This window comes from Bos indicus x Bos taurus, chromosome 22 (genome assembly GCF_003369695.1).
Source record: "Bos indicus x Bos taurus breed Angus x Brahman F1 hybrid chromosome 22, Bos_hybrid_MaternalHap_v2.0, whole genome shotgun sequence".
Classification (NCBI taxonomy): domain Eukaryota; kingdom Metazoa; phylum Chordata; class Mammalia; order Artiodactyla; family Bovidae; genus Bos; species Bos indicus x Bos taurus.
Genome location: NC_040097.1, coordinates 4446900 through 4579900, shown reverse-complemented (window position 1 = coordinate 4579900; position 133001 = coordinate 4446900). Strand labels below are relative to the sequence as shown.

The 133001-nt window shown below is 52.1% G+C and overlaps 4 protein-coding genes across 7 annotated transcripts; 1 reads left to right on the top strand and 3 right to left on the bottom strand.

The window, feature by feature from the left end:
• Positions 1-2056: 2056 nt before the first annotated feature.
• On the bottom strand, positions 2057-6739 carry LOC113880791 (histone H1oo). The gene is made up of 4 exons (XM_027523363.1): positions 6486-6739; positions 4495-4843; positions 2695-2759; positions 2057-2396 (listed from the first exon to the last, which is right to left on the bottom strand). The coding sequence occupies exons 1-4, from the start codon at positions 6690-6692 to the stop codon at positions 2160-2162; spliced, it is 858 nt and encodes a 285-aa protein (XP_027379164.1). The 5' UTR covers positions 6693-6739; the 3' UTR covers positions 2057-2159.
• A 32745-nt stretch (positions 6740-39484) lies between these two features.
• Positions 39485-45828, bottom strand: RHO (rhodopsin). Its single transcript, XM_027523663.1, has 5 exons — positions 45458-45828; positions 43599-43767; positions 42220-42385; positions 41862-42101; positions 39485-41001 (listed from the first exon to the last, which is right to left on the bottom strand). Exons 1-5 carry the CDS (start codon positions 45816-45818, stop codon positions 40891-40893), a joined length of 1047 nt encoding a protein of 348 aa, XP_027379464.1. The 5' UTR covers positions 45819-45828; the 3' UTR covers positions 39485-40890.
• Positions 45829-53727: 7899 nt separating this feature from the next.
• IFT122 (intraflagellar transport 122) lies at positions 53728-122801 on the bottom strand. 3 transcript variants are annotated; one of them, XM_027522431.1, is made up of 30 exons: positions 122654-122801; positions 115927-115993; positions 114514-114598; positions 109269-109347; positions 107428-107504; positions 104735-104801; positions 103405-103551; positions 102137-102313; positions 100082-100157; positions 97242-97433; positions 96954-97092; positions 95606-95808; positions 93988-94125; positions 90129-90293; positions 86638-86835; positions 80430-80570; positions 76802-76855; positions 73843-74004; positions 69420-69586; positions 66668-66839; positions 65239-65341; positions 63263-63403; positions 62209-62303; positions 59644-59744; positions 57598-57763; positions 56560-56671; positions 55962-56087; positions 55067-55146; positions 54655-54819; positions 53728-54183 (listed from the first exon to the last, which is right to left on the bottom strand). In XM_027522431.1, exons 1-30 carry the CDS (start codon positions 122692-122694, stop codon positions 54094-54096), a joined length of 3726 nt encoding a protein of 1241 aa, XP_027378232.1. In that variant the 5' UTR covers positions 122695-122801; the 3' UTR covers positions 53728-54093. The 3 variants fall into 3 exon arrangements, with proteins under 3 accessions (XP_027378232.1, XP_027378230.1, XP_027378231.1); XM_027522429.1 differs by lacking the exon at positions 102137-102313 and having other exon boundaries at positions 55962-56111; XM_027522430.1 differs by lacking the exon at positions 102137-102313 and having other exon boundaries at positions 122654-122800.
• A 140-nt stretch (positions 122802-122941) lies between these two features.
• On the top strand, positions 122942-132105 carry MBD4 (methyl-CpG binding domain 4, DNA glycosylase). 2 transcript variants are annotated; one of them, XM_027523069.1, is made up of 8 exons: positions 122942-123222; positions 124728-124958; positions 125375-126177; positions 128546-128617; positions 128695-128829; positions 129806-129955; positions 130438-130541; positions 131782-132105. In XM_027523069.1, the coding sequence occupies exons 1-8, from the start codon at positions 123134-123136 to the stop codon at positions 131857-131859; spliced, it is 1662 nt and encodes a 553-aa protein (XP_027378870.1). In that variant the 5' UTR covers positions 122942-123133; the 3' UTR covers positions 131860-132105. The 2 variants fall into 2 exon arrangements, with proteins under 2 accessions (XP_027378870.1, XP_027378869.1); XM_027523068.1 differs by having other exon boundaries at positions 128543-128617.
• The last annotated feature ends 896 nt before the right edge of the window (positions 132106-133001 follow it).

The window sequence follows — 133001 nt, the reverse complement described above, 5'->3', positions numbered from 1 at the left end:
GCCTCCCACAACTGGACCCCTCTTGTGGAAAGCGCCAGCCCAGCTCCCTGCCAGCTGCTCACAGTGCCCATGGGGGCTCTGCCGGCAGCCCCATGACAGAGGCCCCAGGGAAGCCGTGAAGCCCGACAAAGCCTCGCGTGGGATTGGCGAGGCGAGGGCAGGGCTGAGAGGAGGGGAGGGAGGGAAGACGCTGGGCTGCCTCAGTTTCCCTCTGTGTCCATCTGCCCCCTGCCAAGTGCCGTCCAGTTGACCTCTGATGCCCCTCAAATCCACTTGTTGGTCTCCGCCCCCCATCCCTGGCTCAGCAGTCACCCCTCATCTGGACCATCTCTCAGCAGCCTTCAGAACGAGCTGAGTTCTCACCCCACCAGGTGGGTGTCGAGCAGGTACTCATGTGGACCCCACATTATGGACTCTTTCTACACACAGTCCCTCAACAAATCCCATCCACCGAGCGTAAACGTCTACCTGGCATCCACCACTTCTGACCCCTCCCTCTGTGGCCAGCCAGCACCCCTCAGCTGGCCCACAGCAGGGGCCACCACCCTGGCTTCCCCCGTAGCTTAGATGGTAAAAGACTGCCAGCAATGCAGGAGACCCAGGTTCGATCCCTAGGTTGGCAAGATCCCCTGGAGAAGGAAAATGGCTACCCACTCCAATATTCTTGCCTGGAGAGTCCCATGGACAGAGGAGCCCGGCAGGCTACAGGCCATGGGGTTGCAGAGTCAGACACGGCTGAGTGACTCACACACACACACCGCCCTGGCCTCCTGTGGCTGCCCGTGTCCCCCTGTGGGCACTCAGCTCCTCAATGGCCTCAAATGGGCATTTATCACAATTAAAATCCGAAGTTCTTACCCTGGCTCACGAGGCCCTTCAGGATCTAACCCTGTCCACCCTGCAGCTCTCTTTAGAGTGTGTACTGCTGCATAACAAACCACCTCAGTACACTCACGCGCTCGTGCGTCTGTGATCAGGGCAGGGCTCGCGAGGGAAGGCCCATCCCTTGGTGTCAGTGGGGCCGCTCAACAGGGGCAGAAGATCCAGTTCCTGGATGGCGCATGCCCAGCAAATTGGTGCTGGCTGGTCAAGGAGCTCAGTTGGGGCTGAGAACTGGGGTGTCTCGATTCTCATCCAACGGCTGTTTAGGCTTCCCCACTGCATGGTGGCTGAATTCTAAGCACAAGTATTAAAAAACAGAAAAGCAGCCCGCACGCAGGAAGCAGAAGCTGCCGGTCTCTTGAACCCTGGGCCCAGAAAGTGTCCCAGCGTCATCTCCTCAGTACCTGATTCAAGCAATCACAAAGCCCAGAATGAAGGTGCAGGGAGGCAGACTCAACCTCTCCTCGCGCAGTGTCACATTTGTTTAAAAATAACCCCAGCCCTCACCTCTGCACCTCCAGGTACCATCTCTGTGTGGGCTTTAGCTTATGAGCTGCCCTGAGTTCCGTAGCTCACTCCCAACCCAGGGCCCCCGCACTTCCACTTCCTTCTGCAGATTCCCGCGGGACCCACAGTCCTGCTCAGTGACTAGTCCAGTGATCCATACTTCCTCTCAGCTCCTCTAATCCTTCCTCTCTGCAGCCACAGAGCTTCTTCTCAACACACACGTCAGTCTCTCCCCGGCCTGTAACCCTCCCTGGCTCCAACCGCTCCCAAGAAGATGCCTGCCTGCCTTCCCTAGCCTACTCCGCCATGCCTTGCTGCCCCATCCCCACGGCCCAGGGGCTCATGCCACCCCTCCCCGGCTTGTGCTCCTCTCAAAGCCTCAATTCGCCCCCATCCAGGCCTATCCCACTGCCTGCAAGCCCTTCCCCCGTCATCTGTCTGGCAATTCCTGCTCGTCCTTTTAAGACCAAAAGCTGCCTCCTCCAGGAAGCAGTCCCAGATCTCAGGTTGGACGAAGCACCTCTCCTGCGCCTCCGCAGGCCCCTGCATGCCTTTGCATCCCTGTTGCAGTCTGCATCTCCCAGGGCAGGAGCTTCCATCCTGTCCATCTGGGTGCATGCCCTGGATGGCCAAACCTTTAGACCTCAGCCTCCTCTCGCACCCATGAGTGGGGAAAAAAAGCTTTATTGATAAATAGGTTCCAGTGAAATAAACAGAGTGATAGTTTCTAGGGGAGTAAAAAGTAGAATCTGCATCTCTCCACCTTGCCTCTAGCCCTCGGCTTCTGCCTTCTTGCTGGCCGCTTTGGACACTGAAGACTTGGTGGGGATGCCAGGCTTTCTCGGGCCCTTAGAGGCCTCAGCCTTCCCAGCCAGTGGTCCAGGCTCCTTCTTGGACCCAGCACCCTTGGGAGGAACAGGGGCCTTGGCTTTGGGCCCCTCCCCAGCAGCCTCTTTAGGGACCTTGCCCCCCATCTTCTTTTTGGCCAGGGGAGCACCATTCTCACCCTGTAAGAAAGCAAACCAGGAGAAGGTGGCAGGGCTGGGCACACCACGCAGAGCCCACGAACTCAGGGTTGAAACCCCAGCTCTAGGTTGCTTTCGACAAGCGCCCTCCCCTCTCTAAGCCTCAGCCCCCTATCTATAAGGTGGGGACGGTGATCCTCCGGGCACTGGAGGGCTGGGAGCAGAGGAAAGTGAAGTAAGTTACCCTCTTCCTCATCTGACCCCCGCCCCGGGCTTAGGGGGGAACACTCGAGCTCCTGCCACTGGAGATCGAGACAAGGGAAGTTACCCCGACACCCACCTTGGTGACCGAGGATTTTGAACTCTGACTTCCAGGCTGTGTTTTCCTGTGGGCCTTGGTATCTGCTGGAAGAGGGGATGCCGTGTGAGACAGACTTGTCCGGAGGAGGTGCCGCTCAGCAGCAGGCTGGAGGGGCCCCACAGCCCGCCCACGGCCCAGTCCTCACGCTGACACTTGCAGGCTGTGTGACCTGGGACAAGGTGTTCAGTCTCTCTGAGCCTGGTGCCCGAGTCTGCCAACTGAAGGTCGCAGCCTCTTGCCCACGGGACAGCAGGAGGATTAAGTGGAAGGAGGGCAACCATCCCTCATTCCATTCACAGCTCCCCATCCACCCACGCCGAAGGCCCCCGACAGGGCTGTCAGCCCCATGTCTTCAATCCATCTTCCATGTGACGGCCAGGATACATTTTAAAAAATGCCTCAGGCCCTGCCTGTCCCCTGTTCAGAGTCTTTCCATAACTTGATAAAAACCATCATGGAGAACAGTATAGAATTTCCCTACGAAACTAGGAATAAAACCACCACGTGACCCAGCAATCCCACCAGGAGGGCATGTATCCTGAGCAAACCATAATTCAAAAAGACACATGTGCCCACCCTGATCATTGCAGCACTATCTACAACAATCAGGACATGGAAGCCACCTAGATGTCTATCGACAGAGGAATGGATGAAGGGGTTGTGGTCTATCTACACCAAGGAGTATTACTCAGCCATGAAAAGGAATGCATTTGAATCAGTTCTACTGAGGTGGATGAACCTAGAGACTGTCATACAGGGTGAAGTCAGTCAAAACGAGAAAAACAAATATATATTAATGCATATACATGGAATCTAGAAAACTGGGATCGAACCTTTTTGCAGGGCAGGAAGAGAGAGACAGACATAGAGAACAGACTTCTGGACAGTCGGGGAAGGAGGGTGGGACGAACTGAGAGAGTAGCGCTGAAATATACACACTGCCGTGTATAAAACACAGAGCTCACAGGCAGCTGCTGTACAGCACAGGGAGCTCGACTCGGTGCTGTGATGACTAGAGGGGTGGGAGGGGGATCACCAGGAGGGGATGTATGTATACATATAGTTGATTCACATCGGTGCTCAGCAGAAAAACATTGTAAAACAATCACACTCCAATTTTTATAGTTTTGTGGTTTTTTTTTAGATTCGTAAGAAAAAAAGCACCTTGGGCCCTAAGTGTCCCCTGTTCAGGGTCTTTCCATGGCTCCTCACCAATCAAGTCCAGCCTCCCGCCGCCCTTCACAGCGTCCCCTTCTCCCACCCCCGACGCACACAGACAGGACTATTTAGACTTCTTCCACCTTTGGGGCTTCCCTGGTGGCTCAGATGGTAGAGAATCCACCTGCAATGTGGGAGACCTGGGTACGATCCCTGGGTTGGGAAGATCCCCTGGAGGAGGGCATGGCAACGCACTGCCGTATTCTTGCCTGGAGAATCGCCCATGGACAGAGGAGCCTGGCAGGCTACAGTCCATGGGGCCGCAGAGTTGGACATGACTGAGCGTCTAAGCACAGCTCAGCACAGCCACGTTCTTCATGCCTTCAGGCCTTTGCACAAGCTGGTCTCCTGCGTGGGCCACCTCCTCCAGGAAGCCTCCCCTGACCCCTCCTCCCACCCCCACCAGCTACCATGAGTTCTCTGTCTCTCCGGGTCAAGCCAAGTGTCCTAGGGCACATTGAGTAGACAGCCCCTCCTCCCCAGAACTGACCCCTCCATCCCAACTCGTGGCCAGTGGTTGCCAGAAACCCCATCCCATGCCCACCCCATTCACACCCATACCTTGGCAGCTCCCTCTTTCTTTGACCTTCGACTTCCCGCCAGGCCCACTGGCACTGGGAGGGGCCTGAGCGGCCTTGTCCGGCCGTCGGGAGGACTTCTTGGCCTCACCCAGCCTTGGCTCTGGGTCCTTGGTCTGCGTGCCTTTCTTGGGGGCCTTCTTGGCTGCGCCTGGTTTGGAGGGAGCTGCCCTCTCCTCTCTGGGCTTCCTGGATCCTTTTTTCACCTTGACTGTGTTGGCAGGGTCCTTCTTTGACTCACTCGGCTTCTTGGGGTCCTTCCCCTCAGCCTGACCGGGCATCCTGGGGGCCGTCTTCCTGGGTGGGATTTTCCTTTTGTCTTTGGGGACTAACTGGCAGAGGAGAGAATGGGGTGGAAGTGAGAGCAGAGATCTGGGCATCTCCTGCCCCGACACCCTGCGTGAGGCTCAAAGAAGCCCCCATCCCCAGGGAGGGGGCGAAGAAGGCGGCCAAGGGCTTGGGGCACAACCGCCTCCTAAAAGCTGGAAGCCAGCAGTGCATGCCACCCCCGGCACCACGAGAGAGGTGCCGCCATGGAGGAGCTACAGGACTCGAGTCTGCAAAACTCGCCCAACATTCTCCCTGCTCCCTGCATAGGTGGCAGGCACGTACCTCCCGCCCCTGCCCCTGAGCCCAGCACATACTGTGAGCTCTGATGCTGTCTTCTCATGCTAACCTGTGAAGCTCCTTTGACCCCCCCCAACACCTCCCTGTGGACTGTGGCCCTGACACCACCACCCCTGCCCCCGCCTCATGCCACCACATCCCCAGGTCTCCTGGCTGCTTCCTGCTCTGCAGCTGAACATGGACGTGGAGGGCAGATGGGCCCCAACTCTAGCCATGCAACTCGACCTGTCCAAGTCTTTCCCTCCCCGCTTGGGCCTCAGTCTTCCCATCTTTACAATGGGGTCATCAGGGAGGGTGTGAGCAGCAGGGGGACGCAAGGGCCCCTGGCTCTGCCCTTCTAGAGCCCAGCTCTGATGACGCTACTCCCCAACATCCCTGAATCCTCATGGGTCCCCGTTACCCACCATGACCAGAAAACAACCCCCACTCCCAGCACACACACATCTTGACTCCATGGTACCCGACACCCCCTTCTCTGCCTCCCACCCCTTGGTCCGGTTTCCTGACTGCCTCCCAGTCACACACACCCCTAGCACTCTCTCTCCTGCTCCCCCTTCACTCCACCCTGTGCCCCTGGCCTTGCCATGGCAGCTGTCGAAGTTCAGACCCACACACTCAGAGTCCCAGGAGGGGGTGTCCCTGAGCACAGCTAGCCTGTTCCCACAGGGACTGGAACTGGCAGTTTGAGAATGTTCCACCAAGTTCCACGGTGACTGTCAGAGGAACTGCTACATGCTGGAGCACAGCAGTGACAAGATGGATCCCAGGTCCGGGTCCCTGGGATCTGGGATCCAAGATGTCCCTGGTGGCAGCTGGCAGTCACGACCCTGTGGTTTGAATTTTGTGCCAAATTTGCTCTCAGCTCTGGGTGACTTGACCCTTTAAGAGAGGAGGATGTGTTGGCTCAGAGAGGCGTCAGCCCTGGTTTTGGAGCCAGGGAGTGTGGGGAGCAAACCCCAAGGCTGTGACCTTGAAGGGGCCAAGGCTGGGTCTGGGCTGCCCCTGGTAAAGGAATTCCAGGAAGGGGTCATGGGCACCAAGGACCCGGAAGTGAAACAGCTGAAACAGTCTCTGGTCATGGGTCCCACCCAGCAAGGAAGGAGCAGGGTGCAGCAGGGTGACGGGGGCCATGTTGGGGCTCAGCCTCCCCGGGGGGGTGGGGGGAGCAAGCAGGGGGCATCTGGGTGAAGACAGAGGACAAAGAACAGACAGGAGGAGAGAGGGAACAGCACCCAGAGCTCGGGAAGAAAGAGCTGGAGCTGGAGTTCAAGCCTGGGGCCAAGTTCGCCACACCCCGGGACCACCTGGCACCCCCCCCCACCCCCCCCCCCACCACCCGGCACTCACTTTGAAGCTGCCGGTGGCCCCCTTGGCCTTGGAGTTCACGGGCCTGATGAGCAGGCCGCGGTGCAGGCCCGTGGCCAGGGCCTGCTTCAGCAGGTGGTTGAGCCGGAGGGCGTCCACCGTCGGGTACTTCTGCAGGATGTAGACCTTGATGGCTGCCACCGAGGTGCCCCGGCGCCGCTCCCCGGCCTGCAGTGCCTCCAGCACCATGCGCAGCACCGGAGGGTGGCGGCGCGGCGCCCGGACGGCGCCCCGGGCCAGGCCTGCGGGCGGGGGTGGGGAGCAGCAGGACGTCACCCAGGGCCCAGACCGCTGCGGGAGGCGGGGGGCAGCAGGACATCACCCAGGGCCCAGACTGCTGCAGGGGGCGGGGGGCAGCAGGACTTCACCCAGGGCCCAGACCGCCCCCAGGCCCCCAGCTGACAAACGTGCCCAGGGAAGCACCAGCTGGGTGCTGGCCAATCCCTGTGGCCGGTGGGCAAGCAGCCCAGGGACTCACGTATGCATTCCCCCAGCCCCACCCACCCCTGATCTTGACCAGCCACACTCTCCCGGGGCCCACCGTGGGGCTGGGCACACAACAGCCCTCCAAGAAGGCTTATTAAGAAACGTTAAAGGGTCCTTTTAGTAAACAACACTGGGATCCCCTCTCTGGTGACCCAGGGTTAAGAGGCCACCTGCCAGTGCAGGGGACACGGGTTCGGCCTCTGTTCTGGGCAGTAAGATGCCACGCGCCCCGGGGCCTCAGCGCTGCGTCCACAACCTCGGAAGCCCGTGTCCCAGAGCCTGTGCCCGCATCAGGAAGCCGCAGCAATGAGGAGCTCACACGCTGTAACCAAGACCCAGTGCGCCAAAATAACTCAAAAAAACAAAAACCCTACACCAGGCCAGTTGTCTAGATCTAACATTTTACAGGAAATGCAAGGGCCACATGAAATCAGTAAAACCCAGATATGAGGAACTCTCCAGGACACGTGATCCAGTGCCTCCTACAAATAAGCAAGGAGGAAAAATAAACGTGGGAAAGGCTCCAAAAAGGAAAGATCCTACGAGACCCTTCAACCAGAGGCAAACGTAGGGGCCTTGCTCAGACTCAGAGTATGATCTGAACAATCTGACTGGGGGCAGAAAAGGCAACTAGACACATGTGGACACTGGGATATTTGAAAGCAAGAGAGTTCCAGAAAAACATCCATTTCTGCTTTATTGACTATGCCAAAGCCTTTGACTGTGTGGATCACAATAAACTGGAAAATTCTGAAAGAGATGGGAATACCAGACCACCTGACCTGCCTCTTGAGAAACCTATATGCAGGTCAGGAAGCAACAGTTAGAACTGGACATGGAACAACAGTTAGAACTGGACGTGGAACAACAGACTGGTTCCAAATAGGAAAAGGAGTACGTCAAAGCTGTATATTGTCACCCTGCTTATTTAACTTCTATGCAGAGTACATCATGAGAAATGCTGGGCTGGAGGAAGCACAAGCTGGAACCAAGATTGCCAGGAGAAATATCAATAATCTCAGATGACACCACCCTTATGGCAGAAAATGAAAAGGAACTAAAAAGCCTCTTGATGAAAGTGAAAGTGGAGAGTGAAAAAGTTGGCTTAAAGCTCAACATTCAGAAAATGAAGATCATGCCATCTGGTCCCCTCACTTCATGGGAAATAGATGGGGAAACAGTGGAAACAGTGTCAGACTTTATTTTTTTGGGCTCCAAAATCACTGCAGATGGTGACTGCAGCCATGAAATTAAAAGACGCTTACTCCTTGGAGGGAAAGTTATGACTAACTTAGATAGCATATTCAAAAGCAGAGATATTACTTTGCCAACAAAGGTCCGTCTAGTCAAGGCTATGGTTTTTCCAGTGGTCATGTATGGATGTGAGAGTTGGACTGTGAAGAAAGCTGAGCGCTGAAGAATTGATGCTTTTGAACTGTGGTGTTGGAGAAGACTCTTGAGAGTCCCTTGGACTGCAAGGAGATCCAACCAGTCCATTCTGAAGGAGATCAGCCCTGGGATCTCTTTGGAAGGAATGATGCTAAAGCTGAAACTCCAGTACTTTGGCCACCTGATATGAAGAGTTGACTCATTGGAAAAGACTCTGATGCTGGGAGGGACTGGGAGCAGGAGGAGAAGGGGACGACAGAGGATGAGATGGCTGGATGGCATCACCGACTCGATGGACGTGAGTTTGAGTGAACTCCGGGAGTTGGTGATGGTCAGGGAGGCCTGGTGTGCTGTGATTCATGGGGTCGCAGAGTCGGACACGACTGAGCGACTGGACTGAACTGAAGGATGATATTGCTTCCGGTGTGCTGATGGCAGTGCAATTATTTTAAGAGATTCTCATCTTTTAGAGATAAATACCGAACAGTTTACAGATGAAATGATAAGCGTGGCACTTACTCTGAAATAACGCAGTGGTGGAACAAGGGTAACCACGAGCTGTTAGCTGCTGAAGTTGACTGATGGGTGCATGGGGCTGTGGGGGCAGGGCTGGCACCATACCATCAGTCTGCTTTTGTGTCCTTTTGAAAGCTTTCATCATAACAAGAAAAGGATTTCACTCTTGGGTATATACCCAGGAGAAAATAAAATATATGTCCACACAAAAATACACGTACAGATGTTCATAGAAGCATTATTTTTGGTTTAGTCACTAAGTCGAGTCCGACTCTTATGGCCCCATGGACTCCTCTGTTCATGGGATTTCCCAGGCAAGGATACTGGAGAGGGGTGCCCCTCCAGGGGATCTTCCTGACTCAGGGATCGAACCTGCGTCTCCCGCTTTGTCTCCTGATTTGCAGGTGGATTCTCTATGGACTGAGCCACCAGGGAAGCTCCTTACATTATTTATAATAGTTCAAAAGCAGAAGCAACCCCAAAGTGCATAAACAGGTGAACGGATAAACAAGACTCAGTACAGCCAGAACGTCACACAGCCAACAGGAGGAATGAGGAACTCCCTTGAAAAGATGAGGCAGAGTGAAAGAAGTTAGTCACAAAAAAGTCACATGTTGTATAATGTAGCTGATATGAAATGTCAGGAACGGGCAAGTCGGAACCAAAAAGTAGACTCGTGGTTGCTAGGGGCTGGAAGGCGGGTGGAGACGGTGAGTGACTACCACTGGGTACAGGTTTTTATTTAGAGGAGATGAAAATATTCTAACATTCGCAGTAGAGACGGGCCACAACTGTGAATGTGCTAAAAGCCACTGCACACTTTAAGTGGGCGAACTGCATGCTCTGTGATTTACTGAGATATCCCAATAAGCCGCTATTTTTAAATTGTTGCAAAAAAGAGTAGGATCCAGGTGAGGAGGGAGACAGTGTTAGAAGCTGTCAGTCACCATAAAGCACAGAAAAGTGGTTTAAATATGAAACCTAATTTAAACATGGTGATTAGAAATGTTGATTTCTAACCAATATCTAAAAACTGAAGACTCAGAAAAGGAATCAAGTAGCTAATATTAATAAACATATATGAAGGCAGATGTGCTCAGTTGCTCAACTGTGTCTGATTCTTTGCAATTCCAAGGACTGTAGCCCACCAGGCCCCTCTGTCCAAGAAATTTTCCAGGCAAAAATACTGGAGTGGGTTGCAATTTCCTTCTCCAGGGGATCGTCCTGACCCAGGGATCAAACCAGCATCTCCTAGGACTCCTGCACTGCAGGCAGATTCTTTACCACTGAGCCACCAGGGAAGCCTATATATATATATATATATATATATATATATATATATATCTCACATATTAAAATGGAAAAATAGAACTTTGTACATATACAGATTGCTGTATCAAAATCTCATGGGAACTATTAATACAAAACAAAAAACTACAATAGATACACACATACAAAAGAAAAAGTCACCCAAACACAACAAGAGGGGGCTTCTCTGGTGGCTCAGTGGTCAAGAATCCACCTGCCAAGGCAGGACACATAGGTTTGATTGCTGGGACGTGAAAATCCCACATGCTGTGAGGCAACTAAGCCCGTGCATGACAAGTACTGAACCCATCACCCTAAAGCCTGTGCTTCACAGTGAGAGCAGCCACTCTAGTGAGGAGTCCAGACCCCACAGCTAGAGAGTGGCCCCACTCAGCGCAACTGGAGACAGCCCTCACACAGCAGTGAAGACCCAGTGTAGGTAAAAACAAACAAAAGAACAAAAACCCACAACACTAGTCATCAAACCACAAGAGATAAAAGAGGGAAGAAAGAAGACCAACAACAACCAAAAATCCAAACAATAAAGAAAATCTGATCTGATGCACCCAACTTAGGAGCACCTCAGAACAACACGTCAAACACCCATAAAAGAGGAAATTGACAGTAACACAATGATAGCAGGGGGAATTAACACCCCACTCACACCAATGAATACATGATCCCGACAGAAAATTAAGGAAACACAAGCATGAAAAGACACAAGAGACCAGATAGACTTAACTGATATTATAGGACATTCCATCCGAAAGCAACAGAATACACTTTCTTCTCAAATGCACATGGAACATTCTCCAGGATAGATTGTGTCTTGGGTCACAAATCAGTTCAGTTCAGTTCAGTCGCTCAGTCGTGTCTGACTCTTCGCAACCCCATGAATCGCAGCACGCCAGGCCTCCCTGTCCATCACCAACTCCCAGAGTTCACTCAGACTCACGTCCATCCAGTCGGTGATGCCATCCAGCCATCTCATTCTCTGTCGTCCCCTTCTCCTCCTGCCCCCAATCCCTCCCAGCATCAGAGTCTTTTCCAATGAGTCAATTCTTCGCATCAGGTGGCCAAAGTACTGGAGTTTCAGCTTTAACATCCTTCCTTCCAAAGAAATCCCAGGGCTGATCTCCTTTAAAATGGACTGGTTGGATGTCCTTGCAGTCCAAGGGACTCTCAAGAGTCTTCTCCAACACCACAGTTCAAAAGCATCAATTCTTCGGCACTCAGCTTTCTTCACAGTTCAACTCTCACATCCATACATGACCACAGGAAAAACCATAGCCTTGACTAGACAGACCTTTGTTGGCAAAGTAATGTCTCTGCTTTTGAATATGCTATCTAGGTTGGTCATAACTTTCCTTCCAAGGAGTAAGCGTCTTTTAATTTCATGGCTGCAGTCACCATCTGCAGTGATTTTGGAGCCCCCCAAAATAAAGTCTGACACTGTTTCCACTGTTTCCCCATCTATTTGTCATAAAGTGATGGGACCGGATGCCATGATCTTCGTTTTCTGAATGTTGAGCTTTAAGCCAACTTTTTCACTCTCCACTTTCACTTTCATCAAGAGGCTTTTTAGTTCCTCTTCACTTTCTGCCTTGGTCAATTTTAAAAAAACTGAAATTGTATCAAGCATCTTTTCCAATCACAACACTATGAGATTAGAAATTACATTAAAAACAAAAACAAAAAACCACACAGAGGCTAAACAATGCACCAGTAAATAACCAACAGATCACTGAAGAAATCAAAGAGGAAAGAAAAAATACATTAAAACAAATCACAGTGCAAACACAGCAACACAAAATCTACCACCCAAAACCTGTGGGATATAGCAAAAGCAGTTCTAAAAGGGTATATAAGGCACTTTAATCCTAGCTCAAGAAACAAGAAACTCTCATATAAACAACGTAACCCTGCCGATTCATGTTGAGGTTTGACAGAAAACAACAAAATTCTGTAAAGCAATTATCCTTCAATTAAAAAATAAATTAAAAAAAAACAACCTAACCTTATATCTAAAGCAACTAGAGAAAGAAGAAACAAAACACAAAGTTAGTAGAAGGAAAGAAATCATAAAAATTGGAGCAGAAATAAATGGGAATGAAGACAATAGCAAAAAAAAATCAATGAAACTAAAAGCTGGTTCTTTGAAAAGATAATTGAAATTGGTAAACTTTCATAGAGACTCATCAAGAAAAAAAAGGGGAGAGGACTCAAATCAATAAAATTAGAAATGAAAAAGGAGAAATGACAACTGACACTGTAGAAACACAAAGGCTCACAAGACATTACTACAAGCAACTCTAAGGTGATAAATTGGACAACCAGGAGAAATGCACAAATCCTAAGAAAGGTACAACCTTCCAAGACTGAACTTGCAAGAAATAGAAGATATCAACAGACCCATTGCAAGTCATGAAGTTGAAACTGTAATGTAAAATCTTTCAACAAACAAAAGTCCAGAACCAGATGGCTGTGGATTTGATCAAACATTTAGAGAAGAGTTAACACCTATTCTTCTGAAACTCTTACAAAAATATGTGGAAGAAGGAACACTCACAAACTCATTCTATGAGGTCACCATTATCCCGATTCCAAAATCAGCCAAAGATACCACAATAAAAGAAAATGACAAGCCAATATTACTGATGAACACAGACATAAAAATCCTCAACAAATACTAGCAAATTGAATCCAACAACACATTACATGATCATAAACCATAAACAGGTGGGATTTCTCACAATGATGCAAGGATTCTTCAGTATCCACAAACCAACCAGTGTGATACATCACATTAATAAATTGAAGAATAAAAACCATATGATAATATCAATAGACACAAAACACTTTCACAAAATTCAGAACACCCATTTATGATACAAAAAAAAAAAAAACTTTAGAAAGTAGGCATAGAGGAAACTTACCTCAACATAATAAAAGCCATAAATGACAAAACCCACAGAACACGTCATTTTCAATGGTGAAAACCTAAAAGCATTTTCTCTAAGATCAAGATAAGGAAGCTGACTCTAAACACTATTATTCAACATAGTTTTGGAAGTCCTAGCTACAGCAATTAGAGAAGAAGAATAGATAAAAGAAACTCAAATTGGAAAAGTAAAACTTTCATTGTTTGCAGATGACAGATACTATACATAGAAAATTCTAAAGATGCCCCCAGAAAACTACCAGAGCTCAATGAAATTGGTCCTGTTGCAGGATACAAAATGAATACCCAGAAATCTCTTGCATTCTTGTATGCTAACAAGGAAAGATCAGAAAGAGAAATTAAGAAACAATCCCACTGACCACTGAAACAAAAAGAATAAAATAGCAGGAAAAAAAAAAAAACTACCTAAGGAGGCAAAAGACACACTTTTGGAAAACTCTAATAAGACACTGATAAAAGAAATCAAACACGACACAAACAGAGAGATACACCACATTCTTGGGTTGGAAGAACCAAGACTGTAGAAACGACAACACTACCCAAAGCAATCTACATATTCAGTGCAATCCCTATCAAATTTCCAATGGCATTTTTCATAGAATTAGAACAAAACAATTTATAATTTGTATTAAAAAAAAAAAAAAAACAGAGCTGAAGGAATTAAGCTCCCTGATTTTAGACTATACTATAGGGCTACAGTAATCAAGACAGTATATTCAGTTCAGTTCAGTTGCTCAGTCGTGTCTGACTCTTTGCAACCCCATGAATCGCAGCATGCCAGGCCTCCCTGTCCATCACCATCTCCCGGAGTTCACTCAGACTCACGTCCATCGAGTATATGGTATGGCACAAAAGGAGAAGTATAGGTTAATGAAACAGAATAGAAAACCCAGAAATAAACCCAGGCACCAACCGTCACCTAATTTATGACAAGTGTGGCAAGAATATACAATGGAGAAAAGGCAGTCTCTTCAATAAGTGGTGCTGGGAAAACTGGACAGCTACATGAAAAAGAATAATATTAGAACCCCTTAACACTATACACAAATTAAAGTCAAGATGGATTATAAGGCCAGAAACCATAAAACTCTTAGAGGAAAACATAGGCGGAACACTCTCTGACATAAATCACAGCAAGATCTTTTTTGACGGAATATTACTCAGCCATAAAAAGGAATGAAATTGGGTTATTTGTAAAGACGTAGATGGAGCCAGGGACTGTCATAGAGTGAAGTCAGAAAGAGAAACACAAATATCATCTATTAACGCATGTGTGGAGTCTGAAAAAATTTTGTACAGAGGATCTTATTTACAAAGCAGAAATAGAGATATTGACATAAAGAACAAATGTATGGATACCAAGGGGATAGGGGAGAATGGGATGAATCGGGAGAGTGTAGAGAACCTACTGCATAGCGCAAGGAACTTCACTCAACGCTCTGTGATGACCTAAATGAGAAGAAAATCCAAAGAAGATATACACATACACACACACACACACACACACACCCCTGATTCACTTTACAGTAGAAACTAACACAACATTCTAAAGCAACTATACGCTAATAAAATTTTTTAATAAAAATAAATAAATGGGACTTAAAAGCTTTTTCACAGCAAAGGAAACCATAAACACAACAAAAAAGACAACCTTGAGAATCAGAGAAAATATCTGCAAATGAAGCAACTGACAAAGGATTAAACTCCAAAATATACAAACAGCTCATGCAGCTCCATATCAAAAAAACAAACAAGCCAATCAAAAAATGGATAGAAGACCTAAATAGACATTTCCCCAAAGAAGACATACAGATGATCAAGCAGCACATGAAAATACGCTCGACTTCACTAATCATTAGAGAAACGCAAATCAAAACTACAATGACATATTACTTCAAACTGGTCAGAATGGCTATTATAAAAAAAAATCTACAAACAATAAATGCTGGAGAGGGTACACTGTTGGTGGGAATGTAAACTGATACAGCCAGTATGGAAAACAGCATGGAGTTTCCTTAAAAAATTAAAAATAGAACTACCATATAATCCAGGGATCCCACTACCGGGCATATACCATGAAAAAAAAAAACCTTAATTCAAAAAGACACACGCACTGCGATGTTTACTGCAGTATTCTTTATAATAGCCAAGGCTTCCCTGATAGTTCTGATGGGAAAGAATCCACCTGCAAGGCAGGAGACCTGGGTTCTATCCCTTAGTTGGGAAGATCCACTGGAGAAGGGATAGGCTACCCACTCCAGCATTCTTGGGCTTCCCTAATGGCTCAGTTGGTTTAAAAAAAAAAAAAATCCACCTGCAATGAGGGAGACCTGGGTTCGAACCCTGGGTTGGGAATATCCCCTGGAGAAGTGAACAGCTACCCACTTCAATATTCTGGCCTGAAGAATTCCATGAACTAACTATACAGTTTATGGGGTTGCAAAGAGTCAGACATGACTGAGCAACTTTCACTTTCACTTTGGGCTTCCCTGGTGGCTCAGACGATAAAGAGTCCGCCAGCAGTGTGGGAAACTTGGGTTCGATCCCTGGGTCTGGAAGATCCTCTGGAGAAGGAAATGGCAACCCACTCCAGCATCCTTGCCTGGAAAAATTTCATGGATGAGGAGCTTGGCAGGCTATAGTCCATGGAGTCGCAAAGAGTCAGACACGACTGAGCGACTTCATTTTCTTCTTTACCATAGCCAGGACATGGAAGGAACTTAAATATACATTGACACATGAATGGATGAATATCTGGTATGTGTGTATACACACACACAATGGAATATCACTCAGCCATAAAAGGCAATGAAATTGAGTCATTTGTAAATAAATGAATGGAGCCAGAGACTGTCATAGTGAAGTTAGTCAAAAAGAGAAAAACAAGTATTGTGTCTTAATGCATATGTGTGGAGTCTGGGAAAAGCGGTACAGATGAACCTATGTGCAGGGCAGGAACAGAGACACAGACGTATGGATGTACGGACCTGGGGGTGGGGGAGGGAAGTGGGAAGAACTGGGAGGTTGGGTTTGCCATATATACACTACTCTATGTAAAACAGATAGCTAGCGGGGACCTGCTGGATAGCACAGGGAGCTCAGCTCAGTGCTCTGTGGCGACCTCCAGGGGTGGGATGGGTGAAGGGAGGTGACGTCTGTATACATACAGCTGATTCACTTTGTTGTACAATAAAACTAGCAACATTGTAAAGCAACTATACCCCAACTTTAAAAGGAGAGCAAGCTGGGGTAGCAATACTCACGTCAGACAAAATAGATATTAAAATAAAGAGTGCTGTAAGAGACAAGGAAGGACACTATGTAATGATCAAGGGCTCAATCCAAGAAGAAGTATATATGCATCTAACACAGGAGCCCCTCAGTGTGCTGTGCTCAGTCGCTCAGTCGTGTCACACTCTTTGCAACCTCATGGACTGTAGCCTGCCAGGCACCTCTGACCATGGCAAGAATACTGGAGTGGGTTGCCATGCCCTCCTCCAGGGGATCTTCCCTGCCCAGGGAGAGCAACCAGGTCTCCCGCATTGCCGACGGATTCTTTACCAGCTGAGCCACCAGGAAAGCCCAAGAATACTGGAGTGGGTAGCCTATCCCTTCTCCAGGGGATCTTCCCTACCCAGGAATCGAACCAGAGTCTTCTGCATTGCAGATGGATTCTTTACCAGCTGAGTTACCAGGGAACAAGGCAAATGCTAATAGCCATAAAAGGGGACATTGACAATAACACAGTAATAGCAGGGGACTTTAACACCCCACTGACCCCCGTGGGCAGAACATTCGGGCAGGAAATAAATAAGGGAACATAAGCCTTAAATGACACAGTAGACCAGATAGAGTCAATTGATATTTTAGGGCATTCCATCCAAAAGCAGCAGAATACACTTTCTCCCAAATCCACATGGAACATTCACTAGGACGGATCACATCTTGGGTCACAGATCAAGTCTTGGCACGTTCTGAAAAGCTGAAATCGTATCAAGTATGTTTTCATAGCACTATGAGATAAATCAATTACAGGGGGAAAAACTGTAAAAAACACAAACACATGGAGATTAAACAATACGTTACTTAACAACCAATGAATCACTGAAGAAATCAAAAGAGGAAATAAAATACCTAGAGACAAATTACAATGAAAACAGAACAATCTTAATGCAAAAGCAGCTCTAAGAGGCAGTTTACAGCATTAGAATCTTATCTCCAGAAACAGGAAAACTCAAATAAACAACATGACCTCATACCTAAAGGAACCAGAGAAAGAAGAGACAAATACCAAAGTTAGTAGGAGTGACGAGAATAGCAAAAAAAAAAAAGAATGAAACTGAAAGCTGGTTCTTTGAGAAGATAAATAAAATTTATAAACTTTTAGAGAGACTCATCAAGAAAAAAAGAAAACAGATTCACATCAGTAAAATTAGAAATGAAAGAAGAGAAATTTACAACTGACACCGCAGAAATGCAAGGCTCATAAGAGATTACTACAAGCAACTACACGACAATAAATTGGACAACCTGGAAGAAATGCACAAATCCTTGGAAAGGTACAAGCTTCCAAGACTGAACCCAGAAGAAACAGAAGATATAAACAGACCAGTTACAAGTCGTGACATCGAAACTGTAATTAAGAATCTTCCAACAAACAAATGTCCAGGACCAGGTGGCTTCACAGGTGAATCTGATCAAACATTTAGAGAAGTGATGTGAAAGTCACTCAGTTGTATCTGACTCTTTGCAGCCCCACGGACTATACAGTCCATGGAATTCTCCAGGCCAGGATACTGGAATGGGTAGCCTTTCCCTTCTCCAAGGGATCTTCCCAACCCAGGGATTGAACCCAGGTCTCCTGCATTGCTGGCAGATTCTTTACCAGCTGAGCCACCAGGAAAGCCCAAGAATATTGGAGTGGGTAGCCTATCCCTTCTCCAGCGGATCTTCCCGGCCCAGGAATCAAACTGGGGTATCCTGCATTGCAGGCAGATTCTTTAGCAGCTGAGCTAACAGGGAAGCCCATTGATCAAACATGTAGAGAAAAGTTAACACCTATTCTTCTGAAACGCTTCCAAAAAACTTGGGAGGAAGAACATTCCCAAATTCATTCTCTGAGGCTACCATCATCTTGATTCCAAACCCTGACAAAGATATCACAAAAAAAGAAAATTGCAAGCCAATATCGCTGATGAACACAGACACGAAAATCCTCAACAAATACTAGCAAACTGAATCCAACAACACATTAAATGATCATACACCATGATCAAGTGGGATTTATCCCAGTGTTACAAGGATTCATCAATATCCACAAGTCAACCAGTGTGACATACCACATTAACAAATTGAAGAATAAAAACCATATAATCATCTCAATAGATGCAAAAAACTCTTGACAAAATTCAAAACACTCATTTAGGATGAAAACTTTAGAAAGGAGGCATAGAGGAAACCTACCTCAACCTAATAAAGGCCACATATGACAAACCCACAGACAATGTCATTCTCAACGGTGAAAACCCGAAAGCATTTCCTCTAAAATCAGGAACAGGACAAGGAAGCTCACTCTTGTCACTATTATTCAACATAGTTTTGAAGTTCTAGCCACAGCAATCAGAGAAGAAAAAGAGATAAAAGGAATCCTACTTGGAAAAGTAAAACTGTACTGTTTGCAGATGACATGATACTATACATAATGCTCCTTGGAAGGAAAACTATGACAAATTTAGACAGTGTTATTAAAAAGCAGAGACATCATTTTGCTGAAAAAGGTCCATATAGTCAAAGCTATGATTTTTCCAGTAGTCATGTATGGACAGATGTGAGAGCTGGACCATAAAGAAGGCTGAGCATCAAAGAATGGATGCTTTCAAATTGTGATATTGGAGAAGACTCTTGAGAGTCCCTTGGACTGCAAGATCAAATCAGTCATTCCTAGAGGAAATCAACCCTGAACATTCCTTGGAAGGACTGATGCTGAAGCTGAAGCTCCAAGACTTTGGCTACCAGAATTAGGACAAAAAATGTATATAATTTGTATTAAAAAAAAATGGAGCTGGAGGAATCACGCTCCCTGACTTTAGACTATACTACAGGCTACAGTAATCAAGACAGTATGGTATGGCACAAAAACAGAAATATAGATCAATTGAACAAAATAGAAAACCCAGAAATAACCCCACCCACCTATGGTCACCTAATCTATGACAAAAGAAGCAAGACTATACAGTGGAGAAAAGGTAGTCTCTTCAATAAGTGGTGCTGGGAAAACTGGACAGCTACATGAAAAAGAATGAAATTAGAACACTTCCTAATGCCACACACAAAAATAAACTCAAAATGGATTAAAGTCCTAAATGTTAAGGCCAGAAACTATAAAACTCTTAGAGGAAAACAGGCAAAACACTCTCTGACATAAATCACAGCAAGATCTTTTTTGACCCACATCCTAGAAAATATAAATCAACAAATGGGACTTAATTATACTGAAAAACTTTTGCACAGCAAAGGAAACCATAAACAACTTGAAAAGACAACCCTCAGAATGAGAGAAAATATTTATAAACAAACCAAGTGACCGAGGATTAGTCTCCAAAACACACCAACAGTTCATGCAGCTCAGTATCAAAAAATCAAACAAGTCCATCAAAAAATGGATGGAAGACCTAAATAGACATTTTTCCAATGAAGACACAAGATAGCCAACACATGCATAAAAAGATGCTCAACATCATTAATCATTAGAGAAATGCAGACCAAAACTACAATGAGATATCACCTCCCACCAGCCAGAACGGCCATGATCACAAAATCTATGAACAATGATGAACGCTGCTGGGGGTGTGGAGAAAAGGGAAGCCTCTCGCACTGTTGGTGGGAACGTAAATTGATACAGCCACTAAGAAGAACAGTAAGGAGGCTCCTTAAAAGCTGAAGATGGAACTACTATGTGGCCCAGCAATCTCACTACTTGGCATATACGGTGAAAAAACATAATTCACAAAGACACATGCACCCCAGCGTTCACTGCAGCATTATTTACAATAGCCAGGACATGAAAAGAACCTAGACGTCTGTCGTCAGATGAATGGATGAAGATATGGGTGTGCGTGCGCGTGTGTGTGTACACACACACACTGGAATATTACTCAGCCATAAAAAGGAATGAAATTGGGTTATTGCTGGATGGAACCAGAGACCATCAGAGTGAAGTAAGTTAGAGAAAAACAAGCATTGTATATTAATGCATCTACGTGGAATCTAGAAAAGTGGTCTAGATGAACCTGTTTGATGGGCAGCAGCAGACACAGATGCAGAGAATGGGCACGTGTTCGTGGGGGTGGGGAGGGGAGCGGGGTGAATGGGGAGGCTGTGTGAAACAGACGCCTAGGAGGACCCCGCTGCGCAGCACAGGCTGCTCGGCTCAGTGCTCTGCAGTCACCCAGACGGGTGGGGGGCAGAGGGAGGCCATGTGCGTGCACACACCTGATCGTTTCATTGTACAGCAGAACCTAACGACACTGCTAAACAACTATGCCCCAATTTAAAAAGAAAGAAAGAAAGCTGGGGTAGCAATACTCATATAAGAGAAAACAGATCTTAAAGATTGCTACAAGAGACAAGGAAGGACACTACATAATGATCAAGGGATTCATCCAAGAAGAAGATAGAACAATCGTAAATATGTATGCACCCAACACAGAAGTACCTCAATACATAAGGCAAATGGTAACGTCCGTAGAAGGGGAAGTCAACAATAACGCAGTAACAGCGGGGGCCTTTAACACCCCATGCCACCAACGGAGAGGACATTTGGGCAGAAAACAAGCAAACATAAGCCTTAAATGGCACAACAAACCAGGCAAATTCAATTCGTATTTTTCGGGCATTCCATCCCAAAGCAGCAGAGTACACCTGCCCCTCACGTCCACAGGGAACACTTCCCAGGACAGATCACATCTTGGGTCACAAATCAAGCCTCGGTGCATTTTTAAACATTGAAATCATATCAAGTATCTTTTCTGACCGCAACCTTATGAGATTAGAAATATATTACAGGGAAAAAAAACAAACACAAACGCAGAAAGGTGAGACAACATGTTACCAAACAACCAATCAATCACTGAAGAAATCAAAGGAGGAAATCATAAAATACCGAGACAAATCACGATGAAAACACAAGTATCCCAATGCAAAAGCAGCTCTGAGAGGATTTATAGCATTAGAATCTTATCTCAGGAAACAAGAGACATCTCAAAGAACCTATCCTTACACCTAAAGCAACTAGAGAAAGAACAAATAAAAACCCAAAGTGAGTAGGAGAGACATCATAAAAATCAGAGTGGCAATCAATGAAACAAACAAAGAAAACCAATATTAAAAACCAACAAAACTAAAAGCTGGTTCTTTGAAAAGATAAATTGGTAAACCTTTAGCTAGATTCATCAGGATAAAAAGGAAAAGCGTTCAAATGAACAACATTAGAAATGAAAACACCACAGAAATACAAACGCTCAAAAAAGATTACTATAAGTAACTATGGGCTTCCCCGGTGGCTCTGCTGGTAAAGAATCCACCTGCAATGCAGGAGACCTAGGTTCGATCTCTGGGTTGGGAAGATCCACTGGAGAAGGGACAGCTACTCACTCCCATATTCTGGCCTGGAGAATTTCATGGACTGTATAGTCCATGGGGTTGCAAAGAGCTGGACACGACTGAGCGACTTTCACTTTCACAAGTAACTATATGCCAACACATTGGACAACCTGGAAGAAATGCACAAATCCTTAGAAAGGTACAACCTTCCAAGACTGAACCAGGAAGAAATAGAAGATATAAACAGACCAATCATGCGTACTGAAAATAAAACTGTAATTAAAAATCTTCCAATAATCAAAAGTCAAGGACCAGATGGCTTCATAGGCAAACTCTATCAGACACTTAGAGAAGAGTTAACACCTATCCTTCTGAAACTCTTTCCAAAAAATTGCAGAGGAAGAAGCACCCACTAACTCATTCTATGAGGCCACCATCACCCTGATTCCAAAACCAGGCAAATACCACAAAAAAAGAAAATTACAGGTCAGTATCTCTGATGAACATAGATACAAAAATCCTCAACACACACTAGCAAACTGAATCCAACAACACATTAAAGGATCATACGCCAGGATCAAGAGGGATTTATCCCAACGATGCAAGAATTCGTCAGTATTCCACACATCAACCAGTGTGATATATCACATTAACAAACTGAAGAATAAAAACCATATGATCATCTCAATAGACGCAAAAAATGCTTGGCAAAATTCAAAATACCCATTTATGATAAAAACTCTTTAGAAAGTGGGCATAGGGGGAGCCTACCTCAACATAATAAAGGCCACATATGACAAACCCACAGCAACCCTCATTCTCAATGGTGAAAAACTGAAAGTATTTCCTCTAAAATCAGGAACAAGACAAGGAAAGTTCACTCTCACTACTATTATGCAACAGTGCTTTGAAAGTCCTAACCATGGCAATCAGAAGAAAAAGAGAGAAAAGGAATCCAAATTGGAAAAGTAATGCTGTCAGTGTTTGCAGACATGATATTATTACACGGAGAATTCTAAAGATGCCATCAAGAGAGCTCATCAATGAAATCAGCACCGCTGCAGAATACAAAATGAATCCACAGAAATCTCTTGCAGGACTTCCCTGGTGGCCCAGTGGTTGAGAATCCACCTGCCCATGCCGGGGACACAGGCTTGTTCCCTGGTCTGGGAAGATTCCATATGCCGTGGAGCAACTAAGCCCGCATGCCACAACTACTGAAGCCCGAGTGCCCCCCCAAGAGAAGACACCGGAATGAGAAGCCCACACGCCACAACTGGAGAGTGTGCCCCCGCTCACCACAACTCAGAAGGTCTGCACGCAGCAACAAAGTCCAGCACAGTCAAAAAAACATACATATATCTTGAATTCTTATATACTAACAATGAAAGATCAGAAAGAGAAATTAAGGAGACCATCCTATTTACCACTGCAACAGAGAATAAAATACCTATGTATAAACCTACCTAAAGATGTAAAAGAACTCTACTCAGAAAACTATAAAATACTGGTGAAAGAAATCAAAGGTGACACAAACAAATGGAGAGATATACCGTGTTCCTAGGCTGAAAGAATCAACATTGTGAAAATGACTATACCATCCAAAGCAATCTACGGGTTCAATGCAATGCCTAACAAATTATCAATGGCACTTTTCACAGAATTAGAACAAAAAATTTTCCAACTTGTATGAAAACACAAAAGACCCCAAACAGCCAAAGCAATCTCTAGAAAGAAAAACAGAGCTGGAGAAATTAAGCTCCCAGACTTCAGACTACTACAAAGCTACCATAATCCAACATTTCACTGCACCATGATTTACAGTAGCCAGGACATGCAAGCAACCTAAATGCCCATCAACAGAGGGACGGATGAAAAAGATGTGGAACATCTATACAACGGAATATTACTCAGTCATATAAAAGGAAGAAAGCAAGGCCATTTGAAGCAACACGGACCGACACAGAGGTTGTCACTGAAGGAAGTCCGTCAGACACAAAAAGACACGTATATAATCTCGCTTGTGTGTGGGACCTAAAGAAAGAGTACAAATGACCTTATTTACAAAACAGAAGCAGAGGCACAGATGTGGAAGACAAACAGTTAGCACAGGATAAGCTGGCGGGGCATAAATTGGAAGACCGGGACTGAGAGTTACACACTCCTATTTATGTGACAGATAACTAATACTAACCTGCTATACAGCACAGGGACTCCTCTCTGTGCTCTGTACTGGCCTGTATGGTAAAAGAACCGAAAAACGAGCGGACACGCATGTATGGGGGCTTCCCAGGCGCCTCACTGGTGAAGGATTCACCCGCCAAGTAGGAGACGCAGCTTCAATCCCTAGTTTGGGGAGATTCCCCTGGAGAAGGAAATGGATAGCCACTCCAGTATTCTTGCCTGGGAAATTTCAAGGGCAGAGCAGCCTGGTGGGCTACAATCCATGGAGTCACAGAGAGTCAGACACGACTTAGCGGCTCGACAACAACGATGTATGCTCATGTATAACTCACTTTGCTGTACGCTGGAAACTAACAGAGCAATGTAAATCAACTGCACTTCAACAAAAAGTTTAAAAAAATAACTAATGGGATCTAATTAAACTTCAAAGTTTTGCATAGCAAAAAAAAAAAAACAAACCCCACTATACGAAAAGGCAAGCCACAAACTGTGAGAAAATATTTACAAACAAAGCAACTGACAAGGGATTAATCTCCAAAATATACAAACAGCTCATCCAGCTCAATATTAAAAACTCAATCAAAAAATGGGCAGATGATCTACATAGACATTTCTCCAAAGAAGACATACAGACGGCCAAAAAGCACATGAAAAAATGCTGAACATCACTAATTATTAGAGAAAGGCAAGTCAGAACAATCACCGCACACCAGTCAGGATGGCCATCATCAAAAAGTCTACAAAAAATAAATGCTGGCAAGGGTGTGGAGTAAAGGAGACCCTCCTACACTGCCGGTGGGAATGTAGATTGGTTCAGTCACTGTGGGAGAGAACAGTATGAAGGTTCCTTTAAAAACTAAATATAGAATTACTGGATGATACAGCGATCCCACTCCCGGGCATGTACTCAGAGAAAATCATAATTCAAAAAGATACATGCACCCCATTATTCACTGCAGTACTATTTACAATAGCCAAGACATGAAAGCAATCAAAATATTCATCAACAGAGAAGTGGGTAAAGATGTGGTACATATATACAATGGACTATTAGCCCTAAAAAAGAACAAAATAATGACGTGTGCAGCAACATGGATGGATTTAGAGCTTTTTCTTACCGAGTGAAGTCAGTCAGAGAAAGACAAAAAGCATATGATACTGGTTTTATGTGGAATATACAAAATGGTAGAAATGAACTTACTCATAAAACAGAAATAGAGTCACAGATGTGGAAAGCAAACCTCTGGTTACCAGGGGAGAAAGGGGAAAGGGATCAACCGGGAGACTGGGACTGACATATCCACACTATTATATATAAAGCAGATGACTAATCAGGACCTGCGGCAAAGCACAGGGAATTCTACTCAGTCCTCTGAAGTCACCTACACGGGAAAAGAATCTAAAGAATAGATGTATGTATACTGTACACCTGAAATTAATACACTGCAAATCAACTATACTGAAATATGAATTTTTACAAAATAAAGTCGGAAAAAACTCCACCCGAAAACCCGAGATGTCAGCAAAAATTGTACAGACCTTATCAAATTGACCCTCTATTGCCTCCTGGCTAGGAAGAACCCAGTGTCTGAGAATATTCATTTTGGGACCAGAGCCTGCAAGTCAGTGGAGTCTCAGGTCAGCCAGGATCTCAGGGCCTCAGCTGCGTCCCATCCCCCATCTCCAACCGCGGGGAGGGGGCCCTAAGGAGGTCCGAGCCCTCCCAGCTGCAGAGGGAGAGGCTTTCAGGAGGGGCCTGGCCTGGGGTGACAGCTTTGAGACCGGCTGTGACCTGGGACTGCTTGTTGCAGGGCTGGCACCTGGACAAACATCTTCTCCAGCAACAGGACAGAGAGACTACAAGGGATTGCAAACAACCACACGCACGGTGAGCGTGACAGTCGCTCAGTCGTGCCCGCCTCTCTGCAACCCGTGGACTATGGCCCGCCAGGCTCCTCTGTCTGTGGGATTTCCCAGACAAGAATACTGGAGTGGGTTACCATTTCCTCCTCCAGGGGATCTTCCCGACCCAGGGACTGAACCCGGGCCTCCTGCACTGAAGGCTAATTCTTTACTGTCTGTGCCACCACAGAAGCAGTGGAGGCAAATTATGGACAAGAAGATACAAAAAAAACCCAAAACTCGACCGCTACTTCTGATGAGCTGTGAGCAAAAGCAGGGTGCTGCGCATGCCCCCCGCACTCCACACCTCTAAAGGGATGGACAGACCACCTAGGTGGTTCTTTGGCCTGACCCCTGAACACACCCCTACCCTCGCCCCATATGAGGAACCAATTTGCCCCCACCTCAGCGAGCGAATGAGGGAACCTGTTACTTGTTTCCATTCCTCCTTCTGTAGCAGGAACTGCAATAAATCATTGCCTGAATTTCTGATCGATTTCTCTTGTTTTAGGAGGCCAAGAACCATGGTCGGTAGCATACTATCTGGGATAGTTATGGACAGTTGCCCACTTCCCAGGAGAGGATCTGGGCACGTCCAAGACCACGGAATGAAGCCTCCCTGTGACCCGCGCACACCTGAATCTCGTTTCAGCGTCACCGCAGGTGGTAAGTCTGCCTTCCTGGCCCCGAGGGTCTCAGGATCCTCATCTGGGCAATGCTTTCCCCTCCCCTGTGTCCTCTCCTCGTCTTATCCTTCCGAGAGAGTGGACATCAGGCAGCTACAGCATCGCTTCTCCCAGCTTGTGAGACCTGCCCCCTCCGGCCAAGGGCTCACCTGACGGGTGACAAGCGGAAGTGCAGAGGCTCTCCCGATGGGAGGTTTATCTCATGAGTGATAGACATGCAAACCTCAGCCCGGGGCTCGAAGTCCAATCACCCCCAATATCCACACCTTTGTTTCCCTGCCGCCAAGAGAAGTCCCCTTGGGAACGGGCCCAAGCAGCAGATTTCCACACACTAGTGTACACACGCGTGAGAGTCCCAAAGATGACGGACCCCAGGCTGGTTTCCGGGCTTGCTCACCCCGTGAGCAGTGGACAGGGTGCCCCCTCCTTCACTAGCCCTTTCTGGAGGCGCACAGGTTGGTGTCTGGACAGACACCTGCAGGGGCGGGTGGAAATGGCAATTTCTCCGTCTCTTCCTCTTTCTCGGTTTTTTGTGTCTCTCCTACGTTTACCTCTCCCTTGATCCTCACGCACTACACTCCCACCCCGTTCATCCTGAAGTCTTATCTGTGTCTTTATAAGCTTTTGTCACTGACGTCTTTGTTGTATGTAGTTTCGTCTGTCCGGCAGCTCCTGCAAGTCTCTGCCAAGACACGGTGGAGAATTTAAGCCTCGAAATACAAACACAGCCCACACTGCCTGAGACGCCATCCTTGGGTTATTCGGGGGGAATTTTAAAGAACAAAAAAGAAAAAGAAGAGGGGCTTGTGTCTCTCTCCTCTGCCTTTGCAACGTAACTCTTCTGTCTGGGCTCCAAGAATTACCTGATCTATCCCAAACTGAGGAAGAAAAGAGACCTTTTTAAATTCCAGCAGGAAAACTATGAGATCCCCGGTTCTGTAGAAATGAACTTATCTGGCTTCAGCTTGTGGGTTTAATACAGACCTGTCTTTAGAGTTACCAATATGACACTTTTACTGTACCCAGGGTTACTGAAAGTCAGTAAGTACACACTGTTTCTGTTATTATAAAATCCGTCATCAGAGAATAACCTGATACGATTAAACTTTTACGCAAATATAACTGTGAAAAGAGCTTTTTGGTAAATGCTATAGGAATCGTTATGCTTTGGAAATGTCCGTCAAGAATGCTGTTTAGTAGCTCAGTCACGTCCGCCTCTCTGCAACCCCATGGAGTGTATCCTCCCAGGCTTCTCTGTCCATGGGATTTCCCAGGCAAGAATACTGGAGTGGGTTACCATTTCCTTCTCCAGGGGATCTTCCCGACCCAAGGATCGAACCCGGGTCTCCTGCATTGGCAGGTGGATTCTTTACCACTGAGCCACCAGGGGAGCCCTCCATCTAGAATAGTTCCTCCAAATTTTGGCACCTTGAAAAGAAACTAAGTATCCAGGTCAGTTCAAATAACATGAAACATTGGAACATTCATTGCTAGACAGGTCTATGTTTACCTGCTTTTGTCATCTTGGGAGAGGGAAACTAAACACATTTGGGTTTACGGGACACACGTCTTGCACCACGTTAAGGACAGAAATTGTGCTTTGGGAAGACACATGTTTCTAGAGGTTATGGAATGTTCCAATCAGGGGCTGCTAACGTGAAAGACAGTTCATGGTGGCTTAAGGAGAGGATGTGTGTTTGCAGACAAGAAGGTATGAGGAATGGAAATATATCTTCTTAAAAGGAAAAAGGTGACTTCTGTCCTACAGCTGGTGATTTCTGAATGCAAAGAATAAGGGACAGGACAACACGGCTCCAGAAAGTTGCAGAAGGTTTGGGACAAGGAACACCGGGAAAAGTGTGCGTTTGTGCTCAGGACTTCCTGAGCTTGGGTTAAATTTAATCAGGTAGATGAATTTTATTAAGAGTAGGCTGATGCAAGACTGGATCTGGCTTCTCTCTCCCCAAAGAGAACAAAGTTGTCCTAGAACCCTGCTCTTGACCACAGATCTTGTGAGTTTCTGGGTCTTTAATCTGCATTTACTTTCGAAACCTTGTTTTCAACTCAGCTCAAGGAAGAAGTACTTTCACCTTATTCTATGTCCAAAAATCCTCTCTGGGAATATTCCCACCTCTAGGTCCTCAGGTCCTGACCCCCGTGGCAGTTTTCATGGTGAATCTGTAAGGAGAGGTGTGCAGGTTTGAATTTATCAGGCGGAGGTTGTCATTCTGTCTCACCTGGCAGGCCATCACGGTTATTCTGGCCCACTGTGGTACCCTGGATGAAAAGGAGTGTTTACTGAGCAAGGCCAGGGAATATGCAGATGGCCTACTGGCCACCAATCCATACCACCAAACTGATCAGGCAGGTACATCAGGAACAATCCCAGAATATGACCCACCCTGGGAGACAAATCCCCCCCACAAAATGTAAGGATTTTATCCTGGCTCTTTTAGAAGCAATGGAGCTCGTGATCCAAGGAGCAGTAATCCACAGTAGTGCCCATCAGAGGGAGGGATCTTCTGTGAACCAGTGGGGAAAAAAAGTGGAAGTGTTAGTTGCTCAGTCCTGTCTGACTCTTTCACAACCCCATGGACTGTAGCCTGCCAGGCTCCTCTGTCCATGGTATTCTCCAGGCAAGAATACTGGAGTGGGTTGCCATTTCCTTCTCCAGGGGATCTTTCCAACTCAGGGATCAAACCCAGGTCTCCTGCATTGCAGATGGATTCTTCACCATCTGTGCCAGGGAAGCCCAAGCTGATTGAATTGCAAAACACACAGCTTGCGTGCAAGAGCCTAAGTTATGGTCCTAGTGATTGGCCCCCCTGAACTCCCTGGTCTTCCCCAGTATTCCCCACAGGAACAAGAAATGCTGAGAAATGGAGCTAAGAGAGAGGAAGCGCAGATTAGTGTGAAGAGTAGGGTTAGCTTCTAGTCCTGGAGGCCCCACAATGGAAACTAAGAGTTGACATGATGCCATCCCCTACGGGAGGGACGTACTATGGGATGTGATGCAAAAGGCTTTTTCAGGGAAGGGGCTTAAAAGAACAGTAAAGCAAGCAACATTGGCCTGTGACTTATGTGCCCATAATAATCTGAAAGGGATCTTCCCAACCCAGGGGCCAAGCTGGTTTCCTGCAATTACAGGCAGATTCTTGACTGAGCCACCAGGGAAGCCCCATAACAATGCCCAGACCCATTCAATACCCCCTCTGTTACTCAGGCCAATTCAGTGCCAAGTGACATATCCAGGGGATGATTGGCAGTTAGATTTCACCCAAATGCCCCCACGATCAAGATATAAGTATGGTCTGGGGTTGGTTGATACTTTCACACGATGGGTTGAAGCCTTCCCCACCTGACCTGAAAAGGCTATGGACATCTGTAAGTTCCTTTTAAAAAGAAGTAATTTGTTGCTTTGGACTTCCCAAGTCTCCCCAGAGCCATAACAGGCCCTCTTTTACAGCCAAAATCACGCAGGGGCTCACAACAGCCCTAGGGATACACTACAAGCTACACACTTCATGTTCGACTCTCTGCGACCCCATGGACTGTAGCCCGCCAGGCTCCTCTGTCCATGGGGATTCTCCAGGCAAGGATACTGGAGTGGGTTGCCATGCCCTCCTCCAGGGGATCTTCTCGGCCCAGGGATGGAACCCGTGTCTCCTACGTTGGCAGGCGGGTTCTTTACCTGTAGCACCATCTGGGAAGCCCAACTGTATGATTTAGTTCATGGGAAATGCCAGGAATGGGCGAATCAGAGCTAGATAGTAGAGAAGCGGTTGCCAGGGGCTGGGAGGTGGGTGGTGAAGGGGACTGACTGCTAACAGGTATAGGTTTTCGTCTAGAGGAGATGAAAATTGACTATGGAAACAAATAGACAACTGTGAACGTGCTAAAAGCCACTGTACACTGTAAATGAGTGACTTGTGTGCTATGTGAATTACTGAGGGATCTCAGCAAGATGTTATATTTAAAAAGTTGCAAACGAGAGTAGGATATAGGGGTGAGGAGGGAGCCGGTGAGAGGGGCTGTCAGTCACCATAAACCACATAAAAGTGGTTTAAATATGAAACCTGATTTAAACACGGTGATTAGAAACGCTGACTTCCAGCCAATCTGTAAAAACTAAAGGCTGAAGAAAAGGAATCAAGTAGCTAATATATATATATATATATGTGTATATATATATATATATATAAAACCACATTTTAAAGGGAAAAGACAAAACACCATCTAAAAACTCTAGACCTCAGTAACATTTGTAAAGAGACTTAATCAAATTCAACATCTGTTGTTTCCCGGCCAGGAGGAGCCCGGTGTCTGAGAATATTCATTTTGGGGTCAGAGACGGCTAGTCCACAGAACCTGAGGTCAGTCAGACCTTGGAGTCTCACTCTCAGAGCCTCAGCCTTCCCAGCCCCCGCCTCCTACAGCAGGAGCCCTAGCGTGGTCTGAGCCCTTCCCGCTGCAGGGTTAGAGGGTTTCTAGAGGGGCCTGGCCCTGGGTGAGAGCTCTAACTGCTGCCCTGTCTCCCCCAAACCACGCCCTGTCCCAGGGAGCCATCCCCGAGTCTCCGTCCTCCCCCCGCCCTCCAAATTGTTCAGCTCCTCATTCTGCAGTTACTCGATGCCTGCTGTATACTGAGGTGTCCAAAAGAAGAGCTCAGGGTCCTTACAAACCTATCTCTCTGCTTCTCTCCCCAACAGTGGTGCCCATCTCTCATACCTACCCAGACACCCAAACAGGTGCCCAGGGCATGTCCTGAGCACCCCCCCACCCCGAGGCAGGAACAGATAGAAACAGGCTTGAACCATTTCTCCCTTATGGACAGAAACTCCATAAAAGCACATGATGGGGGAGGCTGGATCCTGCCCAGATAAAAGATCACATATTCCTCATTGTCGAAGTTAAGGAGGCCTCCCCGACGACACAGGCATAGAAAGGCTCCTTGGAGGTCAAAGAGAGAGTGGGTGTCACCCCATGGCAAGTAATGTCAGCTACCCATAGGCCTCCGCGCCAGACTCCATCTCGGCTTAGAGATGCGCACACACACGTGGGAGGAGGCTGAGATGTACCAGATACAGACGCCCAAGCAGGCAAAGCAAGGCGCCTGGCCCAAGGAAACCCAGGAGAATTGCCCCATAAAGGCGATTCAGACCACGAGGGCATGACCCTCTCTCAGCCCACCCATGTGTCTACATCCACATGTACTCTTTTTCCTCCTAATAAACACTGGACTTGCTTCACTACTTTCCGTCTCTATGTGGAAACTCACTTCCACACAGGCCACAAGCTAGGGCCTCATCACTGGCCACTGGTCCCTGGGGGTCTGGTGGCCAGGATTCGACACTCTCCCTGCCACTGCATGGCTTCAGTCTCTGGCCGGAACCGAAACCCTGAGGTCACTCCTGCTCCCCACAAGCTTCTCAGCCGCCATCCCCAGGGCGCAGACTTTCTCACCCTCTCCACACGCATCCCCCAGAGGCCATTGCCTTCACACCTGACCCGGGGAGGGGAGGCTCATCCGATCAGCCCCTGCCCCCATCACTGCTGTTCTCCCAACTCTGCCCCAGCCTGAGGGAAGACGCACAGCATCCGCCTCCAAAACCAAGCCCTCCACCAGCACGCTCCCCTCCAGGCCCTGGCCCCAGCCAGGCTGTCCTCTCGGTCTGGTCGGCCGTGACCATCCAAGCTGCTGTCACTCACCCTTTAAGGCCCAAACAGCACTGAGCCGCTCTGCCCTGTGCTTCCCAGGCACTTGAACCTATTCTGACTCCAAAGACGTCTTCGCAAATACTCTGAACACGTCCCCTGTCCCACCCTCCTTCAGGAGTTGCCTCCTCTGGGAAGCCTACCCTGACCACCTAGAGCAGGTCAGGCGACTCCTCTGGGCTCCGACAGCCCTCTGGCTCCCAGCCACTCAAGCATGTGCCAGCATTATCAAATGGGCATCTATCAGGAGGTGGCATCTATCAGGAGGCGGCTTGCCTCCCAGCCTGGGAGCTCCTGGAAGGGATGAAGCGGGTCTGTGTGCCTCAAGGGACCCCATACCCAGAGAATCCTGAGGCGCTGTATGCTGGTTGAAAGCTGGGATGCGGCCCTACAGCCAAAGCCCAGTCGCGCCTCAAGCGCTTGCCGGCCTATTGCTGGAGCCCTTCAATTAGCTCCAGCTGGGCAGAGCCCCTCGCCCAGAGCAAATGGACTCCAGCTGGGGAGGCCCCTGCTCTCTCCTCCCTGCCAGCCCCCCACCTCTGGCATCAGCTCTTCTGCCCCTTGGCGGGGTGGGAGGTGTGTGGTGTCTTGGGCCAGCCTGAGGGAGGAGGGGGCAGGAAGGAAGCGTTCAGGACCCCCAGGGAACAGGCTCTCTCCCGGACAGAGGGGGCCGCTCCATGAGCTCACCTGGCTTTTCAGACCCTAACGGCCTGGACGACCCCTCTGCGGAGGCTGAGGAGGCCGAGGAGGTAGAGGAAGAGGAGGTAGAGGAAGAGGTGTCACTGGAAGCGATGCTCCCGGGAGCCATTTTGCAGGCAGAAAGGTACGGGCAGCCCCCTCGCCTGGCGTGAGGCCCCCAGCCCGCCTGCTCGCCTTACATACCCCCCAATTAGCCCCTGATTGGGCGGGAGGCGCGGAGCTGCTGATTGGGCAGGAGGCTGGGAGGGGGCCCTGCAGCCCCGCCCGGAGCACCGACCATGCCTCAGCTCCTGTGTGACCTTGCCCGTGTGCCTGACTTCTCTGGGTCTCAGCCCACGGTGAAAGGAAGGGGGCTCAGATGCTTGGTCCGCTCTGCGCCTCCGTGCAGCAGAGCCTGGGGGTGCAGACGGGGAACTGGCACGCCTGGGCCAGTGGAGGTACCCTCGGGAGGTGAGGGCCCTCCCCACCCCACCTCACCTCCCCCACCCCGGTGCCCACCCCTGTGCCCAGGCCTCAGCTGGCCTCCGCTGTCTCAGGAAGCAGCAGGTGGAGGCCGGCCAGTGGCTTCACCTGGAGCAGACACCCCCAGGTCAGCCTGTCCTGACCTCCTTCTGTGTTGTAAGAAAGAGTTTCTAAGGGAGGACAGAGTGATGTTTAAATTACTCAACAAAAGTCTCTATAAATAAGGACAACATCCACTGGGAAAGCGACAAAGAACACGAATTCACCAGAAAGGCAAACAAACACAGGAAAACAGCCTCGCCGTCTTTGGCACTCAGGAAAATTTAAATCGAAACAACGATGAGCTACTCCTTTTCTCGTCAAACTGATAAAAACTGAAGACAAAGTGTTGGCAAGGATGCGGGAGCCAGGCCCTGCTGTCTCTGCCAGGGTGTATTTGGGTGCAGCCTACTATGGAAAGGTATTCCCTGGAGCAGCAACTCCACCTCTCCTAGGAGCGCATTTGTTGGAAAAGAAATAATTACTGTGTTATCTGGAAAAGGAAAAAAAAACAAAACAAAACTTCCAGATGAATCACTCAGGGCCTGGCAGAATTACTCTCTTACTGTAGAATACTCTGCAGCCATTTAAAATGACGAGGTGCAGACTTCCCTGAAGCACAGGGATTAGGACTTCGTGCTTCCACTTTGGGGGCTGCAGGTTCAATCCCTGGTCGGGGAACTAGGATCCCATATGCCATGTGGTGTGGCCAAAAATAAATGAATAATAACAACAAATAATAAAAATAAAATGATGAGATGGATTAAAACAAGGAACGAGGTGGTATTTTACATACAGTAGGATGACGGGTTTTTTTTTTTTTGGCCATGCCATGTGGCAAGTAGGATCTTAGTTTCCCAAACAGGGATTGATCCCACACCCCCTGCACTGGAAGCATGGAGTCTTAACAACTGGACCACCAGGGAAGTCTCCAGAATGACACATTTTTTAATGTCCATCGAAACTGAGCATCCAGGATGTGAAGAAATACATAGCCGCTGGGAAGCAACACAGAAAAGCAACTGAGGAACATCTATCACGACTAAGATGGATTTGGGCCACATCTACCCATGTCACTCACACTGATGGTGCTTCCCCCCTAGTTCAGTCGGTAAAGCATCTGCCTGCAATGCGGGAGGCCTGGGTTCAATTCTTGGGTCTGGAAGATCCCCTGGAGAAGGAAATAGCAACCCACTCCAGTCTGCTTGCCTGGAGAATCCCATGGACAGAGGAGCTGGGCAGTTTACAGTTCACAGGATCACAAGAGTCAGACACGACTTAGCGCTCTTTCTTTCTTACACTGTGATACGTAAGAGTGCTCAGTGCAATCTTGGCAAAAATGCAAAACAACCTAGATGCCCACCAAGGGCAGACTGGACAAATAAACTGTGATCTGTTCACATGGTGGAATCTTACACAGCAGTGAAAATGAGTGAAACAGAAAGATCTGTGGAATATGTTCCCCACTTCCGAGAAGGCAGAACTTTCTGTGTGTGTGTGTGAGAGTGAGGGTGTGAGTGTGAGTGAAGTCCCAGCAGAAGTTCTGAAAGGATTTACACCAAGGTAACAGCAGTGGTTACCTCTGAGGAGAGTGTAGGATTTTAAGGTGGCAGGTCTAGGACAGACTTGCATCTTTCTCTCTGTGGTTTTACTGTTGGGATTTTTCCAGGGGACTCTCCATTACCAGAGGTCTGGATTGAGGCAGGCAAGGTGTTCTAAAGTGAAACTAGATACCACTGCCTGCCTAGCACCCTGCATGGCTCCCCACTGCCATGAGGACCTCTCCACTGACCTCTCCAGTCTGGCTTATGAAGCCTCCTTCCCCCTCGAAACCCGAGTCCAACCACACTGAGGCTCTTGGAACTGGTTAGGTGTTGAGAGCTGGGCTTTCCACTTTGATTTCCTGTGTGTGTGTTAGACTGATGTAAAAATAATGCCAGTTTTTCACCCCTGCCCACATCCATGCCCATTTGCAGTGTAAGTCTGCAGCTCCTCCCCCGTGCCTGGAATCTGAGCTCACCTTGGGACTTGCTGTGACCAACCCAGTATGAGGGAAGGGACGTCTGGTCCCAGTCCCAGGTGAGCAAGCCTGCTGGATATGGAGAGGCCCGTGGCCCAGTCTCCCCTGTTGCCCAGCCCACACTGGCCAACCGGCCAGCCCTCCAACTGACCACAGATGCTCGAGTGAACCCAGCAGAGGTCAACCAAGCTTGGTCTGGGTCACCTGGCTGACTCACAGAGTCACAAGCAACAGTACACGGTGTGTTGTTTGAAGCATGAGATTTGGAGGTTGTTGTGAGTGCAGCTGATACACTCTTCCTACAAGGCCCTCTTTTATCTATATCTACCTTCTCCAGGGGACTTCCCTGGTGGCTCAGTAGTGAAGAACCCGCCTGCCAATGTGGGAGACGCAGATTCTATCCCTTGGGTGGGAAGATCCCCTGGAGAAGGAAATGGCAACCCACTACAGTATTCTTGCCTGGAGAATCCCATGGACAGAGGAGCCTGACGGGCTGTATAGTTTATGGGGTCACAAAAGAGTCAGACTTGACTTAGCGACTAACAAAAACAACACAACAACCACCTTATCTGAACTGTTTCTCACTCATCCTTTTGGCCTCAGTGTAGACATCACGTCCTCAGAAAAGCCCTCCATGACACCCTAGGATGTTAGGGGCCCCTCCTCGGGCTGCCAGCAGCCTCCAGCGCCCGAGGTTAAACACTGCCTTCCCTGTCTCCTTGAGCTCTGGGAGGCAGGGGCAGTGGGCAGGGCTGTGTCTGTCTTGTTCCTGTCAGGTCCTTGTTCCTGTTCGCTTGTGCCCAGCACCACACCTGGCACACAGTAGGTGCTCAGCACCCACTGCTGTAGCAGTCCCAGTGCCAGAGCGGAGCTCGGCTGAGTGGAGGGAGGCCTGAAAACCATCTGCAGGAACCATCTAGAGCAGGAGCCGAGATGAGGCAAAGAGGAGTGTGGAAGCTGGTGCCAACGGGGGCAGCAATTTTGATCACGTTTCCAAGAACTGAGAAAGACTCAGGGATACAAACATTCCCACGAGCTTCATCTGAAACCCTGCTCCAGGTCTGTGCCAGGATAGAGTTTTGCATTTGGACGGAAGAAGTTCTAAAATGTGCTGCGTGATCTAAAAATTCTTCTAGAGGGTTGCCTTTTCACAGGGAAATGGTAATTGTGAAGATCAGGCTGCTGGAGAGAGGACGAGCTGCTTCGGGTACTCATGAGATGTTTTTACTGAGAGCTGTACGAAATTTAAGTTTTGCCAAATTTTTTTTTTTTTTTTTTTTTTTGCCATCTTGGGACACTGACCGGGGTCCTTCTATGTGTGAACTTACAGTTCTGCAGATTACAGTTCTAAACTCTTTGCACTCTCCTTCCAGAGGCAAAAATCAGGGGCTGAGAGAGCTCCGTGGCCTTGTCCCTGGCCAGGGCACAGCCCAGAGACTTGCTCCCTCCAGTCCATCTCTGAGGCCCCAGGGCGTCCTGGCCCAGGGACCCTGGCTGCCTGGAGCCTGGAGATGAGGTTGGTAACACCCTCTCCCCAGACTCAGTCAGCAGTTGTCTGCCTTTATATACGGCGGATTCCCCACCAATGGCAGTCAAATCAACTGCAAATTGAGGAAGTTAAGTAGGGTTTACTCTCTACCAGGAAAAAGTCAGAGAATGTTCTGGTTTTAGGGGAAATTTCTTTTTTCCTCTGGGTGTGAGGCTGCTGAATCCTCACAGTAAGTGGGCTGTGGGAGGGAGGGGACAGGGCTGACCGCAGGGCAGACTGGCTGCAATGCCACTGTGCCTACCACCACTGTGCCTGGTCCCACACGGCATCTGAAACGGAGGGTGGGATCCACACCCGCCGGCCGTGGGAATCCTCTCGTAACTGCTGTGGATGGAGGGCGAACTAGCCGGATATCACAGACACGAAGCGCACCTCTTCTGGATCGCTGTTGGTTCCGGGCCCCTTGCCTGTGGCTCTCCTCCTTCTGGTAACCACCTCCTGAAGTTTCCTTTCAGCTCCTTCCTATCCCCACCCTCAGACCATTCGGTTAACGTAGGGCTAACACTACCGGGCTTCCCTCGTGGCTCAGCTGGTAAAGAATGCTCCGTGCGGGAGACCTGGGTTCGATCCCTGGGTTGGGAAGATCCACTGGAGAAGGGAAAGGCTACCCGCTCCAGTAATCTGGCCTGGAGACGTCATTGAACTGTATAGTCAGTCCATGGGGTCACCAAGACTTGGATGTGACTGAGCGACTTTGACTTTCAACGCTACCTTGCGCGGCAAATGCAATCAGGTGACCGGGGGCCAGGCCAATCAGAGGATGAATGCCCATCCCAGCCTGGTGATTGGCTTAGGAGCTATCATGTGACCCAGGCCTGGCCAATAAGAGCCCTACCTGGAAACGACTAACAGATGAAGAGAAGCCCTATTTCTGCAGGATTTGCTGAGCTTGGAATTAACTGGTGATTTCTATGCTTACATCTTTGGAACAGTTAACCTGGCATAAAGGCATTACTTTGTCAATAAAGGTCCATCTAGTCAAGGCTATGGTTTTTCCAGTAGTCATGTATGGGTATGAGAGTTGGACTATAAAGAAAGCTGAGTGCCGAAGAATTGATGCTTTTGAACTGTGGTGTTGGAGAAGACTCTTGAGAGTCCCTTGGACTGCAAGAAGATCCAACCAGCCCATCCTATAGGAGCTCAGTCCTGGGTGTTCATTGGAAGGACTGATGTTGAAGCTGAAACTCCAATACTTTGGCCACCTGATGCGAAGAGCTGACTCATTGGAAGAGTCCCTGATGCTGGGAAAGATTGAAGGCGGGAGAAGAAGGGGAGGACAGAGGATGAGATGGTTGGATGGCATAACCGACTTGATGGACATGAGTTTGGGTGGACTCCGGGAGTTGGTGATGGACAGGGAGGCCTGGCGTGCTGCGGTTCATGGGGTCGCAAAGAGTCGGACACGACTGAGCGACTGAAATGAAAGGCAGCACAGAGGAAAGTGCGGCCAAAGGGAGACCTAGAAGCCAGATAACACGGACTTCCCTGGTGGGCCAGGGGTTGAGTCCCCCCTGCCGGTATGGGAGACGGAGGTTCCGTCTCTGGCCTAGGCTCCAGGGCAGCTGAGTGGATAAGCCACAGCTACTCACTGAAGCTCGTGTGCCCTGGAGCCCGATCTCAGCAACGAGAAAAGCCACCGTGATGAGGAGCCCTAGCACCAGAGGGAAGGGTGGCCCCCGCTCACTACAGGTAGAGAAAGCCAGCGCACAGCAAGGAAGACCCAGTACAGCCCCCTCAAAAGCCAGGTGACCTCATCTGAGCACCTGCACCCATGCATGCCTGAAGCCCTGAGCTTTTCATTTATGGGAGCCAATCGTGTCTTCCTTTTGCTTCAGTGCTATTGAGTATGATTTCCTGCCTCCTGCAGATAAAGGAATCCTGACTGACATCACCCACCTAGGGAGACAGGGTAGAGAGGGGCAACGACAGAGATCCCAGCTATTACCTGCCCCAGCGCCTCCATGGCATGAAGGATCTCCCTTCTCAGACTCCTGCTGCCTTTTCCCGCCTTGGACGAGAATGGTCATTTGGGAGCTACACCTTCATCCCATTCCCCCTTCAGATGAGGTCCCTGGTAGGGCCAAGCCTGGAGCTCCAGTAATGCAAAAAGCCTCTCATCATCTGCTGAGCCCAGGAAGCACATTGGCTGCATAAAGCCTGAAATCTCATTAAGGTCAGTTTTAAGATCCCCTTTTGCAGATAAGGAGGCTTCCAAGAGGTGACAAAATTTGCTTGCAGTTTCACGGGCCACCTGGATCTCTGTGACTCCGAGGTTGGAGCTTTTCCCATTCCTGGGCCTGCTCCCCAGGGGGCACCAGCCTAAAGCACTCCCAGGGGGCTCTGATGGTTGCTCAAACCCAGAAACCCCAGGGTCAAGGATCAGATGAACACTGCCCCGTTTCTATCCGTCCTGTAGATAAAGAGCTTGAGACTGACAAAAACCACCACCACTAACACCAAGGATAGGAGCTGAGCTTTTAATACCCCAATTTGCCTTCGTCTCCAGGCAGAGCTGGGGAGAGGTAGAGCTTCCCGCTTTGGTTATGTAGTGGAGGAGGGGCAGTTATGAGGCGGCTCGATTCTGATGTCCTAGAGTCCCAGCCAGCCTCTCAGCAGCAAGGACTCTCCGGAGTGGAGAATGGACTGGAGCCGCTGAAGGCTTGCCCAGCAAGGGAGCTAAAATCTGTGATCTGTGAACTTCCCAGGGGGAAGGTGGGTCCAGCCGGATTTCCCACGCTTTTGTTTTTTAAGCTCTTTTTGAGACAAAGGTGATGTTGGGGACCCAGCTCTTTGTTAAATGTGGGCAGGTAAACATAACTTCTAGAAGCTCCATACGGGCCCAGAGATACTGCAGCCTGGGTGCTGGGCAGGAGAGCTAGTGGTTTTTCAGATGCCGAGAGCAAGACCTGTCTCTCTGGGGGTTGCACTGGGAGGGAGTGGCCCGCGTCATGGGGGCTCTGCACTGGCCCCAGACTCTGGTCCTCTGATGTTGTTTTTTTGGTTTTTGTTTTCTTCTCAGGCCTGATGCCTGCACTCTGCATTTCCTTGACCGTCCTTCCCTGTGGCCCACCACCCAGCGCTGGTCTGACCTTGCCATCTGTCTAATGTTTATAAGCCTGACGAGGCTGGATGCTTAGAGCCTTGCCCAATCTCAAAGTGGTCGCTATCAAGAGGAGATGATCATAGGAGATGAATTACTTATATTACTTGATATTATTCATAATGTTAACTACAGTCTGTCCAGCTCCTTACTATTTACAAAGAGCTCACACAAGCGAGCACGCACGCACGCACACACACACAATCTCATTTGATCTTCCCAGCAGCCGTGTGAGGAGAGATTTGGAATTCCCATTGTATGGGGGAAGAAAGTGAGGCCCAAGGACAAAACAGCTGCTCAAGGTCATGAGCCAAGGGCGAGCTGCTGCTGCTGCTGCTAACATGTTGTAAGAGGATGCCTATGCCCTCCCGACCCGTTCATCTCTCCATTCATTCCTTCTTTCCTCCACCTAGCATTTATTAATAAGCACCTACGGCATGCCCCGTCATGTGCTACTCACTTATCCCTAAGCTGGGACACTTTTCCAGAGCAAGAGCTCTTGTGTAGCTGAGAGATGAGCTGGGGGGAGTGGATCTACAGCGGGCCCCCGGGAAATCAGGACTCCAGATCGGGCCGCCCCTGCCACGTGAGGCGCCTCCTGTTTCTCTCGTTGATTCTTTTGCATTTGGTTGGTTGGTCTTTGTGTTTACACTCAGGGAGCCTGTGAGAGCTGGTTCCGACAGGCGCGGCTCCTGATGGAGCTGCTGAGGCTGGGGTGGGGTGGGGGCTGAGGGACTCCTGCAGCTGGCCACGGAGTCCCTGGAGGGGCTTAGGCAGGCGCCACCTGGCTGGTCTCTGTCTTGGAGACGGTGGTGGAGGCCTCGTCGTCACCCAGCGGGTTCTTGCCACAGCAGAGAGTGGTGACCATGCAGTTCCGGAACTGGAAGGAAGAGGTAGGGTAAGGGTGAGGGGTGGTCAGGGTCCCGCAGAGTCTGGGTGGGAAATGGCATCGTCAGTGCGGTGCGCCACCTCCCTCTTCTGCCTCTGGCCCTCCCAGCCTCCGCTCCCTGGTGAGATGGCTCCCTGGAGGAACTTACTAAGCCTCCCCAACCCCACCCAGAGGTGCTAGGACCAAACCCGAAGGGGCCTTGTCACTGGTGATGCTCTGTGATGCCCTCAGTGTGCCAAGGGCCGTCTGGGAATTGTCTCATTGAACCCAAGAGTTCAGGATTTCGTCCTTTCCGTGGATGAAGAAACTGAAGCCCAGAAAAGGGAAGTGACTTGCCCAAGGCCACACAGCTGAAACCTAGCAGAGCTGGGATTTGAACCCAATCTGTCTGACTCCAGGTTTTCCCCACTGGACCAAAGAACCTGCAGAGGAACCACTGGTCTATATGTTAAAAGGACCGCTTCATCCATTCATCGCTCAGAACGAGACTTTTTGGCATCCTGTCCAGTTTGTGGAGACTGACACCTGTTCCCAGGCCTGGGACTTTGACCATCTGGACCGTTAAAGCCAGCCTCCAGAACCATCCAGACTGGCACTTCTCTTTCCTGAGCCAGTATCAGAGGGCTTGTTAGAAATGCATGTTCCTGGGCCCACCTTGAGCTTCTAATCAGAAGGTCTGGGGGTTGTCCAGGAATCTGCATTTCTCCCAGATGACTTATGATTACCCCAGGGAAAACCAACTCCCCCTGCCCATTTTGCAGGTGGAAAGACGGAGGCCCAGTTAAAACTGCGGCTTCTCCACCTGTCGCCCGGGGGGGTGCCTGGCCCCTTCCCACCCCACCAGCAGGCACCTGCTTGTTCATCATGATGTAGATGACGGGGTTGTAGACGGCAGAAGTCTTGGCAAAGAAAGCCGGGATGGTCATGAAGATGGGGCCAAAGTCAGAGCCCTGATGGGTGAAGATGTAGAACGCCACCCCAGCGTAGGGCAGCCAGCAGATTAGGAAAGCGATGACCATGATGATCACCATGCGGGTGACCTCCTTCTCGGCCTTCTGAGTGGTGGCCGACTCCTGCTGCTGGGCAGCCGCCTGTGGGGACACAGGGCCTGGTGTCCAGACTTGAGGCTCCTCTGGGCTGGGGGCCGCACTCAGCCTCATCAGCGCTCTTGTCCCCAGCCCCACAGCACTGGTCCCCCAAGGACCCTACCTCCTTGACGGTGAACACCAGCTGCCCGTAGCAGAAGAATATGACAATCAGGGGGATGATGAAGTGGACCACGAACATGTAGATGACGAACGACTCATTGTTGGTCTCCTCGTGGGGCGTGTAGTAGTCAATCCCGCACGAGCACTGCATACCCTCTGGGATGTACCTGAGGACCGGGGAGGGGACGGGGCAGGAGGGGCAGAGGGAGACCCACACGTGAGGGACCGGGGAACAGGCCCAGCTGACCAGAGCCCCCTGCCAGCACCTGCGCGGGGCTGCTCTCACTCTGGGCCTCACTTCCCCTCTCTGTAAAAGGGGAATAATAAACCTTTCCTTGGCTGTGAGGCTCACATCTACTGAGATAAGGGATTCAGGTGTGTGGAAACAGTGTTGTTGCCTTGCTCAGTGCCGTGTTACCCTGGGACCCTGGTCTCTCCCCGTCTCTCACTCCCAGCGCCCCTAGTCTGCACCCCTGCTTCCCTGCCTGGCGCTTCTTCACCCAGCCTGCCACTCCCAAGTGGCCGGAGGCCAGGCCTTGGACCATGAGGTAGGTGGGGGGAAGGGAAAAGGTCCCAATGATCTGTATTGGAGGCACCCAGGTCTTTCTAGGCCACTCAGAGTAATTAAGGGATTTTTGCACAGTTTCTGGAAACAAGAGGCCCTGGGGCGTGTGGTTAGGGTGTGTGATTTCAGAGGACGGTGACACTGAACTGACCTCAGGAAACCCAATGTTCATTAGCTGCGTCTATGAGGATATAACTAGGCCAGACTGGAGAAGATAGGGAAGGAGGGGCGGGGTTTTTTGCCCCTTGCTAAATTGCTCAGGAGGGAAAACACTGGCCCCAGGAAGACTGAGAGAGGAGGAAAGGGGAGAGAGATGGCAGTTTCCTGGAAGCAGAAGGGCACGAAGCCTCTGGGAACCCAAAGAGGCCAATTTCCCAAACCACGTTCCACCCCACCGCCATCTCATCTCAGCCCGTTGGGGGATATCAGCCGAGAGTCTTGCCAGGACTGGTTCCCAGGGCCACACGCCCACACCTGCATGAGGGAGGCTCTGCCTCTGCCGGGGCAGAGGCCTGAGGTCAGAGGAGCTGCTCCCAGGGCACTGGACCAAAGAGGATTGGAATCTGGCCTGGCTTAGTTGGGGATTAGGGGCACAGCCAAGGTGAAGGGTCGGGGTGTCTTGGAGTCTCCTTGACACAGGGAGCAGCCCCGTAGTGACGTTAGGGGCTGACCCTCTCTTCCCTGCCCTAAACCTCAACCCTATGACAGCTGCCAGCTCAGGGGGCCTGAAACCAGGCAGCACCACCCCCGCCCCGGCTGGAGGACCCTAGGAAGCACCCCGGAGACCCTCCTCCCCTCCTGGTGAGGGCCGTTACCTGGACCAGCCGACGAGGGGGGGCGCGGCGCAGGCCAGAGCCATGACCCAGGTGAAGGCGACGCCCATGATGGCGTGGTTCTCCCCGAAGCGGAAGTTGCTCATGGGCTTGCACACCACCACGTACCGCTCGATGGCCAGGACCACCAAGGACCACAGTGCAATTTCACCTGCAAGGCAGCCGCTGTCAGCCAACCCACCGCGTGGCTGGACCTGTCTTTCTAAGGAGGGGGTGTGCTCCTCCCAGGGATGGGGAAGGGGGCCGACCAGGAAGGCACCCGGGGAGCAGTCCTGGAGTGCAGACTTAAGAAGCAGAAGGTCTGGACACGGACAAGGGGAGGTGGCGGGGCAGACAGGCCGATACGCCACGTGGAGGAACTCCCAGGAAGGTTAGTGCAGCCAGAGCTCCAGGTTCACGGGGAACACAGCAATCGTCTCGTGGGGTCACGGCTGAGAACTGGGAGCCCGGCGGGGAGTTTTCACAGAACAGTGTGTCCTTCATGGAGCCATTGGCAGAGTTCTGGTCACAGGGGACGGCAGAGTTCTGGTCATGGGACGGCAGAGGCAGCAGGAGCCGGAGGGGGAGGCCTCCCTTTCCTCCTGGGCAGCGGGCCTCTCGCCTCCAGGGACATGTAACACCCTGGGCATGGGTGACCCTTTCCTGGGAGCCAGGGAGCCGGAGACTGTTTTGCTCAGAGGGAGGAGGAGAAATAATAATGATGGGGTTCAGACATCTGCTCTGCACATCACCCCCAGAAACTCAGGAGGGAGGTGGCTGTGGGGTTTACCAACTGGGGCATTTCGGAGAGTGAAAGGGAATGCTAATGGGTACTCCAGGCCCACGGTTGTCTCAGAGGCATGCTCACCTGTGGGTGGCACCCTTCTGGCCTGAGACTAGTGGATCGCAGTCACCCAGCAATGGCCAGTGCCCCGGGAACAGGGCTGAGGCAGGGCCTGGATGCACGTGGGAGACAGGAGACAGAGCATGCTGTGGCTGGTGCCAGGCTCTCTCTGCCCCCCAGCCTTGGTGACAACAACCTCCTGCGTCTCCTGCTTGCCCAAGAGGCCGTATGCCCCCTGGGGGATGCTCCTTGGTCTGAGCCAGGAGCCCCAGGCTCTGGGCACTGGCCTGCCACGTTCCTGAGTCAACTCTTCCCCTCTGCACGCTGCAGTTTTCTCATCGGCGAAATGGGATCTATTCACCCGTCTTTCAGTGAAAATATTTTAAAAGCATGGCTCGCAGCTACGCAGATCACCGGGCCTACTGTCTCCCTGTGAATGGACTCCTCAAGGCGGAAAGCCTTCAAGCAGAGCAGAGAGCCTGGAGGCGGCTGGGATGGAGTCAGAGAGAAGCCGGGGAGGGACCATGCCCTGCACCCAGTGCAGGCAGAGGCTGGTGCTGGAGGACTGAGGACTCTCATCCCGCCCAGGCTGGGGCCCTGAGCACAAGCACCGGTGTCGTGCAGCTCTCTGTCCCGGGACCCGGCGTGGGTCTCGCCCAGCCCTGCTGCCCCAAGGGGAGCAGAACCGTGGCCTGAGGGGCCGCAGAGATGTGGGCTTGCAACTCGGCCTTGCCAGAGACCGCCTGCGACCCCAGCGAGGCCCCGGACTCCTCTCATCTGTCTCCTGGCTGGAGGGTGAGACAACGACCCCAGTGCCAGTGAGATCACGTGCTCGGCGCCCGCCCTCCACCAACGCCAGCCGAGCTTGACTGAGTAAGGGAGGGCTTTGGTTCACAGGCTCTCGTCCACCATCCGCAAGGCTGGGGCTGTCCCCACACACCCACCCCCCCACCACACCCAAGCTCCTGGCTCCTGAACACACACACCCCTTGCCCAGCCCACCGCACCCAGCTCATACCGCCCAGGGTGGCAAAGAAGCCCTCCAGGTTGCAGCCCGTGGGCCCAAAGACGAAGTATCCGTGCAGAGAGGTGTAGAGGGTGGTGGTGAAGCCCCCGAAGACCATGAAGAGGTCGGCCACGGCCAGGTTGAGCAGGATGTAGTTGAGGGGTGTGCGCAGCTTCTTGTGCTGGACTGTGACGTACAGCGTGAGGAAGTTGATGGGGAAGCCAAGCATGATCAGCAGGAACATGTAGGCGGCCAGCATGGAGAACTGCCATGGCTCCGCCAGGTAGTACTGCGGGGCCTCGAAGGGGCTGCGCACCACGCCCGTCTTGTTGGAGAAAGGCACGTAGAAGTTTGGGCCCTCGGTCCCGTTCATGGCTGCGGCCCTTGCGGCTGCCCGCTGGCGGCGCGAACCCGGGGATGCTTCTGAGGCCGGAGCTCAGCCACACGGGGCTCCGGCTGGACGACTCGTGGCTCCAACTCCCCCCCCAGGCCCTTATGAAGTGACCTCCCCTCCCTAAGCTCCCGGCTGAATCAGCACCTCGGAGATTGGGGGCGTTATTAATCATATTAATCCTCACTGCTGCAACGAGGGGCTTAATTGGCTTCCAGGTGGGGCCAAGGTGACTCCAGGTAGAAGGCTGTGGTCGGGGAGAAGGCGGGGCGTGCTGGGGACCCTGGGAAAGAGCAGAGGCCTGCCCCCAACTCCCCTGTCCCCCTCTGGCATCTCAGCTGATGGCCCTGGCCTGGCATCGGGACCCCTAGCTCTAGGCCCACTTCCCTCTGGCTCAGGGCAAGCAAACTTTGCCTTCCTCCCGCCTGGCCCACGAGCTCCTGGAGGGCAGAGCGCTGGTCCTTCGGTCATCCCCTCACTCAGCCCCTGAGCTGTCCCTTCCCCACCTGGGTCACCTCTGGGCTTATCCAGTCACCACACACTGACAGTGCCCACCGGCCAGGTCGTGAGCTTCACAAGTGCAGCGGGGCGCTCCGGGGACCGGACACAAGCCCCACGTTGCCCAGGAGCTCAAAAAGCATTTGTTCCCTTGAACTGGAGTTCACTCACTCACTTGTTCAAACCGACATTTATGTGCAGGCCACTGGGGCACCCGAGGCTCCAGGAAGGAGGAGCTTATGGGCTGAGGAGGACTTCCGTGTGGGAAGACCCGCTCTGGACCCGGGGCGGGGAGGCCACCTATCTGCAGAGACGTCCAGGGGGACAATGTGTTGAGGGAGGGGGGCACTTTGCCAGGTTGCCAAGTGAGGAAGTCAGCATAGACTGAAGACAGAGGCCCGGTGAAGGCCCGAGGCCCATCTGGGATGTGGGCCCTCGTGGGCTAGGGTCAGCTGGGGTGGGGCTTAGTGCCACGGGCTTTATCCAGGGGAACTTGGGCAGATCTTGGGGAGAGGAAGGTGGCTCAAAAGCCCTCAAGGATGAGCTGAAGGGAGCGATGGTGGAGGAAGGGACCAGGGCAGAGGGAACCAAAGCGGGGAGGGGACAGAAGCTCTTAGGGCTCCTGAAGCAAGGCCTCGTCTCCAGGAGGTGAACGGGGCCAAGCCTGTGCCGGGCACCAGATCCCTGCGGTGAGCAAGGAGGTGTGGTCCCGGGCACTCCCATATGGAGGGGAGGTGGGCCCTGGGAACAGCACACGGGCCGAGGCCCAGGACTGGGGTCAGGCTGGGCTAGGGCCGTGGGCCTTGGGTGCCGTGCGATCGGCAAGCCATGATGGCGTATCCCAGAACAGCAGCACGAGCTCAGGGTGCGAACAAGGGCCCCCATCTACAATAGGATCGTGAGGACCCCTCCTAGGAGTGAAGTGGGGTCGCGGGCAGCCTGGCCTTCGGGGTCCTCAATGACCACAGTCCAGCTGTGAGTTTTCTCTGGCACTGACTGTGTTCTACACAAGATGCTCAGTTCTGGAGGACACAGTGGACAAGAAGGACCAAGCCCCTGCCTGTAGGACGTGTCCTTCTTCTGGGGGGGCGGGGAGGGCCCCCCACAAACCATGAAACAAACGACCACAGGGACTGTTCAGATGGTGACGTCCTCCCGACACACAGTCGCCTGGAGCTGCCCAGGAAGGCCTCTCTGAGAACTCGAGGATGGAAGGAGCACTAAGGGGTGGAGCTGTCCAAGGAGAGAGAGCGGCCAGTGCAAAGGCCCCAAGGCGGGGAACGCAAGGCTGGCCAGGAAGCATCCCAGTGTCTGAGACCTCCGTCGCTGAGGCTCCCTTGTGCTGTCTCTCTTCCCACCTGGGATGTCTACACCTCTCTGCTCAGACACGTGCTCCCTTCGCTGCAGCCCACCTGGGGCTCCAGAGCCCTGCTGTCCCGGGGAGCGGGCAGCATCAGGACTTGTGTGGGGAGCCTGGTGGTAAGTGCTCTGGGGGGAGGAGCAAGGGGCAGGCAGGTGTGGCGGGTGGGTGGGGCGCAGCTGCTCAAGGTTAAGGTGCTTGGCCCTGTGATTAGGCCCATCGCTAAAGAGGTCAAGGTGAAGAGTTTGATTCTAACACGGCCCCTGGTGGCCAGACAGAGGGACAGACGACGGACTCCCTGGGTCAAGACCAGAGCACGCAGCCCTGCCCTGGCCAGGCTGTCCCCCCGACCCTCAAACTCATGGCCTTGCTTGTTACCCGCTAACGCTTCTGACAACGTGGAAGCTTTTAATTCCTATTCTGTTCATGGGTCTCCTAGGCTGTAACTCGAGCCCCCAGGGGTGGGCTGGAGTCTGTCTTGCTCATCACAGGGCCCCAGAGCCCAGCTCAACACACAGCAGGTGCATGTCAATCATTTCCCTTACTGCTGCAGTCCCCAACCTTTTTGGCACCAGGACCAACTTCATGGAAGACAATTCTTCCACGGACCAGGGGTTGGGGGCGATGGTTTGGGGATGATTCAAGTGCATCACATTTATTGTGCACTTTGTTTCTAATTTAGTGCTGCCGCTGATCTCCCAGCAGGTACCGTAGGTCCACAGCCTGGAGGTTGGGGACCCCTGCCCTACTTGAATGAGCTGGGATTTCTGTTTGGTACCCGGGGCCTGGCACATGAAAGGTGCCCAAGAACTGTCTGTGGACTGAGAGGATGGATCTATATCATCACAGGAAGTGCTGCCTTTCTCTAAGACTCAGGTCCACCCTCTGTTCAGTTCAGTTCAGTCGCTCAATCGAGTCCAACTCCTTGCGACCCCATGAACCATAGCACGCCAGGCCTCCCTGTCCATCACCAACTCCTGGAGTCCACCCAAACTCATGTCCATCAAGTCAGTGATGCCATCCAGCCATCTCATCCTCTGTCGTCCCCTTTCTCCTCCTGCCCCCAATCCCTCCCAGCATCAGGGTCTTTTCCAATGAGTCAACTCTTTGCATGAAGTAGCCAAAGTACTAGAGTTTCAGCTTCAGCATCAGTCCTTCCAATGGACACCCAGGACTTATCTCCTTTAGGATGGACTGGTTGGATCTTCTTGCAGTCCAAGGGACTCTCAAGAGTCTTCTCCAACACCACAGTTCAAAAGCATCAATTCTTCGACACTTAGCTTTCTTCACCGTCCAACTCTCACATCCATCTATGACCACTGGGAAAACCATAGCCTTGACTAGACGGACCTTTGTTGGCAAAGTAATGTCTCTGCTTTTGAATATGCTATCTAGGTTGGTCATAACTTTCCTTCCAAGGAGTAAGTGTCTTTTAATTTCATGGCTAAAATCACCATCTGCAGTGATTTTGGAGCCCCCAAAAATAAAGTCTGACACTGTTTCCACTGTTTCCCCATCTATTTGCCATGAAGTGATGGGACCAGATGCCATGATCTTCGTTTTCTGAATGTTGAGCTTTAAGCCAACTTTTTCACTCTCCTCCTTCACATTCATCAGAGGCTTTTGAGTTCCTCTTCACTTTCTGCCATAAGGGTGGTGTCATCTGCATATCTGAGGTTATTGATATTTCTCCCGGCAATCTTGATTCCAGCTTGTGCTTCTTCCAGCCCAGCGTTTCTCATGATGTACTCTGCATAGCAGTTAACTAAGCAGGGTGACAATATACAGCCTTGACGTACTCCTTTTCCTATTTGGAACCAGTCTGTTGCTCCATGTCCAGTTCTAACTGTTCTAAATATGCTATCTAGGTTGGTCATAACTTTCCACCCTCCGTAAAAGAGTCTAATAATCCACTCTTTCAGGGTGGGGAAACGGGGGATTAAAGGTCATCCCTGACATGATGGACGTCTGCTCTGTAATGCTAGACAATTTAATGATAGACAATTAAAAACAAAGAATGCTCTTTTGTTTGGAGGAATGGGCTCACAGAACGACAGGAAGGTCCTTAGAAGTCACCTACTCTGACCCTCCTTTGCAGGTGGGGAGACCAAGGCCCCAGTCCACAGGGGGTCACCCAGGCCACCCAGCACGCCTGCCTGGCTGCTCCTGCCCCAAAGGAGCTCTCAGCAAGACCATCCATCATCCACACCGGGGTGCCAGTGACGAAGGCGGGCTGTGCCGGGGTGCTGGCAAGGGCCCCACTCAGCTGTTCAGGCCTGGGCAGCAGTGGCGGGGGCGGCACTGGGCTCAGTCGCCTAGAGAGTCTGGAAAGGCCCGCCGCCCCCCTCAGTTCGCTGGGACTAAGAAGCTCCAGGATCCACTCCTACCTACAGGGCAAAGCTGCCTGCTGTCCCGCATGGGCCCAGCTCACAGACCTACAGACCCGAGGAGCAGGTCCCCTCGCCCTCCCACATGGGACCGCGGCTATTGGCCACGAGGCTGGGGCCAGCCCAGGCCTCCCTTCCCTGAGCCTGTTTCCTGCCGGGACCAGTGAGCCTTGCTGACAGTATCACCCCCTTCTGCGCGCGTGTGTGTGAGCTAAGTCCCTTCAGTCGTGTCCGACTCTGGGGGCAGAAGGAGAAAGGGGACGACAGAGGATGAGATGGCTGGATGGCATCACTGACGGACGGTAGCCCGCCAGGCTCCTCTGTCTATGGCATTCTCCAGGCAAGAACACTGGAGTGGGTGCCCAGGGCCTCCTCCAGCAGATCTTCCCGACCCAGGGATCGAACATGCATCTCTTTCACCCCCTGCACTGGCAGGCAGGTGCTTTACCACTAGCACCACCTGGGAACCCTCCTCAGAACCTAGTTCAGTTCACAGCCGTGGAGGGCCCCTCCAGCTCTAAATGAGCATTTCCCACTCAGTACCCAACACTGCCAGCCGCATCTGACTTGTCCCCCAAGTGCCTGCCCATCCCAGAGTAGGTGCTCGATGAACAAGTGTCCAGGGGAGGGACAGCTCCTCCCAGCCCCACGGGGAGGCCTTCGTGCCTCTGACCACTGGGGAAACCAGCTTCCTCGGCAGAGCCGGGTAGAGGCGGGGCGTCCAGCCTTCCACTTGAGCTCTGCTGTCCCCACTGCCGGGCCGGCCGGAGGGAAGCTGCGAGCGCACCGAGGGCCAAGCGCGGTGTGGGTGACCTGAGCCTCCGCCCCCTCTGTGTGAGGGGCGGTGAGCGGCGGGGCTGGTTGAGGGGGGTGTTGGTTGGTCTCTGCTTGGAGGCCAGGTGTGGCGAAGGATTAGAGCTTAGCAGGCAGCGGTGCGCAAATAGCTCTTAAGCCTCTGCGTGGAGGTGCTGCTTGGTCAGCAGCCTCCTCTCCACGCCACCCCCCAGCTCCCCTCACTGCTGAGCCCCGTCACCTGCGTCACCACAGCCCAGCGAGGCCTGAGACTGAGCTGCCAACTCAGGGGGGAAGAGGGGAGGAGAGACCGGCTCTCCGCTTTCCGTCTGCCTCTCCTCCCGCCTCCCCCTCCCCAGCATCTGGCCAAGGCTGGGGGCTGGGGACATGGAGGTGAATCCTAGGCCACTCCCTGTCTATCCTCCTGGTCTCCCCTCAAGGAGCTCCCGGTCTTCAGGGGCAGCAGCCACGGGGAAAACGGATAACTCGGAGAGGTGGGAAAACACTCCCGCCTCAGAAACATTGGGGCCGGGAGGGAGGAGACAGCTGGACCAAGGCCCCTGGCTGGTGGAGAGGCGCTGGGGCCCTGGGATGGGGGGGCAGGGGAGCCCAGGGGTCTGGGCGCCAGGTGGCGGCCAGCAGGGCCGCTGAAGCTATGACAGGCAGGGCAGTGGCGTGCTGGAGCCCATTCTAGATGTGCTGGGGTCTGGTGGAGGGCATCAGGATGTGCTTGGGCAAGTGCTGGGCCAGGGTGGGAGCCCCGCCCGGAGGTGGCCCCTCTGCCGGGGCTCCCGCCTACCTGATGGAGGGGCTGGCCCATGCGGAAGGCCATCTGGCGCCTGCCCACCTGTCCGGGAGCTGCAGGGGCCCCTGGCTTCGGCAGGCTGCCTGGAGGTGGATGCGGACGTGGTCTGGCTGGCTGAGGCCAGGCTCGAGCTGGGGCCACCTAAGGTCTGGCCCGGGGGCTCTTTCTGGCCGTCCAGTCCCCTCTTCCTCACCTCCTCCTTCCAGAAACGGGGAACAGTGCTGAGGACCCAGAGACAGGAGGTCGGGACGCAGTTGCAGCAGCCCAGCCTGCGGCCACCGCTCCTGTCAGGGCCCTGTGTCCTCATGGGGAGATGGGGCGTCTCAGGATGCCTGTGGCCGAGGACTTTCCTTCCTCGCCTTCCTCACCGTGGCATGCGAGGGGGGCATGGTCACCAACACAGACCAAGGCTGGAACCTCAGTGTCAGAGCTGCAGGGGTCTCTTGTACAGATGGGCCAGCAACGGTGGAGAGAGGGCTGGACCTGGCCACGGCCCTGCCCAGGAAGGACAGAAGGGGAGCATGACGCGGCGCTCACACGCAAAGGCTGTGCCTGCCTGTGACCCTGTCTTGGCTCCATAAATATTTCATGAACGGAAGAAAAGAGAATGTTCCCAAGCCTCAGTCTCAGCATGTGTTCAGTGGGCATCCTTGAAGACGCCTGAGGGTTATAGAAGACAAATGCATGGAAAATCCTCACTCGGGGCCAGACTTAACAGGTTTGAACTCAGGCCTCTGGAGCTCAGCTCCTCTGGGGTGGCAGAACCGGGCACAGCAAGGCCATGAGGATGCACGCTGGAGTCTCAGGCTGGGCCCCCTCCCCCGCCTCTAGCCATGAGCCATCTGATCTGTCGCTGTGATTGACGCCTGTTAGATGGGGGGGGGGGGGGGGGGCTGTTTGCTCCCTCTCCTCTCTTTCCCAGCCACATGCGAGTGATTTCAGCTCAAGCAACGTGCTAATGGAAATCCTAACACATTAATAAATGTTTAGCACGCGAGAGAGCATGCATGATCGTAAGTAATTAAGACGCTCAACGGAGGAGTTCTGTTGGCACAACTGTCTGGCTCCATTTCTTTCTTTTCCTCCTGAGAGAGCTGCAGAAGGCGGCAGGGGGGATGGGGGGGCCGGGGTCCAGCCCTGGACTCACCCCTGGGGGGCCCCTCTGCAGCCACTCCCCCATCCTCAGGGTCTTCATCCCTCCCTTTGGAGGGGACCTTTGCCCTGCTCGGCCCACTTTACGGACACCCTGCAAAGGATCAGTATCTAATCACCAGGGTGGTTTTCCACACGTTCCCTGGCGGCCCAGTCCCCTTCCTCCTGCCATCAAGACTTTGCATAAAGCCCTGGACTGCTCGCTGCCTTCTTGGCAGGGAGCAGGGAGGAGGATGAAGGGAGCGGCCTCGGGGAAGGAAGGACAGACCTCAGCACCTCCGCCTGCCCCCGGGGCTGCAGAATGGGAAGTCACCCGCCCTCTTTCACAGAGCTGAGTGAGAACTGAGCCAGCATATGAAGCACGGTTGGCACAGAAAAAGGTCCCCAATAAATGTCAGCTCACCTCCTCAGCTTCCCATCTGCCCTCAAGCTGCCAAATCGGACGCTTGCTGATGCTCAGGGAACGGGCCTTTCCTGGAACCTCAAGCGGAACCCACCTGCTCCAGGTGCTGCAGGAAGGGGCAAGCTCAGGCTACGTGGAGGACCCGGGGGCAGCTGGGGAGGATGGGGGGCCTGGTCCCAGTTGGGAAGTAGAGGGTGGACTCCGCAGGCCCCGGGAGCAGCCCTGTTAGCCACCTTCTTTAGAGCCAGGAATCTTATCTTCTCCTTGGGATGGAGCCCCGTTCCACCAAAATAAATAAATAAATAAATATATTTAAAAAAAAACAAAACCTGTTCCCCTACCATTCCCATATTGCCATTTCAATTAGATTAAATTTTAAGAGCACACAAATGTAATGTTCCTCTCGGATCAAATTAGAAAAAAAACAGGTGCACTTTTGCATAAGGAAATTAAGTTGCAGACAATATGAAGATTTGCTAAAATGCAGACACTGATGAAAATAAGTAGCCCTTTTATTTGTAATTATTGAGGCAATCTGTTCGCAAAGTGTACATGTGAATGGTCTGACAGATCCGTGGACTCCGGCAGACTGCCGCGAACAACTCGGGAGCCGTTCTGAAAGGAACAGATTTTTTTTTCTCTCTCTCTCTTAGAAAATATATGTTCATTCTCTCCTCCATCTCCTGGTGCTATTCACAAGACACGAAATGCCATAAATAGGAGTTTCGTGGTTACACAAGGCCCCTCCCTGAGATACACACTTGGTGGGGCAGAAGACACAGTCTGACAGTTTAACTCTTCCTTCGATGGCCCCGTGGACGGGCAGCGGCCGGGTGGGGCGGTGGTCCTCAGGGGGCCGGTCAGGGGCTGGGGTCATCCATGCGCCGCCGGCAGTAGGGGCAGCAGGTGTGCTGAAGCAGCAGCAGCTCGTAGTCCTCCGAGTGGAACATCTGGGGAGAGATGGCCGTGACCCCGCAACCCTGGGTGCTCGGCAGCCCCGAGCCGGGCGGGGACCACTGCCCTGCTAAGGGCAGGCGGCTTGGCAGTGAGTCGGGGCCAGAAGCACCAAGTCCCGGCTACCCTTGTCTGAGGACCAGCAGGGAGCTGGGGAAGGTCTGAGGCCCCTTCTACCCGAAATGCAGTTCAAAGGTGCATCCCACTGGCCGGCCCTCCTGGATGAAGGGCAGGTACAAGGAGCACAAGGTCAGGGGGCAAATCCCCAGCAGATGGTCCAGGGATGCACGGGAGGCTGCGGAGGCGACTAAGGACAGCCAAGCCTCTCCTCCAGCCCAGGGGCCCTGGCCTTGGCCGCTGAGGGACACGTGTGCTCCCCCGATGCCTGGCCTCCCTAAGGGGACCATCCGGGAAGCGCAGCAGCAGCTGGAGAGAAGGACCCGGGGAGCACGCGCGCGGGCCGGTACCTGGAAGCAGGAGGGGCACATGGTGATGGAGGCGTCGGGCAGCAGCGAGCGGAAGTACTGCCACCGCAGGGGCTGCGGCCAGCGCTTGATGAGGACGTCCCGCCGGCTCATGGAGCGCAGCACGGAGCGGCTCACCACCACGGGCACGAACTCCGAGCCGCCTTGCTGCAGGCCGGGTGGGGAGAGCGGATGGGACCTTGCTCAGCCGGCGGGGGGACTCGCGACCCCACAGAGGACCCCCGAGCCCTCCTCTGCCGGTTCAGTCCCTCAGGAGAACCCAGCTGGCCATCTCTGTGACCAGGAGCCCACCTCCCTCCCCCAGGGGCCCCAGGGAGGAGTGTGCAGAGGAAAGGGACCTGAGCCAGGGGGTGGGGGGGGGTCTCAGCAGCCCGTCACTCAGGGATGCCCGCACCTCGAAGCTCAGCTTGGCCGTGAAGGGGTCGTCATCCCCTACGGAGTCCATGCTCTCGTCCAGCCTCAGGGTCTGGGCATCTGGGGGCGCTGGTCAAGGACGGGGCCTGAGGCCGAGGGAGAGCCCCCCTCCACCCGACACGTTGAGGCTCACAGGGCGGGGGGCTCCCTTTGGGCCTGTGTGGGACCCTCCCAATGGCTCAGGGAAGCACAGCAAGGCGCGCAAGCAGCTTTCCCCATGGAGGAGAGGCCTGCTCACACGGAGCCCAGCATGCAGGGGGGGGAGGCGGCAAGGGGCTCTGAAGGCTTCCACCGTGGCCCCCCAGGACCCGGCCCACGAAGGCCGCTGAGAGTGTGTGGGAGCCAAGGGCTGCGGGCTGCGGGGCCGGAGCAGGTACGACAGGCCGGGCGGGAAGCCACAGCCCCTAGCACAGCTGGCGGCTCCTGGAGGGTCTCCCCACAGCTGCTGGGCAGCCTCACAGACCCTCCTCGCAGAGCAGGGTGGGCGCCCCTGGGGATCCTGGGGCCAGCCAGTCGGGACTGGAAGTGCCCAGGGAGCCGCCCCCTCAGCCAGACCCCCGTCCCCTGGGGAAGGGAGGCTGCAGGTGCCAAGTCAGCGTGGGCCGTGCCCCACAGCAGCCACACCCCAGCCTCATGGGCGGGCGCGGGCGCATGGACGCAGTTCCTACCTCCTGTCCTCCCTGCCCCTGTGGCAGCTCTGCAGCCTGGGCCGGCGCCCCGCCTGGCTCTGGCCCCGAGCCTGCTGCCGTGGGGGCCTCTCCAGTGCGCAGAGTGGCCCGCCCTCGCCTCGCCTGGCCCAGCGGGCCCCCAAGGCCCCCCTGCCCCCAGGCCGGTGCCCAGCGGACACACACGGGTCCGGCCAGCACCCAGGATACTGTTGCTCGTGATCTCTTGCCACTTGTTCTCCCGCTTGAGTCTTGGCGCCTCCAGGTCAATGAGGGAGACGGCTTCTTCGTCTGTGATCCCCTCCTCCAGGTAGAATTCAACCAGGTGCAGCACCTCTGCAGACACAGGCAAGGGAGGGGCCGGGAGGCTGTCAGAGGCAGCGCTGGGGGGCAAGGAGGGGGGTCCCAGAGCTCCTTCCCGCCCAGTACAGGTCTCACTGAAAGCTGGCGGGGCGGCAGGGGGAAGCAGGCGTATGTGGGCAAGGGGCTCCTCTGCAGGGGAAGAGAGGCCTCTTCCCGGCTCCTAGAAAGGGGCCTCTAATCCCCATCCATGTGGAAGGAGCTGGGCCTTGAGAGCCACGTCAGCTGCCCGGATCAAGGGCCCCTCTGCCCAGGGAATTTCGTCAGGCAGAGCAGCACTCCGGGCTCTGAGGGGTCTGGGCAGCACTGGCCCTGCCTCTGGGAACCCTGAGTGACCCTATGTGTCAGGGGGGTAGGGGTGGGGGTCTCACTGTCCCCACTTTGTCCAAATGAGGACACAGGCCGCGCCGTCCGCAGGCCAGCCGCCCCGCCTGCCGGCCGCGCTCACCGTAGGAAGAGGCGGAGAAGACGAAGGGCTGGCGGCAGTTGATGCAGACGTTGCCCAGGTTGTTGAGCAGCGGGTTGTTGGTGGAGCAGCGGTAGCACAAGGGCACCAGCTCCTGCAGAACAGAGCGCGGCCGCTGAGGGCCCTGCGGGGTGCAGGCGCAGCCCCGTCTCCTTGCCTGGGCTCTGGCTCAGCCTCCTGGGGCCTGGTGGCCGAGAGGAGAGGCCACCTGGGTGGGCGGGGCAGGGGCTCTGCACAGGGATGGAGCAGGGTAAGTAAGGGCCCACAGAGACTGCAGAGGCCCGGCCCCTGGGGCCTGCTGCCCAGGACACCCCCTTCCCAGGCGGGGCTCAGCAGTTGCGGCTCTTCCGGCAGGAATGACACTGGCCACAGCCACCACTGCCCAGCCAGCCACTGTGCTCCACGGGTTGTGCCAAGCACGTGAGCCACTTCAGCCTCATTCCTCCTCACAGCCTCCTGCAGGAACGCTGTTACCCGCATCCCCGTGTGACAGACGTGGAGACTGAGGCTCAGGAAGACTGAGACACAGCTGGGAAATGGGGCAGCTGGGATTTGAACTTAGATCTGTCTGATGCCAAGTCTCTGCTCTGAGCTTGAAGGAGGCGACTGTGGAGGAGATGGTGGCTGGTTGGGCTGGGGGAAGACAGGTTGGGGCACAGACGGAGCTTCAGACACTCGGCGTGGATCTGAAGGTGAGTGATAACCTGCCTCCAGAAGCGGGGACTAGACCAGGGGCTCCTAGGATGAGGCCCAGGCAGAGACACTGGGCCCTGGGCCTGGGCAGAGCAGACCTGGAGCCCCAGGATGGCTGGGAAGCAAGTGGGTAGGGCTGTGGGGGTCCGGGGGCTGTGATAAACAGAGGAGGCAGACAGGGGAGGGCAGAAAGAGCTGGAATAACAGGGCTCAGACAGGGGAGGGGGTGCAGAGCCCCAGGAGCATGGCAGCCATCTTTCAGTTGAACCCAGGCCAGGCACACAGGTGTCAGGACAGGACTCCTGCCCAAGGGGCCAGGGCCCTCACCTCACTGTCATGGAAGGGCTTGGAGCGGATAGTCAGGCTGCCCAGTTCAATGGACTTCTGGAAACGGGCGGGGATCTGCAGGCCCTGCAGCTTGTCGTAGGCGTGCCGGGCCAGCTTGTAGGCGCCCAGGGCCTTGCTCTGTTTGGCCAGGGTGAAGAGCGTGTTCCTGCCGATGAAGAGGTTAAGGACAGAGGCCACAGCAGGCCTGAGCGCTAGCACTGCCCACCTCTAGAGCGAGCCCTGAGCTGGAATGCAGCTTGTGTGCGTGCCAGGAGGGCACGGGAAGGAGCCTGAGGACTGCTTTGCTCATCTGTGGCAGGTAAGTGAATTTCTCGGATATCAAGACCCAGAGATTTTTCCAGAGATACAGACAGCGTCGTCTGCATTAATATTTTAACCTTGCTTAGGTTTTCTGGGCCTGCTGATGGCTCATCTTGGACCCTGGCTGGGCCAAAACGGCTCTCCCTGCCTCACTCGGCCTGCCAGCTAGCCCCTAGATTGCCTGGCGCCTAGTGCCACCCGCTCCAGCCCCACCAGGAGGAGCCTGATCCCCAGTGCAGAACTCTTCTGCCTGCGCTTCACCGAGGCCACGGCGAGCTCCAGGCTCACCTCCCCGGCTCTGGGGCCCTTCTCTGAGCTCCTAGTCTGGGGCTGACGGGCTTTCGTGCTCCACCTCAGGTCACCTCAAATGCCGGCTGTGCCCAGGCCTGGTCTGCCCTTCCTCCCCTCACCCTGACTCTGAATGCCCTTCCCCACTGCCCCCTGCCAAGCCTCAGCTAAGCGAGGCCCACGTCCCTCCCCAAGCCATCCTTCCCCAACGTTCCTGCTGCCCACTGCCCACCCCAACCCTGCGGCCCCTTCCACAGTCATCATATGGAGACGAGTTTCCTTGCCTGCGTCTCCTCTGTCCTCCCCGGAGTCAGGGACCATGTCAAGAGCTGTTTCCACGTCCCCAGTGGACGTGAGGGTGAAGCTCAGGGCAGGGTTCAGTCAGACTCTGCCGACCGGAACAGAACTTGCTGCAGGGGCTGTGTGCAGGGTCCAAGGCCCCATGATGGGAGCAGCTTCCCCCAAAATGTAAAGGATGGGCCTGACCCCTTCAGAGAGGCTGGTTCTCACCAACTGGCAGCTCTGAGCCCTTCCCTTGGAGGGTCTGTGATTCACGGGAAGGCAGGGCGGGGGCTTGGCAGAGGCCGAGAGATAGTGACGTCCCCTCCTTCAGAAGGGGACACGGGCTTCTTGTGACTTCTGTCCCTTTCAGGACCTTCAGGATTGGGGATTATTTCCTCACAGTCTCTGGCAGCACAGGCCCTCAGGCTCCTCCATGGCCCTCACCAGCAGCCAGAGGAGGACAGGCCGGCTCCTGGGCAGGCCATGAGGCTGCTGCCCCCTGAGCCCGGCTCCCAGGCAGGGGGCTTCAGCTCCTCCCTTCCCTCACCTCAATTCCCTCCAGCCCCTTCTGTGCACTGGGTGTTCCCCTGGAACATCTACTCAGGCCTCCCCTGGTTACCTCGGCCTACGGGACAGATGTCGCCTCCTCCAGGCAGCCTTCCCTGACTTTGACCCCAGCCTTCACCCTTGCACACTGCAGCCGTCCCACTGAACAAGGCCCTGACACTCGTCGTCTCCCCTGACTGACGGTAGCTTGTCACCTGCTACCGGCTGCGCGCTGGGGACGCAGCAGGTGCTCATCCACCTGGGCTGAACAAAGCTCTGCCCGCCCCCAGGCCCCCAGCTCAGAGGCCTGGCGCTTCCCACATTCCAGTCACACGCTCCTCTGGGGGTTACGGAAGGCCCGCACAGTGTGTTGGCCAGAGACCCTCTGCCGGGCCCAAAGAGCCCTGAAAACTACCCCTCCCCCGGCGTTGGCCTGAGCCTCCCTGGCTGAGCCTCGCCTTTAGCAGCAGCACGGCGAGCTCTCTCCCTCCGTCCGTCCCCAAGGGCTGCTGGAGAGAGAGGGCAGCCTCTGCCAGCAGAGTGCTCTGGAAGAACTCCTGGGGCCATCAGACAGGAGGGGCGGGACAGAGGGCGGTGAGCAAAGGATACACTTTGGAGATGCCCAGGGGGGTGTCCTTGGTCAAGCTGTGCAGCAGGAACCTGGAGATGTTGAAGAGCGTCTCGGGAAGGTGGAAGCTGAATGGCTCCTCCTGCCGCGAGGAAAGCACACAGAACTGAATCTCTCAGCCAAGCCGCTGCTGGGCCGGGTGAGAGGCAGACGCCGGGCACTCGGAGTGACTTCAACAGAAGAGCGATCGCCCAGGGAGCACCTGCCGTGCGTGTGCCGGGTGCCTGCGGCCACACTTGTGTGGTCCCCAGCCCAGCCCGGCGAGGGAAGCACCTTCACCCTCATGGTAGTGAGGGCAAAACGGACGCCCCAGACACCGTCTGCCCACGACACCTGCATGGGGCAGGGGTTCAAACCCACTGAAAGTGTTTCTCTGAAGCTCATTGCCTCTGGGGTGGCTAATGATTCCTTCTCCCTGAGCTCAAGTTGTTGTCAATTAGCTCTAAAAGGGGAGACCTTTAGGCAATTTGAGACGTGACCTCCATACAAGCATCTCCTTAAACGGAGGCACTTAACCCTTTGTAGCCTGAGAGCGCAGGCCTCCTCTCTGCCGTCCAGCAGCAGTCTGATGGCAATGCCCACATACGTGCCAGGCACTGGGGTCCCTGCTGCATGCCTCTGCCCCCGTGCCCAGCACAGACCCTTCCATCAGACAGGCGCTCAACACCCATGAGTTGAATGCACAAGTCTTCTGCACTGAGAGGCCGCCAGAAGCTCCACACATAGCCTGCAGGGGACGCTCCACCGGGAGGGGTCTATAAGAGGTTAAGAGATCCCTGTTTTGAAGGACGCTGGCACGCTGCTCCAGATGACAAGATGAAAGCAGGCCAGCTTCCCCTGGCAGCGAGCACTCAGTGGTAATAAACTGACATTTCCTCAAGGGCCCTGCTGGGCCATACTCAGCGCTGAGCCACCAGGACTCGGGCCCTAATTGGTCTCGATCCGCGAGGACTCGCTTTACGCCACTTCTCTGGTCCAGAGCCCAGCCTTCGCTCCTTAGTTCTCACTTAAATTTCTACAGCCTGTCAGTTCCAAGAAAACTTGAGCCTGCATCCTCTCCTGGGTGACAGCCAGGGAGAGGCCTGCCTCTGGTTTTACCACACGAGGTGTGGAAGCTCAGAAGTGTCCCAGGGAGAGGAGAGAGGGGGCTCCCCTGGGAAAGGTGCCACCACCTCCAAACCAGAGCTGCTCTGCCCGGCCGGACACCAAACCCCGAGACACCGGCCGCTCCAGGCCTGCACTCACGCTGGGGCCTCTGCCAGAAGCAGCCTCCCTCCGCCCCCTCGTCACCTGCCCCTGTCCTACTCATCTCCCACCTCCTGGCTTGGGGGCCACCTCCTCCAGGAAGTCTTTTTAGTCCTCTAAGCACGTCCTGTGAGGGAACTAAAATGCAACTGCTTGTTTCTAGGCTGATGGAAGGCTGGCGTGAGGCCTCCGCACGGGGCAGCGGCAAGAGCTGACGCTCACCCAGGGTCCCCCTTCCAAGTGCCCCCCAGTGTCAACTCACTGGATCCTCACCATCAGGTAGGCACTGTTATGACCCTCGGCTTTCAGAGGTGGGAGCTGAAGCACAGAGGGGAGTAAACGACCTGCCCAAGGTCACACGCGGAGCTGGTGCCTAAGGCTAGCGGCCCGTCCTCTTTAACTCCGTGGATGGGGGTGGGGGCGGGGGCTGCTAAGCACACAGGCTCCAAGTCAGGCTGCTGTCTGGGTTCAAGTCCTGGCTCTCCTACTTACTAGCTGTGCGATCTCTCTGTCCAGCACCTCAGTTTCCTCATCTGTAAAATGGGATGGCAGTATGTACCTCACAGCATGGTTGAAAGGCTGATACAACGAAGCCCTCGGCACACTGCCTGGTATGCAGTAAGCACTCAGTAAGGGTCGTCTAGTGTTACTGCCCTCTGACTTATCAGCACGGGGTACCTCACACTGCTGAGTAACTGAGGATAAGCAAGCAAGGAAGCTGAGGACCATCTGTCACCTGTACCCCACCATCAGGAGGCAGATTTAAAACAGCTTAAACAAAGGATTCGGCAGTAACTATTAAGAGCTATTTGGGTCTCTGGAGATCAAGCCAACACTCTCCTTTATAAAGAAGGAAACTGAGGGTCAGAAAGGGGAAGTGAATTGCTCAAGGTCACACAGATGGTCAGTGGCAGGGCCAGGGAGAGGCCTTGGGCCTTTGGTTAGCGCTGGACCTTCAACTGACTAGAAGACAGGGGCCCCTGGAACATCCCCCACCGGTCATTTAGAGAGACAGCCCTCTGAGTGGCGAAGCCAGAGTCCGCCTGAGTCATCCGAACCTGAAGCAAGTGACCAGAAGGCCCCTCCAGGTCCGGCTGGCTGATTCTGAAGCCCACACGCTGCACGTCAAACAAGCCAACAATCAAGGAAAATCAAAGTTCCAACCTGTCTCCCAGGGAGACCAGACTTCTCCGCGGGCCGTCACGCCCTGTGGGTGGGTTTCTGCTCCACCCAGAGGTCTGCTGCTCTGTGAGACGTGCCCAGGCCCCCCACCTGGCAGGCAGTGCCCCGGCCCACCTTACCACGTATCGGTGGATGACGTGGTAGCCGTGGTACAGCTCGGCCAGGTGCTGGAAGTGGTGGAACTTGCTGAGCATCACTTCCTTCTGGGCAGGATCTGTGGGGAGCGGGGAGAGGGCCTGTCAGCCTGGGCCAGTTCCCCTGACACCGGGCCCCCCACCCCAAGCCAGGACAATGGGGAAGGCGCTCTGCTGTCCCGAGGCAGCAGAGTCCCTGGGGCAGGGCTGGCGTGGGGAGAGGCTGATCACCAGCACCCAGACGGGCCAGGGCCCCCTGGCAGGGAGGGTGGGCGCACGTCAGGAGTGTTCACGCTCACCTCACACCTTTTCCCTCCCCGTCCTTCCTCTTCGAAGCCCACACCCCTGGCCAGAACAGAAACTGCCCCCTCACACCAGGGCTTGACAGTTTCCTAACTCTACCCGTGGCTCCGGGCAGTCATGTGGGAAGCACAGCGGGTCGCCCCTGCTCCACAGACGGCGGGCAGCGCTGGGGAGGGACTGTGCCTCGCCACGAGTCCCCTGGCGGCTCCCATGCCAGTGTCCCTCATCGCCCGCAGGCGGGCCTTGGCCAGGGGGACAGCATCTCCCTGCCCTGTCCGCTTCCAGAAGGCCCGCGGCGCATCACGGGAAGTCTCGTGAAGGAAATCAACACCAAAACTATCCGCTACCCCCGCCTGGGACGAGTGAGAATCCGGAGTGTGCACCTAAAACGTGATCTCTTCACCTTTTCATTTAATTCAATTTTTTTTAAGCCAGTGCTCAGCTGGCTCCAGTTATGGGCTCCCAGGTAGTCGGGGAGAGACATCTTCTGAACTAGCAACGCAGGCCCAGACCTCCCAACTGTAACCCCGGCATGGCCCTCATACCATCCTGAAGCTGAGGGGCAAACTGGGAAGAGATGCCACGCGAGATTACGCTGCTGCAAGACAGGGCCATGGACAATACACCCAATAAACAAGCCCAGGGCTTTAATTAAAGCCTCCCAGCTCTTCCGATGTTTATCTTGGTGCCAGAGCGGGGCCGGGGAAAACAAGGGGCCCGGCTGATGCCTGCTTACCTTGAGCTATATCGAGGCACTGCATGGACAGCATCCAGTAATAATAGGCGGCGTCACTAAACCTGCTCTCGACCACGGCATTGTGCGTGAGCTGCTCCAGCACCCGGACCGCCTCGCCCTGCTGCCCGGCCTTGTGGAACGCTGCGGGGGCACAAGAGCACGCCCCGTGCGGGGGAGTTGGGGGGGTTCTGTGGGGTTCATGGGGGGTTGGGGGTTGCTGCAGAAGTAGGACACTCATCGGAGCAGCTGCAGCCCCACGTTGCCGGGATGCGCCTTTCAGGCCGAAGGCTATAAATAACCAAGGCTACATCCTGAAAAAGTACAGTGAGATATATACTCCTTTGGGGGGCTGGGAAAAGGCAACCCACTTTGGGAAGACATGGGAGAAAGGGAAGGCTGAGGGCCATGCCGCGGGGCAAAGTCTGAGGGCGGAAGCGCCACCTGCCGCGTGCCCCGCCCCACCCCAAGACAAAGCTTAGCCACTCCCCAGGTGACAGGGTGACAGGCTTGGGGCTTTTGTTGCCAGTTCCCTCACTGCATCGTCACTACAGACCTACACAGACTTTGTGACATGGGCTCACGAGGTGGAGGTAAGCTGGCACCCCCAAGGCCACAGAACCGAGCCCAACGAAGTGCATGGTCGGTCTTCAACTGAGGGCTTTTGGATGACCAACTTGGAAAATCGCTTGGTTCTAGCAACCAAACACTTGTAAAAACCAGCAAAAAATTTCTCAACCATTCTTCCATCCACTTCACAGAAATTTCTAGACTCCCAACTATGTGGCCAGAGCCTCAGGGTGTTGGGGGCACCTGGGGAGGCCCTCCTAGCTGTGACACTTGCCCACACGTGGGTGCTCGGATGATCCAAGCCCCCCACGATAGGGAAGGAAAAGTTCTGGCTTTTGTTCCAGTCTCTTGTCTGAGCACCAAGTTACTATGGCGATGGATTCTTGGATGGGTAGACGCAGACAGATGGGTAGGTTGACGTGTTTTGCCCAAACATGCACATACTTCAGCACCTGGGTGCTCTGGAAGCGCTGAAGCCGTGGAGAACACGCCGTCCTGCCACGGGGCCTTTCGGCTGAGGAGCTCCACAGGGAGACACCCCGAAACGGGTGCAGAGGTGGCCACTGCTCCCACAGAGAAGTGCAAACGGGGTGCTATGGAAGATGACACGCCCAATCGGAGCCCTGCCCAGAGAGGCCGCAAACCCGAGTCGGGAGAACCAGGCTCCCAGACAGGCAGACCCTGGTCCAAAGCCGGCTCTCCAGTTTGTGGCCTTGGGACTTTGCAGGGCACCATCAGCCTCTGCGTCTCTGCAGGGCTGCAGGCAAGATGCAGGCTTGTGCGGTTAGGCGCCCAATCAGTGCCTGGCACAGAGAAGGCCGTCACATTTGAAACTGTTCCCAGTTAAAGCTCTAGACGTCCTTTCGCTCCTGTGTGCGGCTGTTTTCCCAGCGGGTGCGCTGAGGAGCAGAGGACACCCGGTTTCCCTGAGCCAGAGACAGAGCCCAAGTTTCTCTTCTGGGTGAGGAAAAGTGGCCTCACCCACGTATGGGAGGTCTCTTGTTCCATCCTTGCCCCATCGCGCCCCGCCTCAAACTCCCTCTGTGCCACCTCCTTGCTGTAGGACTTCAGACAAATCCTCTACCTCCTCCAACCTCAGTCTTCTCATCTATAAAATGGTACCTACATCACAGGGCCGCTGTGAGGATAACACACCGGAGCACTTTGCTCAGAGAGGCGACGGGACCTGCCGGAGGTCCTGGGGCTCGACCGTGAGTGGTGGGCCCAAGAGCATCCCACTTGAAGCCCGTCTCCTTCCCACGGCCCCACGGTCTCCACTACCCGGCCCACCACCCGCGGGAGGGAGCTGTCACTCAGCGGGCGGTGGGAGGGCTGGGCGGCTCCCGGCCGTGGGCGTGGCCAGCGCTCTCTCCCGCCCCTTCTGCACGGTGCCAGGCTGTGGGGCCTACCTTTCTGGGCTTCCTCAAAACGATCATTCTCTGCGAGCCACTGAGCATAGGGCACGTAGATGTCATCCTTAAACTCGGGGTGCTTCTCACCCAAGGCGAAGGCCTAGGGGAAGGAGCGAACGCAGGCTTCAGAACCCGGGCCCCGCCGCCCCCGTGAAAGCATGGCACTTGGCTGAATCCATTAGGGATGTCATATTTTGCCGGCCTGACAACTCAGAAGGGGGGAGTGCCTCCCCCCTAACCACCACCCCCAGAAACGCAAAAACAAATCAGCTCTTTGAAAACAAAAGGCAATTAACAGCAACATGCAAGCGACCGGATTCAGTGACAACACAGTCTGTTTCTGGACCGCAGAAGCGGCACAGAATCGGAAACACTTTATTTTGAGGCTTTGCGTGGGCTCCCGGAGCGCAGCAAACAGATTTCTTTTAATTGCAGGCGACACCTAAGGAAACAGAATTGACATTATCATCGCTGCTGCTTATTAGCTGTCAGAGATGACTGGATGTGGTGCTGCGTGGCACCCGCTGTCTGCTTCGTCTGAGCCCCAGAACCACCTGTCGGGCCAGGAGAACCGGAAATGAGTCACGGGGGCCAGTATGTGGTGACGGGGAGAAAGCCTGCCTGATGCACTCATTTCTGCTGCTTGGGAAAGCTGATAAACACCTCTTGAGATGCCATGATCGCCTCTGGCTTTGGCCCCACCCTCTTTCATCAGTGACCTTGTCACCTCAGCAAACGGTGCCACTGAGAGGGGAGACAAGGGTCAGATGGCTCTTACCGGCAAAGGCCTCGCAACGGCCCTGCAGACCAGACCACAGCAGGTGGGCACAGGTCTGAGCCCCCTGAAGATGGATTTCAATCCAGGGCACAGGGAGCCAGGGAGCCGGAGGGTGGGAGTCAAGCCACAGAGGGGGAGCACAGCACTGGCTCCACCAGCCCCCTGCAGCCATCTCTCCTGCTCGCCTGGCTAATTCTTACCAGCCCTTGGGACAGAGGAGTCGCGGGAGAGGGCGAGGGCCCCGTAATGGCTCTGGCAGCCTGCACCTGGAAAGTGTGGCTGGCGTCTTCTGCCACAATTTGGCGGAAAAATGCCACCGAGCAGGGTTTAAATGTCACAGAGGCGTGGCCTCCGTGTCGGCGACTGTCAGCCAGGACCAACGGCAGGCAGTGGGGGCTGTCATGTTAACTCTGGCATCCCTCACGCCCATCACAGAGCCAGCAGGCCGTGAGGGTTTCCTGAATGAAGGAATGAGCGAAGGCAGAAAGCAAGTGCGGAGAGGCCCTCCAGAACACTCGGGGCTCAGAGAACTCACGGGCGGGTCTCCTGACCTTCAGGCCAGCGCTCACGTCAAGGTCAGCTGCTCTCCGTGCGAACCCACCCCCCAGTCCCCGTGTCCCAGGGCTCAGGGAGGGCCCCGGTGCTCACCTCATCCCAGCGCTGGGTCTCCACGTGCAGCTGAACCAAGGACTTGAGGTCACCAATCTTCAGGTAGGTCTCAGCGGCATAGCCAGGGTTATCCAGCTTCTTGAAGAAGTGGGCGCACATCAGCAGCGGCTCCCGCTCGGCCTTGTCCAGCTTGCGGGCAATGTCGATGAGCCTGGAGTGGCGAGAGCACGGGGAGGAGGTGGGCTCTGGGGAGGCGGCCGGTGGGGGAAGCCCCATGGCGTCTGGGTCTCTCCGAGGGCGGCTCATCATGCTGACGGACCACCCCCCGACCCAGCCCAGGCTCAGTATGGTGCCTCGGCCCTGGCGTGTGATGTGAGGTTACTGAGGGACTTCACCCAGAAAGGCCGCCTGGTGAAGGACACTCTGTCCCCCACTTCATGTGCCTTTCCTTTGAGTTACGACCCTGTCCAGCAAGCTCTGGGGGCAGCAGCCAACGTCTGCCGCTCACCTACACGCGTCAGTTCAGTGCCGTGAGCTTTCCCATGTGTGATCTCACTGGATCGTCTCTGCCCTTGGGGGGTGGTACTGTTATTCCCACTTCACAGAGGAGGACACCAGAGGCCAGCATGGAAGGTGGAGCCACCCGACCACGCCTCTGCAGCCGGGAAGTGGCCGAGTGCCCTCTCCAGCACCATTAGAGGAATTCTCACAGGCGAGCAGGGGCGGGGGTGGGAGCAGCCTTTGGGGACAGACCGCTGGAGGAAGGGTCAGTGCGCTAATGCTCTGAGCTCTGGGAGGAGAGCCTGCAGGGATCTGTGCCTCTTCTGGCCACGGTGCTGAATGGGCCAGGGCAGGGGCAGGGGGTGCCACGGGACCACTGGTTCACCCAGCCCCGCCACGGCTCGTGGGCACATGGGGCTGCGTGGAAAGTGCTTCTTCCCTCCAGAGAGGCCGGGGTTTGGAGCCAAAGTGGCTCTCCCAGGGGAGAGGGGTTCTATCTACCCAGCTCGCTCTTTGTGAGAAAGGACGGGGAAGCAGCTGTTAACAGAGACATCTCAGAAATCGGCAAGCTCAGGGAGGCTTGTCAATCCATACTGAGAAGAATAATGGCTCTAAAAATACCACTTCTCAGCAGAGAGAGGACGCATTTTAGGGAAAGGTGGCGCAGGCAACCCCTTGGGAGCCCCCGCCCCCGCCCCACCCGTGAAGCCTAAGTCCCGGGAGAAAGGACCAAGTGTGCTTGATGTCTCTCTTCTGAACGAGGTGAGCATCCCTGGGGTAACGCGATACGTATCGGCTGCAAACGACAGTGACGTGAAAAACTAGAGTAAGTAGGGACCCTAAACCTGCCTGGCTCTCTCCTGTCCCACCTCTTTTCGTGAAAAGAAAAACCTGGTTGGGGCGGGGGATAGGCGAACTCTGCACCTCTATCTTCAAGAAATGCTATTCTGGGACAAGAAGACGATGGGGCGGTGTGGGAGGGCCCTCTGTGAGGGACCACACCAACCACATGACTTAGTCGTCGACCAGCCCCTCTCCCTCCTGAGTCCCGGGCCACTGTGGCCCACGGACCACAGAGTGGTTTCCAGGGCAACCAACAACCTTCAGGGCACAGGCCAAGCCAACCTCAGGAGCCGCTCCCGCACCGCTTTTCCTCTGTGAGCTGCAGCCTGCACCGTGTACGTGTGCACAGACACACACACACGTGTTAGCACGAAGCCCACTCCTGACAGTGGGAGGGGAGAGGCTGCCCCACCCAAAAAGGGTCCTGAGACTGAGCCCATCCTCCATTCGGCAGCTCCACCTGAAGCCCCCGAGCATCGGTTCTCTGCCTATGTCAGCGGCATCGCCGACGCCCCGCCAGAGCTCAGAGTCCTACTCCAGCTCCCCAGTCAGCCCCGCCCTGACGCCACGGCCTCAGGTCCTGCGGTTCAGCTCTCCCACGTCTCTCTTGTTCCCTCTGCTGCCACACAGCCCCACCGGCCCCCCGAACTGGACACCTGGTCTCCCTTCCTCCAGTTTTCCCTCCATCCTACACCTGCAGCGGGAGCACGGCCCCAACCCGGGTCCTCCCCACCGACTGACAGGTCTAAACACCTCAGTTGGCCCCCGAGGCCCTCCCTGTGAGACCAGCCCGGATGCCCTGCCGCTGCCAGCATCCTCCCGTCCCTCTCTTGCACCGTCATCCTGAGGCGGCCCAGTTGTGCTCTCTGTGCCGTTCCTCCCCCTGCGCGCCCTTCCCTTCCTGCGCCTCCACCACTTGAAAGTCGTCAAAGGCCCTTCAGGCGAAGACCACCCCCGGCTCCCCTGGCAGAATGCGTGTCTCCTTCTCCGAGGCACTTGGCACCGCTCCTGTTCTTTTCAGCGCGGACATCACACAGGCTACGGGCACTGCTCCATGACTGCCTGGCTGGCCGGCCTTGTGTGATCGCTTGGTCCCCGAACCCCGGTTTCCTCATCTGAAGGGGGCGTGGAGACACTGACGCTGAGGGTGTCGGGGAACCACATGCCGCAAGGAGCCGCAGTGCCGGCTCAGGCGGGGCTCAGGGAACGGTGGCCCTGAAGCCTGGGTGGCTCCCCCCTCACCCTCCACCACCCCTTCCCCAGGGCCTTGCTGATCAGCTTAGAGGCAGTGACTGCTGTGTCTGTATCTCCTCCAAACCGAGTCACCGTCGCCTGTGACCAGATACTTCGAGAAACACTGTTTTCCCTTGTCAGTCACATCCGAGCGCTGACAGGACGTGACACGCCACCGCCCACGTGCCTCTCAGGGCCGAGACTGGAAACCTACATGTCGACCCAGCCGTGTTCCCCGCTGATCTCGATGGCCTTGCAGTGCTCGCCCGCCGAGATGTACATCTCCACGGCAGCTTTGGGCTCGTTGATGTTTCGAGCCCAGTCAGCCTGTTTGGTGATTAGCATCTTTGTTTCTTTGGGGTCTTCAGATCCAAGGAAATCCTGAGGAAGCACAACAAACAAAAACACTCGGGATTAGAACTTCCTGCTGCCAGCATGATGTCAGACCTGCCGGAGGCTACAGTGAGGATGGGCCTGCTTGGGGGTGGCCAGGATGCAAGCATGGAGCCGACGGGGGTGGGGGTGGGAGGATGAGGGGGAGCAGGCCCAGGAGACGCCCCACAGGTGCTCTGGGGCAGGGCCGGGGCAGTGTCAAGGACAGCGGCCCTCAACACTTCCTGCCTGTCCCGCCAACGGCCACGTGTCCTCCAGCTGAACAATGTGTTCCGGACTCCCGGGAGTGCTGTGCACAAGCTCCGTGGCGCGGGAGGCTCATGGTCAAGGCGCTTTGTTTGCTTCTTCTTCACGCAGAGCCTGATGCGTGTGTGACTTTACACAATTTTGGATACACAGACCTAGTGGCACCTTTACTCAGAGTAAGGATGACCCCCTCCCCACCCCACCACACCTCAGACTGAGGCTGGGGGTCCCCTGAACTCAGACGGGATGGCTTCCCGAGTTCCCGGAGGGCCCCGCAGCTGCCACCGCACTGCAGGATGTCTGTTTCCTGACTCTGTTCACCTTCTGCCACCTGAACTCGGGGCACGATCCCCTCGGCTCTGCCCTGGCTGTTTGCCTGGTAAGGAGCACAAGGGATTCTGGTGAACCACTTCTCAACCGGATGCTCGGAAACCAGGGCTGAGTTTGGGTCTGCGGGGCTGGGGCCAACAGGAGGCCATGGGGATCTGAGGCAGAGGGAAGGGGCTTGCAGAGACCCCGTGAAGGAGAGAGAGGCTGCTGGACCTGGGGGGCTCCAGAGCCTGTGTTCCTTCCACCACAGTGGGCCAGAGGGGCCATGCCCAGCTTCCCTGGGTTTGGCCTGAGGATTCACGAGAAACAGCTTCAGAAGAGCACCTCTTCTCAGGATACGGTTACCCAAAGTATGTGCATGGGGGCCGCCAGAGTTGAGGCAGCTTTGGTGCTGACAATTTTAAAGGTGGGGCTTTTCACAAAGAGAAATTGTGAGAGCTTAAGAGCACAGCCCCGTGTGCCTCCTCAGCAGCAGTTTGTCTCGGGAATAGAGTGCCCTGCGGAGTCTGTGCCGTGCAGAGCTCACAAAGCCTGAGAAAGCACGCCTCTCCCCTGATTAGCACTCACTTGTCAGGAAAGTGCAGTCAATGTATGCTGAAAACCCACTCGAACAATTAGCGTTCTCTTTTCTTTTTCCATTTGCTTTCAGCATAATTGGGGAGCCTCTAAAATAACACATTAGATGGGCCGAAGGCGAGCGATTCTTTAAGGGGAGGACGGAGCATCACGACCCTGACGCTGAGGCGCCAATGAAAGACAGGTCACTGCAGCTCACGTGGGGAGGGGGCTAGGACGGCCGCCGGGGCCGGAGACGCCTGGCTTGGGCCCTTAAGGACACGGCCTTTACTCTCGGTAGCTACAGTGCCGACCCTTTATGCCAAAGCAAAGCCAGAAGCTCTGCTGACCGGATTGGTTAAAAGAGGTGAGTGGCTGGAGAAAACAGGCATCCTGAGAGAACACAAATGTCCTTCAGAGTGAGTGCTCATGGACTGCGGTATAACTGTGGTGAGAAGGGTCAGAGGCCAAGGGCGAGCCAGGAGCTTGGCTGCTCGACTAGACCAGCCAGGGGCACAACACACAGGCTTCGTGAAGGAGCCTGCCCCAGCCCGCAGCCCGGCTCCAGAAGCTCTGACCTAACTGAAGTTGAGTCTAATGCTTCCTCTAACAAGATGGCTTTCCAAAGGTTCTTTGGTTCCACGGTGCTGACTTACATGTTATCTGGGGCTGTGGCAAAGGCGTTGTCCTGGAGTGGACAGAAAGAGGCCGTGCTGAGTGATGAGCGAGACTAAACAGTGCCCTCGCGAGCGCTGATTCTGATCAGGACATACCACATGAGAGTTAAGAGCACTATAATCCCCTTTATCACCAGATAAACATGTCACTTACCCGGAAAGCATACAATTTATTTGTACGTGGGAATGTAATTTAAAAATTTTCTGAAAACCAGATTGAATCTTGGGAAGCAATTCTCAAGTAAACAAAAACACGCCACGTTAATAAGCACTGTGTCCCCCTCCCCCCGCCGTAACGCGTATGCACGCACGCTCTCAGACTGTGGGTGGGGAGGGTGTGTCCCCCCCACCCCCCGACGTAACTCGTATGCACGCACGCTCTCAGACTGTGGGTGGGGAGGGTGTGTTCCCCCCCTACCCCACGACGTAATGCGTATGCACGCATGCTCTCAGACTGTGGGGGGGGGGGGCCCAAACGGAACCAACCTACTGGGATCCTACTTGGAATTTTACCAAAGACTGAGACCAAAAACAACGCCCAGCGTATTTACCTTCGTGGAGAGGCAGACCAGATGGGCTGTGTAAATGGCTGCCTTTCTGGGTGGGAGACTCTAGGCGCACGAAGCCCACTGGAAGTGTGATTGGGGGTATTCCCGTGCAGGGGCAGGGTGGGGTGGGCAGGGGGCAGCCCTGAAGGACAAGCACACTGTGGTCCTGCCTGGCTTCGCTCGTTCTCCCAACCTTTCTGAGCTGAGCTGGGCGAGGTCACCCTCCGAAGAGGAGCTGGAGGCTGAGTAAAGTGAAGTGCCTTCCCCAGGTCACCCACAGGGAGGCCAGGCCTCACGCCCGCTCCCTGGACAGCAGTGCAAGGCACCGTCTCCGATGCCGCAGCTGCCCACGGGACTTCTCAGAGGTTCCAGGGGGCGGCTGGCCCAGAAGAACCACCACGATTAGCCAATCCCAGTGCCCAGTCTAGCCTCAGGGATGCGCTCCTTTAGGTCAAGGTTTTATTCTTGCTTTAAACGTTATTATCCCCAGAAAGAGACACGCTGAGTTAGGTGTTCTCAGTGTGATCACGCTGTTATACAGCGTGTGTGTGTGTGTGTGTGCACGCACACGCGTGTGTGCTGGGGTTTGGTGGGAGGCGAGGGTACAAAAGTTGAAGAGGGCAAAATGGGGTCAGCTGAAGCAGCCAGACCCGAGGGACGGAACAAAGGAACCACCAAGGAAGAGACGGGCTGCGGCCCGTGCTCGGCCAGGTGCCGAGGACCAGCAAGTCCGGGCCTGCATCATAGCGACCCAGGTACTGCCGTTCGCCCAGGGCCTCACAGAGGCGCTGAAGACAGCGCGCAGCCGTCCTCAGGAACAGAAGCGCAGGGGGACGATGGGGAGGGCTTTCCATCTTGAACTTGCTAGATAATTACCACGAACAGCCTCTAACTGCTTGTGGCTGATGACTCACTGAACATTCGGAGGCCGTGAGGTTACTGGGAGACAGGGTAACAAGGGTACCTTCGGGCTGAAGCTGAAGCTCCAACACTGGCCACCTGATGCGAAAAGCTGACTCTGGAAAAGACCCTGATGCTGGAAGGCAGGAGGAGAAGGGGGCGACAGAGGATGAGACGGTTGGATGGCATCACCGACTCAATGGACGTGACCAAGCCCCGGGAGATGGTGGACAGGGAAGCCTGGCGTGCTGCAAAGTCCGTGGGGTCGCAAAGAGTCGGACACGACTGAGCAACTGAACAACAAACTGTGGCAGGCAGACCTGGCTGCTCTAGGCGCCCACCCTCTCTTCACCTGCGCTCGGCCCGCCTGCAGGTGTCCTGGTGGTCTGAGCGCCGTGGGGGGACCTGCTCTCACACAAGCCATGAGGAGCCAGGAAGACCCTTGTGTGCCTTTAACGGCCCAGACCTGGAGACTCGGCTTATCAGGGCCTCCATTTGCAAGAGGATGTCAGCCCTCCACCCCACACGGGCAACAGGGGCGGTGGGCTCACACATGGGCAGGGCCTCCGTCGTGGCGCCTCTGACGCCCTGCACGAGGGCCTGCGCTAAGAGGAGCAGGCATTCAGGAGGCCTTGGCCGGAGTGAACCACGCGGGCCCCCGTGACGACAGCTGAGCCAGCTCAGGCCTGAGGACACGGACGCTCAGCGACTTCTGACAGAGGCTGGAGGGAACTGGTGGGAGACAGAACCCCCAACCCTTACCAAGGGGACTCCGCTGGTTAGGACGCACCGTCCACTGTCTCTGAACCACCACGCTCTGCCCCTTGTGACGTCAGCCTAAAAGGTCGGCGGCGGGCCAGGTCTACCCGGTCAGTGGCCACTGACGGTCCCCCTGTTGACCAACCCGCCCATGCTCTTTCCGAGGCCGCGGGCCACGGTCCGCTCCATGCGGCGTCTGGGAAGGCAGCCCGGAGGCGGCGGCGGGTACCTTGGCGTACTCGAACATGCGCAGTTCCGTGTACATGTCGAGCGCGAGGTTCTCGTGCCCGCTCCTCTTGTACAGTTTGGCGGCCTCGTGGAACTTCCCCTGGTAGGAAAACACATCTGCCAGAAACAGGTCATTGTTGGTCTCTCCCCGCTTCTTCCGCTCCTGGAAAAATTAGAAGCACAGGAAATGGTCTCCGCAGCCGTGGCAGGAAGCGCCCTTTACAAAGGTCCACCGTGGCTATTTCAAGTTAAGCCCCTGGGCCTTCCTACTGGAACCTACGCTTGGCTCCTGGGCTGCTGTGTCTCTCACCTCGGTTTCTGGTGGGAATGCCTGACAACAAAAGCAGATTTTTTTTCCCCCCAGATGAGGGAAGATCAAAAGAGACGCAAACTTGTTTAATGGAAATTCCTCACAGTGGCTTCCTTACATATCCTTCCAAGGAAATGACTGCATGGTTAGGATGGGGTGTGCTGCCCACTCCTGGGGACCCCCAAGCTCCAAGAACTCCCAAACCCCCAGGCCTGGTTTGGCTGGGTTGTGACTCATGATCATGGTGGACAAGGGGAGAGTATTTTAGCGTTTCCTCTTGAGAAAAAGACATAACGAGTCTTATGTTCCTTCCACTGAAGAGAAGTGAGCGACGCTGTGTGCTGAGCATCTGCCAGGCGCCGGGTGTCCTCACCCAGGGTCACGCTGCCCAGAGCCCAGCCTCGGGACAGGGGCGGGTGGGATCACACGGGGCTGGGGTTGGACTGCGTCTAACTCCAGACACTCTTTGCTCTACATAATCCTGCCTTTGGAAACCAGTAGTCGTCCCCAAGGACACACCTGTCGAGTGCCCGCCCCGCGCTGCACGCGTGATCGACGTGTACACGGTTGCACGCACGCAGAGGCGCAGCAGTGCTCAGGGTGACAGCAAGCGGGGCCCTCCTCCCGCCGTGGGAGGGCGTGGCCATTAGTCTGCCGCTCAGGCTGCTTGTAAACACTCAGCGGCTCCCATCTCTCATCCCTGGCAGTCTCGCTTTGCTTGGTTTCTAGCAAGCGCACCGCAGAGGAGGAACACGGGACACCGAAGCAAACTCCTAGACAAGCTGGTGAAAGTTACAACAGCTGGAGGCAACAAGCTTCCCCACAGACAGAAAAGGATTTATAAAAACCAAAAGGAAAGCAAACCCACACTATGCGTAGTTTACGCTAGTCAGCCAAATAAGCTGACTTCTAATTGTGGGAAATAAATTAAAATCTCGCAGTGGGATAAGCAAATAGGTTTTGCAGGGTGTGGAATTTAGGCCAAATCCGTTGCAGTCCCCAGAACCTCACCAGGATCAGAGCAAACGATTCCGTGGGCTTAGCGAGTAAGAATCGCACAGACAGACTCTCTCCAGCCTGCTTCCAGCCCAGCGGCAGCTCACTGACCCAAGAGGCGCCTGGTAAGGAACCCGGGTTCTCTGGAATAACAGTGAATGCGAGAAGCAAGCCACGGAGGCCTCAGAGCAAACAAAATGGATCCTTGCCCAAAGGCCCTTTACCCTTTCTCCAGGGACAGTTCTTCCAAGGTTCCTCTGCCTGGCTCAGAACACGTCGGAAGACACTGCACGTGTCATCTCAGGAAGACGTGGTAAACGGCCAGAGTCGGTCCTCACAGAGGCCAGTTACTTTTGCATAGAGAAAAATCACACGCCGTGGCCTCGTCTTAAGACTCCTAGATCCAGACCGGTTGACCTACAAACACGGCCCTGCTACTCATAAGCAGTCCTGGCCGCCATGGGTAGACGACTCTGAACACGCCCTGCCCCGTGCAGGTAAGGACGGTGCAGAGGATGCACTGGGGAGGGCGGGGCTGTGCAGGGCGAGCTCCGGGAGCAGCTTCTTAGAAGGCCACATGGCCCCGACTAGGGACCGCAGGGGCCTGGAAGACGGAACTGGCTTGAATTCTAACCCGGCCTTCTGCTTTGGGGACACAGACACAGCCTCTCTGAGCCTTAGTTTTATTTCTCAAATAAGGATACGAAGAGCAGCTGCCTCGTGAAGCTGTTGTGAGGCTGTAAAATTGTGTACATGTGCGTGTACACGCGTGCGGCACGGAGCAGGCACTCGACAAATGGCAACAATTACCAGGCCGGGGCGGCCGTGAGCTCCCGCAGGCCTCTCCTCCATGCGACTCTCTGCCCACGGGGCTCAGCATGCGGCCTGGCCCGCGACAGGTGTTTAGGATGCTGAACTGAGCCAGAGGGACGAGACATTTGCTGGTTTCCTCACAACTTCCATATGTGAATTCAAATGTATCTCACATTCCCAGAGCCTCACAATAAATCTGTTCTGAAGGAGAAATACGTACACCTTTTCACAGACAGACAGCATGAAGAGACATGGGGATAGAAAGTCTCCCATCCCCCAGCAAATGGTATAGGCGGAACCAGCCTCTTGGGGCCCCCACTGCCCCCAGGGTGGCCGATGAGGAAGGCGGGCTACGGGAAGGGCTCAGCGTTCTGAGGGTGCAGCCCCCCCACCCCAGGGCCCATCCCAGGGGGTGGGCGCAGACCACGTGCATTTGGGAAACGCTGCTTCCACGGGCATACTGTGCAGCCCTAGAGAGGGTGGTGACGAGCTAACAGGCACTGCGAGCATGGAATCTGGCTCCCGAGAACCTGTTTAATCAACCTTCGAGGTCGGTCTCATCCCATCGTTTAGCCCTCCCAGCTACCCTGCGAGGTTGGTCTCGTTCCATTTCCCAGACAAGAAACCAGAGCTCTGACAGACGAGGCACCCGCTGGGCTCGCCCAGCTCCCAAGGGACAGTCCGGACTCCTGGCTCCCATGCGCCGGCCCCCCTCTGTGGGCACCCTGCCCTCCCACTGGACACCCATGGGCTCCTGCCACGAGGCCTCCAGGCGCCCGCCTGGCAACCACTGACAGCATGTGTACGCTGCCCTGAGAAGGAAGAACACTTCATCCTTTACCTCAATGCTGTTGATGAGCTCTAAATACCGGAGGTCTTGTACTCTGGTGAAGGCCTACAGGGGAAGAAGAAATGAAAGAAAATCAGCTGCCTTCTGGGCTTCAAAAGTGGGTGATTGGCTGGGGGTGGGAAGTCGAGCTTTAGCAAGTGAGCCCGTAAGGTGGGGGAGGTGTGGGGGGGAGAAGTGAGCACTGATTAATCACCCTGCGTGCGTTTGGGAGGGTTCTGCCACTCACGCATCGCTCACTTTGGGACTAGGTCAACAAAACCCGGACGGTGCAGTCGGCAGTGGGGCTGGCTTGCGGGATTCTCTATGCGCCAGGGAGGACCAGGCCCATGGAGCCTCCCAGGCAGCAGCATCAGAGGAGGAGTGGGGGCAGGGACCAACTGAGGAGAGACCACACGTCCACCCTAGTGACCGGGGCGGAGCGCGGGAGACAGCCATGCCTTCCACAGGGCACACACAGGGCGGCGCTGAGGGAGGGGACGGGGCAGAGCTGAGCAGGAACAGACGTGGCTTCTGGAAGGAAGAGGGAGGCAGGCAATGAATCACTCCTCGTCCCTGGAAGCAAACTCTTACGTAAACCTGACCAGTGCAGCTTGCCCTGGACTCACTGTAAAGCCAGAGATTTCAACCCATGGGCTACTAGAACATTTGAGGCAGCCTTCTGCAGGAGAACGGCTGCTTGCTAAGCCTCTTTTACAGTTTTCAGATCCTGCAAGGGCTGCAAAGGAGCACAGCCCACCCGTCAGGAGGCTCTTCGTGGGCCTTTGCTGCCAGCATCCTCCCAGGCATGCTCCTCTGCACCGTCCCGTGGGAAATGGGCTGACATGCGCCCGCAGGAGGCAGCAGATCCAGGAACCTTAGAACAACCACCCCCGCCAACTGCTCTCTCTGCTTAGCTGCGTGACACCCTCCATCCTAAAAGGCCGGGGAAGTGGACAGGTCATCCGGCCTCCAGCTGCCTCATGGATGACCACAGGGTGACTTCATCTTTTCATCCTGCAGGGCCAGGCGTCCCTCCTGCAATTCAGGGGCCTGTATTCTAAAGGGTGAGGCAGGCAGGTCAAAGAGACCACAAAGCCTCCCTGAGCCAAGAGCTATACAGTTACAAACTGGATGCCCTGGAGAAAGTAGACTCACTAACTAGCAACGGGCAGTGGTGGGAGGCAGGACTCAGCAAAGCGCTGAGGGGCAGGAAGCTACCAGAGGGCACCCCTAGAGAGGGGTTCCCGAAGGAGTCAGGCAGGCATCACACGAGCAAAGGGGTGGATGGCCCAAAGCACCCATCTCCACGCAGGTCTGACAAGCCACCTTCGAGACCCAGGCTTCCTGGAAGCAACTGACGGGGACGTCTGGCCAAGCGGAGAGAGGAAAGAAGGAGCCTTTGGGGTCTCAGTCCTGTCTGGGGGCCCTGAACCTGCCCTGGCCCCACCTCCAGGCCGCCAACAGCTTTCTCCAGATGGGGGCAAGGTAGCAGGTCCCCTCTGTGGGCCTTCTAGGTCTGCTCGGCTAGGATTCCAGGACTTGCCACCATGAGAAACCTGTCTCTGAGTTCCTTCAGCCCTGACATATCCTGCAGAGTCAGGGGTGCCCTGGTGGTACCTGGTCAGAGTGGTCAGAGTCACAAGGCCCCGGGATAACCTCAAGCAGGGGGAGGTGTGGGAACAAACGGAGTTGTGCTCAGGCCCGTCCGGCAGGCAAGGCAGCTCTCCTGCGCCACCTAGTGGAGGCGCTGGCCTCTCACAGGGACCCACCCTGCACCCTCCCGTGCCTGGGAGACTGCAAAGCAGCAAATCGCAGCCAGTCTGGATAAAATGATCAAGTTCTAGTCTAGGGTTAAAATTCTGTGGGCTTCACACAATAAATAATCTCTATTCTCAGGGAGGGTGTGGGAGATACAGGATAGTGGGGGGAGGAATTTCAAGTTAGTTTTTGTCCAATCAAACATCTGCTGAGCTCCTAATGGCTGAGGTACCGTGCTAAGTGGGCTTCCCAGGTGGCTCAGGGGTAAAGAACCCACCTGCCGATGCAGGAGATGCGGGTTCGAGGGGGTTCGATCCCTGGGTCAGGAAGATCCCTTGGAGAAGGAAATGGCAGCCCACTCCAGTATTCTTGCCTGGAGAATTCCACAGACAGAGGAACCTAGCAGGCTACGTTCCATGGGGTCGCAAAGAGTCGGACACGACTGAGCGACTGAACAATTGTGCTAGGCAGTGTTGGCTGAGTCTGGGAAGAAACTGATGCCTAGTTCCTGGGCATAAGGAACTGATGATCTCTAAGGAAGACTCCTCACTGCAATCCAGGCTGAAAACAAACAAAACACCGTCTAGGGCTCCTGTGTCATCCTTCACCCCTCCTGGCGTTTCTAGGGGCGGCGGGGGCGGGGGGTAGGTGGTGGTGGTGGAAACCCCTCCATGGACTTGCCTCCTGTCCCCTCTGAGTTCTCAAGAATTGGAACAGCCCTACCTCCTCTGTTACCACTTTTCTGACACTTAGTAGATCTAAGACCGATACAGATAATTACTACATCATGATCATCTTACTTGTTTTAATCACAGCCAGCGTTTGGCCAACCACCGGCATTTTAGAACCCCTTCTACAATGTGGGGGTGAAGCCTAAGGACACCAGGTCACCCAGGCATGTCAGCTGGTGGGTGTTCTCCCCATCCCTGCTGAGGGAGCGGGAGGACGAGGCTCCCTGGGGTCTGCCAGCCCGTGCGGGCACAACTGTGCCCAGCCAGCCTGCCCAGTCCCCGGCCAGCCCGTGAGGGCACCACAGTGCCCAGCCAGCCTGCCCAGTTCCGGCCCGGTCTCCGTCCACTCTCTTCAGGCGCAGCAGCCTCAGCCTAGCACAGGGCGGGCACCACCCACTTCTGTAGCCCCCTGCCCACCAGCTGGGGGTACGGGCTAACTGAGGACCTGGTCCATGGACTATGGGAAGAAAAAGAGGGGAGGGGGAAGCAGGGGAGACACGACTGGAAGCCACTCATTCCCCCGCCTCAGGTTTCCAATGAAAACCCATCTCAGAGACGTGGCTGGACCTTTTCTAACGTGTGGAAAGGGGGCAAACGTCTTCAAGCATTTCTGGAGTTCTAACAGACTCAGCCAGGCAATGCCGCCGTGAATAGAGGCCATGAGTCAGGCCGTGAAGGCGTGTGTGGAGTGGCGCTGGGTCAGAATCAGAGAGCCCGACCATTTCGTCCAATGGACCTAGTGGAGCGCCGAGAACAGCGCCGTGTAATAAACGGCCTAATACCGGTAAGTGCTTGCACCGATGATAAAAGCCACCGCTGACTGAGTGCTGATGAGGGGCACGCTTTAGCTGGGCGCTGGGCATGGATGAGAGCTAACAAGGCTGACGGCAGACTCTAGAGGACGCCCCTTCCGCGTCGGGCCTTACAGGCATCAGGTCCCTACAAGTCTGTGAGAAAGGGGCTCGCGGTCACCCAGCTCTTACACGTGAGCAGCCTCAGCAAGGCTGTGAGCGGCTGAGGCTCGCGGTCAGAAGGTGGCTGAGCTGGGGCCCCGGCACAGGCCAGTCTGAGCCCAGGGCCCAGGACAGCAGGCTTCGGCCTCTGCTAGGGACCCCACGAGGACAAACGCCCCGGCTCGCGTGGACGCTCACCTTCTTCGCTGTCTCAAACTCCAGTCCTTCCAGGGCTTCCATGGCCAGCTCGCGCCAGTCGGCATCGGTCACGCCCAGGCAGGCGATCTGGTAGGCTTCCCGGAACATCTTCCTGTCCAGGTACTGGTACATCGGGGCAGACTGGAGGGGTTCGGCAGCAGGAGAGAAGACTGCTCTCAGAGCAATGCACAGAGGCAGAGGCACACAAAGCCTGACCCCACAGAGCCGGGCCGCAGGGACCCCTAGCACCCAGCTCGGGCCTCCCCGGGCCCCGCTGATGGCCTTCCGTCCGGCCACTCCGTTCACAGCCGCTGAAGCATCATGTTCACAGCACACGCCTCCACGCCCCTCCCCTCCACCCCAACTGGCTGCCCCCACCTCCAGGGTTAGGGGGAGAGGGGGGCCTCATTACAAGATGTCACCCTCACCTGGATTGCCTTTGCCCCCGTCATTCTTTGCAAAGTACCTAAGTCACTTTGTTAGTCACTCAGTCATGTCCAGCTCTTCTGTGAGCCCATGAACTGTAGCTCACCAGCCTCCTCTGTCCATGGAATTTCCCAGTCAAGAACACTAGAGTGGGTTGCCATTCCCTTCTCCAGGGGATCTTCTTGATCCAGGGATCCAACCTGGGTCTCCCAAACTGCAGGCAGATTCTTTACCATCTGAGTCCACCAGGGAAGCTCAAGTCACTTCACAGTCAGGCCCTGTTAAAATGGCACTTCTCACAGAAGGTCCTCACAGACCCCTCAAGGGAAGGGGTCTGTCTGCCCCTTGTCCCGACCTCAGGCTCTATTTTAATTGTCAGCCTGTCCCCGTAAGGCTCACACAACCCGAGGGCGGCAGCGGGGCTGGACTGACCCCCCGGCAGGCCCTCAGCCTCTAATGCCTGTTCATGCTGCTGAAGGAACGAGCAGCATCACCAAGAGGCAGAGGCCTGGGATGGCCTTTACGAAGAGGGCCAAGAAACCTGCGGGTCCCAAGAAAGGCCGCCCTCTCCTCGTCCCTGGCGCTGGGAACCTTTCTCCCACCCCTCGCCTAGGAAGGGCTGCCTCACCCTGACACTTGTGAATGGTTCCTAATAACTTCACTTTTTAGGTTTCCGCAGTGCTTTTGGAGTCCCACAGCCCTGGGTGATGGGTGTTGTTGACTCAGTCGTGTCCAATTCTTTGCGACTCCATGGTCTGCAGCACGCCAGGCTTCCCTGTCCTTCACTATCTCCTGGAGCTTGCTCAAACTCATGTCCATTGAGTCACTGATGCCATCCAACCATCTCATCCTCTGTCGCCCCCTTCTCCTCCTGCCTTCAATCTTTCCCAGCTTCAGGCTGTTTTCCAATGAGTCGGCTGTTCGCGGCCAAAGTATTGGAGCTTCAGTGTCAGTCCTTTCAATGAATATTCAAGATTGATTTCCTTAGTAATGACTGGTTGGATCTCCTTGCTGTCCAAGGGACTGTCAAGAGTCTTCTCCCCAGTTCGAAAGCATCAGTTCTTCGGTGCTCAGGTGTTATCATCCCCTGACTACTGCCCAGAGACTGAGACTCGAGTGACTTGTTAAGGACCCAGAAGTGGAATGCAGAAGCCCTGGGGTTGGACCGGGGGCAAGCTGCCCAGGTTCCATGCCCCTCTCTGCTGTGTGTGTGTGTGTGTTCTCCTGCACATGAAAACAAGGGTGAATTGGGCCGTGGTGGCTTCCACAGCAAAAGGCCAGTCAGTAGGGCTGAGGCGCTGCCCCTGCCCAGGCCTCCTGGGCAGTGGACATCAATCAGCCAGCACTTCTGTGCTAATCGTTCCCAAATGTAGAGCTGGAAGTGCTGTTTTCTCCATTCGGGTCCTTTATCTTTGAAATTTCCTGTCCTGTTTTTTTAGCTTTAGATTGAAGGAAACTAACAGCAAGATTGCTCTGACAGCAAGATTGCTGCTGAACGCTCACCTTTTCCGCCCGGCCGCCCCACCCAGCTCTCCTCCCTTCGAGGCAGGCAGCAGGGTATCCTGGCCTGGCAAGCCCACATCCTCGCAGAGGGATTTGGGGTCAACAGATCAGCTTCTGTTGCCTCCCAGCCCACTGGCGACCAGCGCTTTGAAAACGGGAAGGTGCCGGGAGAAAGCGAGCCTGCTCCCTCCCGTGCCGCACTTCTCATTTGTGGCTCCTCTCCGGCTCTCTGGTGAGCTTCCCTGGTGGCTCAGATGGTAAAGCGTCTGCCTGCAATGCGGGAGACCCAGGTTCAATCCCTGGGTTGAGAAGGTCTCCTGGAGAAGGAAATGGCAACCCACTCCAGTATTCTTGCCTGGAGAATCCCACAGACAGAGGAGCATGGTGGGCTACAGTCCATGGGGTCACAAAAAGTCGGAGGAGCATGGTAGGCTACAGTCCATGGGGTCACAAAAAGTCGGACACGACTGAGTGAGCTTCACTTTCACATTCCGGCTCTCCAAGCCTCTATGGGCTCAGATCAAGTGTCACCACCTCACAGAAACCTCCGCACACTCCCGAGAACACGGAACTTTCCTTTCTAAACGCCTCTGGTGGACCACCTTTGTTCCAGTTCAGTTGTTTTGTAGTGTTTGCCATTTAAAGATTGGGAAGAATAATAATAGGAATTGGGCCAGACAAAATCTGAAAGATGGACGCATTGAGCTCCACTGCACAGAGGGCGAGGGGCTGCTGCAGGCCGTGGCTGGTTAGGGGGCAGGGTCAGAACTCAAAGCTAGTTGTCTCCCCTCAAGGGCCCCCCAGGTGGAGCCCCATGAGGGTGGGACAGGGACACGGATGACCAACCGAGCACGGAAACCATGGCTAAGACGGGCTGGCCTGGGAGGCGCCATCTGAGAATGGGAGCTTTAAAAGTATTCACACTGAACAAATGCCCTCTGAGCTCTGCTCGATCTCACTGTCGCATTCCAAGCATGAAGTCACCTCTGCCCCGAGGAGCCGGACCGATCTGGGGCTCGCCTCTCTACTTGGCAGCCCTGACGAACTCGTTCTTGCACAAGATGATGTCAATTTCGAAAAGAAACCAGAAATCCCCAGAGCAGGCTTGCTGCTTTCTCCCTCGCCTCTAGGCCAAAACCACAGGCCGGCTGGAGGCAGGGTGACAGATAAATCGCCTTTGTCTTGGGGCTGCCTCTCCTGACCCCTGGCAGCTCCGAGCTGCTGCGTCAGCAGGACGGCCCTGGTGCGGCCCCAAGGGCCCTGGCTCCTGAATCTGCAGGGCTTGACAGAGGCGCCCAGGGCCGCCCCTCCAGCTCCTCTGGGCCGGCCACAATCAGGGAGCAACGAACTGTTATCTTCGAGGTCAGGGCGGCAGCGCTGGAGGAAAACTCGCTCTCAGCGTGGCCTGTCTGTTCAATGGAGGAAGGCTGAGTTTCTAGAGGCTGTGGGGCCAGGGCACGGCTGGGGAGCAGAAACGGTCCTGCGGGGGGAGGGGTTCTTGCCCCTCCTCCTGCCCCGATTCCACCCATCTCTCCCCTCCTTTCTTTGGCTTTCTTCTTTTCCTCAGATCTGAATTCCACTACCACGCACTGAATAATTGCTCTGTGTCAGGCTCTATTCATTCCCGAAGCAGTCAGTAACAAGGGTGTCATCGTCAGCTTAGAGCGAGAAGCAGGCCCCAGCCCCGCCCTGTACAAGAAGCCAAGGGAACTCCTCAGTGGCTCAATGGTTAGGGACTTCCCCAGCGGCCCAATGGTTGAGACGCCAAGCTTCCAGTGCAAGGGGTGTGAGTCTGATCCCTGGCTGGGGGGGCTAGGATGTCACATGCTGACTGGCACAGCAAAAAAAAAAGAGCCAAAGCAGAGAGCGTGAGTGAAGGTGGGGTGTCTGGAGGGGGCACCGACTGATGGAGCCCAGGCGAAGGGCGATCTGGGACATGTCTACAAATCCTCCACATGGCCGTGACCTTTGACCCAGCAATTTTCACTCCGAGGAAAGTATACCACTGAGCTATATTGGGATTGGTGCAAAGACCTGGCTGGGAAGATGCCCACCACCTGCAGGAGCAAAGAAGCTGTAACAGCATGACTGTCCAACTGGCTGAGCGCGCTGTGGACACCGTGTGACGGGACAGAAAGCAGTCATCAGAACAAGGGGGCAGGGCTTCCCTGCTGCATCGGTGGTGAAGAATCCGCCCGCCAACGCAGGAGACACGGGGCTCGATCCCTGACCTGGGAAGACCCCACATGCCGCAGAGCGACTAAGCCCGCGCACCACAGCGACTGAGCCTGTCTGTGCTCTAGAGCCCGGGAGCCCTGACGACGGGGCCCGGGCCCTGGAACAAGGAGCCCCCAGAATGAGAAGCCCACAGACTGCCAACTAGAGAGCAGCCCCTGCTCTCCGCAACTCGAGAAAAGCCTGCGCGGCGGCGACAAGGACCCAGCACAGACGAAAAAAAGTAAGTAAATTAAATTAAAAAACAAAAACCAATGGGGCGGCGGGAAGCCAGTGTGGTTTTAACAAGGGGCAACCCAGCCCCGGGCCCTCGTGGGCTGGAGGTGCCGGTGCCATGCGGCTACCCAGGTGATAGATTTTGTACCTGGTTCTGCAAACTGCTACCAGTGAGGTCACCTCGGCATGTGGTTACAAAGGATCTCTGTCTGATTTCCTTCGATTACATGGGACTCTACAATCATCTCAGTATTCTAAATGCTAGAGAAGCACATTTACTCATGTGGAGCCGTGTTTCCAGTAGATTGCTGGGTGGAAAAGCCCAATTGCTAGGTGACGGCCAATAACGCCTACAAAGTGATGGGTCTGCAAACATGTAAAATTAGGTTAACTAGAAGACGGAGGTGAGGGGAGGTGATGAAAAGTCTCCCTCTCTTATTTAAAATCCACGCTCAGTGAAAATATGGTAAAGCCGAGGTTTCATCTACAGGAGCAACACTTAGAGACGGAAGTCACAAAACAGTATTTACGGTACGGCTGCACTTTTGTTTCAAAATGTTTACATAAACCATATACTCAGAAGAGCGTATCGCGCATCTATTATATACACATGTAGACATGGTCTAGGGGCACATATTCTACAATATTTAAGGTGACTCTGGGGAGGGGCGTCCCTGGTGGCGCAGTAGTGAAGAATCTGCCTGCCAGTATAGGACACACGGGTTCAATCCCTGGCCCAGGAAGATCCCGGATGCTGAGAAGCAACTAAGCCTGTGAACCCCAACTACTGAGCTTGGGCTCTAGAGCCTGGAAGCCGCAACCACAGAAGCCCACATGCCCTGGAGCCCACGTTCTGGAACAAGAGAAGCCCCCGCGCCTCAGTTAGAGAGCAGCCCTTGGTCGCCGCAACTAGAGAGGTGCTCACGCAGCAATGAAGGCCCAGAATAGCCAAAAATGAATAAATAAATAAAAGAGTGATTCCCGGGAATTCCCTGGAGTCCAGTGATTAGAGGGTTTCCCTGGTGGCTCAGCTGGTAAGGGATCCACCTGCAGTGCAGGAGATCCTGGTTCAATCCCTGGGTTGGGAAGGTATCTTGAATTACCCACTCCAGTATTCTTGGGCTTCCCTGGTAGCTCAGACAGTAAAGAATCCTTCTGCAATGCAGGAGACCTGGGTTAAATCCCTGGGTTGGGAAGATATCTTGAAGAAGGGTTAGGCTACCCACTCCAGTATTCTTGGGCTTCCCTGGCGGCTCAGACAGTAAAGAATCCTTCTGCAATGTGGGCGACCTGGGTTAAATCCCTGGGTTGGGAAAATTCCGTGGAGGAGGGCATGGCAACCCACTCCAGTATTCTGGCCTGGAGAATCCCATGGACAGAAGAGCCTGGTGGACTACAGTCCATGGGTTCGCAGAGAGTTGGACATGACTGAGCGACTAAGCACAGCACAGCAGTGATTAGGAGTCAGCGCTTTCACTGCCGGGGCCCAGGTTCGATCCCTGGCTGGGGAACTAAGATCTCACAAGCTGTATGCATGGCTCTCAGTGAAACACGCTGTCTGCTGCCAAATGACCTTCCATATCTTCCCTGTCCCTTCCAGGAGAGGCCGATCAGAAAGACATGGAGGCTCAGGGAGGCTGAGCTGCTTGCCCAAAGACACCCAGAGGTTGCAAAGGGTGGAGACAGGGCTCAGTTCAGGTCCAAAGCGCCTCCCACCTGACGGCTGCCACGCCCATCTCTCCACCCTGTCTCCTCTCCACCCCATCCCTGGCTGTCCCCGGGCTCCTAGGCCCTGCCCTGGCTGGGGGCAGACAGGGTGCTGGATTACCTGTGGCACCTCCACGGCCGACATGGAGAAGACGTGGAGGCAGAAGATCTTGGAGCCGTTGTAGCCGACCACAAAGCCCTGCAGCTTCTGTTGGTGCACCGGGAAGGTGCTGGCCTTGATGTTGAGGTAGCCACCGCCAGAGAAGCAGAGCATGTCCTCACACTGGGTGTTCCAGGCCACGCTGTTGGCGTTGGGTTCCTATGGGCAAGGGATGGTGAGGGGATGACTCCACTCCTACACTCGGCCAGGGACTGGCTCCCTAAAGCCTGAATCCCACTAAGCTGCTAACATGGGTTGTAGGGAAGGTTGGGGGAGAAGGGATCAGACACAAAATGGACAGCACAGAGGAGCAAGCTCCTCTCTGCACTGCGTGTGCTGGAATTCTTCAGGTAAGCATCACTTCTGAAAAAATTATCATCCCCAAAGATTAATCATTACATAGGAAGTGAGAAAATCAGCAAAGTGGGATGTAGTTCTATTAAAGAATGAATAAACAAAGCTAGTTTAAATGGAAGAAGGTTTAAAGGGATAGATCCCAAACAATTACCACTGATTGTTTGGGGGTAGCTGAGATTGTGGGTAATTTTTTATTTTCTACATTTTTTTGTTTGCTTCAAATTTTCTTTTGGTCATGAATGTCTATTGTTTTTTATAATAAGAAAGAGAACAGTGAGTTATTTTAAAAGTAGAAAATAATATATTGTCTCTGCGCTGACAATTCACACATGTAAAATCCTTCAAGCTAAGTTTCAACAGTACATGAACAAAGAACTTTAAAATGTACGGGCTGGATTTGGAAAAGGCAGAGGAACCAAAGGTCAAATTGCCAACATCTGCTGGACACAGAAAAAGCAGGGGAATTCCAGAAAAACATCTACTTCTGCTTCATGGACTATGCTAAAGCCTGTGGATCACAACAAACTGTAGAAAATTCTTAAAGAAACAGGAATACCAGACCACCTTACCTGTCCCCTGAGAAACCTGTATGCAGGTCAAGAAGCAACAGTTAGAACTGGACTTAGAACAACAGACTGGTTCAAAATTGGGAAAGGAGTGTATCAAGGCTCTATATTGTCACTCTGCTTATTTAACTCATATACAATATATCATAAAAAAGACCAGGCTGGATGAAGCACAAGCTGGAATCAAAACTACTGAGACAAATATCAACAACCTCAGATACGCAGATGATACCACTCAAAAGGAAGAAAGTGAAGAGGAAATAAAGAGCCTTCTGATAAAGGTGAAAGAGGAGAGTGAAAAAGCTGGCTTAAAACTCAATATTCAAAAAACTAAGATCATGGCATCTGGTCCCATCACTTCATGGAAAATAGATGGGGAAATAATGGAAACAATGAGAGATTTTACTTTCTTGGGCTCCAAAATCACTGCAGATGGTGACTGCAGCCATAAAATTAAAATTAAGCCATTAAATTAAAATTGCTCCTTGGAAGAAAAGCTATGACAAATCTAGACAGTGTATTAAAAAGCAGAGACATCACCTTGCCGACAAAGGTCCACCTAGCCAAGGCTAAGGTTTTTCCAGAAGTCGTGTATGGATGGCAGAGGTGGACCATAAAGAAGGCTGAGCGCCAAAGAATGGATGCTTTCGAACTGTGCTGTTGGAGAAGACTCTTGAGAGTCCCTTGGGGAGCAGGGAGATCCAGCTAGTCAATACTATAGGAAATTAACCCTAAGTTATTCATTAGAAAGACTGAAGCTGAAATTCCAATGCTTTGGCCACAGATGCGAAGAGCCAATTCATTGGAAAAAGACCCTGAGGCTGGATAGATTGAGGGCAGGAGGAGAAGGGGTCGACAGAGGATGACAGGGTTGGATGGCATCACTGAATCAAAGGACCTGAGTTTGGGCAAATTCCAAGAGATGGTGAAGGACAGGGAAGCCTGGCGTGCTGTAGTCCATGGGATCACAGACAGCTGGACATAACCTAGCAACTGAACAACAAAACTACAGTCACCCCAGGAGGCACCCTGGGGTGCCTTCCCTGAAAGTTCCCCTCAAAGGTTTCTGCTCAGCTCTGGAGCCCCAGGGACCAGCAGATGTTCATCCCTTTCTGCCTAGAACCTGTTATGATGGCTGAGTCGTTTATAATGAACATGGTTTACTTTCATAATGAGGAAAAAACAATGTAAGTGTCTTCTGTTTGCAGGCGGCTGGGGCAGCAGAGAGGAGAAAAAGATAGCTGGGAACGTCCGTGTCTCCTGGCAACTTGGAGAATTACTCCCCTCTGCCTCCTGCAGAACCCTCAGCGGGGGCTGGGAAGGACACAAGCTCTTCCACTCCTGTTGAGGCTCAGCTGCAGATTCACAACTGGGGCCCCGCTAACCTAGGGACACCTGCGGCCGTGGGTGCTGAGTCTGGGAAGACGAGAAGCAACACCTAGGGCCCTGGTTTGTGCCAGGCACTGAGCCAGGTTCTATGGCAGCTTGTTTAGCCCTGCAGCAGTTCTGGGAGGGGGCAGGTACTACTTGCATTTTAGAGGTAAAGAGCAACCGAGGCTCCGAGAGGTTCACTGGCTTGCTCGAGACTGGCACAGTGATGAAAGCAGGGGTGGAGGCAGGTCTGTCTGAAGACAAATCCTGTGCTCTTTCCTTCCTCGAAACCACTCTGGCTCCCAGTGACGAGGGCGAGTAGCTATGACGGAGTCGCCTCAGCCCAGCGGTAGCCAGGCATCCCCTTCCCAATCCGAGGCAGCACCCCTCTGCCGTGTTAATGTCACTGCCGAGGACAGAGCGCCCTGAGGAAGGGACCTCACTCTGCCCACCACGCAGGGAAAGCCGCAGCAGCTGAGGAAGCCAGTCAGGGGAGGGTTCAGCTCGTGGGGAACTCGCGTCAGGCAAATGGCCTTGACCACTTACAAAGCCCTCGAGAGGCAAAGCCAGCGCCCAGCCCAGCAGAAAGCCAGCCAGCACTGGGCACGGAGCCTGTGGGCCCTTTTCTCCGGTGACACTTCCTCCAGCCTAGGCGTTGTGTAAGCAGTGCCTATCCCCACCAAACACTCCGCATCAGCTGGCTACGGGGCACCCCTGTGAAATGGCAGAGGGAGGGCTCCCCTCCCCTGCCCTCTTTCAGGTGACAGACCTGGTCCTGTTCCCTGACTCTGTCTCAGGGCAGTCGCAGATACAGGCTGGCCTCCGGTCCGTGAGAAGCAGACTTTTCCCAAAGAATCATCTTCACGTTAACCCACATACGGAGAGCCCTCACGGGCCCCACTGAGACTTGTTACTCATTCACTGCTCACAGTAATCTCATAAGAAAGGTATAACTTGCCCATCTTCCCAGCGTGGAAACCGAAGCCCACAAGGCTCAGCCAACTCCTGCAGCTTGTGTGCGAGGGGCGGGCTGGGCCAGCGCTCTCAGACTCTGTGCCTCTGCACCTCCCTGCTCCCCCAGAGCCCTTCCTGCAGGGGCTGGGAAGCGAGGGAGGGTCTCGAACCCAAGGGCCCTGTCCTGGGCACTCCGGAGGTCACCTGAAACAGCAGCTCCTTGGTGTGGATGTCGTACACCAGGCACATGTCGTTCTCGTCCACCACGGCCAACTTGTTGCGGGAGGCGCTCATGTCCAGGCAGCGCACGGCGGTGGCCTGCTTCAGCAGGACGATGGCGAAGAGGTTGTCCACGAAGATCTTGAGGATCTGGCAAAATTTCAGAGGGGAAAGCGTGAGTAACCATGGCCACACACCCTGGAACACCGGCACGTTGCTGGACCCCCTGTGTTCTACAAGCACCATCGCCACTAACTTCACCGGAGGCTCTGTGCAGAGGAGGAAAGGGAGAGGGGGCTTCCCACAGGGACCAGAGTGTGGCCCATCAGAGGCTGCCTACGTAACCACAGGCCCCGAGACACGACCAACCCATCAAATGTCCGCTTGACGGGGGACGGTTAACAACACTGCCCAAAATGAAGGATTAGAAGACAGCACAGTCACAAACTCACACGGGAAAAGGCTCCTGTAAACAGTGACAGACATCCGGTGTAACCACAGCAAGAAGAGGATGCTGGGGAGGATGGCGAGGATTATGGGGAGGATGGGGAGGAGGGTGAGGATGATGGGGAGGATGATGGGGAGGATGGTGAGGATGGCGAGGATGGGGATGAAGAAGGGGAGGATGAGAAGGATGGGGAGAAGGATGGGGAGGATGGGGAGGAGGGTGAGGATGATGAGGAGGATGGGGAGGATGATGGGGAGGATGGGGAGGACGAAGGGGAGAATGGGGAGGATGGGGAGGATGGGGAGGATGGTGAGGAGGATGGGGAAGATGACGGGGAGGATGGTGAGGAGGATGGGGAGGATGCTGAGGAGGATGGGGAGGATGGTGAGGATGGTGAGGAGGATGGGGAGAATGGGGAGGAGGATGGGGAAGATGACAGGGAGGATGGTGAGGAGGATGGGGAGGATGCTGAGGAGGATGGGGAGGATGCTGGGGAGGATGGTGAGGATGGTGAAGAGGATGGGGAGGATGGTGAGGATGATGGGGAGGATGCTGAGGATGATGGGGAGGATGGGGAGGATGCTGAGGAGGATGGTGAGGATGGTGAAGAGGATGGTGAGGATGATGGGGAGGATGGTGAGGAGGATGGGGAGGATGGTGAGGAGGATGGGGAGGATGCTGGGGAGGATGGTGAGATTGGTGAAGAGGATGGGGAGGATGGTGAGGAGGATGGGGAGGATGGGGAGGATGGGGAGGATGCTGGGGAGGATGGTGAGGATGGTGAAGAGGATGGTGAGGATGATGGGGAGGATGGTGAGGAGGATGGGGAGGATGGTGAGGATGATGGGGAGGATGGTGAGAAGGATGGGGAGGATGGTGAGGAGGATGGGGAGGATGGGGAGGAGGATGGGGAGGATGATGAGATTGGTGAAGAGGATGGGGAGGAAAGTGAGGAGGATGGGGAGGATGGCGAGGAGGATGGGGAGGATGGTGAGGGTGATGGGGAGGATGGGGAGGATGGTGAGGATGGTGAGGAGGATGGGGAGGATGGTGAGGAGGATGGTGAGGATGATGGTGAGGATGATGGTGAGGATGGTGAGGATGATGCGGAGGATGGGAAGGATGGTGAGGAGGATGGGGAGGATGGTGAGGAGGATGGGGAGGATGCTGAGGATAGGGAGGATGGGGAGGATGGTGGGGAGGATGGTGAGGATGGTGAGGAGGATGGTGAGGATGATGCGGAGGATGGGGAGGAGGATGGGGAGGATGGTGAGGAGGATGGGGAGGATGGTGAGGAGGATGGGGAGGATGGGGAGGATGGTGAGGAGGATGGGGAGGATGGGGAGGATGGTGAGGATGGTGGGGAGGATGGTGAGGATGGTAATGAGGATGGTGAGGATGGTGAGGATGATGGTGAGGATGATGGCGAGGATGGTGAGGATGATGCGGAGGATGGGAAGGATGGTGAGGAGGATGGGGAGGATGGGGAGGAGGATGGGGAGGATGGGGAGGATGGGGAGGATGGTGGGGAGGATGGTGAGGATGGTAATGAGGATGGTGAGGATGATGGTGAGGATGATGGCGAGGATGGTGAGGATGATGCGGAGGATGGGAAGGATGGTGAGGGGATGGGGAGGATGGGGAGGATGGGAAGGATGGTGAGGAGGATGGGGAGGATGGTGAGGAGGATGGGGAGGATGGTGAGGATGGTGAGGATGGTGGGGAGGATGGTGAGGATGGTAATGAGGATGGTGAGGATGATGGCGAGGATGGTGAGGATGATGCGGAGGATGGGAAGGATGGTGAGGAGGATGGGGAGGATGGTGAGGAGGATGGGGAGGATGAGGAGGATGGTGAGGATGGTGAGGAGGATGGGGAGGATGGTGAGGATGATGGGGAGGATGGGGAGGAGGGTGAGGATGATGGGGAGGATGATGGGGAGGATGGGAGGATGGTGGGGAGGATGGTGAGGAGGATGGGGAGGATGGTGAGGATGGTGAGAAGGATGGGAGGATGGTGAGGATGGTGAGGATGATGCAGAGGATGGTGCAGATGATGGGGAGGATGGTGAGGATGGTGAGAAGGATGGGGAGGATGGTGAGGATGGTGAGGAGGATGGGGGGGAGGATGGTGAGGATGGTGAGGATGATGCAGAGGATGGTGCAGATGATGGGGAGGATGGTGAGGATGGTGAGAAGGATGGGGAGGATGGTGAGGATGGTGGGGAGAATGATGGTGAGGATGAAGATGATGGGGAGGATGGTGATGATGGCGAGGATGGGGAGGATGATGGTGAGGATGATGGGGAGGAGGATGCTGACGGTGATAGGGAGGATGTGGAGGATGGTAAAGATGGTAAGGAGGATGGGGAGAATGGTGAGGATGGTGAGGAGGATGGGAGAGTGGTGAGGATGGTGAGGAGGATGGAAACAGCTACCAGTTACTGACTGTGCTTGACAGTCCTGTGAAACATGGGCTGCAAAGCATGTGGGTGAAACACGTGGGATTCTCATTTGTAACATCTGAGCCTCAGAGAGGTGAAGTGACTTGCTCAGGATCACACAGCTCGTGAGTTGCTCAGCATGCACACGGCCCCAGGTTCACCTGCCCACAGAGCCCAAGCTCTCCAGTCTTGCACTGGAAACGACAGCTGACGAGAGGAAGAAGCCAGCTCTCCTTCACTGTAATGTTGACACTCTGCAGCCTCTGCTAATCTCATCCCCTATGACTTTCAGCCCCAGGAAAGGCCTAACAAGCCTCAGCCACAGCCATCTGCCAGACAGCTTGGCTCTCAGGCTTATGCAGTTATATTTTCCCTTTCACATTTCCATGTAACCCACTTAGAACTTTCTTCTTTTGAGCAAAGAACACACACACAAATCTGTTCAACTTTTTGTAACCTAGATTTTCCACCTCTATTTGAACATACGGCCCGTTTTCTTTAAAACATCTGGTAAGAGCCTGGGGACTAGCACCCTCTGAGATGCAAGCTAGAACACATTCCTTGACCCATTCACTGCTCTAACAGGCATCTCATCTAAGGAATGAGCTCCATCTCCCTCCCTGTGAAGACACTGAAACTGAATCTCCAACAAGTCTCCCACCTCCTGGGTGACCTTAAATCCACGAAGCCTCCATGGCAGCCCAGAGGCTGCAGAGCCAACTCTGCCAGAACGTGGCATGCTGAGTAGAAGCCATCGTGGCTCTGGCTTGACGCTGGCCACATAAAACAGGATCCCGGGCTGCCCTCCAACATGCCTGTGGGGCGAGAGGTGGGGGTGCAGCGGGGGAGCCCTTTGCTTGCTCCAGGAACCCACCTCGGAGTCAGCACTACTCTGGCTGCCTGTGTCTGCCTGCAGATGACTGGCCTAATGGGAGACGCCAGGGTGCACTCACCTGTCCATTCTTCAGGCCGACCAGCAGACCCTCCCTTCCTGGGGGGCCGCCGATCACCTTAATGTAGCGAATGAGAGACTCCATCTGCCACTCCCGCTCCTTCACGCCGCTGAAGGACAGGCACTGCAGCCGCCTCTCCTAGAAAACAAGCGCAGCTCCGGGTGATCGCAAGCAGGACAGGCGTGCCCGGGCGCCCAAGGAGGTCTGCCTGCGCCTACAGGGTGAAAACTGCCTCCACACTCTGTTCCCACTGAACCCATCTAGACCCCGTGCCTGGCAGCTTCACACAAGCCTTCCCTGAGGAGCCCAGCTCAGCCTCCATCTTCAGCAGGCCTCGGGCAGCCACAGCCAGGGGCTGCACGTGGAAGCACATCTGTAACCCGTGGCGCCCCTACCCTTGGGCTTCCCAGGTGGCCCAGTGGTAAAGAATCCACCTGCGACACGACAGACGCGGGTTCGATCCCTGGGTCGGGAAGATCCCCTGGAGGAGGGCATGACCACCCACTCCAGTATTCTTGCCTGGACGGTCCCATGGATAGAGGAGCTTGGAGGGCTACAGTCTGTGGGGTCACAGAGGCAGACATGACTTGGTGACTAAATAACAACAACCCCTAAACTGCTTTAACTTGAGATTTTTAGAGAGATTTTTTTAATAGTATCTTACATATGTGATTCCTAAAGGATTTCTTCCACTTTATCACTTCCAATAGGCTTAATTTTACAAAACCAAATCCACCTCTACTTCCAGGAAAGTGGCTGGGCTGGGCTTCTCTTACGGTCTCCCCAGGCATTCCTGGCATCAACCTAGACAGCTTCTAGGAAGCTCTAAGTTGACAAATCTTTTTTTTGTCAAAAAAATTATCAGGAAGTAAAACTTCCTTTACTATTTTGAGTTGATATCATAAATTTTTTTGTTGTTCAATTGAAAGCGAGCATAAATTTCTGTGTGTATACGTTTACCAAAACGACACTGACCTTCATTTTGTGGGATATCAATGTATGCTTCAAGTCATTAAAATATATACAATCCCAGTTCAACACAGTGCTTTGTGCGATACAAAAATGTATTTTTCGGTTTTTTTTGTTTTTGGCCTCAAGTCTTGGAAGATCTTAGCTCCCCTCCCAGGGATTGAACCCAGGCCCTCAGCAGCGAGAGTGCAGAGTCCTAACCACTGGACCAACAGGGCCCAGTCCTTCCAGTCGTGTCCAAATCTTTGCGACCCTGTGGACTGTAGCCTGCCAGGCTCCTCTGTCCATGGGATTCTCCAGAAAAGATTACTGGAGTGGGTTGCCATTTCCTTCACCAGGAGATCTTCCTGACCCAGGGATCGAACCCATGTCTCTTACATATGTCTCTTGCATGGGCAGGCGGGTTCTTTACCACTAGGACCACCTGGGAAGACCATAGTCCCCGTATTCCCCAGTTTACGGCCTATGGCTTTCTGGTAGGCTCTGACCCCTCCAGATGCCAATAAGCATGAAAGCAATGAACAGCCACTGAGCTTGACGGGAAGGAGCTTTCTTCTAGCGACCGACTCTAGAGCTGGGAGGTGGGTAACCCGCTCCCAGGGGGAGGATGAAGTGGATGCAGCCCGCCCTCTGAGCCGCTGCCGCCCACCTGACAGAGGATGATGTGGTCGGCACACACCACCAGGAGGTTGCACTCGAACTTCCTGGCAATCTTCTCCTTCACCCGGTACCGCATGTCCAGCGAGTCCTCTGAGTACAGCTCGTAGATGAGGATCTTCTCGGGCAGCTGGATCGCTAATCGATTCTTGTAGATGGCAATTTTCTTGACAAGTTCTTTGCATTTAATCCGAACTGTGAAAGAGGGGAAAAAAAAACCAGCTCGAACAAGAGGCTATTAGGTAAGGGAGAAGGCAGAGAAATTAAAAGCCATCATTTACTTAATGCTAGAGGCAATTAAAGGAGACACACTCATCAAAAAACCTTTACAAAGTGTCTAATACGCAATCAACTCTGCTAAACACTGAGTCGCATACAAATCTTTGTGGCCTTGAGCTTACATCTGACTGTGCAAAGTAGAAGTCTCTGTGCTACCATCGCTTGCTGAAGATAAATCTCTGAATGGCACCAATAGCCCCTGATGATCAGGAACACGTCTGGGTAACTGCCCACAGCTCTGGACACTTGCCACCCAGCACTCTTGCCAACAGGGAGCCGAAGGCAGTTTCTGGCACACGCTAGGGTCTCACACTCCCGCTACAGGTGGAGAAAGTCCCTCAGCAAGGACAGCAGGGAACCGCCTGACCCGCTGCAGCCTCAGCATCGCAGCTGGAGTCTTCCATCAGAGGTGCTCCCAGGTGGGGGACCAGAGAATGCCACCTGACTCTGCAAGACACCCCTCGACCTGGACCCCCACACACAGGCCCCTGCAATGTGCTGTGGCCGGGACACCTACAGACGAATGCCCCTGAAATAAGCAGATTCTCAGCCCACTGAACCAGCATGGCCACTTGGGTGGACGGAGGAAGGGACTGGCTACCCGAGGCCTGGAACTCTGGCCTTCTGACTGAGCCCATGCAACCCACTGCCTCCTTCTCTCTGTGGGGAGCACCCGCCAGGAGGTGAGTGGACACGGAGCTGGGGGAGAAGCACCCCAGAAGGGACTGTGATCAGAGAGGACACAGGTCCGCAGAGACCCATGCAGGTCACCCAGCCCCCGGCTCTGACTTGTTGTATGCTGTCCTCCCTTAGCCAGGCAGTCCATTTCCCCTTAGCATTAGCTGCAAATTTTTTTTTGGAAAGAGGGTTCATTGCTTCAAAGACATCAATATCCTCTCCATGCTCCTACCACACAAAAGAGCGAGACCCAGTGGTCCAACACGTGCCCAGAACACCAAGGAGCAACACGCCCTACCGTCTCACCTGCCCTGTGAGCAGCCCTGTCGACCGGCCCCTCTTCCCAGCATCTGGTGGGCAGAGGGGCCGTACCCGCCGCTTACCTTTCTGCTCGGTGATCAGGTGCTGCACAATGACATCAGTCATGCTATCCCTGTAGGCGTAGCGGTCCTTGTAGAGCCCGTGGACTGTGCTGAAAATTAGCTGGTAGAAGGAAATGGTGCCATCCTGGCAGCCCACCACCTGCGGAGAACGAGCCTGTCAGTTCTCAGTCCTCTGTGGAGACAGACCTGCCTGTCAGGAACAAACGTCAGTGATCTGACTGGCTAAACACGGCCGATGTTCACTGACTACTCGGGTGGTGGCCCAACCAACCAACTCCCGCTTCTTACCACGTAGTTGGAGTCAGGCTTCACTTTACACGTCCACACCCAGGAGGTCTGCTCCCCAACGGCCCCAAGCCGTACACCATCCTTGGTGAAAAGGGACACTTGCTTGTCTGATCCCCCCAGCAAAATGTACTCCCCTTTAGTAAAGTAGCTGATGCAGCAGGGGTCAAAGTTCAGGGAGTGGTCCTTCCCGATCTGAAGAAAGAGAACACACCAAGGGAGATCCACACTGAATTCATGATCATCGCAACACGATCAAGGGCTTTTCCCTCCATCCTTTACATGGAGAACTGGCCAGCGTTCTCCATGTGACAGATTCCGTCACGAACACAGCCCAGCCCTCTAGAGCACCCCATCCTCTCCACACAGACAAACCCTCCAGGGTCTCCCCCAGTCCCACCCAATGGCCCCAGGGCTGTGTCTTAGCTCCGCAGTCAATCCACACCCCAGATGGTCTTCTCCCGTTAGGCCTCCCCCTCTGCTCACAGCCCTTGCTAGGCTTCAGCATTTCCCTCAGTCCTGAGGGCAATTTCTTTTTCTTTCTGCTTTTCTTTTCCTTCCCTCCTTCTTTCCTTTTTTTGTACTTCACAAAACTAAGTCCATTCAATGTTTTAAAAGTTGTTCTTATTCTATAACGACACTCATCCTATTCTCTTTGGAACGAACTTATTCAGGTGTTTCACGCACCACACGATTCGCCCATGTCAAGTGTACACTTCATTAGCTTTTACTACATCTGGAGTTGTATAACCATCATCACCAACGGCAACACCCCAAAAAGAAGCCCTGTACCTGTAGCAGTCAATCCCCTTTTCCTTCTCTTTCCACCCCCTGGCAACCACTGATCTACTTCCTGTCTATAGATCTGCCTATTCTGGACACTTCATATAAACGGAAACACAGACCACGTGGCCTTTTGTGACCAGTTCACCCTTTTCCAGTCTGCACCAGTACTTCACTCCTTTTCACTGCTGAATAATATTCCATTGTATGGATATTCCCCATTTTTTTTTCCCATGCATGAATCGATAAACATTTCAGTTCTTCCTATTTCTGGCTATTATGAAAAACGCTGAATATGAATACTTGCATACAAATTTTTGTGCAGATGTACGTTTTCATCTTTCTTAGATATGGGTATCTAGTAGAGTTGCTGGGTCATATAGTAACTTCGCATTTAACCTTTAATAACTACTTAAAAAGTGGCTGGGTATACCATTTTATATTCCTGCCAGTAGTATACAAGGGTGCCAACCTCTCCATCCTAGTGGGTGTGGAGTAGGTCTCAGTGTGAGTTTGATTTGCATTTTCCTGGTAGCTAATGATGTTGAACATCTTTTCATTTGCTTACTTGGCCACATGTATTTCTTGTTTGAAAAAATGTCCATTCAGATCCCTTTTCCATTTTTTAATTAAGTTGTCTTTTTATTATTGACTTGTAGGAGTTTTTTACTCCTTGGAAGACAAGCTATGACAAACCTAAACAGCATATTAAAAAGCAGAGACATTACTTTGCCAACAAAGCTCCATCTAGTCAAGGCTATGGTTTTTCCAGGAGTCACGTATGGATGTGAGAGTTGGACTATAAAGAAAGCCGAGCATTGAAGAATCGATGCTTCTGAACTGTGGTGTTGGAGAAGACTCTTGACAGTCCCCTGGACTGCAAGAAGATCCAACCAGTCCATCCCTAAAGGAAATCAGTCCTGAATAGGTACTGGAAGGACGAATGCTAAAGCTGAAACTCCAATACTTTGGCCACCTGATGCGAAGAACTGACTCATTTGAAAAGCCCCTGATGCTGGGAAAGATTGAAGGCAGGAGGAGAAGGGGACGACAGAGGATGAAATGTTGGATGGCATCACTGACAATGGCCATGAGTGTGAGCAAGCTCCGGGAGCTGGTGATGGACAGGGAGGCCTGGCGTGCTGAGTCCATGGGGTCACAAAGAGTCAGACACGACTGAGCAACTGAACTGAACTGAAGAGTTTTTTCACATATTTCAGATGCAAGTCCCTTATCAGATAAATGATTTGAAAAATTTCTCTTTCACTCTGTGTGTTGTCTCTTCACTTTTGATGGTGCCCCCTCTACTTTTAGGATGAAGGTCAAGCTCCTGAGTTTAGTTCCCAAGATCCCAAGTCAAAATGAGTCTCTTACAGTCAGCCCATGCTCTTTCAAACCTCCATGCCATTCTCCACAGCACCCCAGCACTAGACAAGGATGTCCTTTCCCCCTTCTTCTCCGCCAGGTGTCATCTCTTCCAGGAAGCATCCTCACGTCTCCCTGCCCACCCAAGGCCTGAAGGGCTAGCCTAGCAGCTGCTTATAAACGTGAATAAAGCAAATACAGGAAGAGGGTCACAAACTAGGACCCAGGCTTTACAGACCAAGCTGCATTTCAGTTCAACCATTTACCGGCAGTGCAGGACCTTGGGCATAATATGTATTCCACTGCCCTGAGACTTGTCTACTCATATCTAAAAAGCAGATCATCAGACTTTCCTGGAGGTCCAGCGGTTCAGACTCCGCACTTCCCCTGCTGAGGGCACGGATTTTATCCCTAGTAGAGGAAGTTCCGCACGCCCTCACTGTGGCCCCAGAAATGTAAAAAGTTGATTGGCAGAGTACCTACTTCTCAAAGTTTTACAAGAATTAAAAGAGATAAAGAATGCATGGCACTCAGCACAGAACCTGGTGTCACAGTAAATGCTCGATAAACAGGAGCTAACACAAATGACAAACAATCATTAATAATGCAGTCTGTTTCCAAACATGAAAACAGACGAAAACTAACAGGCATGACCAAACCGGTGCCTCCCACCGGGCCGGCACAGACCCGCATACCTGTTTTCCACTCAGCTGGTAGAAGGAAAGCTTCTGTCCCCAGTCAGCTACAGCCAGGATGTCATTGCGTTCCTCTCTAATCAACAGAAGACAAAAGAGGTTACGTGGGGCCAAGGCCTGCTGGTGAGTGTGGCCCGAAGGGTTTAACAAACAACAGGAAAGAGAAAGCCCAGGTCAGGCGGTCAGATTGCCAAGTGCCGGACGGGAGGACAGGGGCCAGAGGGCTGTGACGTGGGCCTACCCATCAACCGGTCCAGTGGGAAGGGGAAGGTGAGGTCAGCCCTCCCGGGATCTGTATCTCAACAGGATGCCCCACCACGTGGGTGTTCATGGCGCAGGGACACAGCCACCATGAAGAGGTGAGACCCCTTGTTTCATAGCTTCCTGGGAGCAGAGCTAAGACAGCGAGGTTGGAGATCCGAGAGCGCTTTCTCTTACACACTGTACAAGGTGGGGAGGAGCAGAGAGACAGAGAGCAGAGTCTTCAGCGGTGGGAAGGCATGGATTGTCTGATTTTTTTTTTTAATGGACAGAGGGGAACCTTGCTTGCTCTTCCTCAAGAGGAAACTAACACCCAAAGCTTGGTTCCCCCGCAGTTGGGGTTCACACGCAGGTGGACTGGTTTCTGATTGGATCTAACAGGAAAGAACGGCGGTTCGCTACGACCAGCCCGTCTCTGAAACCGACTGCCATCAGCATCAGCGTCCTGGAATTGCAGCTGCAGGAGCCACACAGGAGAAACCTCCGCAGCCAAGGCTGAGGATCAGGCTACTCAGGAGTCGAGTTCAAGAGAGAGAGGTTCCCAGCCCTCGGGTGCTGGCCTGAACCCACCTAACATTGCCTCCTCTTCATTAACTCCAGCGTTTTGAGCCCAGGGCCTTGGGGTCATCTGACAGCACCATGAGACACTCAGGCAAAGCGTGGTGCAGCCCTGTGAGCAAAACCCGGGCAAGGGTGACAAGATGGCAACTCACGCAGGCTCTAGTCGATAGCCAAGGGGACAAAGACGATGGAGAGGGGCGGAGGGACCCACAGGTGAACTCTGTGTGAATGGCACTGATCCAAACACGACCCAGGGGCCCAGGCCACGGCGAGCCCTCTTGGGGAGACCTCGTACAGCTCTGGGTCAGGCTCAGCCTCCATGAGCTGGATGGCTGGTTTCCAACCTTCTTTCTCCCCCTTTTACCCCCCCCCCCCAAATCCTGGGCAGTGGGACTCTTTACCAAAACAAAAGCTTGTGTTAGTAACTAAAGGGTCCGCTCTGGCTGAACACAGGTTGGGACGTGAAGCCCACCCTCTCCTCCCCTCCTGGTCCCCCACCTCCCGCCTTCTTTTCCCAAGGAAGCCCAGGCACTACAGAACAGTTTGGATGAAGTGATCTAGCTTAGGACTTGTCAATCAGAATGTCCTGCTCTCACACCGCAGCCTGCAATGGTTTCCCTACAGGTAATCTGGGCTGAAGAGAAGGAAGGATGGCTGGACAGCGAGGATTTGACGTGAGGACTGTGGCTAAGACGGGGGAAGCTCCTCTCTGATACGTGTCCTAGCAGATGCAAGGTGAAGTGCGGTGTGGGAGCAAGCTGAGAGAGGAGTCCGGTAAGAGGGGAGGTGTCTGATGAACTACGCTGTGGCCAGGCCAGGGCACACAGGCAGGCGCTCGACGTCATGTTTTTCAAAGGACCCCTAGATGCCACTGTAACGAGTTCACTCTACGATGCTAAGTGGACAAAAGGGAGTAGCATATGGTTCGGTTCATTGTACGAACGCACTACAAGACTGGGGGAAATACACTTAAGATGCGAGCAGTGGTTTCCTCTGGGGATGGGGTCTTTCAGAAAAGTTGAACTTTCTCCTTTGGACTCTTCAGTGTTTTCCAGAGTTTCTCTAGAAGAGTCTTATAACCCACACACAAGCTTCGGGGCGCTCCCCCAGGTGGGAGGAGCCTGCAGCAGCAACACCCTTGGTCTTTGGGGGGCAGCGCCAGGGCAGTGCTGCCCGGCAGGTCCAGGCGGGCGGGCCCTGCAGGGAGGGCTCCGGCCCCCGGGACACACTCACAGGCTGTCGTCCCCGGCACCGTTGTCCTCTTCCTCGGGCTCGTCCTCCTCTGCCTCACTACCCTGACTACTGTACACTGCGGACTTCAGAGTGGAAGGGATATCCTGAAAGTATCTGCTGACAATGGCTTCCTCGGAATCCTCGATCTCTATGTTCATCCAGAAATTCTCCCATCGGCTGCAGACGGTAAGGGGTTGTTCAGTCGCATTGCCTACAACTGCACTAGGGTTATTAATTTCAAGACCTGTCAAGGAGCCCCTGCCCCTTGCCCGGAAGAGGACAGCAACCAGGCAGACCAGGCATCCTGCATCTCATGAATTAAAAATGGGCCCCCGAAGCCACAGAATCATCTGTGGCCACAAAAAGCAAACAGCAGGAACTCTGGGGTAGGCTAATGGGCTCTGAAGGCATCAGACATGCATGCCACAGCCCTGGGCTGGACCAAAGTATTCAAGAAGAAGCGTAATCATCTGATGTCAGAAAGGCCGTGAGATTAAACAGACTTCTAAATCAAGTAGGTCCCACCTTTAAAATGACATTGGGTTGGTAAACAATTAAGTCCTTTACCTTCAGAGGACTCTATGGGGAATGGTGGTGGCTTAATAATGTTACAGGATTACACAAGGAGATCTAAAGCTATTAGCGCCCCATCAAAGTCACATCAGCACAGTAAAGAAAATGTGCGTAAGGCTGGAGAAGGTAGATGCCAATTGTTTGTGGAACTATAGGCTTTGGGAATATTTATACTTAATACTGATGTTTTGGGGGCCAAGGGCAGCAAAAAAGGCTCGTGAAAAGCAAAAAGGGCTCATGAAAAAGCCTATGTTCTGTTCAGACTTGGAGGGAAGAACTGAAAAGGGGAAAAGACCAAAATAAAGCCACGGCACAGAGGTGAGCTACTGATTCATAAGGAAGTGGCTCTCCTATGTCACATGCATACACACTCTCTCTGTCACACACGCACATACACACACACACACGCGCGTGCGCACACATACACGCATGCACACACACACACACACACACTCTGGGCTGGCCTAGATGGCTCATCTGCTCAGCTACATTTCTGGGATGCATTCCAAAACTCAAGATGGGCTCTTTAAAACTTCCATTGAAACGGGAACAGGTTCCAAAACGGATCAGTCACATGGGGTGAGAAGCCTTGAATCAGGGAGCCTTCGTGAGGACAGAAAGAACCCAGCACCTGAGGAAGGGCTTCCTAGAGCTCCTGACCGAGGAGGAGTGGAGGAGGGCGGCGGTGCAGTCACCTGGATGGGTTCCAGCTGATGGACCAGATGGGGGAGAGGGAGCCCCCCGGCCGCTCGATCTTCACCTTCTCCTCGCCGTTCTTGTTGCGGATGCTGACGACCCCGTTGAACATCCCCAGAGCCAGGTACTGCCCGTCATTTGTCCAGCTGTTCAGACAACCGCCAGAGGGCGTGGGGAGGGGAAAGGGAACACAGCAGGTAAACGCTGTGAGGGTGGGGCCCTGCTTCAGATGGCCTGATGAGGCAGCAACGGCCACGCGCACCTGGGCCCTGATGCAAAAATCACAGGGCCACACTGGGGGTCCCACTGCTTCCTGGAGTGGAGGGCGAGATGTGAAGGCGGGTACACCTTCCTCTCGGCACCCACAGTCTCTATTGGCAGCGCCACAAGGGCTCTGAGCTCTGCTTGCACCGCTGGCAGGGCCGCCCTACTCCCTGCTCTCCATGTCAGCCTCCTCCCACCCCCAGAGCCCCCTGAGCACAGGACCTGCATCTCGGTCACTGCCAGTCTCCCGAGCAGGTGCCTACCAGCTGCTGAACGAAAGGGAGGCTGCGCTGAGAAGCTGCTCGGCAAGCACAGCCACCCTTTGAGAGCGTCTACCATCTGCAGGAGCTGCTTGCTTTCAACTCACTACCTTGTGTGCATTTCACAACAGCCCCATCAAGACAGCATCTTTTTTTTTTCCCTACATACAAAATGGAAATATATTTGTCATTTTTATATGTTTTACAAACAATTGATTCTTTTCCTTCATTAAAAGCCTCCACTCTGTTCTAAAATGAGAATATTCTGATGCTTGGAAAAAGCACTTATTGTAGCTTAAAATTAAAACTGTGAGTGAATGACTCCATATATTGAAGTATTACATGTTACTGCAAACATCAGATTTCTTTTTAGTATAGTTTCTTTTCTTTTTAGCATCTTAATCCCCATTTGTCACATTAGGAACCTCCTGAGGTCACAGAGCCTGTCAGAGCTGCTGAACCTGGATCTGAACCCAGATCTAACATCAAAGCCTGTGCTTCCTCCAGCTGTGCCGCCTGGACAAGGCCGGCTTCACATCCCGAGTCTGCCCTGAGCGCAGTCTGAGGCTGGGACGCGGGCTGCTAAACAGCTGCCCAAAAGCCACCTGCAGTGCCCTTTCGCTCCACGATCAAAGACATGGGTTCTTCCCATCAAAGAGACCACGAGAGAAGAAAAGAGGAAACATGGGGGCCAGACCAACTAGGAAGCATACGCCCTTCTCTACTGTGTGAACTAACCACATTCTGAGTCTGTTTGAAGAGCAGGGGGACAGAAAACCACCCTCAGAGCTGCCCCTTAACTTACCTGCAGCAGGTTATCTTGCTGCTGGATTTGTGCTTAGAGACAGACTTCTGCTCAGGAGACCATAAGCCTTCAATGCAAAATAATATGAGAGAGACTGGTTGGACTATTGTTGTTGTTCAGTCACTAAGTCGTGTCCGATTCTTTGTGACCCCACAGACTCCAGCAGGCCAGGCCTCCCTGTCCCTCACCATCTCCCAAACTTTGCCCAAGTTCATGTCCATTGCATCGGTGGTTGGAATATTACTCAGCAACAAAGAGGAACAAGCTATTGACACACGCTACAACTCATATGGATCTCCAGGGTTTCATGCGGAGTTTAAAAAGTCAGTCTCAAAAGGTCATATGCTGTATGAGCCCATCTTATATAGAGATGGAGAACAGAGTAATGGTTACCAGGCACAAGGAGTTAGCTATAATAGGAGATGGGGGAAAGAAAGTGTTAGTCACTCAGTTATGTTCGACTCTCTGCGACCCCTTGGATTGCAGCCCACCAGGCTCCTCTATCCATGGAATTTTCCAGGCAAGAATACAGGAGTGCCATTTCCTCCTCCAGGGGATCTGCCTGCCCCAGGGACTGAACTGGAGTCTCCTACGTCTCCTGCATTGGCAGGCGGGTTCTTTACCACGAGCGCCACCTGGGAAGCCCCCAGGAGGTGGGGGAGGTGATGATAAAGGAGTATCTGCAGCGATGGTCATCAACGCAGGTGACGACACGACACAGCTATACACACGCACTGTGCCAGGCCAGTCTCCTGGTCGTGATCGTGTGCGACAGTTACGTGAGGCGTATCCACCGGGGAGAGAGGAGGAAGAGTACCTGAGACCTCTCTACTATCTCTACAACTCTCTGTGAATCTATAACTACTGCAGCTTATTGTGAATCTATAACTACTTCAAAAGAAAAAAGGAGAGGAAGATACATTGGTGAGTTTCTAGCCAACCTTTCAGGGGTTTAACTCAAAGGAATGCAACTTTCATAATTATTACACTATAACCAGGATACAACTTAGTGGTCAAAGTAATGAAAGATGCCTCCTGAAAATCCAGCCTCCACTCCCCGGCCTTTCTGGGCCATGCCCTGTCCCCAGCATACTGGTCGCCTTTGACTTGCTCCCTCCTGCCACTGACGCAGTGCTGCACAACAGGTCTATGTCTGGGCAACAACACCAAATTCTGCTCTGGGTCTGGGCCACGAAGCATGGCCAAGAAGGAAAATCTAGGGCAGAAATACATTTGCAGAGCAAGATGCAACATCCAACAATTTGCCTCCCCCGTCTCTGGCACTGGAAGGCCTCCTCCAGCATTTCCGCCTGTGCTCGAGCCGTCTCCCCTCCACCGCACCCTCAGGGGCCTCTTGGGAGTGCTGTCCAGAGCAGGCACTCGATGCAATCGCGTGGCCTGGGTCCATCCCTTACCCGTGGGGCGACCTCAGGCACATCACTGGACCACTCTGAGCCCCAGTTCTGTTTCATTGGCACAGCAAGGCTGAGACTGCTACCTGACCTCCACGGTTGTCACAGAGCTCACCCAGGAATTCATTCAACCCTTGGCACAGTGCCTACCAGCATTTCCTGGAGGCTTGGTAGTAAAGAATCTGCCTGCCAATGCTGGAGATGTAAGAGATACAGGTTTGATCCCTGGGTCAGGAAGATCCCCTGGAGGAGGAAAAGGCAACCCACTTCCGTTTTCTTGCCTGGACAATCCCATGGACAGAGGAGCCTGGCGGGCTACAGTCCATGCGGTGGCAGAGAGTCAGACATGACTTAGTGACTGAGCACGCGCGCGCGCACACACACACACACACACACACACACACACACAGCGCCCACCACATCACAAACGCTCAACAAAATCATTACTTCTCAGAGCACTTTTACAAATTCGACCTCCCTACCTGCCCCCGGCCACAAGCTCTTTGAGGGCAGGATTTCTACTTTGTCTGAATCACTCCAAAAGTAAGCACCCAGACCAGTGCCTCACATGGAGAAAATGCTAAATTTTTCATCACTGACAGTCCCTTCCCCTTTTATGTACACAACATGCTTTCAATCACATCCTCTGTTTTGAACCTCTGAACGCTATCAGTGGACAGAAGAAACGCGTTCACTTTAGGCCGGGGAGGAAAACAGAGGAGTCAGATCTCGAGTTCTGCTCTGCGTACCCACTATCTCCCAGCAAGGAAAACAGAACCAATGAAGTGAAAGCCAGTCTGGACCTTGAACAGGGAGCCTGCAGGCCTCCACCCACTCTCCCGGCCTCCGCTCTGTGCCGGGATCCCACCAGTGCGTGTGTGGGGCGGGTGTGCTCCTTGGGGAGGACAGCCACAACCACAGAATGAGTAAAGGGGATACGCTGCACACGGGTGCTGGGGTACACGGAGGTGGGGACAACGGGACTGTCCCCTCTCAGAGGCAGCAACGCCAGTCACGCCGGGGCTCTCCCGTTCCTCTCCCCACCTCCCTTCCCAGGGCCTTCTCCCAAATCGCCGTCTTACCCACCCATTTCTGACCAGACTCAATGGCCTCATTCACTCCCTTGGTTCCTACACAATTTAAAGGACAATTCTCAGCCTCCCCTCAGCCAGTGAAGGGAGAAGAAGGCGCACTGACTCGTCACCACATTCTGGATGGATTTCAGCACTTTTTGCCAATTTCCAGTCATTCCAGGACGAGACGCTGGGAACCCAAACCTACCGATGTCGCTGGAGGAACAGGATGCCAGCTGGTGGGTGATGGGGTTGTAGGAGACACACTGGATGGAGTCATTGTGCCTGGGAAGTAAACAACTGGAGATGATTACACGGCAGACCACAAACACTTCAGTGGCTCCAGTAGAAGCCTGCAATGACGGGCCCACAGACAGCCTCTCTAATCCGCACCACGAGCTCCGCTGCAAGTGACCAGTGAAAAGCACAGGGGTGAACGCCCCCTCCTGGCTTGCCTCTCAGCCACCATTTTCCTCTCTACATGTTACCCACCCACCAGACTGGCCACCTCCTCCAAGATAAACGCACTGCACAGCTCTGATGTGGCAGCTGGTAAGAGGATGATGGAAAGCACCCAGACAGGCGCACTGGAAGCGCCGTATTAATGGCCATTCCTCTTATGCTTTGTGGAGGCCTGGAAATACATTCATTCGCACAGGAGGGAGGTACAACGAAGACACTATTATAGACCAAGACCTGGAAACATCTGAGACGACCGTGAAGGCTGAGGGAGTCGCGTCCCACGTGTGGCACCTCAGCTTCAGGTTTACCCCACGTGTGAGCCACACTTCACTTGTGACCTCCTTCATTCATTTATTCACTCATCCAAATGTTGATCTGTACACACGTGTTCACAGCAGCATCATTCCAACCAGCAAAGAGGTGGAAGCAACCCAAAGGCCCATCAGCAACAGATGAATGGATAAACAAAATATGGTCTGTAGATACACTAGGATGTCATTCAGCATTAAAACATACAGGAATTCTGACACATGCTACAACACAGATAAACCCTGAGGACGTTATACTCAGTGAAATGAACCAGTCACAAAGGAACAAGTACTGTAGGACTCCACGTATATGAGGCACCCAGAGAAGTCAAATTCATAGAGACTAGAACTGTGGTGCCTAGGGCTGGGGAGGGGGCTGGAGGTGGTTGTTTTTAGGTGAGGAGTTTCAGTTTTGCGAGATGAAGAGAGGCCCGGAGGCTCGCTGCACAGCAACATGGATGTACTACTGGCCTGCACACTTAAAAATGCTCAGGATGGCAAATTACATGCTATGTGTATTTCACCACAGTTCAAAAGAAAACCATCATTTGTTGAGTACCTACAATGGGCCGGGCAAGGCGCCAGGCACCAGAGACACACGGTGAGCAAAACACAGGCAGTGTCTGCCCCCACGGAGCTTCCAGGCTGAAGGGAGGAATCTATCAGCCATCAGAGTGAATGTAAAACTACAGCCATAAGGGACTTCCCTGGCGGTACAGTGGTTAGGACTCCACGCTTCCACTGCAGGGGGCACGGGTTGGATCCCTGATTGGGGAACTAAGATCCCACATGCCACACAGCACCCCCAAAATAAAAGTACAGCTGTGAGAAACGCCACGAAGGAGACCCGACCGAGGCTAAAGGGGCAGGGAGGCTTCTCAGAAGAAGCCACGTCTGAGACCTGCGGGGGATGAGCAGAGCCTTGGCACGGAGAGGGGCCTGGAGCACACGGAGCCCAGGTTTCGGGCTGGCCACCCCGGGTGGATGTGAGGCTCTTGGAGGTGGGGACACTGGAGGGGGGTCGGGGTGGGGTAGAACGTGTGACATCAGACAAACTAAACTGAGCTACACGCAAACACCAGCCAGCGCCGGCCGAGCCAGCAGAGCTCCAGACTGCTCCCTCACTCACTCACTCCCTGACCTTCTCAGCACACAGCCCCACAACTGAACTTCAGTCACACGGAAAAAAGTCCTTCCTGACTTCTTTTCTAAGGGGCTTGTGCTCAGTCCCTCAGTGAGAGGCCAACTAATAATACCGTGCGCATAAACGATCACTCACGTGTACTTCAGAATGCCTTCCAGTTTTGACGTCCAGATTATTACACTTTTGTCAGCTGATCCAGAAGCAAAGCGTTTGCCTGAAAGTGTTTTTAAAAAGAAAATAAATTTCACTTGTCTTTAGGCCGGCATTTTGCAGACAGTATTTCTTAGAAAGCTGCTTCTTTCAGGTCCCTAGGAAGTATCAGTTGCTTCTGCAACCCTTCTTATCAGTGCTGGGTGGCAGCACTTTGGAGTCAGGAAATTTGAGCTCATTTCCAGTTTTGTCTGAAACTCATGGAGATGTATGGAGGGCCTGTTGCAAGCCAGCATCACGTCCTATGCTCAGGATTAAGTCATGATTAAAGCATATGTGATCCCTACCTTCACAGAGTTTGTCTGGTGGGTAAAGCAGGCATTAAATTAAATTAATCCAATTCAAACACAATGTGGAGAGAAAAAAAAAGCAGCTCTATGAAAGAGAATACATGCGGACCTCATTTCGGTGATGGAGGTTTCTCTGAGAACGGGATCATTCATTAAGACCTGAAGGCTGAGGGCTTCCCTGATGGTTCACTGAATAAGAATCTGCCTGCAATGCAGGAGACACGGGTTCAATCCCTGATCTGGGAAGATCTCACATGCCACAGCACAACTAAGCCTACAGGGCAACAAAGGCAAAAATAAATAAACAGAATTATTAGGAAAAACAAAGAAAAAAGACCTGAAGGTTGAGCCAAGCTTAGCCAGGTGCAAAGAGAGCAGAAAGGCCCATCCACATGGGTCGAACAGATGTGCAAAGGCCCTGAGGCAGGAAAACAGTGCACATCTGGAGGGCTGAGAGCAGCCAGCCTGGAACATCACTGGCAAAGGGCGAGGTGGGTGGTGGCGGGATCTCTTGGGGCTTCGGGGCCACATTAAGACCCAGCTCTCTGTCCCAAGGAAAGGCTTCAAGCAAATGAGGCCAGGTTAGGCTTTCATTCTCACACTGCTTTGGCTGGGTGGCACCGCTGCAAACACTAAGCCAGAAGAGCTGCTCTTGTTTCTTCTTCCTGTCACTGCTCCCCTATCCCGGCAGGCAGCAGGGCAGGGAGAGAGTGGGCTCCGGGCTCAGTCTGAGCGGGAATTCCCCGTGACGTCACCCGCCAGCTGCGGGAGCGCCAGGAGCCACTGAGCATCCCCAGGCCCTCGTTTCCTCATCGGAAAAGCGGAAGCAACAACAGTGTTTACCTCTCGGCTGTTGTGAGGACGCAATGAGATTACAGTGCTTAGGAATGGCCTTCTGAAAGAGATGGGAATACCAGACCACCTGACCTGCGTCTTGAGAAATCTGTATGCAGGTCAGGAAGCAACAGTTAGAACTGGACATGGAACAACAGACTGGTTCCAAATAGGAAAAGGAGTACATCAAGGCTGTATATTGTCACCCTGCTTGTTTAACTTATATGCAGAGTACATCATGAGAAATTCTGGGCTGGAAAAAGCACAAGCGGGAATCAAGATTGCCGGGAGAAATACCAATAACCTCAGATATGCAGATGACACCACCCTTACGGCAGAAAGTGAAGAGGAACTAAAAAGCCTCTTGATGAAAGTGAAAGAGGAGAGTGAAAAAGTTGGCTTAAAACCCAACATTCAGAAAACAAAGATCATGGCATCTGGTCCCACCACTTCATGGGAAATAGATGGGGAAACAGTGGAAACAGTGTCAGACTTTATTTTTTGGGGCTCCAAAATTCCTGCAGATGGTGACTGTAGCCATGAAATTAAAAGACGCTTACTCCTTGGAAGGAAAGTTATGACCAACCTAGATAGCATATTCAAAAGCAGAGACATTACTTTGCCAACAAAGGTTCGTCTAGTCAAGGCTATGGTTTTTCCAGTGGTCATGTATGGATGTGAGAGTTTGACTATGAAGAAAGCTGAGCACTGAAGAATTGATGCTTTTGAACTGTGGTGTTGGAAAAGACTCTTGAGAGTCCCTTGGACTGCAAGGAGATCCAACCAGTCCATTCCGAAGGAGATCAGCCCTGGGATTTCTTTGGAAGGACTGATGCTGAAGCTGAAGCTCCAGTACTTTGGCCACCTCATGCGAAAAGTTGACTCATTGGAAAAGACCCTGATGCTGGGAGGGATTGAGGGCAGGAGGAAAAGGGGACGACAGAGGATGAGATGGCTGGATGGCATCACCGACTCGATGGACATGAGTCTGAGTGAACTTCGGGAGTTGGTGATGGACAGGGAGGCCTGGCGTGCTGCGATTCATGGGGTCGAAACGAGTCGGACACGACTGATTGACTGAACTGAACTGGCCTGGGATCAACGCTGAACAAGATCAGCTACCATTATCACTATTATCTCCTCACATCGTCTTGTATCGCTTTCCTTGAAGGAAAAAAACTAGTTCTTACACACCTCTGTGTCATGGCTGCTTGTTATTTAGTAAACTTAAGGAAGAAATCAGAAACAAGCAAAGTCATCATGTTTTAAACAGCAAAACCATAATTCGGTGTATCCTTACTTCTAGATCCAGTGGGGAGGGACTTTGTCATCACTACTCGGGTGTTACGAGGGGCGGCATAAGGCACTGGGAAGAATGCGGGCTCTGCAGTCAGAGGACCCACGTCAGGCCTGCTCTGCCAAGTCTGCTGTAACATGCTAAGTCGCTTCAGTCATGTCTGACTCTCTGTGATCCTGTGGAGCCTGCCAGGCTCCTCTGTCCACGGGCTTCTCCAGGCAAGAACACTGGAATGGGCTCCAAGCCTATTTTCTCACCCCTTCCCTACCCACTGCAGAGGCTACTGGGAGGCCAAGTGAGATGACATGTGTGGCAGGACTTTGCAAAACGCTGAGAAACGCCCCTGACCGCAGAGCTTGCTCTGACAGCCCCAAGGGCCGTCACGGTGCCGCAGGCCAGAGGCCCTAGACTTATGAATTCTGAGACCTCACAGGTCGCCCCCTGGTGTTACTGAGAACTTGAACTCGAATAGGCACATAAAAAAAACAGGACGACACGGGACAGCACACCTGACTATCAGGCAAGAACCAGCACCGTCTCTGCCACTGACTTGCTGTCATGTGACAGAAACTCGAGTGACTTCTCTCGGCCACTGTGGAGGTCTAAGGTGAAGAGAATGGACTAGGTCAGGCTAACACTGGGTGCGTGGAATTGCACGTACACACGCAGCGGATGCATTTCTGAGAGGGGTCTGTAGCTTTCATCAGATTCTCAAAGGGGCCCGTCATCTGAAGGAAGTGAAAACCCTGGAGCCTGAGTGATCTCCGTGGTCCATCCGCACCCTGTGCCCCTGGTCCGGCACCTTCCCAGCAGTGGTCACAGAGGCCCATCTCTAATCCTAGGGCCACATGACACAGGAGGAAGTCGAGACTCAGAGTCAACCACCACCTCCGACTCACAGAGCTTTTGGGGTTGGAACTGTCTTATCCCAAAGCCCATGTTCCTCCCACAGACACTCGGCTATGGGAAGCATGGATTTACTTTAACTCTCAACATCAGTTTCATGCAGCTGGTGTGACAACCATCTCTCTTCTTCCTCACGCCACCTGGTGCCCTAACTCCAATGACCTTTCAACTCCACTAGAACCTCCCTCTCCACTGCCCCTCAGCCTTGGGGTCCTCTCTCCCCTCATGACTCAGCAACAGTTCAAGGTCAATGTAGATAACCACTCGTTTGCATACATCCCCTTCCCCTGCCCTCGAACTTCATCTTTAAGAGGAGCCTGTAAACCTACCACTGTGGTTAAATCCCGTCTCCACTTGCTCTGCCCCTCCCGTATCTATGCAGCTCTAAGTGAAGGAGAAAAAGACATCATCACACCGCTGAGTTCACTTTCAATCCATGATCACCAGCTTCGGGTGGGCCTTTCAGGTAGCTGGCATCTCACGACACCTCCTGGGGCCATTTACTCAGCCCCTTGGGCAGGTGGTGACTGACTTTCTTCCTTTGCCCTCAACTCTCAGACACCTCCTTCCCCATCCTCACTCTCAGGTGTTGCTGCTCCCTGCTTCACTGAAAGGATGGGACAGAATTCCGTTGCCAGGACCTGCAGGGACACCCCCAGCTTCCCGCCATGCCCATCTCTGCCCTGGATCTCCTCCCCTCCTCTCACTCAACCACACTGCTCTGGCATTTCCCACTCTCCTCCCTACAGCATCAACTGTCTCCAAATTCAGTGTGTCCGAAACTGAGCTCCTGACCTTTCACGGTAAGTTGCAGCCTTCCTCATCTCAGTGGAGGGCAACTCCATCCTTTTAGTCCCTCAGGTCAAAAACCCGGGAGTCACCCCGACTCCTTCCTTCACACCCCACATGCAACTGTCAGCCAATCCTACTGCTTCTGCCTCCCAGCTCTATCCACTCCTCACGACCTGCTCTGCTTCTACAGGGATCTGAGCCGCCATCACCAGTGTGATAATATCTGCCCGGATGACAAGACGACAATTCTTCACTTGTCCTTCTGCCTCCACCCTCACCCCCTGCAGGCTGTTCCCAGTATTTAAAACAGAAATCAGATCAGATTTCTCCTCTGCTCAGAGAAACGGTTCCCCATTTTCAGTGAGGATCAAAATCCTGCGGCAGCGCACGTTAACCAGCCAGCCCACGCCTGTTACCTCTCTGCCCTCGTCCCCTGCTGCTCCCACCGATGCTCTGTCCCAGCCCCAGGAAGGCACGACCACCTGAGGACCTCTGCAATGGCTGTTCCCTCTACGAGGAGCTCCCCTCCCCCTGGTACTGGCTGTCCTTACTTCCCTAGCTCCCCACCTTCAATCTTTGCTTACTGGTCCCCATCTCGACAAGCCATCCTGACTCCCCTGCCCCATCCTGCACCCAGGGCCCTGACCCGCCCAGCACTCTCAAGCCCTCTTATTGTGCCCTTCTCTTCTTCCTAACACTCACCACCTTCCAGCGTACTGTTTAATCTACTTATTGAGTACATTCATTGTATGTCTTTCCTCATACTCTCTCCCCTTCCCCTCCCACAACATAGACATGAGTCCCACAAGGGCAGGGATCTTTGTTTTGGTCTCTGAAGTACCTCAAGCAGCTAGAACAATACTTGGCCCACAGACGGGCCTCAATGAATACTTAAATGACTGAATTAAGCTGAATGACTGAAGTCTAAGAGACTGACTGTCTTCCGAAACCGGAAGTGGTGCTTGAGCTCACTAACGACGTGGGCCCAGGCAAGGAGAGAGACGAGCGGCTGTGAGGCCGTGACAGAGACTGAAGCCGAGCAGCCGCTTACCATCCTTCGCATATGCCACACAGTATACCGTGTCCTTGTGTCCCTTTAGGGGCTGAAGCAAGGTGCCATCAGATGTGTCATAAACCTGGCAAAGGAGACGAAACTACAGGTTACCCACGTGGCATCCATGAGTCAGAATTCCTGCAGGTCACTGCCGCTATTTTTATTTTCATAACAAAACATGTGTCAATATTCTCAGTTTGTACCAAGCAGAAACTACACAGAGAAACCAGACTGGCTGTGAAAGTTGGGGAACCCAAGAAGTAGAGGCCACGATTCTGCACGTTACATGGCTGGGAATGTACCATTAATGCTCAAGAAAACAAAAGTTCAGTCCGTGGAACTTCCCTGCAAAATTCACTCCCCTGCGTGAATCTGGATCTGCGACCAATCAAGCTAGACCCTCCCAGAGAAAGCCAGCACAAAGAGCCCAGTGTGAGCAGGAAGAAATGCTAGTGCAACCCTGCCCCTACTGCTGACATCACAGAGAGGCATTTCACACTTGCTCCCGAGAGTCTGAGAGTCACAGACCTGGGCTCGGGGTCTGCAAGTGGGAGGGAGTGTTCTAAAGCCCAGCTGTAACGTGGACGTAGAATTTTAGAGCTGTGTGATATCCATACATTTTGTGGAGACTGAAAAAAACACACCGTCTGGGAAATAAAGGCAAGACCCTCCAGAAAGGGTCCGTGTTGGAGAAGATAACCTACTGGAAAAACCTAAAAGGATTTGGACTGTTTACCCTGGAGAAGAAGTCTGTGGAACAACTGACTCAGGGCTTTAAGATTATGTGGTTTCCCGCGGACAGTGGAAAGCAGGCCGTCTGCACATCTAGAGACGACAAAGCGAGAGGAAGTGGACTTACGCAGGAGGAAGGGGCGAGCAGGCAAAGGTTCTCAGGTCAAACATAAAGTGTTCTCTGAAAACGACTGTTATACACTGGGACAGCTTCCAGTGGGAGCTTATATTCTTTGAGAATATGAAAAATAGGACTACATCCATATGGAACTCTTTAGGAAGGGCCTGTGCCTAAAATTGGGGTCAGGCTGTCTGGCTTTTCATGGAGGGAGCCCCTTGAGTCCTGTTGCTTGAATTTTTCAGGGCGACACAAATGTGAACTGACAAATGGCTCCATTTCAAAGGCATTTTGATTAATTATTTTTCAACTCGTTCACGGGTGTCTCAAAGTAAAATGTGAAAGATTAATGACTCCAAAGGAGGTATTGTTCACAGGTTCCTAGCTGATAGACAGTTTACCTACCTGTTTTAAATAGCCCATTTCCTTCCCTATTAAAAAGTAATGACTGGTTTTTCCGCCCTTGCCTTTTTTATCTTAAAAACCGGGTCAAATTTCAGAGCACTTACACGAGGGAGAGGGGAAAAAAGCACTTAAAAAGGAAACAGACAAAACCCTACCAGTAATCTGTTTCCCGCAGCCACAATCAGCTGGGTTCCATCGGGCTTGAACGCGAGGTCATATACACTAAACAGGAGACAAGACAAGGCAAAGGGACAATTAGCAGCCAAAATGACGAGGCCGGCTAACGGCCAGGAAAGCAAATGTTATGTCCATTACAAAGCACGGCTTGTGTAGGAGGAAGAAAAATAATAGCTAAGAATTGCGTTCGGTTGCAAATTCCATTCAATCACCACACCTTCCATCGCAATTCACTTGGCAGCTAGGGTTGTATCCCACTTACCACTTGTCCAGAAGCCAGACGCCAGACTCGATTCAAAGGGTCAACAGTGGGGGGCACTATCTCATCATGAAACCATAAAGGCTACACAAACAAATGTGCGAGGGCCAGAAAATCCACAGGTCATTTACTAAAACATCATTACTTCCTCCAACTAATCCGATGTTTACCAAGTGCCTCTTCCATGTTAAGAACTAACAGCTACAAGATGGCAAAATCAGTCCCTCCCTGCCGTCATGAAATGACCACCCTGTAGGAAGGCAAGGCTCAGACACACTCAGAAAGAACCACGTGTCATCAAGTCTAAAGCACACATTTTTTTTTCACATTTGAACATGTCTGATGCTGGGATGCGTCTTATAATTGATAATGTGTCAGTTTAGTTGGCAGCATACTTTGCTCTCTTAAATCATACAGAAAATAATATTTTACAAACAGTGACCTCTTAGATTGGATGGAGTGTAGAATAAGACCGTGATAAAGGCTTTAGGAGATACAGTAAAGCATATATTGTGGGATTCCAAGCAGGAAGACAGAGTATTCTGATTTGAAGAGGATCAGAAAAAGCTTCACAAAGAACACAACCTATGAAAAAGGCAGGGCTTTAGAGACAGGCAGGGGGAGACTGGGCAAGCGCAGCATTTCAGGCAGAGAAAACCAAGCAAAGACCGGACGGCGGGAAGAGCAAACATGCAAACAACCTAATTTGACTGAAACGTGGCCAGTGCAGGGCGACAGGGAGCAAGGGATAAGGCCGGAGAAAAGAGACTGCAGCCATATGACAAAGATTCTCAAATGCCTCCAGGCAGCAACTTTATTAGTTCCAGTGACCCTAGGAAGACTGTGTCAGACAGCACTGCCATGATGGCCCACTGTAAAAGCTAGGCGTGGGTAAATTAACCGGGCACCTGTGAGGGGCCAAAACTAGACACCCTGGGGAATTCCCCGGCCCACCAGTGTTAAGACAGAGATTTTATTGCCAAGGGCATGGGCTTGATCCCTTAATCCCTGATTAAGGGCAGGAGGAGAAGAGCAACAGAGGATGAGATGGTTGGATGGCATCACCGAATCAAAGGACATGAGTTTGCGTAAACTCCAGGAGATAGTGAGGGCTTCCCTGGTGGCTCAGACAGTAAAGAGTCTGCCTGTGGTGCAGAAGACCAGGGTTCAATCCCTGGGTCCGATCCCTGGGTCAGGATGATCCCCTGGAGAAGGAAATGGTGACCCACTCCAGTATTCTTGCCTGGAAAATCCCATGGGTGGAGGAGTTTGGTAGGCTACAGTCCATGGGTTCACAAAGAGTTGGACACAACTGAGTGACTTCACTTTCACTTTTCCAGAAGATAGTAAAGGACAGGGAAGCCTGGCGTGCTGCAGTCCATGGGATCTCCAAGAGTCAGACACAACTTAGTGACTGAACAACAGCAAGCAGGGAACCAGCGCAGCCAGTAAAGAATCCGCTTGCAATGCAGGAGACACAGATTCAATCCCTGGGTTGGGAAAATCCCCACTCCAGTATCCAGTATACTTGCCTGGAAAACCCCACAGACAGAGGAGCCTGGAAGACTACAGTCCAAAGGGTCGCAAAGAGTCAGACACGACTGAGGGACTAAGCAGAGGGAACTAAGACCCCGCAAGCCTCAAGGTGTGGCCAAAAACACACAAACAAAACACTCTGGTAACTACTTAAGAGCATTTACCACAGAGACACCTCATGTTCATCTCTTCAAATGCATTATTTTATGGCGTCCTCACAATTCTGTGAGGTAAGAATTACTACTCGACTACAGGTGGCGCTAGTGGAAAAGAATCTGCCTGCAACTCGGGACACCCAGGTTTGATCCCTGGGTTGGGAAGATCCCTGGTTGAGAAGGAAATGGCAACCCACCCCAGTATTCTTGTCTGGAGAATTCCATGGATGGAGGAGCCTGATGGGCTACAGTCCACGGGGTCGCAAAGAACTGGACACAACTGAGCGACTAACACTTGCACTTTCCCTTGAGGGCACCCAGCTCAGAGAGGTCAAGCATCTTGCCCAGCATCACACAGTCAGCAGTGAAAGGGCCAGAATTTTAACTCAGGTCTGACTCTAGAGTCTGTGCTGTCCCTCCTTCCACTCTCCTGAGTTACTATCAATTTTAACAAATTGTGGCTGCTCTCAGTACTTTAAAAACAGTGACTGATATTTATTAAGCACATTTATTTACGTGTGTGCAAAGTACAGTTTAAATGCTTTACACATGTTAACTTCCTTAATTTTCATAACAACCCTATATTTGTTTCACACATGAGAAAACAGGTAAAAAAAAATTAACTAACCTGCTTGAAAATACACAGCTACTGAGTGGACTGAGCATGCACTCAATGCAGTTAGAGCCAGAACTCAAATCCAGTGGTCAGTTGCTAGCTATCAGCAGCTTGTGCTATGAGCACTTTTATAACAGAGTTAAAAGATAAGTTAAAATTTTTTTAACTCAAATCTCTAAAAAGTAGAAGTGAAAGATACAGTAGAAAGGCTATATGTTTTAAGAAAAGAGCAGTACAGAAAAGAGAAATACCCTTACCGAAAACAGACAATTCCTTGTGTTTAAGATACAAATAAACATCTCCTACTTCTGTTGCCTGCTTGACTCCTAAAGGCATTTCAGCCTGCTGTTCCCTGGAACACTGGGAATAATGAATTAGTGGCTAAGAGCATTGGCTCTGGAGTGAGCCAGAAAACTACCTCCATCACTTACTGTGTGACCTTGACAAATTACTTACCGTCTCTGTGCTTCAGTCGCCTCCTTTGTAAAACGGAAATAAGTACAGTACCTATGTCAGCGGGTTGTTGTGAAGTGACGACGAGATAAAAAATATGAAGTTCTTAACCAGCGCTTGGCACAGAGTGAGCATTAGCTATTACTGGTACAGAGTACAAAGAGAGCAACTACTTCCAAAGGGAGCCTTAAGGATGTTCAGGACTTCACTGTGAGATGAAGGCATGCTTTCCTCACACAGAGAGGCCTAAGAAAAGACAGAGGGGGAATGGCCCTGTTCCAGAAGCTAAAACAGAGGCTTCACAATGAAGCTGAAAAGATCATGAAGGAAGATTTTGAAAGTCAGGCTGTGGAAAACTCCCCAGTAAATCAGTATTCCCCCAAATGCAACCTTATATGATGAATTTCAGTTCAGTTCAGTCACATCCGATTCAGCTACCCCATGGGCTGCAGTACGCCAGGCTTCCCTGCCCTTCACCAACTCCCGGAGCTTGCTCAAACTCATGTCTATAGAGTTGGTGATGTCATCCAACCGTCTCATCCTCTGTCGTCCCCTGCTCCTGCCTTCAATCTTTCCCAGCATCAGGGTCTTTACCAATGAGTCAGTTCTTTGCATCAGGTGGCCAAAGTATTGGAGTTTCAGCTTCAACATCAGTCCTTCCAATGAATATTCAGGACTGATCTTTAGGATGGACTGGTTGGATCTTCTTGGAGTCCAGGGGACTCTCAAGAGTCTGCTCCAACACCACGGTTCAAAAGCATCAATTCTTCGGCGTTCAGGTTTCTTTATAGACCAACTTTCACATCCATACATGACTACTGGAAAAACCATGGATTTTACTAGAAGGACTTTTGTTGGCCAAGTAATGTCTCTGCTTTTTAATATGCTGTCTAGGTTGGTCATGGTGTTTCTTCCAAGGAGCAAGCGTCTTTTAATTTCATGGCTCCAGTCACCAACTACAGTGATTTTGGAGCCCAAAAAAATAGTCTGCCACTATTTCCATCGTTTCCCCATCTATTTCCCATGAAGTGATGGGACCAGATGCCATGATCTTAGTTTTCTGAATGTTGAGCTTTAAGCCAACTTTTTCACTCTCCTCTTTCACTTTCATCAAAAGGCTCTTTAGTTCTTCTTCACTTTCTGCCATAAGGGTGGTGTCATCTATATATCTGAGGTTATTGATATTTCTCCCAGCAATCTTGATTCCAGATCGTGTTTCATCCAGCCTGGCATTTCGCATGATGTGCTCTGTATATAAATTAAATAAGCAGTGTCACAATATACAGCCTTAACATACTCCTTTCCCAATTTGGAACCAGTCTGTTGTTCCATGTCCAGTTCTAACTTTTGCTTCTAGACCTACATACAGATTCTCAGGAGGCAGGTCAGGTGGTCTGGTATTCTCATCTCTTGAAGAATTTTCCATAGTTTGTTGTGATCCACACAGTCAAAGACCTTGGCATAGTCAATAAAGCAAAAGTAGATGTTTTTCTGGAACTCTCATGGAATTCTCGTTTTTCTGGAACTCTCTTGCTTTTACAATGACACAGTGGATGTTGGCAATTTGATCTCTGGTTCCTCTGCCTTTTCTAAATCCAGCTTGAACATCTGGAAGTTCACAGTTCACGTACTGTTGAAGCCTGGCTTGGAGAACTGTGAGCATTACTTTGCTGGCATGTGAGATGAGTACAATTGTCGGGTATTTTGAGCATTCTTTGGCATTGCCTTTCTTTGGGATTGAAATGAAAACTGACCTTTTCCAGTCCTGTGATCACTGCTGAGTTTTCCAAATTTGCTGGCATATGGAGTGCAGTATTTTCACAGCATCATCTTTTAGGACTTGAACTAGCTCAACTGGAATTTCATCACCTCTCCTAGCTTTACTCGTAGTGATGCTTTCTAAGGCCCACTTGACTTCGCATTCCAGGATGTCTGGCTCTAGGTGAGTGAACACACTATTGTGGTTATCTGGGTCATAAAGATCTTTTTTGTATAGTTCTTCTGTATATTCTTGCCACCTCTTCTGAATATCTTCTGCTTCTGTTAGGTCCATACCATTTCTGTCCTTAATTGTGCACATCTTTGCATGAAATGTTTCCTTGGTATCTCTAGTTTTCTTGAAGAGATCTCTAGTCTTTCCCATTCTATTGTCTTCCTCTATCTCTTTGCATTGATCACTGAGAAAGTGATCTTATCAATCTTATCTCTCTGTGCTATTCTTTGGAACACTGCATTCAAATGGGTATATCTTTCCTTTTCTCCTTTGCCTTTAGCTTCTCTTCTTTTCTCAGCTATTTGTAAGGCTTCCTCAGACAACCATTCTTCCTTTTTGCATTTCTTTTTCTTGGGGATGGTCTTGATCACTGCCTCATGTACGATGTCATGAACCTCCATCCATAGTTCTTCAGGCACTCTGTCTATCAGATCTAATCCCGTGAATCTCTTTGTCACCTCCACTGTATGATAGTAAGGGATTTGACTTAGGTCATACCTGAATGGTCTAGTGGTTTTTCCCTACTTTCTTCAATTTCAGTCTGAATTTGGCAATAAGGAGTTCATGATCTGAGCCACAGTCAGCTCCCGGTCTTGTTTTTGCTGACTATATAGAGCTTCTACATCTTTGGTCACAAAGAATATAATCAATCTGATTTTGGTATTGACCATCTGGTGATGTCCATGTGTAGTGTCTTCTCTTGTGTTGATAGAAGAGGGTGTTTGTTATGACCAGTGCATTCTCTTGGCAAAACTCTGTTATCATTTGACCTGCTTTGTTTTGTACTCCAAGGCCAAATTTGCCTGTTACTCCAGGTATTTCTTGACTTCCTACTTTTGCATTCCAGTTCCCTGTAATGAAAGGATATCTTTTTTGGATGTTAGTTCTAGAAGGTCTTGTAGGTCTTCACAGAACCACTCAACGATGGTTTAGGTGATAAAATGATGAATTTAGGTGATAAAAACGGAACAGAACATTAAACAATATTGAATCATAAAGTGAGACAGTCATTCTCTTTCGAGACTCTTTCAAACCTTCTAACAAGACACAGGACAAAGTCTTGGTTTGATGCTATTCATCGCAAGCACCTCTCGACCACACTTGCTAAATCTCCAGCTTTAAAGACAGTACCCCTGAGGCTCAAAGGTTCCCTAGCAACAGTATCTACGTACAACTTGTTAACCTCCTTTTGTTTCTCCCTGCCTTAAGTCCTACAGTTATCTTACATTTACAGCGACTGCTACTGGTTTTCATATACGGAGTAATAAGGGTTCCTGTAGAATGTAAAATCATATTTAAAGAAAAATAAGTCAGACAATTTTGAGAAAAAACAAACAAGACTATAGGCAACACGTGGATGTGGCAAAAAGTTGTCAAGTTGGGAAAACACCGAGGAGCCCAGGATGGATTTTTGAGTAAGGCAACAAGATAAGATTGTGAGGACGTGTGAAGCCGCCTCCAAAGGCCGCTACCTCATACGTGGTACAACCCCTCGCTCCCACTCCAGGCCTCAGTTTCTGCATCTGCCAAGGGGTGGGAGGGCGGCCTTGGAGTCGCCCAGACCGGGGGCTCAGTGTCCTCAGCCCAGCCCGCAGGCCCGTTGCCCTTGGCAACCACCGGGATTCACGCCAAGGCGCCCGCCATCCCCGAGGGCCGGGGCCTCCCGCTCCTCCCAGACAGCCCCGATCCTCACCACTGTTCGACTTTATCTCTCCACGTCAACACGGCCCTCATCGCGGTTTCCCTGAAGACTCGGGCCCCTCCTCCCCGCCTCGGCAATAGGCCTCTCTCAGCCAGCCACTTTGTCTACCTGCGTTACCCCTGGCAACGCACATGCGCAGTGAGCTGCGCGCGCCAGGGTTTCGAGTGCGCATGTCTAAAAGGGCTGGAACGGTGGACCGGGAACCTAGAGGCGTCCGCGATTGGTCGGAACGGTGCGTCTTCCTTGACGAAGGATTTGATTGGCTGAGCCGCGGAAATAGCGGCTGCGGTCGAGGGGGCGGCCGGAAAGCTGCTGAGGAATCGGAGAGACTTGCACTGCATTCATCTGTTGGTTCCAGCCTAGCGCTCCGAACTGAAGAAATTTTCACCTCTTACTCCGCCGCACACCCAGAGCGACGCCCCCTCTCGGCCTGTTGCTGCCGCCGGAGCCCACTTGAGAGGCACGTCTAGGATGGAGAGTCCGAGCCTGAGGGACTGCGGAGCTGCCCCCTCGGTCGTCGACCGTGAGCGCCTAGTCCCAGACCGGCTGTGTGACCTCCGGCAAGTCATTGTCCCCTTTCGGGCCTCAGCTTCACCACCTGTATAATGAGTGTTGGGGGTGAGGGGGAAGTAGAAGGTGGGTGGGCCTTTCTCAACTAGGTTGGATGGAGCCTTGGAGGCCGGCAGGGTTAATTCCTGCAAGCAGGGGCTGGACGAGGTTGCTGGGAGGTTTTCTGGTGCAAGGAGATGACTGCCTGGGAGTCAGTCATCTGACTGCAGGATCATCACTCATCTTGGAGGATCCGAGGAAGACCTTGGAGGAGATGTCGTGTTAAGCAGCCAGCAGCGCTCGAGAAATGGGTACTTTGAGAAAGTAACACAGGAAGCTGCAGTCATTGTTTGAGTACTTGTGTATGCGCGGGATGGGGCTAAGATGACTTACGTACTCCCCCCTTCAAAAAAATATAATCTTAAGAACTACCTTAAAAGAGGTATCACCTCCTTTTTACAGGTGGATAAACAGACTTTTAGAGGTTCAGTAACTTGCTCTTGGATCACACAGATAGTAAATGAAAGAGCTGGGATTTGACTACATTCTGTTGATTTTAAAGTTTGTGCTGTTTTCACCAGAATTCAGTTTCCTTATCACCAAAGCTGTAAAGGGTAAAATTTCTCAAGATCCACCCCGCATCCCGCAAATTATTTAACCCCTAATTGCATCAGAACACCTTGATTCTAATTCTAGTTAATCACTGATTCATGCTTACTTTCCCTGTTTGTAGAAAAGAAGTTGGTTAGAAAGACATCTTTAGACACTCATCCAACTTTGAAAATGTATGATTGAGTGATTAGGATACCCTCTACTGAAGTTTTTCAACAGTAGTACAGGAACAGAAGTATTAGACCAAGATTTAAGTAGACGTGGGTTCTGGAATCATTTCTGCAAGTAACAATCTTCCTGTCACTCAGTTTTATCAATAAAATGAGAGTAATCCTTATCCTACCTACCTTCTCAAGGTTATCAGATCAAGAATGAATGAGAATTTGAAAATTCTATATCAGAAGTTCTTTACCTTTTTGAGGGCTACAACTTCTGATGAAAGTAATAGATACTTTCCCACCACCCCCAAAATGCATATATATTAAAATTTTGCCTCACTTATTTGGGAGGGAGGGTGAAAGAGGGTATCTCACTAACTCCTTTAAGCCTTTCTGTGTATCCCCAGGTTAAAAACTTGGCTCTTGGTTCATATGTTTCAATTTATGCCAGATGTCACCAGAAACCTGTATAACGGTGCTATTCAGTGATTAACAAAAAAATGTTTTTCTAGCAAATTGCTTGAGTTTTTCATTGTTCAGAGATTTCCAACCCTTTTTAACCCATATTGGAGGACAGGAAGGTGTTGAAAAATAGGAAGATACTCTCATAGCATGACTGATCCATACTGACTCTAACCTCTCCCATAGTCTATGTGGTTCCTTCTCTGTCACTGACTGAAACTTAATAAGCAGAATCAAATTAATTTTAAATGAGCTAATCACTTGCACTTTGTTTTTTTTTTCAGGGAGGAAGATGTTGCTCTGGGGTCAGAAAGAGTGGGAGAGGATGAAAAGCAAATGGTGATGAAAAGCAGCAGTGAATGTAATCTCCCTCTACAAGAGCCTTTTGCTTCTGCTCAATCTGGTGGGAACGCAATGACAGAGTGCCGAAAGTCTGTACCATGTGGATGGGAAAGAGTTGTGAAGCAAAGGTTATCTGGGAAAACAGCAGGCAAATACGACGTACATTTTATCAGGTGAGCATGCAGGGCCGTAAAGACAGTACAGCCAAATAATTATGTCTAGACAGATGGGAGGAAAACATAGCAGAAATTTTGACTTTTTTCTGTCTTCACCATAAAACCATCATGGATTCTGTTCCTTCGTTGTCACTGGTTAGTTATATCAGATGAGCTGGGGACAAATACTTAACATTTTCTCTGACTGCAAATGGTTACTGGGAAGACTGCACTTGAGTTATATTTGTAAAATTGTGTTATATTATCAAAAGGAAGCTATTTAAAAGCACCTTTTTAGCAGTTTTTTATTTTAAATAGCAATGTCCATGGCAAAATTTGGAGGTTATTAATAAAACATCTGAAACGTGACGCAGTTCTTTTTAAAAGTCACTTTTATTTACTAGCAATAAGTGTCCTTTAATGTCATTTTCTAGCCCACAGGGACAGAAGTTCAGATCCAGAGTTTCACTTGTTAATTATCTTCACCAAAGTGGAGAGACTTCTCTTAAGCCAGAAGACTTTGATTTCAGTGTATGTCCTGAAAGAAGCATCAAGTCAGAATGTAAAGGCCGAAACACAGCAGCTCTGACATTCCAACCGCAACACCAAAGTAACAGTTCAAACCGGAACCTCAGGACACGGAGCATGAGGAAGAAAGATGTATTTCCCCTGCCAGGTGCTTGTTTGGAATTGCAGGATAGCGGAGAACTACCCAACTTGAAAGAAGATGAGGGTGTTCATGATATTGCCTCCAGAAAGGTTAGCAAGTCCAAAAGAAAGGTGACTGTTTTGAAAGAGATTCAAACTAAGAAAACAAAACCAGGGTGCCGCAAGAGTCTTCCCGATCCTGTCCAAAGTAATAGAGAATCTCAAAGTGAACCTGTTGCACAGGAAAGTCACCTTGAGGGAACTTGCTGCATCTCTGATGCCGGAGCCAGCGAACAGGCCCTCAGCGTGACCACTGAAGAGGAGAGGCTTGGTAAAAAAAAATCATCGTGTTTGGGATCAAACGATGAACAGATCCCTTCTGGCATTGTAAGCAAATTATGTTCGGCCAAAGAAGCGGAACCCAACAATAAGTGTGAGGACCCCCTTTTAGAATCTGAGGAAATAAGAACCAAAGTAGAAGCTGCAGAGAGGAAGGAGCATTTGCATATGGACATTTCAGAAGGTGGCTCTGAAACAGACGACAGCTCACAAACACAGAAAAACCCTACATCTGCGAAAGTATCTCAAGGTATTCAGTGCACTAAAGTGCTGTTAAAGGCGCGATGAGGAGTTGGCACTTCCTGCCTGTAGGCAGTTAGGATGTGAGAACAGAATGAAGCTCTTGAGCCATGTTATCAGATACATCCTACCAGTTGGTCCTAGTGCTTTGTCTAACTGATGTTTAAGCCCTTTTGCATGGCAGAGAAGGGATTGGCGGGCTGCCACTCTGATGCCCCCAGCAGAGGACAGTTGTGCCACAGACAGTTGCTACCATGGCTCCCTGGTACAACACCTGGGACTTGTCAATAGTGCTCTCCCTTCTTCCCTTTTGTCCAGTAATCTTATAACTTTAGAGGGGAAGAAAAGGCTGCCCTTCTGAGGTTTGAGGAAGACTCCTTTTATAAGTAAACTGTTTGAGATTAGCCAGTATCTTCTCTTTGCACCCTTGTTACTTATTACTGATATGTGACTTCCAGTTGTTAATTATTACTGATATGTGACTTCCAGTTTAATTTTGCATGTATCACAATCATTTTTATTTTCTGTTGTAATGCTACTCTAAAATGCTTTAGAGCTCTAAATAATTCAAAACTAATCACATAGTTCATCTATTATTTGTAATATGCTCTTAATACAGAGTTCAGAGCTTAGCAGTTTTGCCTTTATGATACTTCAGTGAATAGGAGATGAAAAGGAGACCTTTGAGCAGCCCTCTCTTAGTTATTCATTATGCCATTATGATATAATGAATAACTCCTTTAAAGAACAGTAATTTTACTTGAAGTCCTCTGGGGAGACAGCGTGGACGGACCCGTAGAGCAGGTGGTTAGACTTGGTTCCTTCTCTTGGTCCCCCTCATGGGTTTATTATGTCTTTGCTGTGCCTGGAGTTTCTCTGCCTTAAATAGAAGATGACCACATACACCTAGGAACTGCATAAAAATTCTTCAGATCTGTCCTTTAAAGACCTTGAACTTCCTAAAGTCTTGAAGTTTATGTAGATTTATTGCTAGTACAGTGAGCAAGTAAAATATTGAAAACATCCTTTAGTGACTAAAATGGAAGTATTCTGTTCATCTCGTGCATAAAGTCTATTCTTAACATGAGATGATACGTTTACTGTAGGTAATAATAGATGTCTGACGAAGTAGTAAAGACTTCCCCATTGTCTTAGTTATAAACTGCCAAGTGAACTGAACTTAGTCTCCTGTTAATAAGAAGGCTTAGACAGCATATACTTATAGGAATCCGCAGAAGAAATTAGCAAGTAGGTAGTAAGAGCAGTTTCTGTTGTTCTAACTCTTTTTACTTACCACTGGGCTTTGCCTATTCAAACTAGAATAGCACAAAAACCCAGACTGATTACCTGGAGACATGGATACGTATCCCAATCTATAGTCAGTCTCGCTGTTGTTCAGATAGTTGCTTAATTTCTAAGCCTTAAGAGTCTTCATCTGTAAAATAACAAGTGGTAACCTTCACTAGTCCTGTTTTTCACATCATGAATGTTGTAAAATGGAGAGTGAAAAAGATGGCTTTGTGCTAGACAAACACAAGGTATTATTAACTGACATGCAAATTTCGAGGGTAGGGCTCTAGCGAGTATTAAATGTGATGATTTTAGAAACTCGAGAGGCCTAATAACGGTGGTTAAAGAGTCTTTGGTAAATTGAACATCCCAATAGATAGTGGCCTCAGGTGTTGTAAGGTCCAGATCTTTGGGTTTTTCTGCAGGTTCTGTTTTACCTGTATCCTTTTTTGTTGTTTTTCTGATAAAAGTATTCACTGCAGAATATTTGAAAAATACAGAAAATTACAAGAAAAGTTAACAACAACCATTATATCATTTCGGTTTATTTCCTTCTAATCGACATCATTTTTTTCTTTTTTTTTTTTTTTTAATTGGGATCATGTGTTGAGTATTGCTTTTTTCACTTAAAAATTAATGACATGGGAAAAAAATTCATGATCTAGTCTTAAAATATTTTAATGACAAGAGAACTAGTATAACAGCAGTTAAAGGCATGGATTCAGGAGCCTTGTTGCCTGTATTAGAATTTCAGCTCTAACCACTGATTAAATAGAACAAAGAAGTATAGCTAATGAAAAAAAAAAAGAATTGCAGTTCTGACACTTACTAGCTGTGTGACTTTGGGCAAGTTACCTAGCTTCTCTGTTCCTCAATTTCCCTGTCTTCAAAGTGGAGATAAAATAGTACCTGCCTAGCTCCTAGTTCATTAGTAGGATTAAATTGGCTAATTTTTGTGAAGCTTAGAGTAGCGCTTGGGGCATTCTAAATGCTTTTTAGTAGTAGTGGACTGTTATTTGCAGTCCTGAATATTTCTGTAGACTGAACCATAGATTCTGTAAACAATGTTCACTCTTCCTTTTCAGAAGACACCGTCCCACGGACACAAATAGAAAAAAGGAAAACAAGCCTGTATTTTTCCAGCAAATACAACAAAGAAGGTATCCCTTTTCCCATTAGAAAGCCAGACTTTAAATCTGCTTCAGGTGTTCAGCTCTGATACGGTGTGTTTCTTTAGCTCTTAGCCCCCCACGACGCAAGGCCTTTAAGAAGTGGACACCTCCGCGGTCACCTTTTAATCTCGTCCAGGAAACTCTTTTTCATGATCCGTGGAAGCTCCTCATTGCAACTATATTTCTCAATAGGACCTCAGGTTTGGGATTCTTTTCATCTTTGTCTTGGTAAAGACTCTGTGTTGAGGAGAATTGGTTAGGAGGCCTGGCCTCAGGTTTGATTTTGACCTCAGGTGAGGCTTTCTTGTAATCCTCAAATTTTTCACCTATGAGAAAGTTAGACTAGATAACCTCCAGCAGCTTTTTTGTTTTTTTAATAATTAAATTTATTTATTTTTAATTGAAGGATAATTGCTTTATAGTACTATGTCTGTGTCTCTATTACCAGCCTTCTTTTGCATTAAGGAGCAAATTGTCATTTATTTTCTGCTTCCAAATTATTTTTGGTCATCAGTGAAAATCAGTTATTTAACATTCCTCATCTCTCTGTCATGTATAAATGCACTTCTTTTTCATTGGATACTTTCCTTAATGTCATTGGCATCTTTGTGTTCTGTATGCTTTTACACTAGTTATCTGATGATCTGATTATTTAAACTGACATCATGCAAGGTCAGGTTTCAGTGTAATCTGGACAACTAACCAAATAGGTTAATGATGTTAGGTTTCAACCCTGAAAATGGTTGCTGTTTATATAGGTAATGTCTTCTTGTGCATGCTTGATCGCTCAGTCGTGTCCGACTCTTTGCAACCCCATAAACAGTAGCTTGCCAGGCTCCTCTGCCCATGGGATTCTCCAGGCAAGAATATTGGAGTGGGTTGTCATTTGCTTCTCCAGGGGATCTTCCTGACCCAGGGGTCAAACTCAGGTCTCCCACATTGCAGGCAGATTCTTTACCATCTGAGCCACCAAGGCAAGTTTCATATAGAGAGTTTTTTGTTTTCATTCTTTCTTGTTAAACCACCGATTAGAAAACATTGGTTTCCCAGATGGCTCAGTGGAGATGCAAGAGACACTTTTCAGTTTCATGTGAGATTTATAGATAAGGAAGTACCTGCACCTAAAATCAACCCAACCGGAGGCATGTAATCGCATCCTTATTTTTAACTTCCCAGGCAAAATGGCCATCCCTGTGCTCTGGCAGTTTCTGGAGAAGTACCCTTCTGCTGAGGCTGCAAGGACCGCAGACTGGAGAGATGTTTCAGAATTTCTTAAACCTCTTGGTCTCTACGATCTTCGAGCAAAAACCATTATCAAGTTCTCCGGTAACTTTACGCATACACCCAAAGGAGAAAACATAGAAATGTGGCTATTTAAGAGAGAGCCACACCTTAAATTTCCATGTCCTCAGTTGCGACATTAATAGAGATCTTTCAGCCCAAGCTCCGAAGGCATTTGAAAATCATTCGCTTGCCCCAAACCATGGTCTCCCACTGACCCAGAAGATAAATCTTTGCCCAGCACTGGGTCAGGCTGTGTGAGCAGGATTAGGGGAAGAAGGCAGTGAAGCAGAAAGCCCAGCTGACCTCTGGGATGTTACCTCTGTCCAGTTAGCCCAGCTCAAGACAATAAGATGAGTTCGTGGTAGATGAGCAGAGCTGACAGGACTTGTGCTGCAGGAATTCAGAAGGAAGCAGTCACCACTGCTATTAGGCTATTAGGAGACATGCTTTCCCGTCCTTTTCTCCTTTTTAGGGAAAGGATTTTTCTAGAGGCTGACCTGATGTTTGGGGTGTTGTATTCACAGATGAATATCTGACAAAGCAGTGGAAGTATCCGATCGAGCTTCACGGGATTGGCAAATATGGCAACGACTCGTACCGAATTTTTTGCGTCAATGAGTGGAAGCAGGTAAGGCCCAGCTCCAGCACGTTCTGTCTCTGGGACAAAATAAGTCCACCGTGGTGGTTCAGATGATTTCTTGGACCTAACTCGCTATTACGGTCACAACCAATTTCACTCCAAGCTGGAGGGGTAGTGAAGGCTTGGGGTTTATTGATGCAGGAGAGGGTCTAGAGGTTTTCCCGAGTTGATGAAGACTCCCTGGCCTCTGAGTGACCCCATCGGTGTGCCTCTTCTGGGCCTTTCCTGTCGTTCCCATTCACGTACCGTCTCTAGGCCCCATGCGGTTTTCCTCATGTCATGGTCGTACTCGCCTTCACAAGCCCACCCCTGGAGAGCAGGCTTGTGTGGGATTAGGTGGTCTCAGTTTGTACGGTCAATGGGTCCTTCGTCAGCTGCCAATTCTATCGAGTATGCCCAGCCTGCAGGCATCCAGGAGGCATCCTGGCCACCAGTAGGCACTGCCTCAGAGCCTGGTATGCTAACTCCCTCGCCTGTGACTTGCCCTGACGCATATAGCTGCTCGGCCTAGCCAAGCCCAACCCTGCTTCACTGTGTATTGTGACCTGAGCAGTTCGTTTAAAACTCTCAGGGTCTATAACCTCCTTCTGGAAAAATAGCCTATTAATATTTGACTCACGTTATCACCACCTCACACACTGAGTCCTGGGGAAGATCAGTTCCAAACTGGAAAGTATCTTATAAACTGTGAAGGATTCCTTTGATGTAAGGTGTAATCCTAAACATTCGTGAATCCCATTAGGTTACAGATTATTATACTTTTTCAGGTATATTATCAGCAGATACTGTTCTCCCACCGTATCTTTTTTTTTTTTTTTAAATAATTTTTATTTATTTTACTTACTTATTTTTGGCTGCACTGGGTCTTCTCTGCCTTGTGTGGTCTCTGGTTGCGGTGAACGGGTGCTAGTCTTCATTAGGGTATATGGGCTTCTCCTTCCACCGACTTCTCTTCTCGCGGCGCCTTCTCTTGTTACAGAGCACAGGCTCTAGGGTGCATGGACTTCAGTAGTTGTGGTGCGTGGGTTTAGTTGTTCTGCGTGTGGGATCTTCCCAGACCAGGGATCAAACCTATGTCCTCTTCATTGGTAGGTAGATTCTTACCCACTGTGCCACCAGGGGAAACACACCCCCACCAGCACCACTATATCTTTAAAAAGCCAATTTAATAAATGCATTTCTGACAAACTTACATAGGCATCTGTCTCCTGTGTTGTATTTCTTCCAGGTACACCCTGAAGACCATAAGTTAAATAAATATCATGACTGGCTTTGGGAAAATCACGAGAAATTAAGTCTATCTTAAAAACTCTTTGAAGTTTTCAGACTTGTTTTTTCTACATCGCTTTGCACTTTGATTCTTCAGAGCTCCATTAAGCACAACCACCTTTCCAGGCGTATAGATTTTAATCAGCCCAGCTACTGCCAGCCTACTGCGTGTTTTCTTAATGTGCGTACCACTGGTAGATCTTTGCCACTGAATGTGCTGGAACATGTTTTAAGAGTTTTTTGGTTTTTGTTTTAAGAAAAAATAAATTGTTATTTGACACCAGTCCTACAAATGTAAATGTATATGATTTTCCAATAATGAAATGTGATTTGAAGTTGGAAAAAAACTCTTCTTAGTTACCGACAATATAAAGCAAATTTCTATCAACCTTGTTTGAGGGAAGATTAGACGTTCTGCTCTCTTTCTGTAGAAAATGATACCATTGCTGTTTAGTCGCTAAGTTGTGTCCAACTCTGTGCAACCCTGTCTGACTGTAGGTCACCAGGCTCCTCTGTCCGTGGGGATTCTCCAGGCAGGAACACTGCAGTGGGTTGCCATTGCCTCCTCTAGGGAATCTTACTGACCCAGGGAGTGAGCCTGCGTCTCCTGTGTTGGTGGGTGGATTCTTTACCACTGAGCCACTAGGGAAGCCCTATTAATAAAAATATTTTTATTAAAAAACACCTTCTGTGAGGATGATCTGGCTGTGTCATCTGTCACCTCACTGACTGCTGGGGTTGATTTCACTGATTGGTTGGTTAGGCAAGCTGCATGTTCAGCTGAAGAGGACAACTTTCTCCAATCGAGGAGGACCGTTCTTTGATCAAGGATATATGAGTACCTGCACTCCCCTGCTAGGACCTCCAGACAAGCTCTCAAGGTCCATTTGTAGGAGAACATAGTGTATTCAAGCTTCCAAGACTCCAGACACATCCCCAAAAAAACGCCAACCCCCAAGGAAAAATAAGATTATTTTGTCATCGTGTGTGTGTGTGTTTATAGGCCCTTTCTTTCTATTCTTTTTTTTTTTTTTTTTTTTTACTGTACCAGGTCTTAGTTGCAGTATGTGGGATCTAGTTGCCCAACCAGGTATCAAACCCAGGCTCCCTTCATTGGGAGCACAGAGTCTTAGCCACCGGGGAAGTCCCTGTCATTATGTGTTCTTAAGGACTCTTGGT

Bases quoted from the DNA above. Each gene is read 5' to 3' on its own strand.
- LOC113880791 (XM_027523363.1), bottom strand. From the start codon at position 6,692: ATGGTGCTGGAGGCACTGCAGGCCGGGGAGCGGCGCCGGGGCACCTCG. The intron at 4,844-6,485 runs GTGAGTGCCGGG...CTCCTCTGCCAG, and splicing joins GGGCCACCGGCAGCTTCAAA to TTAGTCCCCAAAGACAAAAG. The intron at 2,760-4,494 runs GTATGGGTGTGA...CCCCTCTTCCAG, and splicing joins AGAAAGAGGGAGCTGCCAAG to CAGATACCAAGGCCCACAGG.
- RHO (XM_027523663.1), bottom strand. From the start codon at position 45,818: ATGAACGGGACCGAGGGCCCAAACTTCTACGTGCCTTTCTCCAACAAG. The intron at 42,386-43,598 runs GTAACGGCCCTC...CCCGGTCCTCAG, and splicing joins CCCCTCGTCGGCTGGTCCAG to GTACATCCCAGAGGGTATGC. The intron at 42,102-42,219 runs GTAGGGTCCTTG...GTGTCCCCACAG, and splicing joins TGGTGTTCACCGTCAAGGAG to GCGGCTGCCCAGCAGCAGGA.
- IFT122 (XM_027522431.1), bottom strand. From the start codon at position 122,694: ATGAGGGCCGTGTTGACGTGGAGAGATAAAGTCGAACAGTG. The intron at 102,314-103,404 runs GTGACTGCACCG...TACCGTCTGCAG, and splicing joins ATCAGCTGGAACCCATCCAG to CCGATGGGAGAATTTCTGGA. The intron at 69,587-73,842 runs GTACCCGCCGCC...GTGCTTCCTCAG, and splicing joins GCATGTTCGAGTACGCCAAG to GATTTCCTTGGATCTGAAGA.
- MBD4 (XM_027523068.1), top strand. From the start codon at position 123,134: ATGGAGAGTCCGAGCCTGAGGGACTGCGGAGCTGCCCCCTCGGTCGTC. The intron at 126,178-128,542 runs GTATTCAGTGCA...CTTCCTTTTCAG, and splicing joins ATCTGCGAAAGTATCTCAAG to AAGACACCGTCCCACGGACA. The intron at 129,956-130,437 runs GTAACTTTACGC...TTGTATTCACAG, and splicing joins AACCATTATCAAGTTCTCCG to ATGAATATCTGACAAAGCAG.